We start from the raw sequence: 144179 nt of genomic DNA, 5'->3' as shown, positions 1-144179 counted from the left end.
GACGTTACTGCGTTAAAAAAAAATAATAACGAAGAAACAATGGGGGAACAAAGAACTAAAGAAAAACTCGATAAAACGGAAAGAATATTACCGTTAGGCGTTATTATTGTTTTTCGTAATAAACGCAATCACTTTAGACACAGGTACGATGAATTTTTTTTTTCTTTTTATCTTTCTTTCTAATAATAAATTCAAAGTATAAGAGAAATGTATATATTGCACAATCACGGTAGAAATTCTTCCGCTTTTCTAACAAAAAAGAATACAAAAGAAAAAAAAAAAAAACAAAAAAGAAGGAAACATTTCTATCTACACATGCAGAATGATGAATCTACGGAATTGATTGTAAAAAGAATTAGATCAGAAAAAAAAAAAAACAATAGAAATAATAATACTTGGAATATTTGTAACATCAATGTGTTTCGCAGTTATGTCGCATGGAAATTCAGTTTACACATATGCACGAGTTTTATAGGTAAGAATACGCGAACAACAGAAGTGCATGCGCGCGCGCATATACGTATCTTTACACATTCGTGAAAATGGAGTGTAAACTTCATAAACGTGTGAGTATGCTGTCGCGTGTGACGGTATATCACTGACGTTAAATATAGCCTAAAGACGTCGTAACGAATAATAAAAATTTGCGTCTTCTCCCCTTTTAAAACGCATGGAAGAGATTGGCAGAACAGCAATGGGCGAAATGTATGGAGTTATTAACACTTAGTCTCTAATGACGCTCTTTGAACTTTATCAGAGCACTCTGTGACCAGTTTCTCTTTCACTTCTGAATAACTAGCAGAACCTTCAGTTGACGACGTTTGCTGACCGACCTCTCCTAAAGACAATACCTCCGTGCTAGTGGGTGAATAACTAAGCGTCGTAGCTTCGCTAGTCAGTGAGGTTACACAGCTGTCGTCAACACTTTTACTACGTGGTGCACATCGAGTCTTTATAAATTGTTGTATATTCAATGACAAACTGGCCTGCATCGACGTTCTTTCAACATTCTTCGACGTATTATTATCCGTTGTTTGTACGTCGACCCGTGACGGGCTTCTTGATCTTGCTACGTGCAAGGGACTGTCGGAATTCGCACCTAAATCGTTTGACAATATCTTCGAACTGGCTGCGAGCCTACTAGCACATGGTGAATATTTCGATGGGGTTATGGTGATCTTATCGGGTTCTACAGTCAGTGAAGTTCTAGCGCCAAGGTTTCTTAAGGGATGAAAATTTCCACTCCACAAAAACTTCTTCGTAGTAGTCTCGCGATACTTTGCGCTGCGATTGCGATCTTCCTTTTCATCGGTCTTCTTCCCTTTCGTAATACCCTCCACGATCGAAGTACGTAAGCGTTGTTTACAGCTTTTAGGTGGACAGTGCGAACCAAATGCAGATTCTACGCCGTTGTAATAAAATTGTGACAAGGGATTCTTTTTGTCCGGTTTGACATTACTATGAGTATCCTTTAAATCAGTACTGCCTTTCTTAGCACCTGCAGAAGCATTTGAAAATGAAGGAATTGGCTTTAATTTTCCGTCCACATACTTGTAATATTTCGACAAGCTTGCTAACTTTTTGGTAGATAGGCCAGTATTATTTGTTCTAACATCGTGACAACTATTAGCACTCTCCAATTCTGTTTTACCTTGTTCCTTTTCCACTGTACTGGTAGAATAACTTTTCTGCATTGGATTCTTTAAGTCGGTCTCTATATTCAGTTTCTTAGTACGTCCATCCAAACACGGATCCCCATTTTTAGAGCGGTTTTTCTTTGAGATCTGTTTAAAATAAATTTCTTGGCTATCGGCCAAAGAAGCAAAAGGTAATTTACGGGCGAGGACCACATCGTCCACAGAAGCAAAAGATGACTCTTTATCACAGGGGAGGACAGGAGCCTTCTCCCCTGTGGGAGGTGACTGCTAGACAAGTTTTTCGGTCAGAGAACTCGTTGAAATAGAACTGATAGTATTTGAATCATTTGCGGTACTACGGCTCTGACTACTAACTTGTGTATCTCCACCTCCCGGCCCCCCCTGACTCTGGGAGAGGCTGAGTCGCCGTCAGTTTACCAACTCTATGCTTACAAATTGCTTCAGCCGTTCGTAATATTGATTGTAAAGTTCTACATCATTATGACCAGCTCCCTACGACAAGAAGAAAACATTAGGAATATGTCTATGCGAAAGATAAATTCTTATTCTTATTACATTTATATATATATATATATATTAAAACCATAAAATACATACATCGATCCATAATGGTTCCACAGCTCTTGGACATCTTTCATAAATAGCCTGTCCATGACTGAAATCTATAACGTCGTCTGAAGTACCATGAATAACCAAAACAGGAGATGTTACTTTGGGTACCTTATCTATACTGTAATCACAAAAGGAATGCATCAATTTAGAGTAAAGTAGACAAGTCATTAGAAAGAAAAGTAATTTTGATGACTTCGAACAATGCTATACAACAATTCCAATTACAAAAATGATTGCGCACTTTGTTCTTTTGAAGAAAAAATCTTTTGTGGTTAATACAAGGTTAATCTTTCATTCGATATGCATGCGATATATGTAGAACAAAAGTTAATACCAATTAGCGAGTTGCGATAAGCAATGTGTAGCGATTCATAGGTTTCCGTGACGCGAGAAACAAACTTTTGTTGCTTCCCAAAGCGTATTCGCAAAAAAGATTGAATAATCGGATTTGAAAAGGACGTCATAAAGCAAGATTCATAATAACGGCTTTTTCATATAGCGTTGTTATAATCAGCAGAGAGCACGTGTATGTCAACATAGATCTATGCTCTCTCTCTCTCTCTCTCTCTCTTTCTCTCTCTCTCTTTCTCTCACTCTCTCTCTACGTATTTCTTCCAACTCTATCGCACGCGCGTGTCTCGCTCAAACATGTCATATAGAAATGAAAGTACATTTTTCGTGGTAAACGAATGACTCTTATGAATTAGTTATGAGGATGGACACGTAAGAAAGATGCGTCATCGGTGAGATGCAGAACGCGTGCGAATGAGCGAGATACAGGCAGATAGACAGAGACAGAGAGACAGAGAGACAGAGAGAGAGACAGAGAGAGAGAGAGAGAGAGAGAGAGAGAGAGAGAGAGAGAGAGAGAGAGAGAGAGAGAGAGAGCATAAAAAGAAAAAGAGACAAAAAGATTAAGAGAGAGAGAGAGAAAGAGAGAGAAAGAACATAAAAAGAAAAAGACAAAAAGATTGAGAGAAAGAGAGAGAGAGAGAGAGAAAAGAAAAGAACAGAGAAAGTAAAAACAGCAGAGAGAAAGTAGAGCTTACTTGGCAAAGGCGTCGAAGAACCAAGTTCTCTTAGTGCTTCGAAATGCAACACGCATGCCGGACATGAGCGGCGAATGCAGAACGACCGCGCCAACCTCGTATCTTGTTGCAAGATCGACGGTGGGCACGGTTCCGATACTTTGACCATAGAGGATTATATTTTCCGGGCTGATACCGTATCGCGTCCTTAGAGCGTGCCACGCAGCGTCTATGTCGGCGTAGAGGTTCTTCTCGGAGGGCTTGCCATTCGACAACCCGTATCCCGAATAATCGTAACTGAATATATTACAATTTATCCTGGAGCCAAGTCCGAGATAGACGCTAGACATCTGGCCAAGATCGACGGCGTTCCCGTGAGAGAATAATAAGGTGAAACGTGCCGTTGCCGAACAACGTACGAAAACGCATGCTATACGATTGCCCCTAGACGTCCTCGCGTAAAAACCTTCGACCGATTCCAGTTCTCTCTCGTTATATTGCCACTCGGCACGTTCCGACAGAGAGATCGTAAACTTCGAGGAGCCCTCGTCCTCGATGAACGTGTACGTTGGTTCCGGCGGTAGGAACGCTAGCTTCGCGGCGATTCTCGATGGGCAGGGCGGACAGCAAAACAGGCAACACAATTCACTGAAGTTGAAGTTGTTCATCGTTATAACGCGATAAGAAAGGAGAGAGTGGTTTTTTAAGCACGCGCGAAAGCACCCTCTATCGCGTATACTCGGACGAGCTTCCGCATCGGGAAAAACACGTCGTCGATTCTTTTCTCTCTCTCTCTCTCTCTCTCTCTCTCTCTCTCTCTCCTCTCCTCTCCTCTCTATCTCTCTCTTTCTCTCTATCTCTCTCGCTCTCGCTCGCTCACTCAATCACTCACTCACTCTTTCTTTCTTTCTTTCTTCCTCTCTCGTTTAATCAGAGACACACGCACCCGATTTCTTAGCGCGCACTAACGTTTTCGCGCCTACTCGCTCGAACGCACCGTCATTTCATTATCTCCAGATTTTTACTCCCTCTCTTTCTTCGTTCACGCACTCTCTTTCTTTCTTTCTTTCTCTCTCTCTCTCTCTCTCTCTCTCTCGTGCACTCGTTCCTTCCTCTCCCTCTCTCTCCCTCTTTCTCTCTCTCTCTCTCTCCCACTCGTGTTCTCTGTTCAACGCGCACGCTACCAGTCTCTCTTTCTCTCACGACGACGATGCAGCCATGACACGACTCGCAAAAGGAACGACTTTTGCCCTCCTGCTGGCCTTTCTCTCTCTTTCTTTCTCTCTGTCTCTTTCTCTCTCTCTCTCTCTCTCTCGCGCGCGCGTTCCCTCGTTTGCTCTCCCTCTCTTTCTCTATATACCTTTCTCTCTTAATCTCGCGCGCGCACCTTCTCCTACTCCATCGTAACACCTTTTCCTCCTCTTTCTCTTATGGTGCTGTCCCCCCTCCAACCACACACCCACTCAACGTGCCGCACTTTCATTGTCTCGCTTAGCGAGTAAAGCGCTCGCTCTACGAAGAAACAGAAGCCCAGGTATCGCTCCAGACAATCTCTTTCGTTTACCACCTCCCCCTGCTTTATAAAGGTACAATCGACGAAGGCAAAATAATATAATGCGAAGACCGCCTCTAGAATCGACGTTATATGCGGCGCAAAAAAGATATCGCTTTGATCATTGCCAACTTCGATGACGTAAACATTTTCTTTGATGCGTTCGTTAATTTTACGAGTACGATGTAACCCTTTTATTTGTAAAATAACGAAAGAAAAAGCAACCGATGATCTAACTTAGGCATCGTGTTATCATCCACCAATCATAGAGGAGGCAGCAATATTGTAATTATCACAGAGGGTGCTGCGAGCGATCCGTTTGATTCTCTCTTGACAAATTTCTATTATTACTTATTAAGAATTTGTAATGATCGCGTATGCACGCACGAGTAAAATGAATTGCAAGTGGTATATAGAAATAAAAATAAATTTCATGTGTCTTATGAGGAAACAAGTAGAACCAATTAAATTCTGTCGCGTTTTCTCTTAAGAAGTGAGCACATGCGAAAAGGTTTATGATTGGTTAACGTTCCATGGTCTCTAGATTGCGTGATGTAGAATACATCCAGCTGATAAATTCAGTGGACATAACGTTTTGTAGAAAATCGATTAAATCCAGGTGTCGTGAAAGTTCGTCTACTTTCATGATATCACGTAACCATTGCCACTCGCTATAGAATTTGGCCGATGGCGGCTGTCAACTGGTGGGTCTCTGCTTTTCGCACAGGGGTTCCTAGTCAAATATCAGAATACTCTGCGATCCTTTCCCTTGGAAACTATATTGGATTTGTAATATTTATTGGAGTAACTCTTATTTGCACGTTATCGAGTAAAGAAATAATGGGGTAAGTGAATACGGTGAGAACTCGCGTCACCTCTCAAGGGTGTGTAATGTGTCTACATACGAAAATCAATTTTTACGTCGTACATTCGGATTAATTGTTGTCGATTTATTAATCAGTCGACTTTATCAGTCTATATAAAATAGGTCATTCTGGTTAAAACTCATCCTCCATATTTTGTTGCGCTACTTGATCACTGATACGTATAAAAACGACTTGTACATATGAAAAAGGATTATACGAGAATAACCTTTCTTATTTTTCCTCTTTTTTTTTTTTTCAGTGTGGCCTTTATCTAACTCTAGTGGGCTAGCCAAATTTGATATACATGATCTTCCCGTAAAAAATAGTTTATTTTGTAGAGCGGCCTTATCATAAAAACTGACTTGCTTTGAAAAAGTCATGTAAAAGTTTTGTATGATATAAACAATAACACACTGTGTGATCTCTTTTCTTTTATTATATTTTATTAAAAACTGATGAATTCTCATTTAAATTTCTTATTTGTCGTTTGTTATTGTCTTATCTCTCTATCAAGATAATTTATTGAAATTTTCTTATCGATCTCTAAATTATAATGCATATATATTTGTGGTAATAAATGTGTGATATACCTTTTTTTCTTTTCAGATGAACCGCATAATGCGATTATGTTTCTATTTATTCGCATGAATAGGCATGAACATTCTTACATAGTTAACTAATTTTTAATTTTTTGTGCTAAATATTATAATTTTATTGTAAATTACAATAGAATCATTATTGGCAAAATGTTATTTTGATTCCTCGATGCTTGTTTGCATTTAAATTGTACAAACTGCATGTATTGTTTGTAGTAATCGCAAAATCTATATCAGAAATATAGTTATCTTTTGTAAGAGAATTCTTAACGATATGATTTTATTTTACACTTATTTCCTGAACTTCCTCCGGAATGAAATCGAACCTATTGAAATTTAAACTGGATCTCTACTTTTGTCAATTTCTACAAACAAATTCATTTCCTTATTTCTAACAAAACGATAACTGTTTTATCTTCTTGCACAATGGAACATCTGCACAAACAGCAACAAGAACTGCTTTGAAAGAAAAACTTAGCAATGTGAAAATCCCGAGCGAAGAAATATATTTACAATTACTGTTGATCCAAATTGGGATTACGTATACATGGATCTTCCAATTGTTTTTTATATTCTAACCTTCCATTATTAATTACAGTGAACAACCAATTTTCTCGTGCAAGGCGCACGTATTTCATATCGATCCTAAAACTAAACGTTCATGGGTATCTGCCTCAACAGCTGCAGTTTCTGTGTCTTTTTTTTATGATTCAACTAGAAGTCTCTATAGAATAATATCTGTTGAAGGATCGAAGGTGACTCTTTTGTCAACTTTCCGTGAAAATCTAATACTCTTCATGAAAATTATATGCATTCTTTTACTCTATACTTTTAGGCAGTAATAAACAGCACTATTACACCAAACATGACATTTACAAAAACATCGCAAAAATTTGGTCAGTGGTCAGACGTCAGGGCTAATACTGTATATGGTTTAGGATTTTCCTCTGAAGCAGAGTTAGGCAAGGTTTGTATTATGTATATTTATACAACTTCATTGTTTTAAATATTCCATAAATACGCTTGGTACAACTTTACTTTGACAGTTTATTGAAAAATTTCATGAAGTAAAAGAAGCAACTAAATTAGCTAGTGCTAAGCTACAGTCAAACAGCTCATCGGTTACACCAGCTACTAGTGCAAATGTTAGTCCAATCACGTCAAGATCAGGGATGCCTTCTTCGGAGCAGGATCTCATAGATCCACCAAATTCTTCGATGATCAACTCTAATGTGTCGGCATCGAATAATCCTAATCCAAATGCAAACATGATCTCTGCTCAAAACAGTGTATCTTCGGTAAGCAGCAGTCCCTTACCTGGCAGTTGTCAAAATAAAACGGACGATGAATTGAAAAATGCAGTCCATTCAAGATCACAAAGTGTTTCTCAGCAGAGTACAGAAAGCCCGCAGCACCAAGGGAAACCAGCCCAACTTGGTTCGACGCAAGCTGGACAGTCGGCAGAGATGCAGCTGAAATATGAAAATGACAGGTTGAAGCTTGCTTTAGCTCAAAGTTCTGCTAATGCCAAAAAATGGGAGGTATGTTTGTAGCACAATATGCTCCTACATGCTCAATACTAATTCTGGTTACATCAGAGCATGCATATGCACAGGATAAAAGAATAATAGGAATGTAAATACATTTTAATTTTAACGATTTTCCATAATTTTTACAATATGGCCTGCATTACAGGTTGAATTGGCTACTCTTAAAACAAACAACGCTAGATTAACAAGCGCGCTCCAAGAATCAACAGCTAATGTGGATGAGTGGAAGAGACAATTGCAGTTATATAAAGAAGAAAATGCCAGGGTAAAAGCAAAATATGCAGAACTAGAAGCTGGAAAAATAGCAGAAGGGAATAGTGAAGCATTGAGGCTAAGAGTGGAGGCACTCGAAAGTGAATTAAGAAGTCGAAATGAAGAAATAAAGGCTCTTACTATGGCTACAAAAAATAAAGACTTTGTGGTATGTAATAGGGTGATATTTTACGGCAATTCATTAAATTAAATTATTTCATTTCATTTTTTAGGCCCTTCAAAAGGAAAATACCGAATTGCGTGATATGTTAAACGTTGTCCAAGAACAATTAGAACTTGCTTTATGTGCAAACAAAGTTCAGAAACAAAACTTGGAAACTTTGAATGCCAGATTAGCTGGATTTATACAAGACTTGGTAACTGTGCATCGAGAAATTACGAATACCTTGCAAACCTAAGTTTGTTTGTAGAATACCTAGGAGCATTGTTCTTAGGACTTTTGTATCTACGGTATAAGAGAGATGTGCGAATGAATGACATAAAAATGATACAAAGGGTGAAGTTCCAAAGGGGAGAACATGCGGCGAATAAGATCTTTTTTTTTTACATTAGGACAAGATGAAAGACAGATCGTCTCGAATTATAGCGGTTTAAAAACAAGCGAATGACTCGCTTTTTAGATATTTATTTCGAGCTTAGTTAGCAAAAACATCATCTTTTTGATGTTACTTATCATTGTTGTTACTGCTCTATGACTATTCTAATTGTACATAAAAACGTTTCTTCTAATCATATTTACATGTATACATGCATACTGTGTGTATATTTGAATGTTTTCTCTTTTTATATATATATATATGTACATATATATATATATATATGTATATATACACATACATATGTATGTATGTTTATATATATATATATATATACATATGTATATGTATAAATATTTGTTTGTTTGAATCAAGCGTAAACTCAATGCTTGAATTTGAGAAAGATATTATTATACTCGATGTTTCTCAATATTATTTTGCGTATCTTACAAAAGGGATATATCATTTTGTTATTTATTATTCGATCGTGTCCTTAAATTAAACAAAACGTTTTTCTTATCCCACCCCTTTTCCAAGAAGTGGTGTATGTAATGATCTGTGCTTTAAACTTATTGTTACTAATGACACCATCGCGTTAATCACTCTAATTCTATCATACTATTACATTTCGACCACACATCACACTATTACCAGAATCCAACTGATAAATGAATAATTATTATGAACACTAGTATTGTTACTATTGCTATGATCACTGTCATTACCATTGTTACTATTACCTTCCAAATACTAATATCTCCTATTGCTGTTACTAATACTGCTACAATTACTACTGCTTCTATTATTATTACTATTAATATTGGTAATATTGCATTACTTACTTGGAGATAATATTTACTATATTTAAAAATATAAAACATATCAAGAATGTTATCGACTGACATGTTACATGTTGTGCATTGTCTCTTTTTGGAACTTGTGCCCTTTGAAATAGTAACAAAATACAGTTACCCATGGACACGACTTATGAAACATGCACAATTAACATTAGTACTATTTAGTCATGATCCATTATGTAGCATAGCTATTTAATTCTATTATAAATTGTATCCATATTGTTCTCTTGTATAGAAATTTGCTTTAGAACATTCGCGAGTAAATCTGAAATACTCAGGAATCATTGATACGAGATACGCGATGCCATTATAATCAAACATAAAAGTACTACTGAGTATAATGCATTATAGTATTCACTTTTATTGTGCACTATTTTATTACGTTTTTTTATTAATTTTTTGTTATTTTTATTTTTTATATCGTCACAGAACGCATTTTAAGTGGCATTTTTTACAAGAGGTTTCCTTTTTTTTTTTTTTATTTCTTTTACATCATGATAGAAATAAGTAGCATTGCATTCGTCATTCAAGGAGATATCGTCCTAAAGGAAATACTATAATTACTATGTTGCTCAGTCCAGTTTATTGTTCAAAGCGTAGTATTCGCATAGTACAGATTTATAAGATTAAAAATAATTCGCACAAGAGATATCTGGACAAGAGTTTGAACGTGTCAAGGTGACTTCTCCAAGGTAATTTGAAGTAGCGAATTAAATACAGGAAACTGCAAAAACACTTTGTATTCTATTGGCAGTATGTATGTATGTACGTAAAACTGTTACGAAGATGAATTTTCAGTCCGAGGAATTGGAAACAAAAGCCTCGCTTGCCATATGTAATCTTAATAAAACATTTTCAGACGGCACTCTACCTTTTTTTATTTGTAGTTTCTTCTCTTATCGTCGAACCTTGAAACAGTTCAATCATTTTTTTTTTTTTTTTTTTTAAAAGATTTGTATAATTTTTTATTCGAATTGATGATGGAAATAGCAATGATATTTAATTTCTTTTTTTAAATTAAAATTACACTTTGAAAAGTTATCCTTTTCGATCTCATTTGTAAATCATCGATATTGTCTTACGCGCGTAAAATTTCAAATTGCAATTGGAAGGGAAAGTACGTGCGATAGGTCTGAATCAGTCAGTCGGAAGCAATCTGAAGTTAGGGAATCAGCAGTCACCGTCCTTAACTCAAAATACGCATATATTCAAGTCGTAAAAATTTTTACATCGTGTGTCGTGTTTACAATAGCGTAGTGTAAAAGAGATAAGGCAAGAGCTGTGAGTAAATATTAGTATTTGCAAAGAACTTAATGCCAACGAATTTTGGCAATTAAGGATCTTTGTAAAATATAGATTTGTCGAGCTCAAGTCCTATTTAACGCGTAACTGTATATTTTCGGCACCGTTGACGTTGACTCACTCTTCAAAATCCCGGTATCAGCCTAATTCATCCTTAATATGGACCTACACCGTTGAAAAACACACATCAATTGTCTCTGATAAATTACAATTCAGAGATTCGAACGAATCATTTATTTACGTTACTCTCATAGATGTAGTATAACCTCAAGTGTCTCATAGGTTTGAATCTTACTCTCGTAATATCACGATTTACTTGTGATATCTATTTTTAAAGTGGTTTACAATCTAATTCAAAATGTCTCAATCAAGGAATACGTATATACGAACGTTACAGGTGGAAAAATGGTAGTGCTTAGCAGCTTTCTAGCACCACAGGAAGGCATCCGTCATGAAGAACCAAACACCACTGTATACATTAACGCTAGGGAAGTGGGAAAAGGCACTCTTTATATTACAGAAAGGTATAATAATTTATTTATGTTTAATATACATGTTTCTAATATAAATCGACATTGGCAGTTTACTATCCTGGATAGACAGCGATACACAACAAGGATTTTCTCTTGAGTACCCTCATATTTCCATACATGCTATCTCCCGAGATCAACAGGTTCATCCCAGACAATGTTTATACATTATGGTGGATGACCTTCCAGGTATACCTTATAAATATATATTTTCTGATGGTTTTGAATATTTTAAAAGATATATTAAAAATAGTATAGTAAAAGGATATAGTCAACATACATCATTCAAATTGATTTACTTCCAGATGTACCATTACCGCCGTCCCCTGATAATGGTTCAGAAAACGAAGATGAAGAGGGAGATACTCCTATGACGGAGATGAGTTTTGTACCTGATGACACGAATAATCTGGAGGCGATGTTTGAAGCAATGAATCAATGTCAAGCTCTCCATCCAGATCCACAAGATAGTTTTTCTGACGGTAATTGATATGTATGAAATATTGTATTTTATTGATTTTTTAATACTTATATATTTTAAATGTATGCACTTAAAGCTGAAGAAGATATTTATGAAGACGCAGAAGAAGATGATTTGGAATATTATGAAGTTGGTGCTGGTGATGCTCCATACATATTACCAATTGGTAATCTATTTAATATTTCATGTTGTTATTACGAATCCCCTTAAACAATTTATTACAAATCCGTTTTTCATAGAACAAATAGGAGCTAACCACAGCAATGGCACTGAAGTCGACGAACCAATGGACGTTGAAGCAGGTCAGTTTGAGGATGCAGAAGAGGATCCATAAATTGAGATTATAAAAACATATGCTGATATGCATTTAGTATTACTTTATATGATTATCGATTTCATATATTTCGGTAGATATGTAATATCATTATTGCAAGCTATAAGACAAAACTACGTCGAACGTAAAAGCACCTAACATTTATTTATATTCATTTTGTACATGGTGATAATTTCTTAGGTAAAAAATAAATAGTTATACATTAAATATAACTGATCATTTTGTATATGCACAAATAGTTAATAGTTCAATTTTTTTTTTTTTTTTTATTATTAAATCTTACCTATAATGGGAAAGATGCATTTTGCATTGACAATTTTTATAGAAATATTTATTTGTACATAAGAGAGTTCTTAGTCATGATGCGCATATTATACAAACCATTAGAAAATAAGATTAATTATAAGTATTACATTGAAGCATTTGGAAAAGTATTATTCTCAGTATATTATGATTTGACTTGCTCGATAGTAACAGTTTCTAACATGATTTTTTGCATGCAATCGTGCACCCATTCACAAGTTATTCAACAATACTACTCTTAAAGCTAATAACAAAACGAAGGGAAGACGAATCTATATAAACAATAGATGTTGCATCTTTAATTAAAAGTAGAAGGTATGGTGTATAATTACAATTGCACTGTTTCACATTGGTCAAAATTCCGTAGAGTGAGACTACGCGGTGTTCACAAAGTACAAAATAATATCTTTTCAGAGCAAGTGCTGCATGAATTTACCGAATTTTTTTTGGTCCGAATATAAGATCAGCGTCTGGTGCACCTTTAGGATGATTATACTTTTGTCGTCGTTCTCTATTTAGATTTACTGTTACCGGTCGTGTACCTTGATTTATAGTTTCTTGATAATCTTCCTCTTCTTGTCTTTCTGTTATATTCAAAGTTAATCTTTTTACACGTTCTTTCTCCTCCTTTTGTTCTTGTTCGCGATTTCTAAGATTCATAGCTAATTCTGATGATACTGGCACAGCTAAATTTTTATATTGTTGTTTATTACCCTTCCTCAGCATAAGTATGAAGTCCATAGTAGAATTATCAGATGATTGCACTTGCAATTGCTCGTACGTTTTTTTTGTACTTTTTATATGTAATGGTACAGATATATCAACTTGTTGTGGTTTAACAGCATCACGCATTCTATCCTGTATATTATCGGATACCATTTTATCAAGTGCAGAAAGAAAATCATCATCTTCAGGACACGTCATCTTTTTTGGACCTGCTGGAAGAGCAGCATTTAATTCAGTACCATCCATTATAACTCCTTCAGTACCACCTTCCGATAGACTTTGATCTCCTTGAGTATTTTCCTGAGTTCCCATGGTATCATCTCTTTCCGCTTCTGCTGTCCAATCTTCTTCAGATTGTGCTTCTGAACAATCTTCAGATTCTTCAAAATGTAAATCTCCCATTCCTTTTGCGTCGCCACTTCCATTTCCAGATGTTACAAGCAATTCTTCATCTCCTTCTACAATTACACTCATATCAGATTCTCCCTCTGTATGCTCAATGTCTTCTGTAGTAGTACTTCCTAGGGATGGATACAATATGTTCCTTAATTCTTCTATAGCACATTGCGCTTCTTTATAACTTTGAAAAAGTTGCATTTTTGGTCTAAGCATTGTCAAAGTATCTCGATACATATAATCTATTCCTACGGGAAAGGGATTTTCAGAAGTCCATATAGGATCTGTATATTTAAACCAATAATAATTTTGAAAGAATACCAAAAAATAGTCAAGCTTTTTCTTACTTGAACCTCCACTAAAATATTGTCCACAGGTTTCTAAAAGTGTACATACTAATCTAATTCTAAATAAGTGATCGGGTGGATCAAGAACACTTGGAACAGAATGATCCATGCTGACACCGAATGTAATTAATAGATATAAAGTTCTAAAGATATCACCACTTTCAACCATACGATAATTATACAATTCTCCAAGATATTTAACCATGGCAATGCGACGTTGATTGTATTTAGGCAAATTAATTTCCATACACAGTCTTATGTCTTCTAATACACCATCTACCACATGAGGACCTATTGTTTCATAATGTGCTACTAATCCAGCTAATAAACTTCCAACACATCGAATATTTAAATACTTTACATTATATGCAGCAGTGAGACATTTTATAGCATATGAAGATACACTTTCGTCTTCCCAGTCTAATTTCCTCATCCATTTAAGTACCTTATCCGTATTCGTTTTAGAAAGATCTTGATAGAGAAGTTTCCTGATGAATTCATGAATAGGAGGTCTATCTTTTTTAGATACTCCACCAGTTGATTCGGGAGGATTTACAAAATAATATGCGTTTTCAATAATTGTTACATAACGGGAATCTAAGGCAGTAACAGCCTTTTTACGCATCATCTGTTCCAAATAGACCTTTGTTCTTTGATGAGAGTCAGGAGAACAAAAGAGGTATCTTCCACAAGTTTCTAACAAATTACATGCCATCTCAATATGATGGTGAGTAAAATCATGAAGCAATACTTTCAGACAGTATAATGCTTCTATTTTTGAATAAAGTTTAAATTTTACAAGCTCGCCTATATAACGTACCACTTTTATCTTTGATTCAATATTAATTTGATCCTTTTTTCGGACGTGATATTTGAAATCATGTTTTAGCATTAAACACAAATCATTTGCTACGTCTGGCATTACAGGATACAGAATTGCAGCTAAACGAGAATAGAATGGCAGCAAATCTAAACGTATCCTAGAAACACCAAATAATGCTTTTACTAATTTCTTTTTATTATGTTTTGTATTCAAATTGATGAGAAAATCAACTGCTGCATTGTCAATCATCTCGCGATTGACACAATTTGGCAAATGACTAAGAAATGCATCTAATAATATTTTATTACTTATGTTGGAAACTTGAGGTTCTTCTGTTTCCACTTCTGGTTCATCCACTTTTTCAGTCTCTTCTAATTCATCAAATGTTATTTCTTCGTCCAAAGTTTCTTCCGTAATAGGAGCATCAGGTTTTGGTACTTCTTTTAGATATGATCCTGGTAAAAATACTGTTAAATCAGGCAGCACTTCATAGAATCGTCTTGTTTCTTCATCCCCCCACATATCTTCCAAAATGCTATTTTCTTCTCCTTCGTTAATCATTTTTAATGTTTCCTCAGCTTCTGCCTTCATTTCAATATCTACAGGAAGTTCAGGTATTGGTTCATCTAAGGTATCAGAGTAACTTTGTACTCCATTAAAAAGACGTTCATAAGATACTTGAAGGGATTCTAATTTCTCTTTTCTTTCTGCACTCAATTCACCTCTAGTTTGTAAAATCTTACGATTTTGTTTTTCAAAAGCTTGAAGTTCTTTATGTTCTTTCAGCAAATGTTTACACAATGAATTATAATAATCGCGTAATAAAAATCTTACATTTTGTTGTTTGTCAGGAGAGAGTAATTTGCTCTTAGGTATTGGGATATTCAATTTTTCTGATAATTCCCTTGCTTTTCTAGGAACAAGACCTGCGTAATCTTCTCCACAATGACGACAAAAACTTAATATAATACTTGCATTATTGTGTTCTTCTTTATCCATGTTAATTAAAACTGTTAATACAGAACCAAGAAGTGGTAAACCTTGTTTGTGCGTAAAAATCCCAGCATTTACAAGTTCTGCATAAAAACGTAAATCTACTCTTAGTTTACTTGGATTAGCAATTTTTTCTCCAATTTTTAAAGATAATATTCTTTGCCAATTTTCAAAAAAGTGTGCAGAAAACTCTGCATATGTCTGATGTAAAAAGCTGCAAGCTTTAATTGCTGATGATATATCATTCATTTTCAATTTAGCATCGACTAATGCAGTAGCAACTTCACTAACATATTTTGTCAAATTTAAATTAGCCATATCTTTTAGAACAGCATCTAACTGAGTCATGCTAAAATTTTTAAGCTTTTTGACAAATGTTGTATTTCTTTTAAGACTGGAATCCAATTTACTAAAATATGTATCTGGTGGTCTTGTAGGATTCAAATTGGCAGCTCTAATTTCTTCTTTGTTTGTTAATCTTTGTTCAGTTTCCTTTACATATTCCAATAAATACTGTCTATCTTCTTCTGACACTGCATCAGGTTCACCAGATGCCTCCATTTCTTGCCCAACGTTATCTGTTTCCGACATATTTAAGTATCTACAATAAAAAAACAATAAAAATTTTTTCATTTTAACGTCTGATAAAAATAATAAAAAATAGATTTATTTCTTTTAGAAAGTTTCTAGAGAAGATAAATTACAAATATATATTGTACTGCTTCATTTATATTTAATCTTACTTCTAATATAAAAATATTTGTCTTGGAAAATTTATAGGTTAAATATGTTTATTTGTACATAAAAGATAATAAAGAAAATAAAAGCATAGTATAACGATTACTACACAGTTTTTTGCATAAATACCAAAACATATATATATTTATACTTTTATTACTTTAAATTTTGTTTAACAGGTTAATATTCGTTCACTTACGTTCTAGAAACGCAATAAGATCTTATATTAAAAAGATGGACAGCGTAAGTATGAAGCTTCTCTTTTTGTAAGATAGTAAACGGTGTATGTAATGATGCGGATATACAAGAGCGCACTCTATTGTAGATGTCAAAATTATGTAAACTAGAATCGGTGTTTATCGCTTTACGATTAAATTTAATTACATTTGATAGTTTTTAGATAGACTTATAATCAATAATCGATAAAATCTATTAAAACTTTTTTTGAATTAAATGTATCCTATTACGCACTATGTTATGAGTAGTCGAGTTTTATCACGTCGAAGTTTTGTGTTTTGTTAATCTTATGAACTTAAAATAATGTATATACAATACAAAATGAAAATAGGACTTAATTAAGATATAATAATAATAATAGAAAAAATTATAAAGAATTAATTATAAAGATTTAAAGAATATGAAAGCAGTAATACAACGTGTAACAAGTGCCTCTGTTACAGGTTATATACATATTATATATCATATTAATTATAAAATATGTTACCTTTACATATTTTGTTTTCAGTGGACAATAAAGTTATTAGCAGTATTGGAAATGGACTCTGTGTATTAATTGGTATAACAAGAGGTGACACTTTAGCTGACATAAAATACATGTACTTATTATATTTGTATTGATAGTATTTTCTCATTTAAATAATATATATTAAAGTCTCACTTTACATAATATGCATAATTTGTCACTTTGTATGTTTTTATAGAGTAAGAAAAATTTTAAACACAAAGGTTTTTGAGAATGACAAGAAGAAATGGAGTGCCAGTGTTATGGATAAACAATACGAAATTTTGTGCATTAGTCAATTTACTTTGTATCATGTTTTAAAAGGAAATAAACTTGACTTCCATAGAGCAATGCCAGCACAAGAGTCAGAACCATTTTACAAAATTTTTTTAAATGAGTTGGGTAAAAACTATAAACCAGAGCTAATCAAAGGTACTTATTTTAATTCAATTGTTATAAAACAAAAATACCTGATATATTGCAAATCTATAAGAAGAATAAAGAACTATAAAATTTATGTAATTTAATTGTTTTGTATAGATGGTATATTTGGAGCCATGATGGAAGTTAGCATACAAAATAGTGGACCTGTTACTTTAGAAATAGAATCCCCAATTAAACCTATCGAAGATAGTACAAAGATATCTGAAAAACAATAATGATTCTCCAGAATAAATAATTATTTATTTCCATAGATATCTTGATCAATCTTATTTATTTCACCAATATTCTATTAACAACTTTAATCTATGAAATAATATAAATATAATGAGAAAATATAAAAGTATAGAGATATGTTTTCTGTAATAATGTTTACCTGTTTACTGAAACTCCAAAAGCTATTTAACATGATTGACCTTCTCTAACTCATCTGATGTAAATTGTAACACTGTAGATATAGCATTTAATATATGTCGCTTGCTTGATGAATCGTTTGTAGTTAAATAATTAATAAGTACATTTTTCAAATATTCTAAATTCGCTCCTTCTCTAGATTTACATGCTTCCAACCTGAATTGTAATAACATGTACAAAATATATGTTTGGTATCTGTATATACTTGATAACTGTAAATGATTAAATACCTTGCCACTTGTGTTTGTATAGCTTTTAATTCTTCTTTATGTTTCTCAGTTATATGAAGCAATTGTCTTTCTTTTTCCCTTAATAATGCCTCTAATTCTAATATTCTCTTTCTAGTCGATGATATTTGCACTTCATGTCTTGCTAATTCCTGAGTATAATGCAATATAGGAGGACTATCATTATTTAATAGTCCTGTTACTATATCGCCTGAGGATTCTGATTTATTTTCGGATTTTATTACATTTCTTTCACCTTCCCAAAAAGATGGATCTTTTTTTGGTATTAATGCATGAAATGAGGCTTTCAATGTTAAGATTTCTTTCTCTTTCTCTTGAACAAGTGCGACGGATCGTTCTCTTTGACGAAGTAATTGCTGTTCTAATGTACATATTTTACTACGAAATTCATTTTCCTTTTGTGATAGTACATGTTCTGATTTGGCACGTTCTTCTTGTAATAACTGTAAATTTGTAAATTCTGATATATATCATCATTTTACATTAGAAAAAAATATATATCTATATATATTGATATTATAATATTTTTGACTTTATAACTATATAACTATATATATATACACATTGATAAAATCATATGTTAATATAATATATATGTTAATAAAATTTACCTGTTGGTAATAATCTATTTTTATCTGCAATTCTTTTTCTTTCTGTATTAATTTGCTATTTAATGTACGAATTCTTTCTTCTAAATTGTTATTATGAGTTTTAAGTAAATGCAATTGAGTTTTAATATTTTCTTTATCACGTAAATCCATTAAGTTATAAATTTGTTGGTGTCCTTTACGTAAAAGACTTGTATCAACATCGTATTTAGTTGGTACTTGCTCTTTGTGCATTTTGAATTCTTGTAACAGAGTTTCATACTTTTCTTTATACTCAGAATCATTGTATTTACCATTTAACTCTAAATGTTTTAATAGTGCTGGAAGTTTACAATTTATATAAAAATTTAATTTTTTACGCATCTATTAATTTAATTGGTATTTTACTTACACTCAACATAAGCTGAATCTTCCTTTTTATTATCTAAATATAATAAACGTCCATATAATATTTTTATTTTGGAAATTATTTCTTCTGGTTCGCTTGGCATATTGACACATTCTTTGTGTTCTACATCTTGCATATTAGATAATTGGTCCTTAAGATTCTGAATAGAGCGCTGATCTTGTTGCCTTAATCTATCATATTCTCCTACTGTTTCAGAAAGTTCAGCTAAACGAGATTCTAAACCAGCTACTCTTGTTTCATGAGTCATAGCTAATGTTCTAGCTTGTTGCTCTGCAGTAGCTGCTCTTCTCTGTTCCTTAATGATTTATCAATAAAACTGAATTATATAGTGTAGTTTGAAATATAATAAATGAATGGCATGACATAATATTTACTTCAAGTATAGCATAGCGATGTTGTTTCTTTATAGCAACCATTTCAGCTTGCAAAGAAAGAAGAAGAGGTGGCGTTTCTTTAGCTGCTTCCTCTGCTTGTTTCAACTTATTTTTGGTTATTTCTAATTCTGCTTCAAGAATTTTACATTGTGTTTTATTGGCAAATAAATTTTTCATTTGCTGTTCTAATTGCTCTTTATTACGAAGTTCTTCATTTAATATCTTTTGTAATTCCCTGAAAAACTTATTATGTTACAAAGATATACTGAGCACACTTACATCAGCTCCCTGTTGTACTTGTAATATTACATACTTTATTGTAGATGCATGATTTGCTCTTTCTTTTTCTCTTTCATGGCGTTCCATGATTAATTTACACTTCACATGTTCTATTTCAGATACATTGTGATTTTGCCCCTTTTTTAATTTTTCCTTTAATTCTCTAATTACCTTTTCACACTATATAAAAAAGATTATTGTAAGACACATTAAATATTTGTGAAATTATTAAAAATTTATGTGGATTATGTGATCCTACATTTATGTAGAATGTATATTTTATAAAATTTAAAATCACATGCAAATAATATAGAAATATTAATCAATATTTATGAAAGTATTTTAAAATATCTTACTTCCTCACGTTCCATTCTTAATTGTTTTCTGTCATTTTGAAAATTAGCTTCCATCTTTGATTTTTCTGCGGATAATGTAGCCAGAGAATTCATTAAAGTTTCTAATTGATTCTTTAATTGTTTTACAGTTTCTGTATCTCGTTGTACAGCCAATGATTGCTAGATTACATTATAAGCATCAATGAATTAAAATATATTACAAAATTGTCTATATATAAAAAATAATTTATCACCTGTGCATCAATAGCTTCTACATTCTTACTTTTTCCTGAAGATTTATTGGTTTTTGTTTGTTCTTTATTTATATCTGTTGATTGAATATCAGTAGATTGAGTATCTAAAATATGAGAAAATATATAAAAAAAAGTTTTGTATAGTTTAAAATACTTAAGTTAGTTTAATAAGCATAACAAAAATATGTTACTACTGATTAATAAAGTATAATCCTTAGTATTAATTAAAGAATTACTTCCTGATGCAGATGAAATTTCTTCCTCATTATGATTTTCATTTTTTTCCATTTTTTTTTCTTTTATATCACCCATTATTTTTAACTTGTAACTTCACGTATGTAAAATCTAATAGAAATAATAAATAGGATCCTAATTAATTGTATCACTTTTGTTATTATTGAAATTGTTTGATAACTGAAATTATAATTATGATAGTACTATATATCAAAGAATAAAATATAATAATATTATAATGTTAATAATACATTATTAAAAGCTGTCAATAACATTTAACTCACATATTTTATTTGCGTCAAATAATACATCATAATGTATCAAAGATTATATAATCGAGATATTTAGGTTACTTTTATTACTGTTGAGTATTAATATTATAAATATAATAATATAACAAATTTATATACATACATATATATATTTTCTATCTAATAGTGTAAAATCAGACATTTTTAGTCTGTAAAAGAATAATTTTTGGATTTCTATAACTACGTTACTGAACTTTGAGTTCTATCGATTCGCCATCTAGCGAGAAAATTTTCCGGTCAAGATTATATATTCAAAACTCTGTTTTGCATGTTTCCAAGCTTAAGTTAAATTATATAATTTTATAATATAATATGTTAAATTATGTACAAACGATGAAAATTATGACTTCTATATCTATATATATATATATATATATATATATAAATTTAAATATTGGTCCACTTTTAAGCTATCTTTCGTTATTAAAAAAAGGAAAAAAGACGAATATATATACATATATATTCTTCTTCATATTCTTATGTTCTAGATGTAATCTCTATTAGAACAAAATTATGTTATGTAATCGTTTCTATAATGTATGTACCTCTTGCACCGTAATTTAAAAATATATTTTAACAGATAAAATTATCATATGAAATAAAATCCGAACGAACAAATATGAATCATTGCTATATTAAGAATAGTATAGAATTTTTAATGTATAGAATTTTTAATGTATAGAATTTTTGACCTTTTCAAAACTTGAAAGGTGTATCTGATTATCCGAATAGAATGTACATACATTACACGCATGGCACATATACATAACACAAAGAAAAAAGAAAGAATTAGCAAAGCGACAATATACAACTGTATATGAAAATTCAATGTCGAATATTTGTTCTATTTTTTTTTGATATTGTATATCTTTTTTTTTTCTCTCTCTCTCTCTTTCTCTTTCTCTTTCTCAATTTCAAAACATTGAACAATTGTACAATTTCAAAACATCGAAACAAATGAAAGAAAATCAGAAAAAGAGACAAACGTTACAAATAATGTATTGCATACTATAATAGTTGTTCCAACATCTGAATCTCTGAAAGCTAATGTGAGAAGTATTCAACAAATCGTTTCAATATCTGATATAATAGATATAGAAACTTCAAGAAAATTTGGAAATTCTTCTGAAATATCTTGATTAAAACAAAATAAAAATGATCATGAATGATACAGAATAAAATATTAGAATTGAATTTATCTTATCTATCGTTCTACAGAAAAAATAAAACTAAATTTTAATTTTCAGAATTTAAGTAATATTTCAAATTTCATATTGTGACAGTGAAGAAAAGGATAAAGAAAAAATGCATAACATTATTCGAAAGTTTAAACTGTCAACCTTAATAATAATAGATTATTAAACGTAAGCTTTCTGATTGGTCAGATGATAGTCGTTAAATGACGCGCGTTTTTATACGAGCGAGATTTATCTTTACGATGTTCAAATGTGGAAGATCAGAAGTTGACAGTTTAAGTAAATCGATTTGAAATGTTTACAAATCCAATATATATATATATTTGTGTGTATATTAGTTGTAGTCCTTGTCATAACGGATATTATGAAAGTTTAATTAATATTATTTAAGAAAATGTCTTTCGAAGAAATTAACACTAGAAAAAAACAGGAACTTAATGTGTACATAATGTTCGAATAAATATCACCTATACTTTTAATTCCTCTTCTGTTGTTATTAATGTTTTATTTATTATAGAACGAAGTCTTTTACTTTTATAATAAAATTAAATAATTGTTTTATTAAATGTGAAAAATATGTTTATTCTTGCAGAAATACTCAAGTTGCTCGACTGTTACAAATGTCACCTTTTAATCGATATTCTTCATATTATAAAACGAATCCTTTAAAACGTAGCATAGCAATTATATTTAATTATGAAATTTTTTTTATGGATTACCTGGAGAAACTAAGTTGAGTAAAAGTGAATTATGAAAATCTCAAGACTACGTTCAAATCACCTGGATTCACAGTTAAAGTTTGTGAAAATTATACTATTAAACAATTAAAAAAAGTTTTGCAAATATGTATTATAAGAAAGTATAAAATAAAAATTAAGTAAAATAAAATATAAAAACAAAGTAATCTTTAATCAATAACAATATTTTTTTATAGTTGCCGATCAAAATCATTTTGATTTTGTTTAATTGTTTCCATATTATTTTATGATAATTTTGGAAAACTATTCATATAGTGTTCCTCACAAAACTGATATTATTTGGTCTTATTATACAGCAAATGTTCTACTCTTGTTCGTAAACCTAAACTAACTTAATAATAAACTTGTCAAGGCAGTGAAATTAATAACTTCGTTATTTTGTATTAATTTATTATTTATTTATTTAAAATATGATACATGGATCATTACATTACTTTCACAAAAAAATTAATTTAGTTTAGTAAGCTTAACAAATATATGTTACTACTGATTAATAAAGTATAATCCTTCATATTAACTTAAGAATTACTTCCAGATGCAGTTGAAATTTGTTCCTTCTTACAATTTTCATTTTTTCCCATTTTTTTTCATTTGTATTAACCAGATACGTGTCTCGCACCGGACCTCATTGAAGGCTAGGGTATCGTTGAAGCTCGTCAGTAAAATACTGTTCGCCATATTCTTGTAAATTAATGGGAAAACACGAATTCTTTTGAAAGATTCCGTGGAGTTAGATGCGCGTTAATAACTATTGCGCGAAGATTTAGATTATGCTGGATATCGCCAATTGAGGAATATCCAATGATATTGATAAGACTCTACTGTTTCACTGGTGTGGATGCTTTAATGCGACTGATTATAGATTTCTCTTGAACTATCCACGAAGACAATAATGAATTAGAAAAGGAAAATGGGAAGGAAGGAGTTTAAGAAAAAAGAAAGAAAATGCAATATTCTTATTGGTCGCGTGCATGTCAGAATGTTCCAAATATTCGAAATATTCAAATAATCTCATGTTTAGTCCTTTATCTCGATGATAGTGTAGACCTCTGAGAGTTGAATTGATATTTGAAGGATAAACACCACATAAATCCTTGGCTCGTCGTGCCTAGCAGTCTACTTTCACGATTTATTTATTGCTTGGTTCGACACATTATTGAAGATTAGATACTTCACTAAAAATACCTAAGCTATGTGTTTTTTATCTATGCATTTTCTTAGCGAATATCCAACGAGTTGACAAGAGCAAATATTTGCAATAGTGATATATGACCTTTAGAAGAAAGTAGTCTGAACAACTGAGGGATGCACGTGTGCATCCACAAGAATCCTAATAAATTGTACCACTTTTGTTATTATATAATGGGTTCATTATATAACAACAAAATTAATTATTTGATAAGTGGAATCATAATTATGGTAGTACTATATATCAAAAAATAAAATATAATAATATTTTAAAATATAATAATGTTAATAACACATTATTAAAAGCTATCAATAATATTTAACTCACATATTTTATTTGCGTCAAATAATACATCATAATGTATCAAAGATTATATAATCAAGATATTGTTAGGTTACTTTTATTATTGTTGAACATTAATGTTATAATAATATAATATTAATATAATAATAATATAATAATAATATAATAATAATATAATTAATAATACAATAATATAATAATATAATAAATTTATATACATACATATATATATTTTCTATCTAATAGTGTAAAATCAGACATTTCTAGTCTCTAAAAGAATAATTTTTGGATTTCTATAACTACGTTACTGAGCTTTGAGTTTTATCGATTCGCCATCTAGCGAGAAAATTTTCAAGTCAAGATTATATATTCAAAATTCTGTTTTGTATGTTCCAAATTTAAGTTAAATATTTCAATCATAAAAATAACGCGCGTGTGTGTGTATGTGTACAGCAAATATCATGTATATTCAAATTAATAGTCTAAAATTTAACGTAGATGGCAACCCGATCGCATACATTGAGCTCTTAGGACCGTATACTTGGCAAAGTCCAAAGAAATTTTAATGTTCGTAAAGAGTTTTAGAAAAAATATTCGTATAAATCATATTAAATCTTTTTTATTAGTTGTAATACTTACCATAGTAACAAAAATCATTAATATATATAATTTAGTAACATATCGGATATAGAATATATGTATATATCTATTCTGATAAACAATTATAACAATAAATAATAATAACAATTATTCTCGATAAAGAATTACCACTGCAATCATTAATAAATTATTTGTAACATTTCCTTGTATATACCTAACCTATATATATCCAATTATTTTGATAAACAATTATTACAATAAATAATAATAACAAATATTCTCGATAAAACAAAATTTCCACTACGATCATTGATAAATTATATTTCTTTGTATATAATTAATAAGAAAAAAAATAGAAAATATATAACTACTTTAATAATTGTTTATTATAAACGAAAAAGAGATATATGTTTCTCGAGCCCATTTATTTATCAACTCAGTTAATACGAACTTAGTTAATACGAACTATTTACAAAAGAGATCAACTACATCCGGAATTCGCAAATTGATTAATTATATATATAGAGAGAAATAAATAACGTATCAGCAGTATATTTCTTGTAACTGCATCCATAAATATTTGTGTTATATACCATTATAAAATGTTGGTTAAATTTATTTCTCAGAAAACCGATTGAAAATAATGCTCGTTGGAATTTCACGTAGATCCTCCTCGTAGTTAGAATCGTATATTTACATTAAAAATAGAAGGAAAATATGCGTTAATAAAATATATTTTACAAATCTAAAGTTTACATATTTCTAAAATCGCAGTATTTTAACGAATACTGAACATATTATATAGCTGCGAAATATGAATAAGTAAATAAATAAATAATCGTTATAGCTAAATGCGTGTCCTCCTCTGCGTTGAGAAAATAAGTGCAAACTTCTGTATTTATTATAATAAGATACACAATTAGATTACTCAATAATGACGTATCCCTTCAATATATCATATATATGGATATGTGTGTGTAGAAGCGCATGAACGTGCCGTATAATTTATTTAATATAGACAATTCTGCAAGACCCATTATAAATCTCCGTATATGTATATATTTATTTATTTATTTATTTATATATCGTGTGTGACGATTAAAAACTCAAGAATCACGTGATGGTATAAGACGCTTTTTTATCTTTTCTTTTCTCTTATTTTTTTTTTCTTTATCGATCATTCTAAGCTCAGAACATTGGCGATTGTCAACACAGATTAATTACATCATTTTCATTCGATAACATTTGTCCAATATTTTTTTTTTCTTTTTTATATATTCAGACGTTGGTATATAATATATATAATATATATAATTCTTTAATATACATTCGACGAAGAATATTTCTTGTATATAATATTATTTATTTATTTATTTATCTATTTCCTGAAAATTCGTAATCGGAAATGTTCTAAGATATTTTTCACAGCAATTAACATTATTAATAATATGTAATACTACGTACATAGAGGCCTTTGAATGTGTTTTATTGCGAATCATTCATTCTCACGTACATACGATGGAAACTGTTACTTCTCCCTTTCTGTAATTAATTAATTATTAATAATAATTGTATATATGTTAACTGAGTTTATATTACTAAATACATATATATATACATACATACATACATACATACATACATACATACCACATACACACACGCGCGCGCGCGCGTACACACACACAAAGATATATTTAGCAAACGTTAAATCATGTTTAAATATCGGTTCACTTTTAAGTCATCTTTCGTTATTAAAAAAAAGGAAAGAAAACGAATATATACATACATATATATTCTCCCTCATATTTCTAGTTGTTATAAAATATAGTTCTAAACGTAATATCTATTAGGACAAAATTATGTTATGTATTCGTTTCTATAATGTATGTACCTCTTGCACTGTAATTTAAAAATATAATTTAACAGGTAAAATTATCATGTGAAACAAAATTCGAACGAACGAATATGAATCATTGCTATATTAAGAATAGTATAAAATTTTTAATGTATAGAATTTTTGACTTTCTCAAAACGTGAAAGGTGAATCTGATTATCAGAATAGAGTGTACACACATTACACGCACGATACATATACATAACATAAAAAAAAAAAAAAAGAATTAGCAAAGCGACGATATACAACTGTACATAAAAATTCAATGTCGAATATTTGTTCTATTTTTTTTTTGATATTCGTATATCTTTTCTCTCTCTCTCTCTCTCTCTCTCTCTTTCTTTCTCTCTCTCTCTCTTTCTCTCTCTCTCTAAGAACATTCGTCTTCAACACATTATTTGCGTAACCTTTAGGTGATACATACCAAAATATATTGTCGTACTCAGAATTGATTAGACGATTGAAGCGCATCGAATACTATCATAAATTACCATATTTATTGCTCCTTCTTCTTCTCCTTCGTCATCATCATCATCTTCATTCTCATCTTCATCTTCGTCATCTTCTTTCGTTCTTTTCTTCTTCCTTGAATTGTATATATCGCAGTGCTCTACACAACAATATTAAACATCTTATAGCCAAAATTTTTGTGCATGTCGTTTGATAATTATCCTTACATTCAATAATTATCCTTCGACACAATTGCCTTAAGGTATTCCTTAGAAAAAATTTTACACTTCGAATTGGTCGACAAAAACAAAAACAAAAGATGATCGTATTTTTAATTAAGTTGGTCCGATAATTAATCTTTTTTTCATGTTTGTTTGCACATATATACATCGCAGATACATATGAGGATACTAATGAGAGATTTCTTTGATGTATCCATGTGTACGCGTATATTCGTGTATATGAGCGAATACGTTCGTGAGAGATTTCATTTCACATTCTTACGTAGCAACTTCGTTAAAAGTTTTATTAATAATCGTTAATAACTTTAAACGATTAATATATGTATTTCTAATCAACGTCAAGGATAGATATATCGGATTGATTCATAAATAAGTACCGTTTTATTGTAATAAATTCTTTATTTACAATGGTACTTATCAATGAATCAATTCAATAAAAATGATTAACTTCAAATTAAAAGAATTAAATTAAATAATAATAATAATAATATACTAATAAGAATAGAGTATGTGAATATAAGTAGTAATATATACATAATAATGTGTGTGTATATATATATATATATATATATATATATATATATATATATTGTATATATGTATTGTATATATGTATATATATATATATATTGTATATATGTATTGTATATATATATGTATATATATATATGTGTATATATATATATATATGTATATATATATATATATATACATATGTATATATATATATGTATATATATAATATATATTATATGTAATGTACATATGTATGTGTGTATATATACATATATATTTTAATCGAAGAACAAGAATTTATCATTATTATTTCTTATGGTCTGATATAATTGTAATGCTTCCTTTTGAAATTGAGATAATTTTAATATCATTAAACAGATTTAGATTTGTATAGAATTATCTTTCATGTATATACACTTTTTCTTAAATAATTAAAAGGCAGACAATTTATTTTATTAAATTAATGTAACTGTAATTCTTCAGCCAAATGTTTTAGAAAATGCATAGTAAACATTGAACGAAAATGTGTGTCTGTCTGTCTACTATGTGTGTATGCGTGTACATACGTGCTCGTGTATATGTATTTTCTAAAAAACAAAATTTAGTTTTTAAAAAGTAAAAGTTTTCTTTTCTTAAAATGTACATGATTCATACTTAAGGGTTAACAGTTGTATATATATGTATATACAGAATGCTTCTAGATAATTATTGCATGAAACGGACATCGAATTATGATTGAAATAAAGAAATATATTTTTTAAAGTACAATCTAAGAAAGATAAAAAAAATAATTTTTCATTTTGTTTTTCTTTATGTAAAGATCATTTAAAATTTTTCAAATTAGTTGATACAATAGTGCAAATAATAATTAATTCAATAGTTACTTAAAACATTCGTGAGATTATCTTTATGTAGTATTTTTGGACAACAAGCATTGCAATCTATCAAGAAATGCATACAATGTTTATATATATTATGTTTATTATTATGTAGTTAATTCTATGATTGCTTGGTTAAATTAAAAAGAAAAAATTCAAGACAATGCAAACTTTTCTTCTTTAGTTTAATCGATCTCTTTAAGTGACTTTATTAAACCTGTTACTTTATATCATTGCAATAGTAAAACTAAGATGTAATATTTAATAAAACAAAAATGAAAACAAATTTTAATATATTTCTCTCTGTTCATTATAGTTAAGCTGATATTAAACCATGCAAGATTTATCTTTAGACACATTCTGTATATCTTTTATTTCTTGGTATGCATCATGTTTTTTAAATAAAAAGAAAAGAATTAGATATGTGTATATATATATATATGTATATGTGTGTAATATTCTAATATCCTCTCTATACGTATATATATATATATATATATATATATATATATATATATATTTATTTATTTATTTATTATATATTATATATATACATACCATGTATAGGAGAGATGGATAGATATATAGAGAGAAAGAGAGAATATTCACGTACATATATACATATATATACACATGCATAAATGTACTAATTGAATATAATTATATTTCTTTTTTGTTAGAATTTACCGTATACGTACGTGTGTGTATAGACTCATCATATGATTTTTTCGTGGCATTGTATTTGTATACTGTTACATTTATTACTGTTTTGTATGCTTATATTTTCATAACATCGTTTTTGTCTGATATATAATCACATAACAGTTTTAAAAATATTTCAAAATTAAACAAGATATAACAGAGTAATGATTATAATAATGGACAATAGTAACTAAGAGCATATATAGTAAAATACATTAACGCAATTAATAAAAAAAGTGCAGAGGATGATTTATTTGAGTGCATAATTTTTTTTTTCATACATATAGGAAGAAATTAGAGGAAGGTAATCGAAGGAAAAGATGTGGTGAAGAAATTGCCAATAGAATAGCCGCCATTTTACTTTACTTTTGTTTTTCTAGATCACAGTCTCATTTATGGCTGCTAAATCGTAGAACATATTTCATCACCTCTTTTAACCGAAGAAAGGGGGAAGAAAATACCAAAGCATGCTCAAAAATCTTATCAATACTGGAAAGTAGTTCACTAGTTTACACAAGTACAAAATATAGTATTTTTTTTTCATTTCTTTAAGCGTGGCAAGTATAGAGGATGCTTTATCCCTAATAAAAACCTGTTGTTAATTATATCTTAATATGTGATACATATTTACTAACTAATTATACCAAAATATTAAAATATATCTCACATGTTTAGTATGGCTGGGTATGACAGACAATTTTAAGAAAGACATCATGCATTGCAAAAAAAAAATACTGATTATAATATAATTTGAAAACTATTAAAATTCATTTTATATTTTCTTATATTCTGCCTGTTTATTTTTTCTTTCTTAAAACGCAATATTTACATTACAATAAACAAAAAATTAATCTGACAATGTATTTAAATATCCATACCAATGCAATTAAAAGTATAATAAAAATATTGCAATATGAAGATATTTTAATTGATAAAATAATATATTTATAGTCAATTAAAGATTTTAATGCATACTTTTAATGATTTGATACGTATAAGAGCAAAGAAACATCTTTTACATACACATAGCCACGTTAATTAGATTATTGTGAAATTGAATCATAATAAAGATATCTCAGTTCTAATAAAACAAATATATAAAGAAGCTAAAAATCACAATTGCAAACTGAGATCTTATATAAAAGATCATTATAGGTGTTAAGCATCCTCTTTCATATACTATTTACTTGCCACTAGTGCGTTAATTGGCTCATAGAATTAATAATTCAAAAAGTGATGAGAAAATGAATAAATCAATATATGTGTACGTCCATGCATGCGTATATGTAAGTATACATATATCAGTCATGCAGAGCCATAGATGAATACACATATATTTTTGTATTTATCGGGAAAGAATGAGGAAACCATCACGAATGCAAATCCATGATATACGAAGGCCCGTATTCGTAACTAATCTAGCCTGTTCTTGCTCATATGTTTATAATAACTATTACTTTGCAAATTATAATGCTCTAGCCTATTATTTTATTCATATCCTAAATATTTAATAATATATATATAATATATATATGTACATTAATAATACACATATTTATATTGTCATATATATGTATATTATTAATATAATATACACACATAGATATACTTACATATATGTATATAAATATATACGCATATATATGTGTGTATTATGCGTTTTTTATTTACAAAATACGTAGAATAGATAGTCATCCTATCTTAACTACAATATGCGTACTGTTGCGCAAGACTTTAATTTTTTTATAAAGTGCGCTTTATAAACATATCTCTAATTATATTACAGCCCAATTCAACAATCTTTGTTAAAATTCAACGCACTGAAACAGAGATATATCATACTCGGATAACGTAAAAGAGAAAGTTTAAAAATTATAAAATGATATTAAAATAAATTAACTATTATATGTGGTATTAATGTAAGGTAACAAATTTGCTAAAACTGTTAAGAAACAATGCTTCTGTTAAAACAATTACTAAATTGAAACTAAATTGAAGCATTAAAGATAATAATAAATTTCTATAAGATTCATTAAATTTGAAATTTTGGTTTTCGTATAATATTAAATATATTATACTTCCGTATAACACAGATTTTATACTCATGACTCATTTTATCGCAAATTATTAATAATTTGAATGGATTCAAAGCTATAAATGAAAATAGAAATAAAACATCTGTCATGGCCAAAAAGAAAAAGGTTGAAAAAGTACATAGCCAGAATAAAACCACTTATATCTAAGATGGTGAAAAAAAAAAAAAAAAAAGAAAAAAAAAAATAAAGATCATTTTAAAAGACCGATAAAATATATATATCATATATATATGAGTGCGTTGAATTTCAGCAAAACTCTAAAAACGGTAAATAAGTACTTTCAAGAATATGGGAAACATTACATATTACCTATATCAAGTGTCATCTTATCATTAACTTTTAACAAACAAGGGAATTATACCGTATGCTTTCTCCAGCTTGTCGCCATACGATGGCACGGTTTTTACCTCCTATTTTATGTCCTACAAATCACCAAAGACCTGCTACTATCTCAAAATATTAAGACTCAGCATTATAGATATTTTAAACTCTCTGGATGCCTTCTATCACGAGTCATGCTATAGTATTTACAAGTAAAATAAACACATTTGCTGTCTGCATCAGGTAAATTTTGTGCAACGTTTATCGCAGTTTTTCAATCTATAGCTTTCTCTCTTTTCCAACTTTATCATATATAAAGTATAACTAAAGTATATAAACTCTGATTTCATATTATAATGTTTCGTTATCCTAATACTCTTCAATTACAATTCTCTCTCTGTACTGGATCTCATTATAGCAGCTTTAACAATATTTAACAATGGCTTAGGCCTTTCATGATTTGGTAAAGGCGTGTTAATATACAAACGTTTATTAAATATTCAAAATTGCACAGAGAAATTATATTAAAATGTAATGATTTAATAAAATAACTATTAAATCTTATTATAAACTTATTACTGACTGCTTCATAAAATCAAGTCTGCGCGTTTGGAATGTGGAGTAATATTACTTTCCTTTATTCGCACATTGCCAATCAATTATTATCAAAGTGATTAGCTATTTAGGGAATAATAATTAAACGGTCAAATTGAGAACCAATTTTTACAATATCTTATCTATACATCATTGTTTATAATAGATTTTACAATTGAATACAATTTTACAATTGGATAATATAATAGATATGTGTAATGTTGTTACGCATTGAGAGATTTTGCGTTCTTTACTAATAATATTTACAGATGTTCATTGACCCATATAATTACAATCCTCAAAAATATAGAAATAACAGAATACTAAAGAGTGAGTAGTTTTTCCTAACAAAGCATACGTGCTTATTATTAACGTTCATAAATTCTGCAAGCATTTTCTATTGCAGATTATTAAAATTGTTTAGAATTACTAAAATAATTTCGTTGATTGGCAATGTATTTGGGGAGAATTTCATATCTTTTTTTTTTGTTACAAAAATTAAGTAACAAAGAGGATTAAAAAGTACTTTAAATTACGATTACAAATAAACTGATTATCTTCTTTCACAACAGTAAGAAGTATATTAAATCTTTAATAATAATTAAATCTTTAACACCTAATTTAGTCATAAATATTGTAATCAGTAACCTATTGTAATTCATCTGTTGTACAAATATCTGATTCGGCATTTCGTATTCGATAAAAATGAATATATTTGAAAACATTAATATAATAAGTTAACTGATATGACTTTAAAAAGCGGTCGATAGTAGTTCAATATTATATACAACATAAAAATATTACCGATGCCTGGATATTAACACGCCTTGTCGCCTTTCGTCATGTTTTCATCTACATCTTATTTTCACCAGATTACACAAAGGTTCTAATTGCACTAAAGCCTTGCTGTATTTTACATATTCCGAAGAAATGGCATAATAGCGATTTTATCAAGCCATCGCTTTCATTTTCAAAGTATAATGATATACTCGTGTTGTGGAGTAATGGGATGCACAGTATCACAGTTGGCACGTGGGCGCTAGCTACCACTACTGCTTACAGGCAGTGAATGTGGTGCTCCCATCGACGTAGGAGGAGCAGTCAATGGTCCTAAAACGAAACATTTTAAAATCTTAAAATGATAAAAAATATTCTATGGTTCTATTCAAATCGATATAGTTACCAGTCACATTAGGCGAGGATTCAGAAACAGGCAGCGGGCTAACTAAACTGTTAGCGCTCATCGGAGTTGAATTAGCTTTTAATTTTTGTCTGACCTCTCTAATTTTCAATTGTAAACTCGTCTTGTTAGGAAATATATCAGAATGTTTTGCTTGAAACGTAGAGGTAGCATGTGTTGAAGGGAAATATCCATGTTCCCGAAATAATTGCATCACAAGATGTCTCCGTTGTTCCAACATTCTCCTATGACCACGTTCATTTTCATTTCTACCAATCCCTACTGCATTTCCTACACCTCCTACAGGCGTTTTTGGTGTCCGCGGAGAAGTATCTTCTACTTCTCCTGCTATATCTGTATTAAGTCTATATGCGTCGATATTAAAATCTGGACCAAAGAATGTAGTTCCCGTCAATTTGACACTCGAAGTTGATTTCGGCGTAGCGGACACTGACGCATCAGAATCAATATCATCTTCGTTTACTAAAGAAAAGAAAATGGAGAAGTTTTACTTGTAATCGATGTAAGACACAAAGTTTAACACACATAGAAATATAAAAACACTCACAGTTACTTCTATGAGGTCCTTGAGATTTCTTCCGATAACCTTGCATCGATGCTTGTAAATTTGATGAGTGTAATCCGGAAGTAACAGTGCTATGACCAGAAGAACCTGGAGTATTTATAGTGATTGCACTTGGGCTCTGTATATCTTCCGGTTTAAATTCTGGTAACGATGAAAATTTCTCTTGAAAATTTACTTGTTCAAGAACCCTAAACATAGTTTAATATCAAAGTCAAATTGAAATACATTTGTAAATGTTTTTATAAATAGTTATATATTTTAACATCAATTCGATAGAGAGTGACATAATAAAGTATAATTTATTAAGCTTTGAATACACACCTATCCATACCATCTTCGACATTCTTTTTGAAGAAGGAGCCTTTTTTAGTTGAAGGGGATGGGGATGTACGAGACTCCGATATATTTTGTTGTTGCATCGATTCGGAAGATTGAGAAGTATTTCCCTGTGGTCGACTTTGGTCAGAACGTTGTTGAGACACTGAAAGTCCATGTTCTCCTGTGGTTGTTGTGGAGGGCATTGCTGTATATAAATATCATAAATAATACATAGTACTATTTTTGATTTTTTGTCTAAAATTTATATTTATATTTATATTAATAAATAATTTATATCTCTATCTTACCCATTAATTGTCTTCTTTGCAATGGTGCTCTTCCAAGTTGAGCTGGTGTCGGTGCTAGCATAAAAGGACCTTTATTTGATCCTATATCGCTATTTGGATCTTCATCTACAGAATATGATTTATTTGATGAATGTTCATTATTAATGTGACTGCTATGAGGCGTATGCGGTGTATGTGGTGTAAGTGGTTGTTTAAGTTTATCATTTGAAGATGTTAGAAGAACGTTGCCTGTATCTTTCCTATCTTGCTCACTTTTTATATTGCTCCCTAAAACATAACATAACAGAAATATATCATTATATATTTAAATAAAAGAGTTAATAAACATTCGAACGTTTTGATGGGATTAATAAATTAGAATTATCTGTATTATAATGTTTACCATAAAATTGAGCATGATTCGACGCTGTTTGGGTATCATTTTTATCAGATTCTGCTAAACGTGCGATAGAATGACTGATTCCTCTATAAGGTGATGTTGTAGAATTTGTAGAAACTGGATAATGTTTGCTCACGATAACACTTTGTGCTTCAACCTTGGTACCGGAGATCAAATTTTGCGAAGATATATTGCGGCTTCCAGCATCTAAAATTTAGAAATAAATACATAAATCAAAAAAGAAATATGTATATGTATATGTATATGTATGTATGTGTGTGTATATATGTATGCATTTTTTTTTTATATAATAAAATTTCAAATTTGTTATAAAATGGTTATCAAAGTATACACTTACCGGAGATAGGTATATTGAAGCCGCAATACATCCGGGGATGCGGTGTTGTAGGGCCAAGGTACTGCGGTCCCTGCTGTGGTTTGGAAATAGCCACCAAATTGTTATCAAGCAATGTAAGAGTGAACGGTGGTTGAGAAGGGACAGCAGAAGTAAGGGGATGAGCGGTAGTGGCTAAAGACTGCAACGGCTGCTGTTGTTTTAACAGAGCCATCATAGGTTTCGTTCCAATCTGTTAGTATTGTATATAGTAGCTCATAAAGGAAGTGTGATATAATATGTTGTAATATTAACAATACTTACAATTCTATTGCAGTATATAAATATGTGTGTGTATATATACATATATATACATATATACATATACATATATATATTTACATATTTGATATTAAGACATAATCAAGACATGTTCAGTTGTTGCAAATTTGTGTCAAGGAAGTGCTACACTGTATATGGTATAGGCCTAACCATTATATTATATTTTAATGTATTCTTACTATTGTTATATTCATACAGCTAGATCAATGATATAGATAAAAATTTATTTATACAATAAAATACTTACTGAATGTAGCACAGGAGCAGCTGTAAATTTAGGTATGTTTCTTCCATTGTCAGTATGAATGTTCGCTACTAGACTACTCATGCTATATTGAGTACTATATTGTTGTTCATTTTTCACTGGTTCCGGTTTTATAACTTTCGGTGACACTGGCATGGTTATAAATGCACCACCCGTAGGTTGAAATCCTGATACTCCTGTTGGATTTATCGGACTATGATAAGGATAAGTGCTTGATAAAACTGATACTGTGCCACCTTTATCAATGGAAGTATGATGATACTTGGTTGTGGTTTCTATACTTGTTGATGGTATTCGTGCTATAGGAATAAAAATTCAATATTAGAATTAAAATGTAAATATTATAATATAATAAATCTTTAAAACAATAAAAGATACCTTTTATAGGTTTAGGTCTACAAGTTATTTCCTGTTTGACATTCACTCCATCTCTTTTTTGCCCACTAACAGGTGAAAATTGCGATTGATTAAAAGATTTTTTGTCCATATCTTCCTCTTGTGCATCATTGTCACTATCAGTCAATTTATCTTTACATTTCAAATCTATTTCTGGTTGAGGATCTTCGCAAATAACCATTTGATCATCGTCTGATCCATTAGCGTCTTCGTCTTGTTTCGATTCAGGTTCGGTAGTATCAATTTGTAAAGGTATGTCCAAAATACGATGTGGTGCATGTGTCTGATTAATAATCTACATAAAAAACAAAAAGATTGTATTTGTAAAACATAATAACAAAACTTTTAAATCAGTTACATCATTTCTTTTAATTGTTTGAATTTACATGATAAAAATAAGGAGATTACCTCAATAGTAGGAGTTTCTGTATATACCGTCGTAACCGGAACAGACACCTCGTCTGTTCCTCTTGGCGTTAAAGGTACATCTTCCGTCGGTGGTCCCATATCTGTTTCTTCTCCAGTACTATTTAATTTTCCTCTAGAGTCGCTACCCTTAAAGCTTGTAGTGGACGATTTTCTTCTATCCTTGCTACACCATTTCCAATCTGGGTGTGCTTTGAAATGTGCCTCCTTAACTTCAGACGCAAGATCATGATACTTTTGTTTCTCTTCAGGGCCCAGAGCATACCACCATTCTCCCAAAATCTTAGATACAGTGCGATTATCTTGATTCGGATGTCTTTGATGCACAACTGCGCGATGCCGTTTCGAAAATATCATAAATGCGTTCATTGGTCGACGTATTCTATCCTTTGTCTGTAAAATCACAATTTCTTACATTTTTTACTCTGTACAAAGGGAAGACTATGCAAAGAGTAAGTTTTGATTTATGAATGTATAACATCTTACCTTTAGTGGACTCTGTGGCTCCTTGGAATGCAAAGCACTAAGGGATTGACTACGCCTTTTATTAGTATTAATTTCGATCTCTGCGGGTGTTGTCGGTTCTGGTTCAAAAACATCATCATCTTCTTCTTCAACAGGAGTAATTTGATCTGCACCTGGTGCTGAGCCATCCTCGCCGGATGTATTGATACTTATTGGAATCGGTGGTGCACTTAATGGTGGACTGAGAGCAGATGGTGGAGGACTCACCTCTGATTGATCCAAAACTGTTGTTTGCCAGGAGAAAGCTATAATGAAATAAATAACTTAATAAAAAATGCATATGGTTAATAATAAATTAGGCAATAGCACTTGATGCAAATTACTGCGGTAACTAATTATTGAATACACAGGATTGTTGCTATATTGTAAAGAAAATAACACAAGTTAGTGAATGTGAAATAAAATTTAAATTATGAATTAAATCAATAAATTGACATTCACTTGTCACTACAGTTAATTTATTTTCTTGGGCACAAATAATCGAAATTTAGATTAATTTGTAATTTATGTTTCGTCAGTAAAAGATAAATATAATAATATAGAAATAAAATAATCTAGATAGTTTTAAAGACAATGTGAAAAAGGATTTTTTCATAGAATGTGTTATTTTATAATTTTACATCTTTATTCCTTCATTTTCACTATTAAAATAGATTTATTTTATATGATGTTAAAAAATATCAAAAATAATAATATTCCTGCAATCCTAATAATATTAGCATTATTATTATTATAAAGCATTAGTCCACCAAATAAATCATAGATTAATCTTGCAATAATTATTTAAACACCCTTCCCCAACATTAAAGTGATTTAAAGCACATAGATATTCTTGGCTGGATGAAATATTATGTGAAATGCAGTTAAAGTGAAGCAAAAATTCAATTAATTGGTTATATTTGTTGTAAAATTGAGTATGGTATATTGCATAAAATCTATATGCAAACACTGCTACTTTAATTTTACATAAAATTATTTTAACATACTAATAAATCGATATTAAAATCAAATGTAAATTGTTAACTTTAAAAGGGGTAATAATCTAAAATATATTGTACGTGTATAAAGATGCTTAGAATAAGTAAAGGTAAAAATAAAATAATTAAAGTGAAAAATATATGTACACAAATAATTATTGTATGACTGATTATTTCAATTTAATTCATGCAATAATCGCATTTCAATGCACAAATATAATCAAACCTTGATATTTACATTTGATAAAATTTAATTTGTATGTATGTGTGTGTATATAATAAATAAATAAATAAATAAATAAATAAATAAATAAATAAATATATATATATATATTTATATAAATTATTTTTATAAATATATATATATATATATATATATATATACACGCACATATATTTATATTCATATTCATGCCATATTTTATCATATACCATTAATAAGCTCCAATTTACAACAAATTTACAAGAAGAATCATTATCTTTCATTTGGCAGTGAGAACTCAAACCTTTTTTCCAGTTGCGCACTGCATTATTCAGTAATGATGGGGGATGGGGCTGGTATGCGGAAGGAACATCATGGCTGCCATCTGTGAAACCTTACGGTTTAGTAAACATCACTAATATTGTGATGACATGAATCCAGAATTACGATAATGAGTTGATGAGATTAGATTGGAAAGAAAGTAATGTTGCTTTGTCATAATCTGGTAATTATTTTAATTGGATTACGCATGTGTGTTTGATTGGATGCAAGTATTTAACATTACATTTAGTTTAGAGGTATTGTCTTGCTTACATTGTATAACTTTTGTTATATCAAGTTATTTATTATAATAAAAGATTATTTTACATATATTGGGTACTATATTGTTTTGTAAGTTTAACAAAATTAAATGAATGTAACAGATAAATTTTATTTGTGATATTGTACAGAAGGTATGTCCTCAGCATTTAGAACTATAGTTACTATGTCTTGATTCGTTAATATTTCGTTAACTATTTTTATTTTATATGTGTTTTATCTGTATGATAAAATAAAAGAACTTTTATTATAACACACAGGAAGAACAAAATAAAAGGTATATGAACATAATAAAATAAAAAAGAAATTAAAATATGAATAATTAATATTATAGAGAACATTACTTTCTTTCCAATTCACTAGACAAAAGTTATATTGCATTCACAATTGTACCCAATAAAATATCTTTCTCAATTAAGCTTTTGGATTTCTATATCCATGTATCAGATCAATACCAGATGACACAGAGAACAAGCGCAATGCATGATTTATACAATGTAAACTTACATAGGACTCCATTATTTTTTGAATTTTCTTCTCTAGGAGGTTGAGCTTTCGGGATCTGTATTAGATGTCCAGGCTGAACGATTACATGCTGGAAGACACTGGTAGGAGTTGATGGATTAGTAACTTCTGTTGCGGCTGACATTACAACGTTCGTGGATGGTGCTGAATTCCTTTGTACATCCATATGTGCGGATGTATGTATCCCAATCTTATTAGTCTAACATAATAATGTTTACAATAAATATATAAATTCGAAAATAAATACATCTTTTTTTTTTTTTTTTTTTTTTTTTTTCTAAGTTTTTATAATATACTAAAATTAGAAAAGTAAGAATATTCAAACTGAGTGTTCGTGTTTTTTTACATCTTTTAAAAATGTTAAGTAATGTATGTATTTTTTATATAAACGCGCGCGCAATATCTTTTTTGAATAATATACACTTATCTATTATACAGTGTGGTTATTAATTCAGCAACACACAAAAAGCATTTAAAAAATGACAAACTTACTTGTTGTAAAACAGAGAGTTTATCGATATGGACGGACACAGCAGGAGTCTGAGATGATTGACATTGATTTTGATGTAACGATGCTGGAAGCTGTGCCAAATGATTCATTAAACCTTGTCTATATTTATCATCTTGAATACCTATATGTCCTGCCGTAGAGATATCTATATTATTTTTTATAACAAGGTACTTCTTTTCGTGCTGATGTTGCATCACATAAATTGGCTGATTTTGTGGCTGTGCTGTCTGTGCATAATCAACTGGTTGTTCTTGTGGCTTATGTAGAAGAGTCAAATTTTGCGGTGGCGGAGCAGATAAAGACATATGAGGTGAGTGCGATGGTTTTAGAAGTTGTGTATTCTGTTCAGGAACTTCAGAATGATTAGGAAAATTGTTGCTTGATGTCAATGCATGCTGCAATATAATTCCTTGTTGTTGTTGAGCTATAGACGTTACGACTGATGGATGTCTTGGTGGTGGACTTTGTTCTGACCACGACAAAGTTAAATTTTGTCCAGGCATTCCACGACTCACTGGAGAGATTCTTATTACACTTGTCCCTATACTTGCTGGAACAGGAGCAGTAGGAGCTGGTCGACTTGGTCTAACCATTCGATTTGGTTCAGGTTTAATTACTTGCTGCTGATATTGAACCAAAAAATTTGACTGCGTAGGAGAATGCTTCCATTTTGCGCTAGGCGAGATTAAGGGGGCTGCATGATGTGCAGGACTCGAAATAGGCATAAATACATTATTTTGGTTAAGGCCTAACGGTGGTACTGGAGACTGATTTATACACGGTGATATGGAAGATTGACCTGTTGGCGATGAAAAGGCTGGTGTAGCTGATCTAGAGCTTCCTAAAGATACTAAAATAAAAATAAAAAAAGGTTTATAAAAATGATCGCGTTCCTTTCCTGATAATAAAACTAATGCCCACTTATCTTACCAAGCATGTTAGCAGCTTCAGTCTCATCTTGATCAAAGCGTCCTGCGATTCTTCTATCTCCATAGTTTGGAGAAGTATCAGAACCTCTTGATGTTTCTTCTCCATCAATTTTTCCACTGTAAAATAAAATTACTGTAACTAAAATTCTATATAAGAAGAATTAATAATACTTCATTAAGATATTGTAATCAAAGTGTCACCAAAAATATCATAATAATTACCCAGGAAACGCATTTGTCGGGCCTCTAAGGCAAGATCCTTTCAGATTGAGATGTCGGGAACAGAACCCTCTCCTTTGACTTTCTTTTAAACATCCTTCTTTACCACAAAGTCTACGCCACTGTTTCCCATTGAATTTTTTCATAATTCCGTTGGGCATAGACACTACATCACCCTTTTTATACTTATGTGGCGTAGCCGCCTGAGATCTATTTAATTGACATTAAATATTTAAATGTATCTTTTTAATATTATAAATGTTTTTTTTAATTGTTTCTTAGAATAGATAGATAATTACCTGGGTGTGGCTGCCTGAGAACGCGGTGTTATACTGCGTTGCTCAACTAAACTGCTGGTACTTCCTCTGCTCTGCATACTGCTTCGTTTACTACTTCCTGATAATTTTGCATCTAAAAGTTGAATATATGTGTCTATAATTAATTAAATCTTTTAATTATTAATTATTAATGTATATTTCACAATTATAAAACATTATATGAAATACGTTTATAAATCTGTATTACCTGCATCTGAAGGAAATGTAATATTTTCTCTATCCAAGTCATCTTCACTTTCTAGTTCGTCATATGGTCGGCTTCCATTACTTAATGCTGTACTAGCAGAATGTGCAAGAGTCCCTAATGTCATAAGAGGACTAGTACCAGTTGTTCTATAATAACCAGTTGTGTCATTATGCGTAGATATATGAGATGCATGGTGAGGAGTATGATGGATTTGTAAAATTGACACTGCTGTTGAAGCTTCCACAGAATTTCTATATCCATGATCTGAGTTTAAATTGAAAAGAAAAAAGTATACATTATAGTATTTTTATTGTGACTACAGACCAGGATACTAAAGTAAAAAAAACATTACCAACTGCTTCAACTCTGTTAGAGTCAATATCTTCCAGTCCTTCTTCTAATTCATCCCACCAAGGAGGTTGCACCAAACGCAGGTCTGCACGTTTCACTACATAACTATCACTCTGATCGTCTTCTCTTGGTATTTTAACAACAAAACGATTAGGCTTTGTTAATATCTTGCACACTGTCCCTTTCACAAACACTTTAGTTAATGCGTCTATGTGACTATTTGCTGTTGGACATCTAATGCAAACTTTTGCATCTAAAGTCACTTGCCCTAAAGAAGGGCTAGCATCCCCTATCACATCATACCTTCCTGCACCTAAAACATCACTATAACGCACTAACTTCCTTTCTCCATCAAATTCTATGAGAATCTCTCCATGAATCACATTACGAATAACACCTGGATAATAACATGAATCCCTTAAAGCTAACACTCTGTGGTCACGCCACTCACTGAGATCAATAGCAACCGTAGCAGGTCGAGGACGAGCACGCATAGGTTCTTCTCTTAAAGAATAATCTACAGCTGTACTCTGAGGAGGTAAAACTACCACCGATGGTGTTGACACCTAATAAAAAATCACAAATTAAGCACATATCAGTATGATTTAAATTTGATCTAAGTAAAACTAAGATTTTAGACTTACTTGGTAACAGTCTGCTTCTTGTTGTTGCGGAGACTGTCGATTAGCCAAACTTGAATGTTGAACTAAACAAGCAATAGATACGTTTGGTGCACGCGTATTTATCATATTATTAACGTTGCTTGTTACATTACTACATTTATCCATTTCTTCGAGTTCCGATGGATCAAATTTTCGTTTCTTTGGAAGTTTTTTAGCGCTAATTGTTGGATCTGATGGATCCCTTTGTGGAGGAGCAGGAGGCGGGGGTGGTTGTTCTTGAATACATTTCTCTTCAATCGAAGTGCCACCACCCCCGCCTGCTCCATATTGTCCACCTCCTAAGGGACCTCGTTTTTCATGCATCTCAGAATGAGCAGTCAGCATTTTTGCCACCTCACGCTGCTCTAAAAATGTCAAATAATAATTAATAAATAAGAATTTATATATCCAACATTTAGTTTTTAATAAAGATTTAATATTCTATTTAGTAATCTGTAAACATATATATAGCACTTACAGTCTGTACAGTCGAGAGGAGGCTGCAAGCTGTACTGTGATGAATTGACGCTGGCGGGGGGGTGACATCGGCTGGGAGCATACCTCAGCACCCGACTATCTGGAACAGGATGTGTCGAATCTGGACTTTCTCTTCTCTGACAGTTTTGTAACAGGGGTGTTGTTCCCTCTCCCAACTCCAATACTTCTTCCCAACCCCAACTGCCAAGCATCCTCCTCCAAAAGATCTTTTCTTAGATAAACACTTGTATCTTCTTGAACTGTTTCGAACCTCTAATAAAATGTCCTAGATATAAGAAAGTATACAACAATTAGAATTATCAAAGAGTTAATATGAAGATCTTAAGATATTTCATTTCAACATCGGATCACTAAAGTTTATCTACTTCATTTCTAAGAAATAAAATATTTTTATTTGCATAATTGAAAATTTGTTCAAAATTAAAAAACGAATTGCTTATTCAAGATTCTAAACTTTCTTATAAGCTTCTGTAAACAATAGAATAAAAAAAATAACTCATGTTTATAGCAGTATTTAATAATACTTGGTAATAAGTTCTATAGAAACGGACTTAATAACCAATACACACTAGACAATAAGGATTTGATAATATCTTATGATGTGTCAGACAACTCGGGGACAAAGAAGCAGCAAGCTGACAGTAGTACGAATCACGCTTGCATGTGCATCATTCGGGTATGATCGGTAGTGTCGAAAACAACCGAAGTCTTGCGCGAGACTGGGACCGCCAGCACTCATTTACATTGTGAGCAGGACAGAGAGATCCAAATAGTAAAATATTTTCGGCGATTGGGCCCACTTTATTCAAAGCAGTATATACACAAAGATTTAAGATTTTACTTCTCAGAAGTTATTTCTCAAAATAATAAAGTAATAGTAAGTTTTAACAACTGTATGTAATCTTCATGTTGTTATCGGAAATGGAAAAATACACTTCTTCCTCTGTAAAATTTTTATACGTATCTATTTAAAGTGTCGACGATTATGTACGATTTAGAGTGGAAAACATTCATATTATATACATTTAAAAGAGGAATGACTTATAATTTAACGAAACATTCGACCAAACAAAATATTTATCGTAAACAAAAATTTTTCGATTAACATCAAATTTTAGATTCAACTAGATTAACCCATTAAAATCATTAAAGTATTTTTCTTTTTAAATTCATATTGTAATTTGCATCATCAATAGCACGGATATTAAACAATCGGTCACTTTCATCTTCCTCTCTTAACGTAATCTCATCAGAGATTTAGTTTTTACATGGGAAAGTTTACAATTAACTGTGAGATTCCATAAAATAAAGGAGTTTACAAAGTTTACGTTCGTTTTTCATTTGGTTTCGTCTATTGGCAACGAAACGGAACGTGGGTGCTTATCGCACACTGTTGGGATTTGAGAAATACACTTTCGAAGAAAAGAGAGCAGGTCGTTTCACACGACCGACGGCAGTGAGTATAACACCCACGCACGATTCACGCTCGTAGTAGAGAACGTTAGGAGTATACTATTTTATTGGCGCATCGTGAACATAACCTATTCATGATCAAATCACATATATTATCAGTATATTGTAAAATCTAAATACTTTTCTCTAAGTCTTATTTACACCACGTGAACGTAATTTTGGAAATATGAGCTTTGTTATATGAAAAAAAACGAATAACGATATTAAAGAGGGAGAAAGGGGGAAGAGATAAAAAGAGAAAAACAGAGAGAAAAAGAAATGAATATCGTGATTCGATACGGATTTAGAGGTACGTATCGATACATACATGATATACATATGTATGTATATATGTATATATATATATATATATGTGTGTGTATGTCGCAAGAAAGGACGACGTGCGTGGAGACGACCGTAGGAATCATCCGAAACACGAATGCATGTAAGTAAGTAGAGATGGTATCGCTTTCATCTCGCAGCTCGATCTCTGCCGTTTACAAGAGAATGTAGACTCTTGATTCCAGAGGTGAAAGAGATCGAAGAGCGAATCAACAACGGAGAAGATACACGCAGCAATGAAGATGGAAAACGAAGTGATTACGGACACTAGAAATTCCTACCTACCAGCATCCCAATGTCATAACGAACGACGACGACGACGACGACGACGACGACGACGACGACGACGACAACAACAACAACGAATTGAATTCGAACGAGACATGGCTTCGAGATAGATGAATGTGTTCTATGTGCATGCGTGCGTGTGTTGTGTGGTTGTGTGTGTGAGTGAGAGAGAGAGAGAGAGAGAGAGAGAGAGAGAGGAAATGTTTTTGACGCTAAGAAAAAGTAGAAGAGACGACTCGTAGTTGACCGATGTGCCGAAAGGATTAAGAGGGGAATGCACTAACCTGGCTAACTTCCTACTTTGGCTCTGACTCACGGTGTTTGCCTTGCCTTTACCCTCCCTTGTCCCGTGCCCTGCCGCGTCACGAATCGCTTGGCTCGGCTCGCCTTACCCATCGTCCTACCCTCCCAGAGATTCTTCACCATTGTACCGCGTCCTTCTTCGCTTTCGCGCCCCTCTCTTTTACTCTCTCCCACCCTTTCCACGCTGATTCTCCTCCCCCGTCTCTCTTTCTCTCCGTCCTTCCCTCTCTTTCTCTATCTTCTTCCGTCGAACGAAGTAGGAAACTTCTTACAGGTATGTACGCGTAACACACGCAATATATAACACAGAAGAACCATTCGTCGGCTCGTTACGCGTGTAACAGAAGTAAAATTATTCAGAGAAGAAGTTGGCTACGTTTGCCGAGCTACGTTCGTCGTTCGTTTGTTTCCTTTCTTCGCCATCATTCGTCGTGATCTTTCGCTTTTGAATTTCCTACGTGGTCGCATTTTCGCGCGACGAATCGTACCTTCGTATTCTCTCTCTCTCTCTCTCTCTCTCTCTCTCTCTCTCTCTCTCTCTCTCTCTCTCTCTCTCTCTCTCTCTCTCTCTCTCTCTCTCTCTCTCTCTCTCTCTCTCTCAAGAACACTGTCGCTTCTTTCTTTCTTTCTCTTTTTTTCCTTACCCACTTACACGCTTGGCAACACGAAGCACGTGCGACTCTCGCACTTCGTTCACAACTTAACGCAGAGATCTCTGAAGTGAGAGGAAAACGAGATACGGAAATGCCTTTTCTTGTTTCTATTTCTGTTTCTTTTTGTTTTTATGAATGGACACGTTGAATCTATTGCCTACCTATCTCCTTAACGCTGTAAGAATTTGAATAATCAACTCGAAGCAAAATTCAATTGCACATTCCATCGTTATAATACAAACGACATTTTTTTGCCTCGATATATCGTCACTACGTATCACATTGCACGTCGAGGTCATTTGATATTTTCAAAATATTGGTCTTCTACGTTAATTAAATGTCCTACGAGAATCGAGCGAAATGAAATTGTTTATCGAATTAAAGAATGCAGCGGAAAAAGGAGACAACAGCACCATTTCGATGAAAACGGAGACAAATGAATATATAAATCGAGAACGTTCGTTATAATATTCTGACAAAATATATTAAAGTACTATTTTACTTTGGCGAAAACGCGAAATTTAATTGACGACAATAAAGAGCTTCTCTGAAATCGATGTTTTTATTCGGAATTATTATTAATCTCTTCTTGGACAGGCAAATGTCATTCCATAAATAAGACAACGATCGACACGAGGTCGATTTTTTGACACGAATTGCGCTATTAATAATCATCATCGATCGTAGCCCGGTATATTGACCTCTTGCACGTTCGATCCGATTATCAATAAAAACCGGTTAGTTTTTTAGGAATTGAATGCATAAGAAAAAGAGAGAAAGAGATAGAGATAAAAGACAAGTGGAATGTTTCAGGTACATTTGAGAAGAAACGTTCAAAATTAGCATCTTAGACAGGTGTCGCTAGTTCTAGGAATTCTACTACCCTCCGCAAACCGACTCCGGTGTAATATACCTTTTTAGCGAGTTTAGGTAAGAAGCCAGTCGTTCAGGTAAGAAATTCGGTAAGTTCGTAAATAGTATGAGAGAATGACGGATAGATTCTAAGGGGGAAAACTGCATACCGTATCCTTTTTCACAAAATGCAAAGAAGGAAAAATAAGGAGGGTGAAAGAGAGAGGATCATTCTTTGGTCGCCTACATCAGCGAATACATTGTTCTTCCGATAGGTCTCTGTAACAGATCCCTCAACATGGCTTCGATTACTTTTAAACTGATACCTGTTCTCTAGCTTGTTCGTCCACTATTCTATGAGAATCGTTATTTTAACTTCAACCGTTTGAACATAGTCCTTTTCTTTGGACGAATAAGAAAACGCTCGATAACAATAGAAAAGCACTTTTCCAGCAGAGTATATTTTTGTTCTTGAATAGAAACATAAATCTAAGTTTTTCAAGTACTATGCATTAGAGAGAGAGAGAGAGAGAGAGAGAGAGAGAGAGAGAGAGAGAGGGGGAGAGAGAGAGAGAGAGAGAATATGCGTGTATAGATATCAGCAGGTAGAAGGGCGTGGGTCATACTTTAAAACGATTGTGAACATCTTCGTTCATTCATCCGTTTATAAAAGGCGTAGCACCCCATGTTTGAGATACCTTCACCGCTTGACGCCGCTCCGCATGGTTTCGCCGTTTCTCGCCAACCCTCACCGCGATTGATTTCATCTGCGATCGTCGTCGCTTCAAAGGCACCTTTTCCCTCTCCTCCTTCTCATTCTCTTCCGTCGCTGGTACTGATCCACGTTTTGTTTCTCTCTCTCTCTCTCTCTCTCTCTCTCTCTCTCTCTCTCTCTCTCTCTCTCTCTCTCTCTTTTGTTTTCCATCTAACAAATTCTATCTTTAGACGGATATCGCATCGGGCACATCGATTTCTTAACTCGATATCGTCTGGCTAGCATATTTACACGCGTCGTAGCATAAGTAAAAAGACGAATAAAATGAAAAAGAAAGAAAAATTAAAAAAGAATAATAATAATACTAATAAAAAAAAAAAAAGAAAGAATTTCTAGGTTGGATATTTAAGGCCGAGTTTAAAGAAATTATCGATTGAATTTCCAGGCTGATGCGTGGAATTGTGACGATATGACACTGCCCTTTAAAGTTATATTAATATACGTGTCGTACCCATCTATTGCAGGTTGGGGAATGCATGCTCGACCGGCACGTGCCCACGTGTATTTATATGCGGAATGACAACCTACCGGAGTAGAGAATTAACAAGTGGATTCTACTATGATAAGAGAAGAACGTAACTTCGTTATCTGTTACTTTTTTTTTCGAGAAAAAAAAAAAAAAAAAAAAAAAAAAAAAAAAAAAAAGGAGAAAAAGAAAACAACAATAAAAAATAAAAGAAGATAAAATAAACGTTCGAGGCATTTGAATCTCTTTCTTTTATCTTTTTCTTTTTATAACTCTAGGCTACAAAAAATTACGAAGATAATCTCAATTTTTCGTTCGATATATCCTTTTCTAAAATCTCGACCGATTAGTTTTTCCGAGAAAACTCGAGAAAGAAAAGGGCCGATATATCGTTCTTTTCGCAACAGATCAACGGACTGACGCGTTTGAGAGGCACGCGTTATATATGCCCCATTGTGCTGTGTGACGTCATATACTCGTACGAGGCAAATGCGCATGAAACTGCGCGCGTAGGGAGGACATTGAGTTGCATCGTATGCGCACACGCACCAGCTTCGATGCCTTCTCGCTTTCTCTCTCTCTCTCTCTCTCTCTCTCTCTCTCTCTCTCTCTCTCTCTCTCTCTCTCTCTCTCTCTCTCTCTCTCTCTCTCACTCACTCACTCACTCACTCACTCACTCACTCACTCACTCACTCACTCACTCACTCACTCACTCACTCACTCACTCACTCACTCACTCACTCACTCACTCACTCACTCACTCACTCACTCACTCACTCACTCACTCACTCACTCACTCACTCACTCACTCACTCACTCACTCACGGTCTCTTCTCTCTCTTCCTCGTCCTCTCGTGTAACATTCAAGAGAGGCCAGCGGTGTATAATTGGTAGGTGAATCTTCGGGAAGAGGAGGATAGGGGTCGCTTAGAAACAAGCACATCCGATTAATATTTAGGGCATGTTCATCGTCGAAGACTAGACTAGGAATCATCATCATTCGAGATCGAATGATCCAAGAGAAATGGACTATAATCGAGAAGAGAAATTTTGAAAAAAAGAAAAGAAGAAGTAACAATGAAAACTAACATCATTCACACTTATTTTAATTTTCTATAATGTAATCATAATTTTGAAATAATATCATCCGAGTATTTACCCAATTTCATTTCTTTGTGACTATGTATCAATTATGTTTTGCAATAAAATTTGTCTCTGTGCAAACGTGTGTTGCACATGTAATGTGTGTGTATGTGTATATATATATATATATATATGCGTGTGTACGTAGACATTACCATTTTTAGTATTTATCAATCGTTCTTATCAATGAGATTTAATTTATTTTTACAAGGGTAAGATCAGAAAGCAGAAACGCTTTAACGGTCTAACGACATTTGTATCAAAATGTAGTCCTTCGTGACTTATCGTAAAATCGTTTACTTATCGTAAAATTTTAAAACTTTTCAAACCATGATACACACAAATATAATGTACAATATATTACTCTTAAACCGTTGACCTTCAAAGGTAAAGAAAAAAAAAATTGGAAAGTATCTACGTCGAATCTTTCGTATCTTTAAAAAGGTCACCAAGGACTATGTATTAATACAAAAGACGAATATATATGTATATAATAATGTTTTTATTTCCGATCTTCTTCATTTTGTTGGATAAGAAGACAAAGGATGATTCCAATCGTATAAAGAATTATATAAAATATGCTTATTATTAATAATAGTAAAGATATATTTATATGGAAATTGTAACGCGACTTGTTAGAACAATGAATGAAAGTTGGATATAGTGAAAGGAATTCGTTGAAAATTCTCCGATATAACTTCATCGTTCGCGATTCACATCGCGAAGTAAGCGAAGAAGTTACGTCCATTCTTTACACGCGATGCGTACTATAAGACGACACGATGATGAATATAGTATAATACATGTAAGTACTATATAGATACACATATATAATAGATAGTATGTATATATATATGCATGTATGTATGTATGTATGTATGTATGTATGTATGTATGTATGTATGTATGTATGTATGTATGTATGTATGTATGTATGTATGTATGTATGTATGTATGTATGTATGTATGTATGTATGTATGTATGTATGTATGTATGCATATATAATGTGCAAGTGAGGGAGTACGTCCATCGGGTTAGCGCACGTGCGCGAGCGCACAAGTATTAGTCCGTTCGTATTAAAACTCGAAAGATGCTTTACATACACGGACACAGATATATATGTATGCGTATACGTCAATTGTGTGGGAGTATAGAGCGCGCTTGTGTACATGAATTCAATATTTATTACGGTGTCGCAGAGGTCGTCGAGTTAGACTGCAAAGGCAACAGGGTCAAAATTGAAGCACGAAGAATGAAAAGAGAGACAAGTTGTCTGTCTTTTTCATTTTTTCTCTTATCCCACAAGAAATTCGAACTAAACTATATTCGGGTATGATAGTCTATAAAAAAAAAAAAGAGAGAGAGAGAGAGAGAGAGAGAGAGAGAGAGAGAGAGAGAGAGAGAGAGAGAAACAAAACAAAAAACCACAAGAAAATCACAGCGACGGTTAAAATTTATCCGAGATATGAGATAAATGCGAATCTTTGTTGTTATGCACGAACACTATATTTTATTTTGAGTAAAGTTCATAGATCGTGTGCAACAGTTTGTTAAAGAAAAAACCGTTTTTCACATTCGATTCTCAAGTTTAAACTCGTCGTATAAAGTGTGTATAAAGGCATAAGCACGTTTATAATCGCGACACCGATTACGACACAGTTCAGTCAGCTTAGTTTGTATGTAAAGAAACAGAGAGAGATAGAGAAAGAGAGAGAGTGTGTGTGTGAGAGAGAGAGATGCGATAAAAAGAGGAAAAGAAAGAAATAGTGTCTGCTAGACAGGCACGTAAGAATATGCACATATGAATGCATCGCTTACAATGCTTATATATTACAAATATTAGTTGAATCATTCATTTGGTATAGAGATTGAAATAACAAACTGACTCAAATTCCTTCATCGAGGGGGATGTAAATAATTACACATGTAAATAAAATACCACAAATCTTTTCAATGAAAAACGAACGAACACATATATCGCACATTATCGGAGCCTGGATTTCTAATGCTCATGTCTCTTATCGTTAGGTAAGCAAACTGAATGCGAGTTTCGATCTAACTGATTGTTAAACGCGTCGATTACGCAAGTACGATCATAATTCTGCCGGCTTAATGAACAAATTAATTATGAATATCTTTAAATATACCATTTCGGAAGAAGTAACTGATTCGAAGAACGCGCTTATGGAAGATTGATAAAGAAAGACTTAATCAAAAAGGAAAAGAGAGAAAGATGATGGATCATAACGTTGGTTTTTGAAAAAATTCTTCCGACTTTTTTCGTATTTATCTTACGTTCAGGTAAAAAAAGTTCTTTAATTATATTTTCACGAATGAAGAATGTTTCTTAACCGGCATTAAGTTGAAACAAGAAAAGAGATAGTAACGTTTGATTTAAATTAACTATTAATTTAAATTAATTTAAAAGTTAATGCATAAAAAATGCAAAGTAACAATAAAAAATTACTATGTAGAATAGTTTAAAAAGGTAAGAGAGCAACAATGCAAAGAGAGAGAGAGAGAGAGAGAGAGAGAAAGAGAGAGAGAGAAAGAGAGAGAGAGAGAAAGAGAGAGAGAGAGAGAGAGAGAGAGAGAGAGAGAGAGAGAGAGAACAAAAATCGAATACGAGAAACATAACCAAAAAAGACCAAGTGGATGCCATATTTAAAAATGCACTGTAATTAAAATCCTTCGTCGATACAAAAGCTACTGCACCATATAGTATTACCCGACGTAACATGCACGCATTAGATTAAACACAAAAGTTACACAACATGATTGCGCTGCTATGTACAAAAATCATCGAGGGAGATAGTGTATTCTTTTCTCTCCCTCGTAAACCTGCCACCACCGCGTTGACTTTATCGGATGCGTTATTATCACCCAATACGGTTGCGGATGCGCAAAGAACGCTGGTTTGCCACGGTCGTTTATGAGGAGGATCGTAAGATGGACGGAACTAGAGCGGGGGAGAAGGAAGGCGAAGGGATGAGAGAGGGGAAGCAGACAGAGACGGACGGTGAGACAATAAGAAAAAAGAAAGAGAGATTTAAAACTTCGCTGCTACCTCGCCAGATCGTATGTATGAATGTAAATATGTATATGTGTATATATACATAGGATTAATCTCGTATAACGCGCGATCGTCTTTTGATGTATTTAAAAAAATGTTTTCAAATTCTACGAGTTGAAGAAAGAATGTCTCATTCTTTCTCAGAATGTGTACTACAGCCACCTTGTGGACCTCGCTATAAGTTATGAGAGATGGTAAAAGAGTTTCAAAAATCTACCGACCGCGGACATTTTTAAACAGCCAATTTCCAATTTCCGTTAGTCATCCGTCAAACAAATTCACCCTGCGTGTAATTTCTTCTCTTTCTTCTTTTTCTTTCTTTCGTAGACACAAAGTATACAAAACCAAAGGGAATGAGGATATTTCTACGTTCGTCCGATAGGTTGAGAGGAAGGAAAGGAAGTTCATAAATTGATACAAGTTTATCATCCGTCTATCACTATTTATCGACTGTATCACAGACTATCGCGGGTCAGTCAATTCTGTACAATTCTCACTATCGTGAAACATTAAAAACATTACATATATATATATGTGGTGTATATATATGTGGTGCATATATATTTGTATATGCTCTCTCTATTTGTGGTAATTCTTTCGAAATAAGGGAAGCGATCGACGTTTATAAAATTTCGTTAATTAACGGACGACGATGGCGATGACGACAAAGACAACAAAAACGACGATAAGAATGACGACAATAACGACAATATGACAACGATACAATGACGACAATAACAACGATAACGACGACGACGATGACGATATGATGACGCATCGAAGAAGACATTAAAGAATAGACTTTTCCACTTGGCCAATTACATCGGGAGAAAGAGAAAGATTTTAGTTATTCCATTAAATATCCTAATTAAAATATGACGAAATCTAAATTTGGTCCAGGAGCATCGATTTATTCGAAGGACAGTGGAGAATCACGAAGATAAGAGAAAGACAGACAGAGATATCGTTCGTACATACATACGTTACACGAGCATTGGAAAATTACTAAAAATTATTAAAATTTATACAACAAAATGATTTATCGTAGAACGATACAATAGGAACGTAGTCTAATCTTGGTTTGAAAATAGGTAATGATATTGTTTCGCTGAAAACATTGACATGACTTTTATTTGTGCTTGCAAAACGAGTTCGAAATGAAGAAAGAAAATAGAAAGAAAAAGAGAGGAAGATACTGCTAAACGTTGATTACGTATTGCTAATGTCTGTCAACTAAAAACAAGAAATTACGAAGACATTAACGTAACCAACCAAGCGACAGCGAGAGCATCAAATTTCGCACGGTCAAGGGTCTCTAGAACTCTACTCTCGAAGGAAGCACGAGGTGTATGATGAACATGACAAAAAGAAGGGAGATACGATAAAATGGAAAGAAATCAGACGGCTAAGAAAAAAGAGAGGGAGAAGAAAGAACGAGAAAAAGAGATAGATAGATAGACAGAGAGAGAAAGAGAAAGAGTGAGAGAAAAGAAGAGAGAAAAGAGCGAAAAAAGGGAGATAGTTACGATGTGTGGTGCGCGCGCGCCCGCGTGTATGCTCTATGTAGGCGCGTGAAACGAAAGGGAGAAAGAGGGAGAGAGAGATAGGAAACTATGCAACGTGCGATACAAGAGAGCGCAGCTTCGATTTTATTCGTCGTCCCAGAGAATGATAGTCGGAAATACGAAGACAAGAATTTGCTCCGATCAAATCCCAATGAACCAACACAACAAAAACTCGACATGTTGATGTCCATTTATACACTAAACGCGTCTATCTAGTAGTAAAATCACAGGCGCGCTCGCGCGCGCCTCTTGCTCATCATCTTTCTCTCCTTGGCATCCCTTTTTTCGTCATGACCGTCATCGTCGTTATAATCTTACTTGTCTCTCGCTGGCTTGCGAATTGTAGTAGTACTGGCAGTAGCAGTAATAATGTAGTAGTAGTAATAGTAGTAGTCTAGTGTAGTGTAATAGTAGAAGTAGCAGTAGTGATAGTAGTAGTAGTGTAGTAGAGTAGTGGTATAGTATAGTAATAGTAGTGTAGTAGTCGTCGTCGTGTCGTCGTTGGCGGCAGCAACGACTGACGCGGCGCACAGCGTTACTATTATTATTCACTAACACAATAAACCCATTGTGTTCCCGGTGGCACATTCCGCGCATACGCTAGTATGCACGAGAGTACAAGGGTGGACGCGTGACACGATTCACCGTTCACCGGCCATCTCTTTTCTGTTGCGAGTCAAGCCGAACGGAGAATCGGATCCGTTCGGTCGGTGGGTTGCCGCTGCCGCCGGCCGGACACGCTCGTGGTGAATATCGTTACGAGTTTTGTGTGTATGTATGTGGTGTGTGTCGCGTCGGAGAAAGAGAGCACGCGCGCGCGCGCGCGCGCGCGTGTGGTCATGAGAGAGAGAGAGAGAAAGAAAAAGAGAAAGAGAGAGAGAGAGAGAGAGAAAGAAAAAGAGAGAGAGAGAGAGAGAGAGAGAAAGAAAAAGAGAGAGAGAGAGAAAGAAAAAGAGAGAGAGAGAGAGAGAGTAAGAGACAAGAGCGACACTGCTGTTCGCGACGAAGTGGGGATACCAACGCGAAAGGGGAAACTGGTGGGACGACGAGAGTCAATGTAAGAGGAGAAGGTGGGAGCGAAAGGTTGAGTGCGATCAGGGGAGGGATGAGGGAAGCAAGAAGGTGGAGGGAAAGAGAGAGGTGAGCGACGAGGAAAGTGCGAGACGCGTATGGTCGTCGTATAAATAGAAGCTATAGGCGGCGTATACTGACTCCTAGAGTAGAGGTAGTGGATACTCGTAGCAAGGACGAATTACTTTGCTTGCTTTTACCACGGGCACGGGAGTCACTGACACATTATAAAAGCTCGTGCGCACGTGCACTTTTACACGCGCGCACACGCGTAACGTACCGTACGTCTCTTACTCTCTATGCGCGCGAGCCAGTCACGAAAGAATAGTACACACACGCGCATGCACACACACACACACACACACACACACACACACACACACACCTATGTGCGGAGCACTAAGAGAGCGAGTTCACGCAGAATGCGAGGCTCTCTTGGATACAGGGTCCTGCCTGTGGTCACCACCACCCGCTGCCACCGTCCTCGTCCTCGTCGCCGTCTCCGTCACCGTCGCCGTAATCTGTCACTACGGCGACCGTTCTCCTTCCTAGGCGCCAGTTTCGGCCATTCTGTTTCATTCGGTCACTAACCATCGATGTCTCGAACAAAAGACCAGAAGAGGAGAGTAGAGGAATACGGTGAACAAGAGCACACAAACGGCAGGGTTAAACACATACACGTACTACATATATATACACACACACATATACCGAGAATGCGATGCCCAGAACTGGTAAATTCCGAGGCAATTATCGGCTTCGCAGAGAAGCTCTGGGCACTCTCCGTACTTCTTCTTTATCCCCGAGAGACCGGACAAGACTTTCCTTTTTTTGTTTGATCACACACACACTACGAAAGAAGAATAGAATAGTCTTCCGATAGTAGCACATATATTAAACATACAACCGGTATAGGACACAATCGGAAACAAGAATAGGGGGAGACGTTCGCTCGTACGATTCTACACTTCGCGAATTCAATTTAACCAATACGCTGCGTACGCGAACGAGAATCACTAATGTTCCACCTACGAGTTATTGACATCTTTCTTTTTTTATACATAGCTATTATATGTGCTCGCACCCGTCACCGTTACCGTCCTCGTCGTCGTCGTCGTCGTCGCTGCGCGACGCCTCGTTCACACTCTCCCCCTCCCATTCATTCCTTCCTCCTTTCTTGCCACCCCGCACGACGACGATCACGTACAGTCTCGGACTTCTCGGTTGCTCAACTGAACCGCTTTACACTCCGGCAGCTCTTACAACCGAGCGATCACGCGCGCGCATCTACGTTCTCCTCCTCGTCGCTACGCTCCTCCCTCCCCGAAGCCCTATCCCCAGTTCACTCCGCCAGCGATCCAGTCGGGCGCGCGTATACGCGACGAGCATCGCGTAGAGAGCAGACACGCGGCCGCTAGCGAGCGGGTATGCCGTCATACAAAATATCACTGACGATGATGCGTCACACAGTGTACCTTTTAATTTCTCCACTCTCTGTTTTATTCTTTTAACTCTAATAGCTAAATTACGAGAAAAAAATAGAGAGAAAGAGAACATATTTCATTTCTTAAGAATGCAACGAACATACAATTTGAAGTGTACGACTAAAGACACAGGGTCAACTTTATTCGTCGCCGAGCCTGTGCTTGGTAGTTCGGTCTCCTATCATCAGGGCCGTCTTACGGATTATCCCGATACACACGGGATGGATCAAACGTGCGAAACTACGCGTGATTATTTTACTTTTTACTTTCGTTGCGAAAAATAATAACGATAATTTTATTGATATTCTATTATTTTTCTATATATGGATATAAAATAACCGAATAAGTCGTTGCTTCGGTCAGCTCTTGATTTTTAAATTTTATGGTTTAAGAAAAAAAAGGAATTATAAAGAGATACAAAGTGTAAGATATATGTGCATTTGAAGGTAATATTATGTTGTATTGGAAAATTATTAAAAATTATTTCTTATTACAGTAAACGAACAAATAAATTTACTCGTGTTTCATAATGTCTATAAAAAGCAATTACCATACAACAAAATATATTATAGTTGACAGTAAACATTTTTTCGCTTTTTTCAGCACTATTTTTTCTTTACAATAAAATAAATAGTATTCCCTTATAAACCCCCGAATATTCTTATAAGAAGAACTTGTGCATACTTATGCACCGTGGAATTATCCAAAAAGTATCTGTGGTATAAATTCAAATTACGCGCGCAATTAAGCTCTTCTGTGATTCTCTTTCATTATGAGCGTAATTCGTAGAGAGATAGGTAACGAAATATCGGAGCGAGGATACATAAGCGCGCCAGATTTAAACAGAACTGTGTCGATCAATGCTGATACGGAGTTGTTACCAGGAGTCGAGAATTATTGAAAAGATACATTGTACTTGGCAACTCGTTCGATTCCCTACCTTTCTTTCGACGTTGGTACCTATTTCCGGGACAGGACAGGATAGTGATAAAATGGATTTCTAATTCTCGCGCGCGTATACATAATAACCAATCTGGTTTTATCTCGGTTGAATCTCGATCTATCTGTCAATTGGCATTTAATTGTATTCGTTCTTATATCTTTGCTCGATAGTTAGATAAGTTTCTAACCTCACTCATTCTTTTCCTTTATTGCTTTTATACGAAAGAAAAAATAAGATATGAGAAAGATTAGGAACGAAAAAATAAGGGAAGTCTATGTCCGAATAGAGCCGTGGACAGTGCATTAGCGAGTTCACGTTCTCTTTCTCTTTTTCAAAAAATTTATCGATCCTAAGATCTTGTTGGCCTCTCTCTCTGTTAGAGCTAATCACAGATCTTTGTATTACAGATCGAGCGTGGTAACAACATTCGATTAATCGTTCTTTACCTGTGGTTTGTTCCTGTACGTGGCGACGGTGGTGGTTGTGACGGGGGTGGCAACGGTGGCGGTGGCGGTAGCGGTTGTGGCGGATATGCTTCGCATCGAACAAAGGCGAGAACGAAAAAGCAAGTGCGTGCGGGTGTAGAGAAGAAAGCGGGACATAAGAGGATAGGAGCTAGAGAGAGAGAGAGAGAGAGAGAGAGAGAGAGAGAGAGAGAGAGAGAGAGAGAGAGAGAGAGAGAGAGAGAGAGAGAGAGAAAGGAAGAAAAGAAAGAAATAGAGAGAGAGAGAGAGAGAGAGAGAGAGAAAGAGGGACAAACAGAAAGAGACTAATACGACGATCCTTCTCCTCCTGTGGCGCTGCTGTCGTACCGCTCACTCCTCTAGCCTATCGCTGAGAGCACTATCGGAGAACCACCGCACCTTCCTCCATGTTGCTCGATACTCGAAATCCTCTGCAGAGAGAAAGATCGACGATTGGCACTAAACACTACGAAGAATAAACGAAAAGAGAGAGATGATAGGGCACGTGCGTGCGTAGATTTTCTCTTTCTCTCTCTCTCTCTCTCACTCTCTCTCTCCCTCCTTTTCTTTCTTTCTTCTCCCACACACGTACACGCATACACAGAACACATATACACAATAAAGAGAGCACTTGACCGAAAAATGTACCGGCGACGGCTCTCGTAGCCTCTCTGTCACCGCGCGCGCGTACTATCTCCACGTTCCTCAGCACTACTGGAGACCTTGCTCGCTCGTCTGCGACTAACGCGCGCGCGGTTGACCGAGAGAAAGACACCAAGAAGAGAGACAGAAACAGCTGTGACGCGCGACGCCCGGCCAGCCGCCATTTACAGAAACGCACACAGCCTTTCTTTTTCTCTTGCTTTTTCTCTCCCTCCCTTTTCCTCTTCTCTTTCTTTCCCTCTCTCTCCCTCTCTCTCTCTCTTTTCCTTCCTCTCTCTTTTTCTCTCTCTCTCTTTTTCTCTCTCTCGACCAGTGCAACCTCTTACCTCTCCACCAGTGCAACCCTCTCTCCTCCCCAACCGACGCGTCTATCCGACCTATCCCAATTACAGCAACGTCCTTGAAGTGACTAACACCTCGTCGTTCACCGGCTATGTGAGAAATACAGAGTGGGATACGTGTACGTCAGTCGAAAGAAGGAGAAATATAGGGGTAATAGAGAAAGAAAGAAAGAGAGAGAGAGAGAGGAGAGGAAAAGTCTCGTTGCTGGGGAGAAGAGCGTTCTGACAACGACACGACGACGGCAACGACGATCACGACGACGGCGGCGATGACGACGACGTCACATCGACGATGATGAGGAGTGAGAGAAGCTGCGAGGCGAAGAAGGAAAGAAGAGGAAGAGTGCTTTAAACCTTCGTCAGGCGCTTCATAGGAACAAGAACGAAAGAGAAAAGCGATGTAGAGTCCATGGTTCCTGGAATGCTTGTCGCCGGGCAAGATAGGAGGGGACACCAAGCAACGAGGAAAGGGTGGAAGGACAAACTAGTGGGGATAACGAACACGCCTCCGTACACTGGAAAAGAGAGAGAATAGGAAAGGTTGCTCGATGTGGAACGTCAGAGAGTTACGGAGTAGCGCATTGAAATCGCGATCTTAATGCGTCTCTCTCTTTCTCTCTCTTTCTCTTTCTTTCTTCTCATCGTTCGCATTCGTTACCGCGAGATCGATGGCGCGCTAATCGCTGAGAATATCGTCGCGCGGTGAAAGAAGCGGCACTGATCACGCACAGCCTCCAGCGCACTTGAATGACACTTGTAGCCCCCTTCTACGAGTTCTTCCATTACTCTCTTAATGAAATGAATCTTGTATAAGCGAGCACGAGCACTTGTTCGCTGGCCAACAATTTTTCTTAATACCCCTCATTTCCTTGGGAATTCCTTAAGATTAAGATTTTTCAGATATAGATGTATCGATATTTCTAAAAATCAATTTCTAAAAACACCCATTTTGGCATATTGATACTTTCGAAATTGGATAATATTTATTATGACATTTCGAAAGATTATTCATCGATTAGAAAATTCCTAGAGGTCACCGCACCGTACATTGTTTTAAGTCGATTCTCTTAAAGGGTAATGGCTTTTTCTTTGCTTCTCGAATGGCATCTCGATTATTGATTCAGCAGGTGTCGATCTTGAACAGTTAAAGAAATGCTTCAGAAAGTGGATTTTCCGAGTAACAACCGGAGAACTTTAATACGATCGATTACGTTTACATTGCGTTGATTTCTTACGTTATATTCGTATTAATCGTTTTCTAAACATTTTATCGTTGGCAATGCTATTGTCGAATTTCTCATAAAAACATTGCGTCCTTTCTAACGGGCAGCTGCAACCTGACATCGAACGAGAGAGAGAGAAAGAGAGAGAGAGAGAGAGAAAGAGAGAGAGAGAGAGAGAGAGAGAGAGAGAATGGGTGCGCGCGAAATTGGTCGGTTCGTTTGAAAGTTGAAGAAGCGCGCTTTTCGCTACTTGTATACATACTGGAGCATCAGCAGCATGCGCACACACATATACGTATGTACGCACGCACGCCCATGAACACAACACGTACACATACGTATAACTATTGAATACTCTTGCTCGTCGTAATAGACGCGTTTCCTGTTAAGCAAGCGTAGAAACTCGACTTTCGAAGAAACGAGGTTTTTCGTTCTAATCACGAAGGTGGTAAAGAGAAGGAGGAAGAGGAGGAAAAAGAGAAGGAGGAGGACGACGATGAGAGGTGAATCATCGACACTCGGTACACACATTCGTATCTATATATATATAGTATATATAAACACATATGGAAACCGAATACGTATTCAAATTGCATAAAAATTCTCACGCGTATATAGAAAAAAAGAAGAAAATGAAAAAGATGAGAAGCGGCATATAGGCGAGGTACACGTGCGTCGTTCGGCTCATCGTTCGCGTACGAGCCACTCACACTCGTGGGAACGAGCAAAAGAGATAAGATCGACGCTTTGCGCGTTAAACTAATTGCGCACGGCGACGCTGGCGATATTTAAAAGTGATACATATACATATGTATATATATGTACACATATACATACTTTGCAACCGCCCTTCTTTACCTTTCTTTACCCTTCTCGCTTCTCGGATAGACTCCTCACCGGCGCTTCTCTTTCGCGCATCGTCCATTCTCCTTCGCCTCTCTCTCTCTCTCTCTCTCTCTCTCTTTCTCTCTGTTCCTTTGTAAAAGAAGTGGAAAAAAAGGAGCACGGCGCGGGCGCACTGATTTCTCGTAAGATAAAAAAGAAACGCATCGGAGGTTACGTTAGACGCGTCGTTCTCTGGAACAAAAATAAAAGAACAAAAAAAAGAAGAGAAAAAGAAAAAGATAGATAGTGAGAGAGAGAGAGAGAGGATGATGCTTCTTTTTACTCTCTCTCTCTCTCTCTCTCTTTCTCTCTCTCCTTTCAACACGCGCGCGTATTCTAACTTATTTGTGTTTACGTCACCGGGTGGTTTTTTTCTTTCTGTTTTCTTTTTCTTCTTTATAACTATTATTATTACTATTATTATCGTTGTTTGATACACGCGGATAGAAAACGGTAGGAGATTTCAAGTTTTGCGCTTTTATTTCCTTAATTTCTTATGATATAATACTAACAAAACATTTAGTTTTTACAAAACGTGTCTGTATGTTCTTCTTCTTCTTCTTCTTTTTTTGACGTGTGCGTGCGCGCGCTAGCGCGAGCGCGGTGTGTATGTGTGTCGTGACAAAAGCGGCTATGAGCGTATGCGCGCATTTTGCGCGGCATAGCGTTCCTGGTTAAAATGTAGAGATTATTTACGATTATTTCATAGGTTTTAGTTTTATTTTTATTTCATTTTTTTTTTCTTTCTTTCTTTTCTGCGGCGAGTAGATGGATTTATAATAATAATAGTCATAATAATAATCATAATTATAATAATAATAATAATAATAATAATAATAATAATAATAATAATAATAATAATAATAATAATAATAATAATAATAATAATAATAATAATCATAATCATAATCATAATAATAATAATAATAATAATAATAATAATAATAATAATAATAAAAAAGAGATTTATAATACGCAGATGAAGGATGTGTCACGTGCGCCTCGCTTTCCCATAGGCTCTCTTCGTTCGAATTTGTATCTCGTTTTTTTTTCTTTTCCTCTTTTTTTTTTTTACTTTAATTTTTTTCTTTTTCTTTTTTGCAAATATCGATATTTCGCGAGTCTACATATGACGTGATCGATTTTGTTCTTTCTTTCCTTTTTTTTTTGTTCTGCGATTCCTTAATATATTTCTCCGTGAATAATAAATGTATGATAAACGCACGAAGGGATAAAAATGCTACTACACAACATGCGATATAATAATAGTATCATTATACCTCGATAATTAGTAGCTATAAATAGTTTTCAATAATTATTTGTCCAAACACTGAATATTTTACAACAGCCATCGATATCTCAACTAGTCCATAACTCTATTAAACAGTTAGCAACTTTTACAGTTCAATTTTCACTTTAATAGTTATGCGTAGCATGTCCGATCGAATATCGTATCAATAATAGGGGTATATCATAAATTTTGTAATTTTCTAAAAAATATCCTCTAAAAAATATGTTGACCTAAAGATTATTATGACTGATAATCACAGACAATTTTTTTTTCAATTTTCCTTTCGTTCCACCTTCAGTTCGTCCTTAATATTATTCTGTTCTCTCTTTCTCTCTCTCTCTCTCTCTATCTACTCACTCTCTCGTTCTCTCTATTTACTCACTCTCACTCTCACTCTCTCTCTCTCTCTCTCTCTCTCTCTCTCTCTCTCTCTCTCTCTCTCTCTCTCTCTCTCTCTCTCTCTCTCTCTCTCTTAAACAAGTACGACGTTCAAATTTCTACATTTCGTTTAAACGTTAGAATAATTATATAGTTTTTTTTTCTTTTTTACAAGAAGCGTTTTATATTTCGATTTGAATTCCTTAGTCTCTTAAATATTCCTTAGAGGTACATTTAACAGAAAAGATGCGAAGAGAGAAAGCTCCTATTTGTAAAAGAGAGCTCGATGTGACGTTTCCCGAATTTGTTTGAAGAAGGAAAGCAGAAAAAAATGAAATAAAATATAAATAAATAAAAGTACAAAAATGGGCAAAAGTCGGCAACGTCGAGTAATAATAAAACGCAATAAATTTACAATCACAATTTTGCATATCTTTCTTCGATACAATTTGAACAGTATATATTTCAAATTTGCCGCCCGCCCGGATAGGTATAGGGAAAAAGAACAAAATATTAAAACAATAAAAAAATAGAACGACATTTTGTGTGCCTAAGGATCGGTGACTCGGTGATGTATTATGCTTTTTATCCATAGAATTATAAGTAATGGTAATTAATTAATAGTAATGATAATAACGAGAGCATAAATGTAATACTAAAGAAGCACGTCTATACTCTGCTAACAGATTAGAAAATACATAGGAGCAGTTTAAAAAATTACAGAGTATGTGTATTATGAAAAAAAGATATGTATGTAAATAAATCAAATTCACCGGGGGGTAAAGGAAAATGATGTTTTTTTCTTCTTGTTGTTGTTGTTTCTTTTTCATATTCAAAGACGCACAACCGTTAAAACTACTTTGTTTTCATTTCCTTTTCGGAGCATATATATCTTACGAAATATTGTAAATAAAAAAATAATTGGAAAATACAGCATGTTTCGTACATGACTATATATCTATGCGTAGCCATATAACCAGACAGTACATAGTCCATTTTATAACGATCACCGTGGGTAGAGCGACGCACAAAAGGAGGAATTTTGAAGTACGCTTTATTTATTTATAAACTCTCTGCGCTCTCGTACTTCAAAATACCGCATATATTAATTTTGTTTACGATTTTTAAGAAACGATTAATGAGGCTTTACTCGAACGAGAAACGCATCTTCCTTGTCCTGTAAAATGATTGATCCGTTGAATGATAGTTCCTATTCCATCATGTGCACCGTTTCAAAAATCTCACGACATTAATTTATTTTCCATATTTTCGTTATTGTTACTTTTCGCCCCTTTCTTTCTTTCTTTCTTTCTTCCCTCCCTTCCCTTCCCCTCCCACCCTCTCCCGTTAATCTCCCCGCCCCACCCCCCTTAGAACCACTCCAGCGCGTAATCAATAAATATCAATAAAATATCTAACATTGCTATTATATTTTCAAGTAATGTACCTTCCTTATGGCGTATTACCTTTTCTTTACAGATTAAAATTAATTATCATTATATTAACAATATTCGTCATCTCCCAATAATAATTATTTAATTATCGGTAATTACAATATTAAAAAAATTCAGAATATCTAAAACAAAATAAAATAAAAAGAAAAAAAAAAAAAAAAAGAAAAAAAAATAATAAAAAAGAAATGGCAATTTCTCGTGACCAGAACAAGTTCTCATTTTTACCTTGTTTTTATCAACTTTTTACAACTCAGCATACACATTTTGTACCAAACCAGGCCGATTAGAATGTTAACGCGGCTGGCATTATTCGTTCGATTGTAATAATGCTCCTGCCGTTTCATTTATCCTTTATATTACTTCATTAAATAATTCGCGATCGGTATTCATCATATAACGCATTTCTTATTATTTATTATCAAACACTTCCACTGCATCCTACTATATCTCTTACTCTAGGCCATTTTTTTCATGAAAAAGTGCACTTAACGGTGTCCATGAGAGCACCAAATATAAGGGAATACCACACCTCGGCAGAAATTGATTGATCGCACACTAAAATACTTTCTTTTACGCACAATGGATGCATTATAATAATGCATTTGCGATTCTCAAAGCTTGAATCCGAGTAATTGGGACGTATCTAAATGTATCACCGGGTTAAAGCGTAGGTACGTTAAAGGTAAGGCAAAATTGCGTTTCGCGATATAAGAAGTGACTCTACGGAGTGTCCGTAAAATATGAAATACGTTCCCATGAAGGACGTTACACATTTATCATTTTTTCTCTTTTTCTTCTTCTTTCTTTCTTTTCTCCTTCTTTTTTTTCCCATTATGGGAAAACATTGCAGAAACATTTGCTAGACGTACTCTAGAAATACTTATTAAAGAACCACCGTGATCGTGTACATACATTGCGAACATAATTATTATATGTATATATATTTATATATATATATATGTGTGTGTGTGTGTATGTGTGTGTATGTATGTTTTGTGTATTCGGATAAGCTTTGATTGAGTGAGTAAAATCACTTTCCTATTAGAAGTTACTATAAAATATTCTAGAAATATCATAATACTTCTATTAAGCTTCTGTAAAATAAAGTTGCTTCTACCTGCTTATTTATCTTAGCTTTGCGTTCATCGATATATCACAAAATAAACCAATAGGATTTATAATATATATGTATATCGTTGAAAAGGTGGAAGCACAACACATGTAGATGCGTTATTTCAAACTCTGCAGAAAAGACATCGAAATGATATTGCGCATATAATAATAGTTTTTTTTTTTCTTATGATAAAGAAGCAATTTAAACTGTAATATAGCTCGTAAAACGAGATTCCATCATCGTGTCTTTCTTCGACTATTAGAAAGACTTAAAAGTATCAATTATCAATGTCTGCCAAAGTAGGTACATCTCCAAACAGTATCCCACGATAGGGACTGTCTTATCTTGCCATTCTGTATCTCTCTCTCCTTAATAATTACGATCCTAATTTCATTTAAAACGGCTTGTGATTCTTTTTTTTTACTTACATCAAGATGATATCTACTCTACAATTACATAATTTACAAGAGAATATTTGAAATCCGGCCCTACAACAGACACGGGAGGTCATAAAGTTAATCATACACTGTACACTAAATTGAAATTTACAAAAGAAAAAAAAGTTTAACAAAATTAAAAACAAAGCAAAAAAAAAAAAAAAGAAAAAGATAACGTCGCTCACGCTATTTTAATATGCATTTAAATTTCAATTTGTAGCGATTATTTGCCAGCTGCTAAAAACAGTCGTTTTAAAATTCTTTGTTAAATTACCCTCAATCCTCTTCTCGTAGTTACTGTATAATACACGAATATATTAATCGCATCTCTTTCTTGATTCGGGAAACAAGTTCGAATTGTCATGTACGTCGTGCTGTTAAAAAATGTATGGTGCATCTCCTACAAACAGTACATCGATGATATACTATCTTTTTAGCTTGGTCCGATTCATTCTAGAGGAAAATCGAAAAATGTTACATACTTGAATAATCGGTATAATCACATTCAAAAATCTGTGTAATAAAAACACACGTAAAACGATAAAATGATGATAAAGAAGACTTACATTTAGTGTAAAGTGTACGACAACTTGTACACTTAAGCCTCAATAATAGACAATGTAAAGCCTAAATCGTGCAGAAAAGCACAGGCGTGAATAATATAACACTTTCAAGAGTCTCAAGCGTTTTCCAACACGCAAGACCCTTTAGGTATGAAAGCGGGACACGTTGAATCATTTATTGCTATAAGTATAGTCCTTAAATCAACTACCAAACGTAGCTGTCTAAAGTAACATTGTCATAAACGCCATTTTTTCACGCTCTGTAGCTGGCCTTCTAATCAATTTCTTAGCGCGTATCTACTTTCTTTTTGTAGTAATAAAAAGCTGCTATCTCTGAAAATAGTTTGATGTTCAAATGAATAATCTTCAATAAAATGAATCCTATATTCAAAGCGCGCGTAATTATAGCACATATTTCTCTTTCTTTCTCTTTTTATCTTTATCTTTCTCTCTTTCTATCTGTTTCATGGATGTTTGTTTGCGAAATTTTTATACGCAGTCTCAGTTGAGATATTTGCGACACCTGCGAGAACCACAGGTACATGGTATCTTGATATCCTCAAATGGAAATTTGTAGTCGTACGTTAACTCTTCTCCTTGAACGATGCGTCGGAGTGCAAAGATTAAAATATGTTTTTTACCTAGGATGTCTACCACTCTTGAATAACAATTTGGCTGTAACATAAATTTGAAAATGTATCTCTCTCTCTCTTTCTCTCTCACTCTCTTTCTCCCTCTTCCCCCTCCCTCTATTTTATATACTTTAAAGCATGCAAGTTAAATTCAATTTTTAATTAAATAAAACTATGCATTCTTGTTTATATAGATTATCTTGATTCATAGAAATGAAATAAAAATATATACCTCGCACGAGTGATTGATGAATCTCGCTGCATTTCCTTTCATTGTGGCATCAACAACTAGATGATCGTCGATTTTGAACATGTAACATCCGATATTTTTACTGTCATAGTATTTTTCTCGTTTGTCCGTCAAGGATGCACGAATTACCTAAATGAATTATTTTGATATCATGTATTTAATATGTACGATTTATATGACAAAATTCGTGTGTGCGTATATATATATATATATATATATATATATATATATATAAAACATGTTATATACAAAATGATTCTTTATATTCATTTACCTCTCCTGCATACTCAATGACCATCTCTCCAGCTTCTATGTCTCTTAAACAAAAAAGACCTCTTCCGTGTATGTGTGAATGGTACACTCCAACAGATTCTTTTGATGTTTCTTTAAGTATCCTAAAGCGCATTGCCATCGGTAAATTCGTGCTCGTTACCCGTCTATAAAATATAAAATATATATTTATATGTGTATATCTTTAAAAAATTATACATACATATGGAGTTATGGCGAATTTGATATATAAATAATAATATGATATATAAATAAAATTGAGCAAAATTGTAAATATTACCTTGATTCTGCTTCTGAGATAGCAATCATTTTTGGTTGCTGTCTATGCCTTGATGCCAACCAACTGAACATATCGTGCACTTTTCTAGCCTTAAATGGCTCCGCACGAGCTGCACCATTATCACATGCTGCTAGAAGATCATTATCCGTTTCACTGGATATTGTTGGTGTCAAGTTATGAAATTTGGGTTTATATTTAGTGCATCTATTGACACCTGGTAACTGCTCGACTAGATATACTGTCGCATTATTTTCTAACCCAAGATTTTCAGAAAGAGGATTATGCGGTAAAGGAGGCAAATTATGAGCCTTTCGAGCATTTTGCACAGCTTGGAAAACCATATCCCACACTTCGGACATTGAAGATGCAGTATGCGTAAAACCATCCTGAGATTTGATTTCATACATTAGACTTGGCCCTTTCGAACAACTTTTTTGCACTTGTGGATTTGAAGTTTCTTTCTGAGGAAGTTTCATCGACTTTGTAATTATTCTAGGTTTTTTCACAGCAACTGGAGGACTTTTCTTCAATACATTCACTTTGTTATCTATATTCTTCACTTTTTCTTCTATCTTATTTGTTTTTAACGTAAACGTTTTAATTGGTAAAAGTTGTAAGGACGTTATTTGCGGTACCTGCTTTGTTGGTAATATCTCCACTGATGTTACTTGCGGGGATTTTTTATTTTGCGTTATTGCTTTCATATTGTGCCTAATCTTATAGGAACCATCTTGTAATTGTTTTTGCAATACGATCTTCAAGGATGTGCTATGCAATTTTTCTTTATCGAGTTCCAGTTTAAGATTGTCCTTAACTTTTTCCACAGTTTCTGTATTCAATTTTCGTGTTTCCGTTATATTGTTAACTTCGTTTTCAGATTTTTTCATCGGAACAATGCTTTCAATGATCTGTCTCTTAGATTCTGCATTTGTTAGCTCAATGGGTGACTTTATAATAGGTTTAGTTGGTTCTTCCATAACAATTTCTTCTTTTTCTACAGGTTTAATAAGATCTTGTTTCGGTGTAACAGCCTGCATTGGCAAAACCCTATTCATGGGTCTGCTTGTTGGTACATTGCTCATAGACATTGTTATTTTATTTTGGACATTACAACTAGTTACAACTGGATTACTACTCGTGCTTACGTTGATACCGTTAGAATTTGATACATTACTGCTATAACTATTATGCACATTATTTACATCATGATTCAACTTATTTACAATTATATTCCTTTGTGTTATGCAATGATTAGGTAAGGGCAGTATTTTAGATGATATGCTAGCCTTTATCATGCTGGTATTTTCTGATACATGTTTCGAATCAAAATATGGTCTAACACTGTTACTAATAATTTGTTCTGTGTCGAAAGAAGTTGTTTCTTTTTGTTCAGTAATCTTCCATGATCCACAATTTAATTGTATGCCTGGATGTGAAGCTGGACTTGGACGTACTGCAACTCTTGGAATAGTTGGCATTGTCTGTTGTAAGGGTTTAGGAGGTGATGTTATTCTTGGTGTAATCGTAATAGAAGTTTCGGATGAACATACATCTGGTATCTGCACTTGATCTGCAAGTGCTTCTACTACTGTCCTACAGGGTGACGGTGATATAGAATTACATGCGATCGAAGCAAAATTTTGTTCGATGGTAGTGGGAATATTGATCTGTGGCGTTACGACCGTGTCTACTACTGGTGTATGTTGACTGACCACGACATAACCACCAGGTACACCAGTTACCGCAGATACGCTTGGTACATTCCCCATGGCTTGTACATTTGGTACATTTGGTACACTAGGTATATTAGGTACAGTAGCTACGCTAGGTGCAGTAGGTGCATTCAGTACACTGGGTACAGTGGGTATACTAGGTACACTAGGTACACTAGATACACTAGGTATGCTGGGTACAGCAGGTACTGTAGGTACACTCGGCACAGTAGGTAAGCCTGTTACATTAGGTACACCTGGTATGCTCTGTACTGCTTCAACTGCTGTTACAGTTGGTACTCCAGAAACAGATTGAACGTCTACAATAGGTTCCATAAGCTTAGAAGCCTGAAAAACTTGCGTTGTTGTTTGATAACTGCTCGCTAAGACTTGCGGTACTGCTCCAGTCATGAATTGACTCGAAGACATTACAGTATTGCTCACTATTGTTTCTAAACCATAATACATGGGCTGATTAGAAACAAACATACTTCCTGTTGAATCTGTAAACATTTCTAATGTCGGAGTAGAACTCAATAACAACTGTTCCGATGATATTACACCACATTGTATTGCACTTGGTTGCTGTTGTATAATAGTTCCCAAAACTGTTGGTTGGGTCTGTGCAATTTGTACACTTGGTAATATTGATATTCCTCCATTCTGTAATGCTAGTAAATTATCAGATGGCGTTTGTATGTATGTACCTGGAACTAACTGATTAGTTGTTATAAATTGTGGTTTGAATCCTGTTTCATGTTGACCACTGATAGCAGTTATGTATTGCAAATTTTGTCCAGATTGCTGTTGTAAAGTTTCAACATATGCAGACATAATGCTTGGCGAAGGAACTTGTTGCAAGATTACTGTTGGGCCATTAGGCCTTTGAGCCTGTTGTAATTGAATTACAGGAGTACTAGTTTGCATTGGCTGAAGTCTAGTAGGCCCGCTATGCGACTGCATGGAATTCTTCATAACATGCGATTTGATGTTTTTTGCACGAGGTCTAGCAGCACGAGGTGATTTTGATTTTGTTACTCTTGATATTTGAATATTTGTTAATGATGCGTCATTTGTTGCCGTTTGTACACCAGTAGATGAAAATGTTGGCGATACTTGTGGACTTGGAACACTTTGAGAACTTGTACTATCTGGAGAACTTATTGGCATATTTACCAAAGTTTGTGTAATACAAGAATCATTAGAGATCGATGGAGGATCTGTTATTTCTGTTATCTGAACAGTACTTTCTTGAGGTAATACTGTGGCATTTGGTAATGTCGCTGTCGTTCTAGTGTATTGAGTCTGCACAATCATATCATTAGACGTTAATACTGTTTGATGAACAGTTTCCACGGTAGCACGAGTATGTAATTGTGGTGTAATAATTGCTTGAGCAATTGGTTCTATTTGGATTCCTGGATGGGGTGATGGTACAGAGGCTTCTATAGGCGATGTAGCTTGTATTTCAGTATATTCCGATGAAAGTGTATGTCCTTCTGATGGAGAAAGAGTTATAAATTGTGGAGATACTGATCCAATATTTGGAGAAAATCTAGAATCTGGAGATGCTAACTTATTATCCATAATTTCAGAATCACTATCGCTTGTAATCATAATATCACAGTTAATTAGATGTCTATTATAACTATCTTGTGTTCTATATGTGCAACGACATCTTTCACAAGTTACAGGTTTTTCAGTGTGATCGATCGGAGGATCATAATGTGGAATGACATTGGTTATTTCATTCTCGGCATGTTTAGGAGATGTACATTCGTCGTCGCTAGAAACATCATCTGCTCCATCTAATTGTGGAATTTGTAAATTTAATTTGAGATCTTTCCCTTTGAAAAAATTCGATTTATGCTGCATCGATTTTGAAATATGAGAGAAATTATCTTTGTCATTTTCTTTTCGCGTATCATTGTGGGATAAATGTGACCTGAGAAGACCGAAAATTCTTCGTGAATGCTGTACATTTGAAGGATGTATAAATAAATTTAAATCTTTTTCCTTAGATAAGATCCATTCGTTATCATCACATGAAGATTCATCGTTAATACCATCTAATTGAGGAATGGATAAGTGTTCAGATCTTTCCAAAGATGTTTTTTCCTCTATATTATATTCAGGAGAACTACATTCGCTAGCGCTACTTGGATCAGCAGAACCATCCACTTGTAATATACGAGGCTGTTGTCTTGTGTGCCAAAAGAGTCTTTTATGTTCTTTACCATCGTCTCTTGAAGGCAATACGTGACGATTAATGCCATTTGAATCCTCAATACAATATTTTATTTCACGTACTGAATCAGATATAATATTAGGAGTATTAGCTCTACCAACAGTAACCATTATACTCTCAGGAATTCGTAATTCATGAATCATAGACGTATGTTCATTTTGAGCATCAAGTACCATTACACTTGTTTCAGTAGATTTTCCTGCTGTGTTTCTAGGTAATTTTCTTCTTTTTATACTAGGACCATAAGTATTATCCAACTTGCAACTCCAAGTAAGACTGCAAGATCTCTGATGATGTCTTGGGCCTCCTACTATTAGTGAATTATTTGATATTACTTCTGATTTGGAACGTTTTAATTCTCTACCACCACGCTTTTGACTTTTAGAATTGAATAAATCATCCATAAAATCTTGAACAGAAGTCTTTGTTTCTAAATGTACCCACAGATCGTTATGTGTTCCTAATTCTAATAAGGAGGGATCCATTTTAGAGATTTTACTTTCTACTGGCTTAGATGATTCCGCTACTTCGGAAGATAACATATCATCTTTAAATAAATCGTTCGTGAAAGTACCGTCATTTTTCAGATCCATAGTTAAAAAGTCCTCAATTGTCATTTTCGGAAAAATATCTTGCATGGAAATTCCATCCAATAAATCATGGGGTAAATCCTCAAAAATAGCTTCTTCCAATTCAGGAGGTAACAAATCTGTATTATTTTGCTCAGCTAAATTTTCATCAACTTCTTTACTACATACAGTATCCAATAATGCATCCAAAGTTTGTTTTACAACTAAATATTCAACTTTATGTTTATCTGTTGACAGATCTTCTTTCCTTTGCTCTTTGGAATGATCAATGGTAATATTATTTTCTAAATCAGCCGATACTTCTGGCACAAATACTTGCACGTACGTTCTAATATAATATCTTACAATTTTAAATGGATTTACAGTGGACCAGTATAGCCGTGAACACTTATAATCGCAAGGTATTATTTTTTCAACTGTATCAGAAAATTCTGGTACTATCGTACCTAAGCAATCAATTATTAATGAGCCGATCATCACTTTGACTTTATTTGGTTCTACATATTTTTTCTTCTTACGATCAAGTTCCACATATACTGGCCTCTTCAAACTAAAATCAGCTTCATTATGTAGCGGTTTATGCGTCGAGTTGTTTAAATGCAAAAAGCAAAATACTGTTTTGTCATCATTAAAAGCAAGACCAATATTTCTTGCACAGGGATAATGGAAAGTGTTGTTACAATTTTTTGCACAGCATCCTATGCTCGCTCCTTTTTTACCACATTCACTGCAACGGATCAAACGTCCTCTTGAAATAGCACTGTGAACGTTTTGCAGGGAACCATCAATTTCTTCAAATACTTCGTTCGACCATAATGCACAATTTGCATGGACCCATTCATTTTGGCCACAATATAGAAGTCTACCTTCCTTCGTTTCTTGACCATCACCTAATCCTTTACACAAACAGCATGACCTGCTATCTTCTTGATTAGCGTTATATAAATTCAATGGTTTTGCTGCAACACCTTTGGAACCTTTTATTATTTCTTCTTTGTTCATGTCTACAATAGAATCGTCAGACTTTGGTATCGACGAATCATTATTTTCATCAGCATTTATAGTTGAAGTGGGTGCACCACCAGTCTTATGGTCAGTTTTAGAATATTTCGGTACAAACCATGGAAATACTTCTTGTAAAGTTTCGTGATATGCATCCATCAAATCTTTAATATCAGTACGATTAATTACGTGCTCCATATCTGCATGAAATTGGATCAATGATTTATATTCGTTATTATTAACTTTTTGTTTAACAGTCATTAGCGTGGGCGATGGTCTCATAATAATTTGTTGTTCCGCACAATGACAATCTGAAACTTCACCTAATTTCTCGTTAGTAGATTCCTGATTACGAATCGCATCTTTTTTATCAACCTCCAGTGTATCTTTAGGGATACAATTTTTTACCCTCACAGTACATTCTTTCAAGTGAAACTTTTGTCGAAGACGACGTAAGCCTTTTCTCGTTGATCCTTCCGTTGATTGTTCCTCCAATTCAGATTTGTTTGATAAATCAGATTTCAAACTGGAGACCGAATTATGTTCTCCGTTTCCAGTTAAATCATCAGATTCATCCGACGTGGTAATCTCTTTATTGTTTATACCATTTACTTCAGTTTTCTCTTCGGGAAGATCTATTTTCTTTGCAGTTGAAATTGACTTACAGAAACATTCTTTTTTAGGACTCCACTTCAACGCGGCACAAGCTTTTCGATTCTTACTCAACGATTTAATTACACCGATGAGTCCAGCTTTAAGTTCTGCTTCAACAGCATTTCTCCAAACAGAATTTGGATTGTCAGAACATTGTTGACAGGTAAATTCGATGGAATCTGGAAGATAACTAAGAATCTGATATTTTTCATCCGAGAGACCTTCGCAACGAGCGTGAACCCAGCAAGAACATTCACTACACTCCATCATCTGGAAATATATTTGTAATCATGTATAATTTAATGAACTAGCGAACAACGCACGATAAATTATTTTTTCTAATACTTACTTTAGTATCAAAATCATTTTCATTGTAACATTTTTGACATAATGGACAATAGTTTCCTTGTTGTCTCAATTTAAAGCACATAGAACATAAAGGTAAATTGCCTACGTGAACGTTTACACCCTCGCTACCACAACTTTTACACTTGATGCAACTTTGACACACATAAGGTCTATCTGGACTATAAAGTCTAGAACTGATACCAGATTTTAAAAGACATGTGTGATGAAATGACTGACGACAACGAATACAAGATAATTTTGGACCAAATCTTAAATGGCAGGATTGACATATCGTACACCTTGGACAGCACCAATTTGGTTGTGAACAAATATTCCATTCACTGGGTTCCAAACAAAAAGCGTGGTATGGTTCGCAACAACATTGACAGTAAATCAGCTGGAAAAAATTAATACATAAAAAACATCGCAATATATTACACATTAAATAGCACATATCACTTGAATTTTTCATACATACCGCTTCTTTCCCGGCACTCCCGCAAAGGAAACAAATAGCAGGAACGTGAAATAATTCTGAACCAATGAGAGCAAAGCCTTTTGCCCCAACTTCTGTAGGATCATATTGCTCCCAGAAGTCTATAGATACTGTGTGTGATGTGTCAAGATTAGTTTTTGAAATCTGTAAATTAAAATATTTTATTTTAATACATGCATTTTAATATATGCAAAGCTTTTTAAACAGTAGACTTAAGAATCTATTTACCATTGAAAGATTAGACATGGGCATATTTTGCTGTGATTTTCCCTTTTTCGAATAGGATTGTTGTACAGTATTAACATTTGTATTATGATTATTTTCATCGCTATCCTTGCAGATTTCTTTTTCTTTTGAATTTTCATTTTTCTTATCAACCACATTAGTTTGTTTCGTAACTGCCTTTGGATTATGGCTATTATTTTCAGATTCCTCTTTACTATCCAAAGAAGGAAAAGTTGCTATTGGTTGTCCAAGAGCCACGCTTGCACTTCGACAAACATGCTTTACTCTTGGTCCTTTCAATTCGAGTTTCTGCCTAAGAGGTTGTGGACGGTGATTTATTTGTGGCGAAGGAAGTATAGGGTTTTTGATTTTCTTCCGTACTTTAATTCGATTGTGCTTTCTTCTTTTTTTATTTGGCGATGTACTCATTACAGCATCAACTGCAATTAATAAGTTTATAAGTGGATTTGAAATTTCATAATATAGATTTAAAGAATGTAATTAATTATTTGAAACATTGAAAAATTCATATCCTTACATTTCTCAAGTTTTGTATAAAGAAAACCACCTGTACCCTGATAAGCAGTTTTTTGGCCTAATTCGATATTCTTCCAGCTCATCGCAGACTTGAATAAGTTCTTTTCCAGACTATCTTCCGCTGGCCAGCTTATTTTGGATGGTGGCGATTTTTGACCTTGACAATCACTTTCATCTTGACCTAATAATGGTGATGTACTTAAGGGATCTCGCATCATAGGTGGTAACATGGAATTCAAACCAGATCTCAACGTAGCAGGTATATTATAACACTTGAGACACATTTTTAACCAACAAGCTGGACATCTAGCCTTATAAACACAACGCATGAGATTCCATTGATGACTTCTAACAACAGGTGGTACAAGACATAATCCATCGCCTTTGTGACACTGGAGGAAAGGAAGAGGACTATTTGTCGATTTAGCACAAGCTTGTCGTTTAATCATTTTACTAATAAATTTACGACAAGATTCACAACTGTGTATTCCAAATTTCCGTGCTTGTTTGACAAATCTATAAAAGCGTACTGCACCACAAACACCACATTTTATAGTTCCTGTCAATCCTGTAGATAAAAAAACAGACAATACATAAAAGTGTATATATACCTTATTAATAATGTGATAATAATCTTTAAATACCTAGGTTTGTGCTTCCATTGGAATTAGTATTAGTACTTGTTACAGAAAATGGTCCTTCTGTTCCACCCACACATTTATTATCCAATTTTAATCTTGCTTTTCTTAAAATAACTTTTCCTCCATTCAATTTTATTCCCGACCATTCAGATTGTTCATCTTCTGTGTGATTACTGTGATCACTTCCACTTTCAGATAAAGTACTTTCTGTATCAAAGTTATCTGAATTACTCTCAACTGTTTTGTCATCTTTGTTTAGGCAACATTGTTCTTCTGTACTATTATTTTCTGTTAATTTTGTATTATCTTGTGCATTATTTGGACTATTTGTATCGTGGAATACTTCACACTGAGTTCCTGATCTTGTTTGAACTCTGGAAGACTCATAATTTGGAACATTGATATCAGGAAGAACTTTTGTAGGAACAGATGTCTGTTTATTGTTTCTGGAAATGGTTGACTTAGTGCTCTGTACAGTTCCACTTGTATTCTCTGAGCTATCTTGCTTAACATCCGATTCATTAGATAGGTTATTTGTTAGTTTTATCTTAGAGGATGTGTTATTGTTTTTCTTCGCTTCTTTTACTATCGGTTTAGATACTTGTATATCTTGCCTTGAATCTGAGAACTTTGTAGAATTTTTTGCTGGTTGACTTGTAATTTGGTTATTTGAAGTTGTACGCTGAACTATTCTTTTACTCTTATTTTTTATCTCATCAACTTTTAATTTTGTATGTAATAAATTAACAGTTTCCTCTTTTGACTTTGATTCTTGATTGTTCAATTTGTTTACAGCAAATCTAGCTTTTTTAACATGTACATTAATATCATTTTCATTATGCTCTGTACCAGAAATATCTTCTAATTCTTCTATGAATCGTTTATTAGGTTTTATAACTCTTGACGAATGTGCACTGCGTATAGGTAATATAAATTTTCTTACAGTATTGGATTTATCACCAGACTGTACTATAGCATTACGTACATTGCTGCTATTAGATTTTGCTCTTTGTAACAATCTCTTAGCAGTACTATTGCGTAGTTGTCTAGTACGTTGGTGTTGATCTAGAATAGCATTCACTGACTTCAATACTGGAGTTTTCATAAAATTTGAAAATTTGATATTATTACAATTTCTTCTGGTTTTGGGTCTATTAATTTTTGAACTCCTTTTACAATCCGACGTAGTTAGATCTTTTTTAACATTTTCATTTGATTCAGAATTAGTATCGTACAATTTTTCTATATTATTTTCCATATCCATGGAAGAATTTTTGACATTCGTAATATCTTTATTAGAGCTAGATTGTAAAACATGATTTTTAACCTTAACGGAAGGAGCTTTATTATTTGTAGTTTCGGTACCATGTTGCTGTGTTTTTATGTAAGACACAGAAAGATTAGCCTCTTTAGTGCTAAAACCATGGAATGGCGGATGTTCCTGCAAAAACAATTATACTTTCAACGAAAAAGTAAAATATAATATTCAGTCGTACAAGAAATTGATAAAGTCATCGACTGTACATACAACAAAATACTACATTAAGATAAATTATGTATTTTGACATTGAGTAAATATATTATATAAAAAGAAAGATTATTTTGAAATTATAACATAACATAGATAAAATTTTGGGAGTTACTTTAAAGGTGCAACACAATTTGTGATCTGTATGGATGAAGAATCTTTTACAGAGTCATTGACACTTTCTACCATAGCAATATATCAGTGAACGCGACAAACACTCTACCATTTCGAGGCCGTAACTCCTTTCTAAAACATTAACCTTCATTACACAGTCGAATCTTGGCATTTTTCCGACGATCAAATAAACGCCGTATGCGTTTCATAGGACGCTCACGATGCGAACGCGATGGTAAGTGTCAAATACGATAAATTCTATGATCGGTAACGATAATACGAGGTTCACAATATATCGTGAACAAGTTCAAACTGTAAATTTACCTTCTCGTTGTCACCAAATGTTTCGTTGAACAGGGAAAGTCCGTAGTAGATGTTCTCGGCGACGGTTACCGAATCGTTTTGGACAGTCTCGGGCTGACCGAGAACTTTTATCCGTTTCCTGGTCACCGTTTTCGGCGGCTTCCCTGGAAACTTGGACCTTCCCATGTTCACACTTTTCAACGATCAACCTCAACCTCACAACGAAATTCTGTTTCCATTTTACGTGATTTTGCCCAGCCGAGGTGCCTCAACCGAACACCAACGAATATTTAACACACACGAAACTTGCAACCTTCGTCGATCATCGGTTACATTCGGACGAATTCGTCAATGACCGCGAAATACGCGCGTACTGTCAAACCAAAACTTACTAATACTAAGGTGAAATATGCCCTGTTTAACGTCCTCTGTGAACTGTCAAATCATGAACGGAGAAACAACCTGAAAGAACGAAAATTTTCTAGAATTTACAATTCATTTGATATCGATCAACGTTTATCGTTGAATTTATTCGTTGTTCAACGTTTACGTGATTGTTGTTAGTAATCAACTTTAAGAATCTCGTATCAACGTATACTACAAAGAACCCTAGATGATATTGGAAAGAGACAGAGTACGACGCCTCATTGTAGGGCGAACTCTCATATAATCCATTGTCAGCGCCGCCTACCGTAAACGCGAAGTATCAACGACGTTCAAGCACTCTACGTAATTAATTCAAAAAGCAAAAAGTGTTGAACGTATTCATATGAAATAATCATGAAAGAAGTTGACGAATGTTTAATATTCAACAAAATAATATTTTTCTTCGGCATAACCATAGATTAAATACTGTTTAAAACATCGTGTATGTATATATATATTCATCATACATACATACACACATACATACAGACAGAACATACATACACACATACATACAGACAGAACATACATACACACACACATCACACATACATACACACATACATACATACATACATACATACATATATATCCTATCCATTAATAAATTGAACAAAAACAAAAATGTATTTACACTTCCTAAGGTTATTCATATTTTTTCATGATGGTTATTTAATCATCAATATATCGAATATTAAGTAAAATAATATCGAATTGATAATTTTCGAATGATCGAATGATCGAATTTCAAGAATTTTGCGAAAATATTTATTATGAAAAGAAAAATAAAAAGGAAAAAAAATTGGCCCTAGGAAGGATAATCATTCGGTTAGTTGAACGATGACAAAAACGTTTATCTGTCTCGATCATTTCACTTGAAACGGTTGGCCGGGTTTGGTATCGATCGTATTCGTTGAAATTGGTCAGCTAGTCGGCTAGAAGGATGTAATAGAGTTAGAAGATCTATCCTTACGTTTTCGTTCTTTTGCATTGCATGCTCTCCTTGTACCGGTGCATTGACTCACGTTTTTAAATAGTATAGATCAGAGCGTGCGATCCTAGAAGAATAATAAGACGCATGGGACTCGAACGGCTGCACTGTACGACGTACATAAGAAAGAGAGAGAGGGAGAGAGAGAGAGAGAGAGAGAAAGAGAGAGAGAGAGAGGGAGAGATGCAGAGAGGGGGTAGGGAAAAAGAGAGTAAGAGAGGAGATGCGCCAAGATCACGAACACTTTTACGGATTAATAACTTCTCTTACATATCATGTCCATGCGTACGCTGGATAAACGTGTATTAGAAAAAGCGTGAGAGAAAATAGAGAGAGAGAAATAGAGAGAGAGGGGGGAGGGGAGGAGAGGGAAATAAATAGATAGAAGTTTAACGAGAAAAAAATAGCCACTTATTCTTTACATTTGCTGAGTATCTCTATTATCCATATCTTGTCTGAATATAAGAAAAAAGAATCATTCTTTTATAACGTCTCTTCGTACCTTCTACTCTCGTTAGTTTACGAAAGAATTTAATATACCTCGGTCTAACCGAGAATAAGAAAGAGAAATGGAGAGAGGCGGGAAGAGAGGGAAGGAGAGAGAAAGAAAGGTGGAGAGAGAGAGGGGAAAAGAGAGAGAGAGAAAGAGACAGACAAACAGAGAGACAGAGAGAGAGAGAAAGGGACAGACAGAGAGACTAATAGAGGAAGGACGAAGGGAAGAAAATGGAGACGTTTTTGAGGCGTGTGCTGGACCAATAAACGCACTTATCTGCGACCATTCGAGCTAATTTTTTGCCACGCGATAAATATTATACACGATACACACATATATATACACACACACACACACACAACAGCTATCTTTAATGGACGGTCTTGTTGATGATTCCTCTTGTTATTAAAGTATAAGAGCTCGTATGTGAAGTACATATATCTACTATAATCCTGTAGAAACGTCCTCCGTTAAGAATACATATATATATATATATATATATATATATATATATATTTATATATATATATACGTACGTACGTATATACGTATGTATATGCAATATATGCGTACTAGTTTAAAAGTCGTGTTTCAAAGAAATCGCTTGTTGCATATTCTCTTTTATCTCGATATCAGCTTTGTACCTCCAACAAGAGAAAGTGGATACCGGGTAACAATGCTCGGGAAAAGTGGGAGTGAAAACGTTGGAAGATTAAAGCACCTTTTTTCTTTTTCTCTTTTTTTTTTTTCATCTTCTCCTTCTAATTACTTTATTACGATTTGTACCTTAGCTCGTAATAATAAACGGCGGACTTTTTTTGCTTCATAATTCAAGGGCAAATAATCTCGAGCGAAGTAATTATCGGGCCTTTTTATAGCTTCAACATGGGCACACATACGCGCGCGTGCACACATACACGCATACACCTATGTATACGAAACATGTATATGAATACACCATGTTTAGAAGCGTTGTATAAGACACATAGATTATGCTTATAACGTTTCAGCATCCTTGACATCGTCATTCTTTTTGATTCATTCTGTTTAGGGTGAGTATTCTTATCGATTTCTTCGGTCCTCCCCTCTTTCCCTTTCAACGATTGTTCCAGCCCTTGTTCAACGTGTCGCACATCGATGCGTGCAACTCAGAAAGGCAGTCTCTCCTCCGTTGGTATGCCAGGCACGATAATTAGGAGGAAGCTAAAAGAAGACGCATTCGACGAAGTAACGAACCCAACCCTCCCTATGCCCATCGAGCTTCGAATACCCGAACTCGTACGTTTAGATGAAATCCTCTTCTTCTTTTCTTTCTTTTTCTTCCTTCTTCTTTCTTCCGCTTTGCTCTCTCTCTCTCTCTTTTTCTCTCTGCCCCTCTCAAGCATTCAAGAGAAAGAATACAATAGCGATTCTTCTCACGTCACAGCGGACGGAAGGACAATATTTCTCATCATCGCGTTTACATCTAAGCCCCGTATCAGAGGCTGCTGATCTCTCTTCGCGACGAAAAAAACAGAAAGTCGTGAGATCGGCGGAAATGTTTCTCTCTCTCTCTCTCTCTTTCTCTCTCTCTCTCTGTTTTTTTCTTTTTTTGCGAGAAGATCAAAGAGGAAAAAGAAAACAATAGAGACAGAAAGAAAGAAACGATGGAAAAAGAATAAAAAAGAAAAAAGGAAAATGACTCCTATCGGATCGTCCACGTTCCGTTCATTCATCTAACAATAAGCTTTCCAAAATCAAGAGTAGGAAATCTCAGGAATCGCTCTCAGCTCTCCTAACCTTTATCGCATTTTCTTCTTCTTCCTCGTTCTCCTTTTCCTCTTTCCCCTTCTCCTCCTCCTCTTCCTCGCTACGTTCACGCCTGTTTGAACAGTGTTCCCGTATTCTTGGCATTTCTCTCTCAGGAGAGAACCCGTTATCGGTGGGACGAGGAGTGTGTAAATATCGCATAATACGGAAAGATCTGTGAGAGAGCAGTGATAAGAGCTCAACTTCGTGAGCGAGAGAGAGAGAGAGAGAGAGAGAGAGAGAGAGTAAGGGAGTGAGAGGGAGAGGGAAAGGGAAGGTATGAGTTTTGATTCCAAAGAAATTTCTCATTTTTTTTTCGTCTTTCTCAAACGATCAATTCTAACGAAATTGTAATGAAATGATGATCGTTTAAGAATCTCGCAAATCAGCCATTTTTTAGGGGTATGTAATATGCTGCACAACGCGGTGACTGTATGTTACCGTTAAGCATAGCGCCACTCAAAAATCGCGGGGTGAGTCATTTCTTTAAGCTGGTTATGGGCGGCACTCTTTCTCTCTTTTTCTCTCGTCGAGTCCTCATCAAAAGGCAGGCAGGCAGGCAAGCAAACCAACCAACCAACCACCCACCCACTCACCCATTCCTGTCTCCGCCCAATGAGGCCGGTCGATCGTACGTACGTACCGTACCGTACTACTACGCTCGTTGGCTCTCGTGTACGCAATGAGAAAGTAAAAGAAAACGACAGAGAAAAGAGAGAGAGAGAGAGAGAGAGAGAGAGAAAAGAGAGCTACCTAGCTGTACTAGAAAAGAGATTCGAATATAACGTTAACAGGCTCGAACTCGTCGTTCACATATCGCCATATACCTATTATATACTACATAGAGACTCTGATGAAACTCGGGCCACGGAAAATGTTTCGAGTTTCCTTCTCGAAGCGCGAGTACTTCGAGACTCGTTTCTCTTGCTCTGCTTCGCGAGCGAGGACAGTACGCGATGGAAGGTCGGATCCCGCTACCACCGTGCGCGTGCACCGAACGAATAAGAGAGAGAAGGAGGAGGGTAAGAGGGGGAACAGAGAGCGGATCGGACGGCGGCGAACGGAGGGAGAGACACGCCCTGCTGCAGGTCGATAACGGAACGAACGCATCCTCTCTCATGGTAGTTTCTCTCTCTCTCTCTTTCTCTCTCTTTTTCTCTCTCCCTCGCTTCGCTAGCAGTTCTCTTCTTGCTCTCCTACCTCCTTTTCTTCCTTCCTCACTCTAGCTTCTACCCTTCTTTACCTCCTTCTTCACCTCTTTCTCTCACCGCAGTCTCTCTTTCGACCTTCTCATTTTATCCCGCATAGTCACGTACCACACCCGCTATTCTATCGGTGCCGACTGTGAGCGGATTTTCCATACCTACTTTATTGTCGAATGTATGTACATATGTATGTATGTATTATACGAAAGAGAAAGAAAAAGAGAGAGAGAGAGAGAGAGAGAGAGAGAAAGAGGTATAGAGAGAGAGAGAAAGAGAGAGGGAAGAAAAGAAAGAAGCCACCGAGCTTCGTCAGTCTTTCTTTCTCTCTCACACTCAAGCTTTCTTTTTCCCATCCCTCTCCCGTCTAGAGAGAATACAACGTGCTGCCGTGGATCGCATTATCACGCGCATCTAACCTCCGAGAAGGCTACGCCTGTCGGTATAGCGTGCCAACGAACCGAACGCGAGCGTTTCCGAGCGAAACCGAAGCGTAGATACGACGGTAGCGCGTGCAAACGGGCTCTGCGTCCGTATACCCCCACTCTGCCACCCCAAACAGGGGGCCTCACTCATCCTCTCTCTCTCTTTCTCTCTCTCTCTCTCTCTCTCTCTCTCTTTCTCCTTGCACGTGCATGCTGCGTATATGCGGCCCTCTGCGCGCGTGACACGCACTTCGCTACAGAGATACGGATCGAAGGACGGTAGTCGAGGAAGCGGAACGACCGACTGTCCCTTTCTCTCTCTTTCTCTCTTTTTGTACTCTCTTTCTTTCTTCTCTCTTTTCATGTTGCAACGTTCGAACCAACGAAGCAAAGGACTCGTCATAGGGTACGTCGCTCCGGGGTGCAATCCTCGTTTTCGATGTGTCCTCAAACCTCCCTGTTGAGGCCAAGGGATCTCTCACTCGTTCATTTTCTCGTTCATTTTCTGGTTCCTCTTTGCTTTACTCCTAGTAGTCACGTCACTCTCATATCGGTAACGGATATCGGTAACTGAACATTCTTATTGTGAAAATTGTTATCGATATGCTTTTGGTATTGTTCTATGATGGCTGTCATTCTTTTTACAGAATATTTTAGAATAGTTACGATATACTGATAGCATCGATAATGATTTTTCCAAAGTAGAAAGTTCGCATCGAATTTTTGTTCTCTCCGAATATTGAACACTTATATACATGTATTATGGATATCTGCAAATAATAATAATTATAATTACAGTTCCTGTAATATTTGATTAATGCTATTATAATATTATATATACAATGTTCGAGCATTAAATTCTCGAACAATTTTAATCACAGACCGTGCAACTTTTACTGACATGTAAACGAAAATGGAATATGGTCGAATATGCACGAAAGTCAATGATCGTTTTTGTGTGTTCTCTTCTTCCCCTTCTCTACTTCCATTATTTCTTTCTTTCATAGACATACGTACACTATGGTTTATTTCCTTTCGTGTCTTCTCATTCGCGCAACGAATCTTCGATAATACTTCGGTAAAAGGAGAAACAAAAAATAAGAGGTATATACATATATATATAAGTATGTAAATATATGTATATATATCTCTTTCTCTCTCTCTATATATATATATAAATATATATATATATAGAGAGAGAGAGAGAGAGAGAGAGAGAGAAAGGGAGGAAGAGAGCAACAGAAAGATAAAAGGGAGAAAGAAAAAGGAAGAGCGGAAAAAGGAATGAAGGTAGCACATGCTTTCTGCTTTTTCTGAATGCTGCGAGGCAGCCGGAATATTCCGATTGGAAACGCTCGCGAGAGACGTTATTGTTCGGACCATCCAGTCACGATTCATGCCAATCGTTGCGCTTGGAATCGCTGTGACGTTCAGCGGGAATATGAGACGAAAAAGCAGCCAGTGCGACGGTTAATATCATTGTTTTCTTTCCCTTTTTTCTCTAGGAATCATATTTTCCATTTTGAATTTTTTTCTAGAAACGTTCTTTCATTGGATCAATCAATGAGCAAAAGATCAGACGTAATAATGTTTTTCAGGCACATCATTTACTTTTAGAAGTTTAAATCTATGGTCTGTTCTTTTTTTTTTATAAATTACTTTTGAAAAATCAAGATTTCGAGAAATAGTTTAAATGTAATTTATTAAATGTAATGTATTACTGTAATTATTATATAATTTTGTAAGTATTGCCGCAATATTTGCAATCGGTAGAATTCAAGAATATTCCATTTTTAAAAGAATTTTGAAGAAATTATTAATTAAAAAGCTTTCAATTTCTCCGAAGAGTCAGTTAAAAGCATGTAAATTTTGAAGTAAATATAAAGCGGAACGATGTTTTAATTTGTAAATTTTCGATTTCGGATGATCGCGTTCGAATCACTACACATTATGAGGAGAATTATGGGATTGGAGTGGTCGATAAACGACGTCGGCCTAACTTCGGTCGAACGCGTTGCAAGGGAGCAGACCTATGTACTATGTATGTACATAGTACGTGTAGTATGATAGTATATAAGGAAGAAAGAGAAGGAGGAGGAGGAGGAAGAGGAGGAGGAAGAAGAAGAGAAGGAGGAAGAGGAGTAGAAAGAAGAGGAGGAGGAGGAAAAATAAGAAGAAGAAAACGAAGAAGAATCGAAAAAAGTGGTGGTCGTCGTCGAGACGTAGCAGCGCTTGGCTTCTAGTCGAAGTAGAAGCCGATGGCGTCAGTCGGTCTGGCTCGACACATTCGCGAGGGTTTGTCATAGGGTAAGGGAAAGAGGAGGCAAGGTGGAAGGAAGCGTGTGTGGGGTTCGTGGCGAGCTTGGAAAAGAGTCGAGTACAAAGGGAGGAGGTTAGGTAAAGTCCGTCGACGACGACGACGACGACGACGACGACGACGACGACGACGACGTAAATATGCGACAAGTTAGCGTCCGCGTATATAAATCTAGCCAGTGCTCACGGTGACAGGTCACGCAGTGGAGCTTTCTGCTTTAGCTCGCGGTGTTCCGTCCCACTTACCCACCTCGTCTACCCGCCTCGTCTACCGACCCACCTCATCTACCTGCATGAATGTATACATAGATACAATGAGAGAACTATGCGTCCACCGGCAACCCTATGCGCAACCACCTTCGTCAGGGTAATGCGACGACGTTCTGACTCTGTATGTCGGATTGCGTCGATAGTTAACCGGAGAGCAGATTCTACAAGGGATCCTGGAGAGGAAATGCGAAGCAATGTATTCCAGTGTTCTAGGCTTTGCGCGCTCGTTCGTTGCTAATATAGGTATACAAGTACATAGGGTGTACTTCGGCATATGGAATCTCCTGCAGCTCTGTTATGGACATACGAAAACAATGAAAAGGCTTCTATATAAATATATACCTTATTTGACCTTGTTTCAAAGTTACATTCGTATATTTGTGTTCCAGTAGTTCTTATCATAAACTCATTGCGGGCTAATAGAATTGGTTGAAATATGGAACGAGGTTGCCAAAGATGGTTTGGAATGTTGGAAAAGATAAGAAACTTTATTCAACGATGATTAAGAGTTTGCAACCAAATGATAAATAATTGAGTTTCAAGAGTTTTCCGTAAAGATAAAAAACTACGTATAAAAAGAAAGTCCTAAAAATGAATATATTTAGAAAGAAGTAAATGAATTTTGTTCCCGTTTTTGTTTCTTCGGTTCAATCTTGGAAATTCGTCCCACGTGTTAAGGTACACCCTTTATAAATTAGCATCATCGATATTAGGATATCTCCTTTCTTCGCGGTGTGTCGCCGACGTTTCGACATAAAGCTATCCTCGCGTGACCAATGCGTCCAGCAACACCCTCCGAAAGGGCTCTCGAGTGTTCGCATATGTAAACAGGAAAGTTAAAACCGTGGCGAAGCTTCTCTTTCCAATGACTACCGACAAAGTAGGGTCACCGGAAAGGATATAGCGACTGGCGTGTAATCAATATCGCGGGGTACCTTGTCCTTTAAACGCGATTAGGGAGAATATACCGCTGAAGGAGACTTGGCTAAAGGAAAAACGCAATGTCCGTTTGGTGGCTCGTTCTCGAGGGACGTTCGACAATGGCAAAGGGACGTTAAAGATGAACGGGTAATATGATCGCGTGTCGACGAGATAAAGGAAGAGAGGGAAAGGATTTTTATTGTCCTGGCTTCTATGTTGGTGATCGTTTCCTGTGATATCGAAGTATAGTGAGATATAGCGTTCTGAAAACCCTTGTTTCACCGATATAAATTAACAAATTTATCTAGAACATTCAACTACAGTGTCCAAAATGAAACATTTAATATCCAATGTAGTGGTTATCTTGAAGAAAATTTTATTAAATTTTTCATGAAATTAGGAATTATTATGAGAAATTTTTTATAAGTTATTTAGTTTAAATACAATGCTGAAATTAAAAATTTTAAACGTTCAATTTTATATCATTCAATAACGTAATCTCGATTAATTTTTAACAAAAATGCATCAAGATACAAAATAAATATGAATTGATATTATTTAAATATTTTAGTATAACAAAAATATAATGTATTATATTTCCTCGTAAATGTTTTTTAACTGGGTTTTATCCGAAAAAAAATAAGACATCTTTCAGAGCATTTTGGTAGGGTGCGTAAAATCGACCGGAAAAGAAGAAGGAACGCAATAAGTAGGAGGCGTGAGAGAGGAGAGGGTCGTTGAGAGGTCACGCAGTGCTACCGACAGTGATGGCAGCGGTGGCAGCTTTCGCGAAATTACTCAACTCCCTGGTATACGTTTAACTCGGCGGCTGTTACGAGAGCAAAAGCAGAATGCAAAAAGGAAACTCTGGAAGGTATACTATGCGCGCGTGCGTGGGCGTATATGCGTGTGTGTGGTGGTAGGATGGTGGTGAGAGGAAAAACGACGTGATATGCATGCGTATATATATATAGGAGAAATGGCAGATGGCGCGAGCAGACTAGTTGCGTTAACCCCTACACTTTTCTTCCACCTCACTGTTCCTCTTCTCTCTGCCCCCTCTCTCTTTCTCTCTTTCATTCTCCCTCATAAATATGGCAATCGTCACGCGACTCGCAAAAACTGGCAAATGATATCGTCGTTTCTGAACCAACGGACCTGGTCTATTGATAAAGGGAATAATTCGAGAACTCTTCTAGGTAACGCGCGAAAACTTATTGTCCTCGTTTGAACGATAAAACGGTTCGCGTGATCTACCATGCTAGATTATATGTACACAGTATGAGATATCTTTCATTTGCTTTTTACCTCGTACAATACATACGTATGTACGTACGTACTCATATTTGAAATGAGCGCTTTTTGGCTTCATTCGTGTGTTCACGTGAAAAAATCGTAAAGCATAGGAAATGATTTACAAGGTAGAAAAAGAACTGATCAACAGTCGTCGTGTGAACGTGGCACGTGCTGAATTTTAAGTATACCAAAGGTGTTGTCATTCCTATGTGAACTCAGTATTTTCTACTATACCTTTGTATTACATTCGCATTTCAAAGTTAGTCGATGTTAACGAGCCAATGTCCGAATCTCCTTCTTCTGTCCAGGTGTGTACCGCCTGCTGCTACATAGAATCGATGATAGGTGGAGCGTGGAATGGGGCTCTGCAGCTTGGTAAAACAATAGGTATGTACTACCTGCTCTCTACCTCTACCCCACGTTTAATTTCTCTACTCTTTTCTTTCATTCTTGTAAATCTAAAGCTATTATATCCGCATTAAAAGCTCCTCGTACTACATGGCTTTATATATGTACATATACTCATGGGGACAATGATACGTATAACAATAAGTATTGGGACAAGTATTGGGGACGTCGACTTTAGAAAATTTTAAATGCTCATTAATTGAAATTATATAATATATATATATATATATATATATATATATATATATATACATATGTATACGTTGAAAAATGTTTGGTAATATGATCGATCATATAATTTTGTATAAATGATTATAATGAATATACTTGGAATAATAAAAATATGTTATCATCGCGAAGTATTTGAGTTCGATTAATGTAATAATTTAAATAATAATTTAAATAATTATCTTTAAGATTTATACGATATCTTTAGCGAGCCTCAATGTTCTATGAACTTCAACTGAGGAAATTGTACTCCAAGTAAGAAAATCGTATCACTGTAGGTATCATTTTTAAACGCAGATAAAAACGAAATGTTCTCTTTTTCTTTTTGTTAGGAAAATGGTAAGTATACGCAGTTAAAAGAAAAAATAAGCTTTTATAACTCAAAGTTACTATTTTTCTATCAAATTTTTAATCACTATTATACTAGTGATCGATTGAGAGATAACGAATAATTAGTTTACGACAGAATTTGTTTTATCGATAATTATATACACGAGATATATTAACAGATTAGATTAATGAAAAATACGTAAATAAATCAAATAATGTGAATAAATACATATAAATTACAAAGTAAATATAAACGATTAGGTTGTCCGAAAAATTGATTTTCAATGAAAATTCGGATTATATATCAATATTATATCATATTGTAAACATACGTTTTACGTATTTTACATGTGTTTATACACGTTGATCCTGTACTCTCAATGTTTATTTGTTATTTATAGCTATTCGATAAGAAAATTATTCAATAAATGATGATTATTTTATGAACCTCAGTATAAATAATCAAATTCGAGATTATTTAGAGAACTTGATTAATCCAATGACTATTGATATTTTCATTTGACAACAAGAGTCTCCAGTTTATGAGAAGGTAAGAAAAATGAAATCACATTTTTTATTCGAACAAATCGAATAAAAATTAAATAAAATCAAATTCATGAAATTTGATTTATTTGATACGTTTTATTCGATTTGTTGGTTTATTTACGTACCGGCATAATGGTCGATTCCATTCGTTCGACTTTAATTTTCTTCTGTCAAGAGAAGATTTCATAAGAACGACCCAAATAACGAACTTGACTCCAACACGACGACGTGGGAAGGAGAGATGAGGGAACAGAGAAGAACGTGCGGCCGGCGATCCCACCCTCCCTTGATCTTCGGTGAAAGGTGCTTCTCGCGAATATCTCGAGGACGCTCGACCGTTTTATCACGAGTTCCCTTTCTATTGAATCGCGCCGTCGTGCGGTGAGAGGAAAGCTCATTCAATCGATCCGCCTTGCGCGCTTTTACCACCATTCGACGGAAATTGGTACGACACCTAGATGAAGGATCCAGAGGAACTCTCTTTCTCTCTCTATCTATCTATCTTATCCGGTAACGTCTCGCTTGGAATTTGATTAAATTCCGATTGATGTCACTTTCTAAATACGCCCCTTGAATTAGAATTACGTAACTACGTTTATTCTCTCGTTCATTAAAAAGCGATCATTCGGGAATATTCTAAGTTGAGTATTGTTCTTTCATAATCGTAGATAATTTGTGACTTATTCGTCTCCACGAATAGTAATTGCTTATTGTATGAAGAAAAAAAGTTGTATAATAAAGAAAAATATTGAATACATAATTACTAAAAACATTTAACGATTACGTCAAATTGATAATATTAAACATTTTAATCTAATATAAAAATAAATTATTACAAGTGAGGTAAAGAAACAACGATATCGATATAAAAAAATAATGATTAGTTTGTATAGATTAATTTAAATGGGACGTTGAAAACAACAAAATTATTATGGAATATTCGCAAAAAGTTAATCGGTAAATGAGAAAGAACTCGCGGTCCTGTGAGATATGCGATGTGATCGGAAAAGGCAATAAACGCTGATATTGTGCATCGCGAGTGGTACGAATGCCCGATTGTCCGTTGTTTACGAGTCACGAAAGAGAAAGAGAGAGAGAGAAAGAGAAAGAGAGAGAGAAAAAGAGAGAGAGAGAGAGATTATACAAATAGAAATAGATATAGCCTGGTACCCTGAGCGTGTTCAGCGCAACGGCTGCTGTAGTATAGGTGCATTAATAATGTAGACGTGCATATGGTGTGCAGTGAGCGTTTGGTGGCGCGCTGACTAGGATCAATGCTCCGCTCGCAATCTATACAGTAAAGTGCAATATAGGTAACGACAAACCGAACTGGCTCTCTCTCTCTCTCTCTCTCTCTCTCTCTCTCTCTCTTTCTGTGTAGGAAACAACACCGTTACGCGGCACGCGGCTCGTTTCGATGGAAGTTATTCGAAAATATTCGGTCTAGGCGTGGCTCTGAACTCACTCGTGAGAATAAGCACAAGGACGCGAAAGCGTCGATTACTATTTAACGCGGTTCTTGTTACTTCACGTACCTTCGATGAGAATATGTTCGTATGAGAAAGAAAGAAAGAGAGAGAGAGAGAGAGAGAGAGAGAGAGAGAGAGAGAGAGAATACCTTTCTCGCGAATAGACTAAATTCTTTGCAAGATTTTTCATAAAATCATGTATTTCGTCGACGGCTAAATAGGACTTTTTATTTTAAAATTTTTTGCATTATAAACATTTTTCTATTTTAGATCCTGGTTTCTTTGATTTTCTTTTTCTCCATTTTAATGTTTTAAGAAGGAAAACTTAGGTATTAGTTAAAATTATATGAATTACCATTTGAGATCACGAGCGTGAAGGTGTTTGAGTTTTACAATTGTCATATTTGTTTGGATCGATTAAAATAGAAAAATCCGTTGATATAAGTGGTTGACAGATTTTTTAAAAAAAGTTTGACCTCGATTGAAGTTTTTGGTATGTCAAGTGTTTCTATGATATCACGTTAAGAATAATATATTTTTTATAGAAGTGAAAATTGATAGAATACTTGAGACTTCAGTATAGTTCAACAGAGGAGTTAATTTAACGATTAATCATTCTATAACCCAATTTTTTTCGCGTCTAAAAGAAATTATATTATGCGAATATTACTCTATTATTTGTATTAATATAATTATATTAAACTTGGTAGAATTTATATTTAAAAAATATGAAAAATTTTAGATATTTGAAACAATTCAATTTATGATAAAAAATTAATCTTAAATAATATATGTATGTATGTGTATATGCATGCATATATATATATATGTATATGTCAGTGTACGATTGTAATGTTACATGGCGTTATAGAATATTAAACTCGATAGTGTATATGTGTACTTTTTTGTAGAATAATATAAATTCACATTCGCTAACGGAAACATCACGGATTATTAATGTCCGAAAGAAATCTATCGCTAAAATTGTTATAATGTGTGATATGAATCTGATCTAAATGCACAATGAGGTATATTAATTTCCGAGGTATTCTATAAAGCGTTGAAGAGATATCTGTAATTATCGATTTATAGATAAAAAATAATTAGTTATACATTTTATTTACATTATTTTTTTAAACCGATGTTAATGAATAATAATTATTCGTCTTTTCTTTTTACAGAATTCTATAAACCGAGTAAATTCGTAACAATATGTAATTTAGAATTCAATTTTGTGTAATTCTTAAGCTCTCATTAATCAATTATTTCCTATCGATGAATTTCTTTTCTATGAACAAATGGATACGATGGACGTGGATTGCAATGAAAAAAGAGAAATAGGAAAGCCAGTGGATATGAATACGGCATGATTCAGGCAGATACACAAACACATTGTCTTGTGATTCAGCGATAACGTACTTTATAAATTTATTCACAGGATTTAAATTAATCAAGTAGTATACAGTTAAGGTTCTTGTTTTTTTTACTCGATTTTTCTTTTCGTTTTTCTTGTCGTCGCGATTGTTGTTGTTGTTGCTGTTGTTATCATCCACGAAGCAAACGCGAGACTCCGCCGTCTCTCTTTATTTGTTTATTTATTTATTTTTCGAAACGATCGCAAGCACAATACATATGTCTGAGTCTCGATTACGTGTTTTCGTACCTTCAGCGAAAGATCTCTCCCCCCCATTTTTTGACTTTCGCACCTCCTCGTAATCATTCCTTTTTTTTCATCTTTTCCCCTTTTACGCGATGAATAATATCTTACACGAGGCGAATTTCCATATACATATTTACATATCGTACAAATTAGTCGTTCCTTCGTTTCCATCGTGAATCGGACATATAAAATTACAAAAAATCCTCTATCTATTCGAGAATTCAAAATTGTTATAAGCGAAGAACTCTATACGAGAATTACGTATAGTAAATATATATATATATAGATGCCATTATGTTTGTATGTATGTTTGTCATTATGCGCATGTATTCGATGTGATACAGGCGCGCGCATATATATTTTGCACGTATGTATGTATGTACATAAACGTACACGCGTTACGACTACACGCGTACGTGCGGCCATCCATATACACATATATACAAGGTACAACCACCCGCTGATACACGACAGCGCAAAGCTATTTACACGTTTATACTCGTAAAATAAATATTTACACGTACGTGGGGGCTAGAATAAAAAAAAACTCGCCAGCGAGAGACGATTTTAAGATAAAGATTTACGCATCAGACGACGAAAAACGGAGTAATGCTTACGTCTTTTATTGCCCCTTGTGATCGCAGCGGATGAGGTCTAGAAAGAGAGAGAAAAAGATAGAGGGAAGAAGGAAAACAAGTTCACCGATAAACCAGCGGTTTTTATAACGATGAAAGATAAAAAAATAAAATGCAAAAAATATGCCACGTTCGGGATAAAATAGAAAGTAAGGAGAAAAAGGAAGGAGAGGAGAGGAGAAAGAGAAGTAGGAGGAACAGGAGGAGGGGGTGAGGGGGAAAAGGAGGAAGAGAAGAAAAAAGAGGGAACGCTGTTACTGGAGATCCTCATTTCGCGAAGAAAACCTTAAATCGAATAGAGATATTCGTGAAGGAAAGTACTATTATTTTTTTAAACATCAATATTCATAGCTATGTTTAAAATTGTTAAAAGTTTTGATATGATTATTTTTTGAGTTTCGTTCGGAAAATAAGGGCTTACGAAATACTACAAATGGCATGTTAGAGGCGCGTTTTACCATGAAATTACACTTCGAACGTATTTGTATATCTCCTTCTTTCTCTTTTTCTTTCTCGATTGTCCGCTACTTTCGATACTGACGATCAAATAGACGTGTTCACTAACGATCCCTTTTCTGGGTGTAGTAGGTAGTTAGTAGATGGTAGGCGTATTTTGTCGTTTCTCGCTCTGTATCTGTTGAAGAGAAAGGAGGGGAAGATAGAGTAGGGGATGAATAAGTGAGAGATAGAGAAAGGATAAATAATAGTGTATAGCGTTTAGGAGGATAACAGAAGGTTTGAGGTAATCATAAAGCTGGAGCAAAACTAGCGAGAAGACTAAACGAGATAGGCCTGACCGGATGAAGGTGGTGGGGGTGACGAGGAGGGTGGTTGCTGTTGCCTCCAAGTGGATCTCTCAAGCGTCGAATAATCGGAATCAATGGACGAATATATATGCTCGGACAAGGGTCTCGTGTGATCCTCGGCAGCGAGCATAGGATTCGTAGGAGCGAGGCTGCCAGCTGGCACAGTGACCGCATCGCGATAGACATGATTGACGGTCAGCCGAGCTTGTGGCGAGGATGGTGGAGGTTGTTGATGGTGAGAGGAAATGGTACCGCAGGAATAAGCGGGTGGAGCGTGTTGCAATATCAACGCAGAGGAACCACTGCTAGTGGTAGTGTCCTTAAAAAATGTACGCTGCCGATCTTGAGATCGAAATGTCGAAGGATTGTTTAATTTCCTACCAACACTGTCCATCGCGTAGGTGTTGATATTGCGTTTATAGACGAGAGGAGAGGATTTGTTATCGAGGGAGACATCACCAGACGCTGTGCTCGCGGTGTTTCGCGTACTCGTAGGAGGTGCTGTTGATGGTGGTGCCGGTGGTATCGCGTATTTCAGACGCTCCCAGAATCTTTTTTCACCCCATGTCAATATGAGCGCGGCGTTACGTAGATACGGTCGCAATTCAGTATCTCTCTCGAGATCGGGGCCTAGATTGGCAGCCTGAACAACGATCAGCTGATTCGCTCTGCCACGTAATGCCTCGTGAAAGGCAGCCCGTAACTCGAAACGTGACCACTCTGTTTGAAGGAAGTTTCGTGTAAGGACGATCAAGGTACGTCGTGAAGCATCGACTGCCTCGAGAATGGCCGGCGTTGGTGCCGAGGTACGCAGCATGCAGGGTAAATCACGATGATGAAGGCATAATCTTAGAGCCGTCGGTTCGTGCTCTAGCTCGGCTGCCAATGAATGAAGTACAAAATCTTCGTCATTCGGGCTGTACGAAACGTAACAGTCGTACAAACGTTCACGGTCCATGTCGTAGCACGATGTAATGCCCGCTGTCGATACCATAGTCGCACCACCAGTAGCACTAGCTTTAGCAGGTTTCGTACGTAAAAAGCGTAGTCCGTACTTGGAGTAAGCCCATGCTTTAACAGATTCGCGAAATACGAAGGCGAGCACCACGATGAGAAGAAGCACCAAAAAGGCCGACAATATCGCGGTTACCAGAGGTAGATAGTCCGATACCATTATGCTCTCGATCATTCCACCGCTTTGAGAGAAATAGTCCGAACATGCGGTCTCGTTGACATTTAGCCGACGTCGATAAGTTGGTCTGGTGTCACCACCACCGTAATAGCACCAGACATCGTTTGTGTCGACGACTTTGTGCGCGTTATCAGATACCCAGGAGGACAATTCTTGAAGAAACTTGCAACGACAAGACCAAGGATTGTTACCCAAGGAGAGTTCGACGAGACGAGCGTTGAGCGTGACTTGCCAAACAGGAAATGTAACGAGTCGATTGCCGCTAAGACGTAGTATCTCAAGCGAACGCAATGGTAAAAAGGTCAGGTTTCCGATAAAACCAATTTGATTGTTTTGCAAATAGAGCTCGCGTAGATGAGATAATCGCTCGAATTCGAAACCTTTAAGTTCCCGTATACGATTGTCCTCGAGATGAAGTATTTGGAGATTGTTCAAACCATTGAAGGTACGGTTTTGAATTGATTCGATTCCGCTACCGTTCACATAGAGCACGCGCATGTTCTTACGTCCGATGAAAACGTGATTCAGTAATTCACGGAGCACGTTACCATCGAGATAGACCTCGGTCGCGTCCATTGGTATACGTCGTGGTATCTCTTCGACGCCAAGACCGGAACAGTCGACGGCATTCGTACTCCAAGTACGATCGTTATAACACTTGCAGCCATTCGGACAAGTCATTTCGCAGTCACAGGCGTCGTAATCGCAGCAATGACAGAGAGCAAAACAGTGTGCCTCATAACGACAGAGAAATTGATTGGAACGTGCCGTCGAAGCCGGTATGATAGCGACGCCACGTGGTCCGGAAGTTCGACACATTACGTTATCTAAATCCATTACACGCGGATACTCCCTCGTAGACGTTTGATTGTTGATTGCAGGCAACCAGTCCATCGAACAATTACAGTAGAATGGATTACCTCCAATGTAGAACTCCGGTAAAGCCTTGTTTTCTGGTACTCTTGTTAATAGCAAAGCCGTCAGTTCCATCGTTTCAATCATATTGGCGTACATATCGACGCGAGTCAAATTGACTTTTTCTATGAAGGTATTAGGATGTACGATGCTTATATAGTTGTTGTTTATAAAGAGCAACTCGACACTGTCCGGCACGGACAAGGACGTTAGCTCGGTTATGCGGTTGTGACTGGCGTCGAGGGTCTTCACCTTCGAGTTTCGAAGTTGGTAATAGTTGTCAAGTTTCTCGATAAAGTTACCGTGTATATCGAGCCACTTTAGGTTACCCGGTATGAAGGCGTAATCAAACCACTCGATATGGTTTTCCGATAAATTCAAAAGTAGCAGACTCGCAATGCTGGTGAATATGCCGTTTATGTCCGATAGAAAGTTGCCATCGAGTCGAATAGCCTCCAGTTTGATGTTCCGTTCGAAAGCATGCATGTCGACGTGTTGCACTTTGTTTCTGGCTAGATTTAAGATTTGAAGATTCGGTAGATCCCAAAGCATTCCACGAGATAAATTACCGATGTCGTTGCCGATCAAGCGTAATCCAGTAAGCTGATGAAGATTACGGAAGGAGCCATTGTGAAAGCTCCCGATACGATTTTCCCCGAGATCGAGGGTCTTTAAGAAAGCAAGGTCGCGTAGCGCTTCTGGTACGGAAGTAAGCTCGTTGCCGCTCAAATCCAATTCTTTTAAATCCGAACAATTTCGAAATGCCATAGGATCCACGCTGGCGATCGTATTTCCGGATAAAGTAAGACGATTTAGAACGAACAATCCATTAAGAAGTTGTGCTCCAACGGTACGAAGCTTATTGTCGGATAGTTCGAGGGTATGTAGATTATAAAGCGGTAAAAAGGCGTTACTCTCGATGTAATCGATCGAATTATTACGTAGATCGAGTATTTGAAGAAAAAAGAGATCTTTGAACATGCGAGCGTCGATACGGGTTAACAGATTGTACGAAAGATCAAGAACAATCAATCGTATAAGGCCAAGAAACGATGTTTCATCGACTTGATCGCTATCGAGCCGATTGCCAGCGAGATTCAAAACCAACAGCTGCTCCAACCGAGTAAAAATACCCTTGGGTAAGTCGCCTAGTCCATTGTGCGCCAGGTGTATCTCCCGCAGTTCCCTCGTGCTTCCGAATAGACCCTCCGGAAGAGAAGCGAGGGAATTGTAACTAGCGTTAAAGGTACGTAGAACGGTAAGACCGGCCAGTGCACGGCTACCAATTTCGGCGATTGAATTACGTTGCAGGTGTAACTCTTGTAATTGTCGCAAACCAACCAATGGTCCATTATTCGGTAATCGTGTGAGTTCGTTACGCGACAGATCCAAAATTCGAACGTCTGCTCGGCAAGACTCCTCGTTAATATTATTGTTACTATTACTGCTATTGTTGCTCTCTTCGGAATCATCCTGTTGATGCGTCAGACCGATATCAAGTATATCACGAATACGATTTCCCGTAAGATTTAAACTCTGCAAGTTGTCCAGATCGCAGAGCAAATACGCTGGTAAAGATAACACATTGCTCTCGACTATTTCAAGGGTATGTAATTCTCGTAAACCCAATAACGAACCGGGTGCAAGTTCCAAGACGCGTTGAGCGCCCCACTCGGCATTGAACGTTTGTATAGTCAACTTCTTCAACTCGATGAGAGATTGAAAAGCACCTCCTGATATCCTGAGTACTTTACATGCATGAACATGGAGCTCGTGAAGAGCAGGCAATCTTTGCCAACTATGAGCATTCAAGGTACTCTCGAAATGATGAACTTCGCTGCATCGTATCCTCAATTTCGTAGCACCGTCGAGGGACGATGCGAGGCTAGTTAAAGCGTTTGGATCAAGAACACGTAGAGTACAATCGGCTGTGGTACGAGTGTCGTTCCCACTATCGGAGGACCATTTGCATGAAGCACCACCGGTCAATGTTGCTGTTGTCGTTGCGAGGCACAAAAAGAGCAACACATTAAGAGCGTAACGCCTTAACGCGTTCGCGACGTCGTTCGCGACGTCGTTCATCGTCATCTCGCGACGATGCACGCGGATTTCTTGCGCGAGCGGAAAGCCGATAGAACGAACGATGACGGCAGACGACGACGACAGATCTTTTTAGGAAATTTACCGAGAGAATGCTCTTGCTGTCTCTCCCTTTTCAGCCTTCCCTGTCGCGCACCGCGACAACCACCGTCAGTAATACACGTTCGCACAAGGGGTTGACACGCGCGCGCACGCACACACGCGCGCACGCACATACACACACGCACGGAGGAAAAGCACACACAGAAAGCAGGTAGAGAAAGAGAGCGAGGCGGGGAGAAAGTGGATGAGGATGAGGGGAAGAAAGGGAGAAAAGGGGGAGAGGGAGAGAGAGATCCAGAAAGGACACTCACACGGAAGGGCGCGCGCGCGCGCGCGCGAACGGACAGGCGGGTAGGCAGGCGCGAGGGAGCGCGCGCGCGCTCGCACACCTCCTATCACGTAAGTACAACGGACCGGCCCATTTCTTCCTTTGTTTTTTTCTTTTTTTTCTTTCCCGGTGGGCCGATCCTGCGCCCTCGGCACCACCTTGCCCTCACACTTTCTATCGATGCTACTCTACGCACTATCCCCTATTTATATTTCCTTCTTTTCTTCCTTTCTTTCTTCTCTTTTCTTTTTTTGTTTCCTTCTTTTTTTTCTCACCTTCCTTTTGTTTTCTTTCGTTTTCCTTCGTTTTTCTTTTATTTTATTATGTTTTGTTTATATAAGTCAAAATGACACTACCACCTACTTTTCACCCATCACTATTACTACCCCTTTTCGTTCTCGTCTCGTCTCATTAGACCAATACTGAGATAAGAAGACATGCGAGACAGTTGATTCGGCTTAGCTCGTGAACGATTTAATTTATTTCGTATATTTTTCTATCGTCCTGTCACGAGCGATTCGCGAGCGAGTTTCGCGTATATCAGACGGAGCGCGGCCGCACGTCCGAACGTACGCTCAACTCGCATCAACCACTGCCACTGACTCGTCGCTCTCGCCACTAATATCACAGTCGCCACCATCGTCACCCTCGCTGCGGTTGCCTCCACAAGCTACCACCACCGATCACGCTGACGCCAACGATGAGCGCGCATCTTTTAAACGCTCCCTGTACTAGAATTTAGAAAGTTTCCTTCGTCTTTCTCTCTAGAGGTCGTTACATCATTGAAACCACATGAAAGAGAACCCTAATGTAAGACGCAATAAAAAAAAATGTTACAATTTCAATTTTCTTATATATATTTCGTTGTCGTTTCGATAAATATTGTTTTCTCATCTTTTAATTTTACATTACATTTTCGTTGTTAAGAAATATTTATTGTTTTCAGATCCAACATATCTATTCTCGCAATAACGGTATTTCCTGGAGGTTGGTAACGTTACGTATCAACCATTGAATTTTTGTTTTTATAGAAAAAGAATAAAAAATTATTCAACCCGAAGGAATATGGTATTTCATGTAAAATGATATTTGAATAGCTTACGTGTCAGAAAGGAATAATTATATCGATGATATTTTTAATTGTATCGTTCTGTTCGATTTTTAAATTGAGGGAGCCACCATCTTGTCGCCACTATCGAATATTTCCGACTGGTACGAAAAGTATACGAGCTATACTACTGAATAGTTGAAGACAAGCGTCCCCTTTGTGCCTTTGAATTTCGATTATTGACACGTGTACGCTGGGTCTCTTTTTGTCAAACATTATACTTATTTCTATAAGATTGACGAAATAAATACGAAAATGAGGATACTTTGTGTACTGTGCACTTTGCTCGTCATCACTGTCACATCGTTAGCACGCCCGCAGGGTGAGTATGCTTTTATGTATGCTATATGTATACGTGCGTATATAAATCGTCCGCTATCGTTTGTTTTCTTTTTCGTTGCGTCGGGTAACGCAATACACCAAATGATATTCGTTAGATTTTAATGCTCGTTCAATGTGATAGTGCTGATTTACATTTACATTTATTGATCTAATCGTTCAATTTGTTTTAGCATATTTATATATCATGTTAAAATAGAATAAAATTCATTTATGTCTTGACATTATAGATGGAGAAAGTACCACCAAGACTACTACTGCTCTACCTTTGACAACTGCAATTAAAAAAAATGATTCTCTGAGCGGTACACCAGCATCAATAGGAAAATCTAATGAGAAACCTAACAATGCTGTTACTTATACTACTCCAAGTGTTACTACTGTTGAAAAAGAAAAGGAACATGAAGAACTTATGACTACTCCCACAAAAACTACAACTCTTGTAACATCAGATTCAAAGATTGATTCGATTTCTGCAATTACATTAAGCGATAAAATCTCTACTACTACTGTTGCTGCATCCACCGACATCACAACTACTACTACCACTATTACTACTACTGCAACTGGTATTACCACTACTTCCAATGTAGTTCCAACCGAAACGAGATTCTATTCTAATATAACTACAGCTGTACCAGTTACAACTGCATGCCCTCCAATATCAGGCCGCCATTTTGATGGTCTTAGTTTTCTAGGTATATCAATGTTTAATATATAATCTAATAGATTATCTATTATGTATTTTCTCTTAATAATTCACTATTTACTTTTTTCAGGTGGCATAATTTTAACTGTCTGCTTAATTGGAATTGGCATTTTTCTTTGCAAATACTGTAAACACGTCTGTGAAGATAAATATCGTACTCTATGACTTATTACATAGTTCTATTGTAAAATATTTCATTTTTTGCTGTACCACCTATACATAGATCTCAGAATTATGTTATATTTTTATTTTCGTTATGTCGCTTATATTTCTTTTTATAACGTAAAATGATACACGATTTAGGCACTTTTAGAAATTGGAAATTATATATATATATATATATATATATATATATATATGTATATATATGTGTGTATGTATGTATCGCGCTTATATTTCTTCGCAATAAATGTGATACGATCGATGTGATCGGTAAAGTTATATTGCTAATCACACAAACATGAACAAAACGTATTTCGACGAAAGGATGTATTCTGCTATGGACTAGCGTAAGAGTATACCTTGCATGAACGAGTACAATTAATTAAGATAGCTTTATTTTACTTTTATATTACCTGTATTAAAGAATAGTTATAGGATCTCGACCGAACAACGAGACTCTTCTTGTTTGTATAATATATATTTCTTTTATGTATGTATCTTTATTGAAAGAAACAAATGTATATAATAAATAAATCTCGATATTGTTCCTTTAGGAACAATCCAGTCACATAATTAACACATCTAGCAGTATGTTTTGTTTCACCCGTTTAGTCGGAACATATATTTATGAATATATGCCTTCATATGAATATTTTCGTGCAAGGAGATAATTATATATACTTGTATGAAATTAAATTTTGCACGAGCCGAATTTAATATTCAATAACAAAAAAAAAAAAAATAGAAATAAATAAATTGATTAAAAAATAAATTTAATTATAAAAAAATATTTTTTATATTTTATTACGATTCGAATGCTCAATCATCCACGTAATTATATTCCTATATAGAAAGGTAAACTATTGTTTTTGAAATTCATTCGTTTTGTATTATATATGTATATAGCGCAGATGTGGTCCAGATCTTTTTGTATGGGTGGAGCCGAAGTGTCGAGAGACGAGAAAGAGCATGCTCGGTTTATCCCCCTATTTCGCTTTCCTCCGCAGCTTCCCTTTCCTTCCGAGCTCCCGAGTTTACCTCTACCCTCTCTTATTTTTGCACCCTTCGCACGCACACATCCCTACACGTGCGTACATGCGTACGTTCGCTCTTTTTCTCTCTCTCTCTCTCTCTCTCACTCTCTCACTTCCTCTTTCTCTCTCTCTCTCTCTCTCTCTCTCTCTCTTTCTCTCTCTCTCTCTGTCTTTCTCTCTTTCTCTCTCTTTCTCTAGTGCTCCCTAGATATAAAGCTTTTTTGGAAGCTTTCGACACACACACACACATACACACATTCGAATGGCGACGCGTTTACGCGAGAGTCTGGACCGAACGCAGCGCGGCAAGACGCGTTGCAACGACGAGGCGGCAAAGGCGAGGCTTTAGTCGGGCTCAAACGTGCGCTCGTCACGGGGTGAATCCCTACGAACGTGTTCATCGATCAACACTATCGCAATATTTCTAGATACGTAATTCGGTCCACGAGTAACGATCACGACGGATGTTGTGATTTATATAAAGATAACGAACTTTATTGACGAACGAGAAATAACAAAAATCTACTTGCGTGAACAATTTTCTAGTGTTCCTAATCGTTAATTAATGATTTTGACTTCTCAATAACCGTCCATTAAGAATTCTCTTTAGCTTCTCTTTAGAATGTTTTTATTAAAAAAAGTTATATATATATATATGTATGTATGATAAATTTGGTGTTAAGTGCATATCTTTATTCCGTAATTATAGAATATTCAAAGATCCGAAATATTGGAACAGAGAGATCTTTCAAAGTTACTCGTTGCCGTTAAATTCGTTCAATGTTTGAATTATTGAACGTTGTCGAAAAATAGAATATTGAGATTGAAATGATGATCGGACGATAAAATATTGTATAACTATACGCGGTATATATTGATATAAGAAAATATGGCGGAGACGCAAGGTGTTTATTGATCGGGATGAAAGTTTCATGGTGAAATAATAGCCGGGATCGTCGTCCCGGATGGTATCATTCGAACTAGAGATCGAATCAGTTAGCATCAAGGGAGGACATTCTCTCCCAGGCTGTCACGTGACCTTTGCAAGAAATATTGACGAACTCGATTCGTTTTCAATGACTTTTTATGGACCTTTCATCAAGCTCCTCCGAAATTCTACGTTTTATACATATTTCACAATAATCGATGTCGTCAAGGGATGAGATAAGAAGAGAGCATGTGTGCTTTGGTGCCGTGATTTGCTTTCGTCTTGGCTAATTTCTGTACCATCTTTGACCTCCTCCTTTATTTATCATTTTTATAATCTATTATTAAATCGAGCGGGAATATATCATCGATACTAGCTACATTAACGAGCCAATATTACGATCGATGAAAGAAGACGAGATGAATTTTTATCCTGACAAAGGTAAGTAACTAGTATTTGAAGCAGCATGATCGGTAATAATTAGTCATCTCAAAAGATTAATTTTATTGTTATCCTGCATTCTACGAGGTAAAGAAATACAAAAGAGCCAAAAGAAAAGAAAAAGAAACAATGAAAATACAAGTGCACAATACAAACGTTTAATCTTTCAATCAACAACTTCGAACAAAAGTCTAGTTATACGATCGATGAAAATGCATTGAAAATATTCATATCTAATATCATTCGTTCGATTGCTGTCGGTGCTCGTCAAGATTTTCCTTCTTGATTTTTGATTTTCGATAACTATCGATTATTATCATCATTATTGTCATCATCAGGGAAAGTGTAATAATCGGTGGTTTCCACTTTTTTTGTCACTAAGCTGATGCAATATCATTTCAAATGCTTTAAGTTAACGGTATGCTGCTGGAGTGCTGTTACCGGAGATGAATCCATGATTGGCGGAAATGGCATAACTGATTGGCCGATATTTCATAATTTCCGGTACGGCAATCGCTGCGGAGTGGTATCCTCTCTATTACCGAGGCAGGCACCGATAGTAAGATCAGTCCGGATGTATGTACTTAAATCCCGAGGAAAGTGCGAACATGTTAAACGCTTCGAGAATTATGAATAAAACGTTGCTAAAAAGCTGCTTACAAAAATAGATGAAATCCGAAATATTCGAGAAGGAATTATTGATTTTGAGAAAAACGTATTATTTTTCTCTATTTACTTTTTTCATTTTTCGTCAACTTTTGACAATTGCAGGCAAGAAGAAGACGTATCGAAACTTAATAATAAGAAACAAACGTAGTAGCAATCTAAGCAGTACACGTGATGTGTAAAAGCATTGAATACGTCCGAATGACTGTGACACGTTCAAATAGCAAGTCGTTGGAAATATCAAGACAATATCTTTATCGAGTTGTCTCCCAAGAACGATTTAAGCGTCGCTTGTGGCATCATGGCCACGTGCGTTTCAATAAAAGTTTTACAAAACAGCGAGTGATCCTCGAAGGTAAATGATTTTTTTCTTCTTTATCTCCTTTTTCTGAAATGAATTTAAATATTATTCGTTGACAATGATCAATGATCATAGGATACGGTAAAGGACTCGAGGATAGTTCACTGGAAGAAGTCACGGAGTAATGATCAGAGTCAGGCGGTTCGAGCTGGGAACCGCGACTGTTAATTCGGTGAGTCCAGCCACCTGGAGTCGACAACATCGTCAAAGACGCGTCGGCTGTAACAGATATTCTTTGCTGAGAGTCTTTATAGCACTGTGTTGCATAACTGGTGCTTATTGTGATCGGTACGAGTGGAAAAAGAGATTACCACGTGGTTTAAAGGAATTACAAGCGGCCATGAATGGCAAGGCACAACCATTGGCTCTTCTGGGCCGTTGCGATTTCGACAATTTCTGCGATTGGAGTTTCAACGATACTCAGGGATTAAATAAGACAACGGCAAGAAAGTTTACAATTACAGCGGAGATTAGTAAGTCGGAGAAAGGTAAATAAACCAGGTTATTCAAAATTAGTTAAAATTTTTCTGAAATTCCCGGTGAAATTCATAGATCCATGTATTTACTATATATCAAAGGTAAGCTCTAAAAGCAACTGATTATTTTATTCAAGGAAACTTTCTATGGTTGCGGGGTTTTGGCAGGGGCCAATTAATGTCAGAAGTTATACCACGCACTGGATCACATTGTCATCTGTTATTAGCATTGCATCAAGTCAATATGAAAGATGGGGAATTCAATTTTGTTATACAAACGAATGGTCAAAGCTATATCGCAACTAAACGTATGGGAAATAATAATGCTAAGTAAGAATATTAACTTTATTGATATATCAATAAGATTGAGAGTTAAATACACTGATTATCTATGTTATTGAAATAAATGTCACTTTAGGTGGGAGATAACCAGTTTCAACATTGGTGCCATTGCACAACATTTTCGTTTATATTTAGAGATCTTTCTGCCCTATAAGAACTCAAGCGTAGCTGTCGATAATATTCAATTGGTCGATTGTTTTCCAGGTAATAAAATAATGCCGATTTTGCATCCATCGCAATCGTAATCCAATAATGAGTAGTTATGTTTATTTCTTTAATAGAATCTCCACCGGATGTTACGGTTTGCACGGACGACATGTTTCGTTGTAACAATGGTTCCTGCTTGAATAGAACACGTATATGTGATTTGACGAAGGATTGTGCCGATGCAGAAGACGAAGGGCTCGATTGCGGTGAGTTAAAAAAATTTCTTTTTCATCGTTTTTTCTTTTTTCTTTCGATTCAAAAGTAATTCCATAATCTAATGATAAATTTTAGACAAAATGCCACCCAATTCAAGATGTAATTTTGAAGATGGTTGGTGCGGTTGGACAAATCTTCCCGGGAGTTCATTAAATTGGACTCTTCATTGTGGTCCAACACCAACTGAAAGAACCGGACCAAGTTACGATCATACGTATCGAAATATAACGGGTACAATATTCTTCATTGATTTATCGAAATAGTAAGATTAATTTGAATTTTTATAAAAATGCTTAATCATTCGATCGCTCTGTTTTAGGTACATATGCTTATGTGAATACAGCGAAAGGAATAAAATATGGTAGCCGAGGCACACTGGAGAGTCCATTGTTTAATCCAACACCACCTTACAGTAGTGATCCTAATAGTTCTTATCATCAGAGCTGTCAAGTAGGTATATAATGCTTGTATTTTCCTTCATTCTTCATTCTATTTTTTATTTATTTTTTATTATAGATCCGATTCTTTTACCATCGTTACGGTGTACAGAGTGGTTCTCTCGGATTATACTTGGTTCAAGTGAAACCACATCAAAATAATTCTAAATTATTATGGTGGTCTTACGGTGACAAAAGCGATGATTGGTATAGCCAGACTGTTCCCCTTCCAGAGATCAGATATAGGTATATAATAGACGAATAGAAAGACTTTAAATTAGCATGATATAAGTTAATATTTACATTCTAGATATTTTTTGCAATTTGAGGCAAGCAGAGGATATGCTTCGAAAGGTGATATTGCTATTGACGATATTTCTCTCAGTCCAGAATGCTTTGGTATAGGTAAGTTATAAATAATGATGGGCCAAAAGTTTCTAACTAGTTTGTAGCTGTACAATTTGAATAAAATTAAGCTTAAAAAGTTTTGAAAAAGAGTAATTGATTTTTGAAGTCTTTTAGAAATTTTTGGCCCATTCTGTATCTATGTCTTCTTTATTTTCTTTATTTTCTTATTATTTACATTAAACGTATATGTTATGTTTAGGAGTACCACCAGAAGTTGTTGGAACTTTTGATTATTATAATCCTATAATAGAGTCTGAAAGAATACCAGAAGCACATATTGATTTCGTTAATGAAACGGGTACGATTGAAAAGATGATGTTGAATTAAACATAGTTTCACATTTCGTTTTTGTATAATATTTTTTTCATGTTTGTTTAGTAATCCATATCACTACTTGTGGTGCTACCGGCCGAATAGGTCCAACTCTAAAACAGTGTATGGAGGAAAATAATAGAACCGACATCGAGTTGATTGAAAAATCATCGGCACCTTCTCAGGAAGATTTACCTGTTTTTAATCTAGATGGAATTCAGAGGTGGACTGCACCACGTGGTGGATATTATACGTAAGAAGTTCTGCTGAATATTGTTAAATAGGTAATACCTATATTTCTTTATCCACGTAATCATATTTTCTTTTCTAATAGTTTAATTGGAATGGGTGCACGTGGTGGGCGAGGTGCTTCCGGTACAGGAAGTACATTGGGTTCACTTGTACGTGGTGTCGTTGAACTAGTAAAGGGTGATCAACTTTATTTCATGGTTGGACAGCCTGGAATTGACGCGTGTCCTAAGGTAAACATTTATTAAGGATTCATCTTATTCTTCTTATTTCATCTTTCATTCCTTCATAATATTTAATCGATAAAGGAATTTTAACTCAAATAATAAGTTATTCATTGTTTATTAAGATCAAGCGATGTAATTGAAATATAAGATAATTAGAAAAATACATATAAAGTGTTTTCATATAAACAAAATTGCAAAAAACTATTAAACAATTTTTAGAATTTGGGAATGCAGACAAAGCAATGTCAAGCTCCATTTGATGGACCATCAGAAACAGGCGGTATGCCATCGATATTTCACGAAGTGAAAAAAATGGAGGTGAAAGATGGTGGAGGTGGCGGTGGTGGTGCTACCTATATCTTCACTGTAAGTAAATGACCAAACGCGATAAAATCTTACATATTAAAATTGACATTATTTTATAGCTTAAGAATAATGGTGATCAGCAACCATTGCTTATCGCTGCCGGTGGCGGTGGATTAGGATTACGTGTAGGACAATCAGTGGATGATAGTATACAACATGGAAAAGGTGCTGCTCCACCTGAAAGATCACCTAGTTCTGGCTTAGCGATTACTGAAAACGCAGGTATCGCAATTGACAAATGATATTAAGTTAAATATGCTAAAAATATTCATTTTCTATAACGATACAAATTTGATTCGAACAGGTCCTGGTGGTGGTTGGAATAGTTCGAATAGTATGTTCCGAGTAGCTGCTGGAATTCCTTTGGCTCGTGGAGGAAAAGGTGGAGCTGGCTGTGGTTCTGGTAAAGAAGGTTACGGTAATGGTGGATTTGGTGGAGGTGGTGGTGGTTGTTTAACAGGAGGTGGTGGTGGAGGTTATATAGGTAAAGCACGACATTTCTCCTTACTAGCAAATTCCTTTTAAGATCCTCAAGCTATAAATATAGATTTTAGATTTTAATGGAAACGATTTTCGTTTTTGACAAAATTTGAAATTTTTTTCATTCAGTATTTTCATCTATGTATTTAACAAATCTTAATTCTCATTTGAATTAACGGGTTGGGAGCAATTTCTTGGAAATATAAATCGTTTCTAATTAGATATCGCTATTTTATTTTTAATACCATGCAGGAGGTAGTACTGGTCTTAAGGAATCCGGTAATGGCGAAGGCGGATATTCTTATGCTGCTACCGCTTTATTACACGTTTATTTTCAACCTGCTGCGAATCCTGGACCTGGTGAAGTTTATATAATACCTGCTATAAGTGGTTGCAAATGCGATTTTCGTTGCATTGCTCTCGATCAATATTTAAGTGAAACAAGGTGTCTGTGTCCACCAGGTTGGGTTCTCAGCAATGATTCCAGATCCTGCATCAGTAAGTTACGCGTTGCTAATAAATAATTATTATTAATATGTAATCGTTATTATTAGAAATAAATATTTTCTAACTGAAACTCGTGTCTATTGTAGTGGCCACTGACCCAAAGGTGTCTCATCAACTGTTTATAATTTTGTTGATATTCGCTAGCATAATTTTATTAGTGGCTCTCATCGGACTTGGCACGCTACTTTGTAAGCGATTAGACTTTTCTTTCAAAGATAGAAATTAATATGTTATAATATCTAATTTCTACAAATTTGATTCTGTAGATATTCGCTATCAGAATCGAAAAACTCTTTTACAACGTCGACAGGTGATGTTTGGAAATGGTACGGAACTAACAGCATTGAGAGCTGTCTCGGATACGATGATGACCGAATTTAATCCAAATTACGAATTTGCTGGGAATTTATACAGTTTTAAGGATTTACCTCAGATTCCACGTGAATACATCTCTTTGGTGAAGTTAGTATTTCATTTTATCCAATAAAAGAGGCAAAAAGATGATGTAGTAATTAAGTATATTTGTTATATACTGTATCCAAGTAGACCACTTGGACAAGGTGCTTTTGGCGAAGTCTTTCAAGGAGTATACAAATACAGATGTAACGAGGAGCATCCGGTAGCTGTTAAAACTCTACCCTCATTGACGACATCTCAAGCGGAAGCTGATTTCATGATGGAAGCTCTTATTATGAGTAAATTCAGCCATCCCAATATAGTACATTTTATTGGAGTCTCTTTCGACAGCCACCCAAGATATATTGTATTAGAATTATTAGCTGGTGGTGATTTGAAAAATTTCCTTCGAGAAGAAAGACCAAGATCGGTGAGTTAATCTATAATTTATGTGTACATTTAATAAAAAAAAAGGGGGGGAAAATCAATTTATTTATTAACTACATGAATTATTATCATCAGGATCGTTCTACTACGTTAACTATGTATGATTTGATAATGTGTGGCTACAATGTTGCCAATGGTTGTAAATACATGGAAGAGGCACGTTTCATACATCGCGATATAGCTGCAAGAAATTGTTTACTCACTTGCAAAGGATCTGGTCGTATAGTAAAAATCGCAGACTTTGGTATGGCTAGAGATATATATAGAAGTGACTATTATAGGAAAGGCGGTAAAGCTATGTTACCTATAAAATGGATGCCACCAGAAAGTTTTTTGGATGGTATATTTACTACGAAAACCGACGTTTGGTAAGTTTTGATAATATTTTTCAAGATAATTATTCCAAACATTCATTATGCATTATTGTTATTATTAATATTTTCAATAATTACTTTTGTTTAGTTAGACTAAAAGCTAAGTATCTTATAAATACAATTTTATATAAAATTTTAGATTTTCGTGATTAATTTTACGAAATGACTGTTACGAAATTTTACGAAACGAAGTGAATCAATTTGATAGATGATCCTTCTAATCCTTTTATTAGTTTAAATGATGTAATTGTTTGTACTATCTGCAGTTTAAAGATATAAAAAGTAAATAATGTGATGGTTTTCATTTAAAGGGCTTTCGGCGTTCTTCTTTGGGAAATTATGTCTTTTGGGTATATGCCATACACTGGCTGTGCCAATCGTGAGGTAATGTCAATGGTAACGTCTGGTGGTCGTTTGGAAAAACCAGCAGGTTGTCCCGATCCAATTTACGGAATAATGACGCGTTGTTGGCATCCACGCCCGGAGGATCGGCCTAGTTTTGCGACCATCACCGAAAGAATCGATTATTGCTTGCAGGTAGAGTATATTTCTAAGAGAAATGGAATTAAACAAATAAATTATTAAAAATGAATTATAACAAAATAAATTTTTTTTTAATAATTAAAGATTCTTCTATTCATTAGGATCCCGACGTAATAAACCATCCAACACCAAATTACGATATTTTACCAGCTTGCGATCGTGAAATAACAATTATGAGACCGGATCCTGAAACAGAATGCATCAATGTCCATTCGGATGTGAGTTAACTAATATAGAATTAATATACTAATTCTATATTAATATAGAATTAATATACTAATTCTATATTAATATAGAATTAATATAGAATTTGTTTAAACAAAAAATGTATACTCATCGGTAGACATCGATAAATAAATTAAAAAAATACAAAATTCTATCGATTTCTTTATAGACTGCGTTGATTGATGGTTATATGCAGCCAAGAGACATAGAATTTCGTCCAGTGACTTATCGCATTGAACAAGTCACCAATAATATGTCTTATATGCATCAAAAGAAATACGAAAGTGGATCTACGAATGATAATATATCTCGAATGAGAGATATTCAACGAATTGAATCAGAACAGAATAATTCCTATAAGGATAATCCAAAGAATCTGAACAATGAAGATAATCTCGAAAACGCTCGTACGGTTCTTGACAACGATGGCAACGACAGAACCGAGGTAAATATGAGCGAAATTAGATAACGTAAGCACTTTTCTGCTAAATTTCTCTTAATTCGTTCTTTAACTTTTTCTTATCTTTCTTTATATTTATTTATCTTTTATCTTGAAATTGATTAAAATAGAAGGTTTCATTCGAAGTTGTTACGATTTTTTCTCAATAGCATAAATTATTTTTTATTTTATCATATTTCATTTCATTTCAGCACGAACGTAAAACGACGAACGTCGAGGAAAAGGAGATTTCAGAATGTTCCGATAACGGAAATGATCCTCCCGAGGATCAAGATGATCGTTTCAGCGAGAACAGTGACGGCACAGACTTAGCGGCTGATAGAAAAAACGGGAATGAAAGTACTACAACGACTGACACTAATTCTGATTCAATGGCTGTCGTACCAGCTGATACTTCGACCGATACGACGAGCAATTCGACACCGAACACACGTACCTGTTCACCTAGTCGGATCGTTCTCAATGCTAATGCTAACAACGTCAATGGAATATTAAAAAAAAGTGCTTTGAAGGCTGCTCTAAGTTTGGATCCAAGCGCTTTATACCGCGGCACGATTCATTATGAGAAAATACCATTCTCTGCACCACCACAACGTTCTAGCACACCTGGAAGTATAGAGCTGTCTAAGGTAAACTTAGATGTATAAATTTTCTATCTAGGACATCTTGCTCGTTTTATCTGACCATAAATTAACTTATATTTTGTTACTGTTGTATCTACCTAAATTGTACAACTGAAAGAAAATGATTTAGAGTCTAACATTGAGGATAATATTTGACTCCAATCAGATGAAACTTCATACACGATACTCGAACTACTCTTACATTGTTAACATCGTCGATTTTTTCATTTATTTTTTACGCGTATAGGATTCTCTTGGACACGAGTTACCTAGGCAGGAAGAATGTTCTTGCTGAGAATTGTACGATGGGGGCTGACCGGACTCTCCCCCAGACACTGCTGTAGCGGTAATCGCTGCGAGGACTTGCAGGCAGCTGCAAAGATCAGCGACGATTTCTGCGATCACGTTTAAATTGACGGAATCATCGACCATTCTTTGGACATCCGCCGATGAGATGTCTTCGAGATTTTATTCCCAGGAGACGCTTTTATAAATAACGTTGCGAATGATCCAACATTTTTATTTGTTCGCAGGTTATTACATATACATACATATATATGTATATGTATTATATGTACAACAATTAAATTGTATAGAAACAAATTATTACAATGACAAAAACATAATGTCCATAAGTAATTACAATTATAAAAGTACAAGAGGAAAAGAAAAATACTCAGATATATGTATATATGTGCAATTATATGTACAGGTTGAATCGCATTATTTATTAACGGTTACCGTTTCCAGTTAAATAATAATCAATGAAGATATAAAATAAGACCTAACGTATTATAGACTGCTTCTAATATTGAGAGAATTTTTCTAAAAAACAATCTCTTGCTTTTGCACATTGCAACAGTGATTTCTTTTCCGTCTTTCTTTTTTTAAAAGTCAGATACCGACTTGCAACGGATCACTGTACAATAATTATAACGCTGGCGGCGAAATCACAACGACTACGACAATGGGAATGATTGTAATAACGACAACGGCGGTAGTTGGTAATGATAAGAGTAGAAATAGTGTAGTAATTGTGCAATGTTTAATAGGATTAATTGTAGTAGCAGTAGCAGTAGTAATAGTAGTAGTAGTATTAGTAGTAGTAGTAGTAATAGTGATAGAAGTAATAGTAGTAATAGTGATAGAAGTAGTAATAGCAGTAAAAGATGAAATAGCAACAACAGCATCGGAAAACAATTGTAGTTACATGAGGAAAAAATGTATTTTAAACTTTTCAATCTGTCATTGAAATATATACAATGGTATTTTGATAATTCTACCATTATAGAGAATACAAATAATGTGCCAGGGTATAAAAACCTCACTTTACCTAACAATTACAAAGACAAATATTCGATATTTTACATATATTTGTCATCTCAATAATATGCATATATCCATCATAGATATAGGGATAATGATAGTTATAATCATATGGATGTAATGATAATGTTGATGAAAAAAGTATCGAGGAATGTTCTATAGAAGAAAAACAGGAAAACGAAATAATAATAATAAGTGGTTAAAGAGGACGAAATAATACTAATGATAATAGTAATACTACTAGTAATAATAATAATAATAATAATAATAATAATAATAATAATAATAATAATAATAATAATAATAATAATAATAATAATAATAATAATTATAATAATAATAATAATAATAATAATAATAATAATAATAATAATAATAATAATAATAATAATAATAATAATATTAACAATAATAATAATAATAACAATAATAACAATAAGAATACGAATAATAATAATAGTAATAATAATAATATAACAACAAGAAAAGAAGAAAAATTAACTAATAGGGAATTGAAATAACAACAAAGATGATTCGTCCGTATTCGTACGAACTCACTCGATACAGAGTTGGGAATTATTCGAGATTGAATTTTTATTTAATTAATTATTTGAATAAAAATTTATTCGTTATTCGTATTATTTGTATACGCCTTGTTCTTTATTACCTATTATCCATCAGTCGTATTATTTGTTATTAAGTAACAATTCATTAAAAAAAAAAAAAGAAAAATAAATATCTCGTATATCGATATGAGAATTAAATTATTATTTAAATAAAAATTTATTCACAATAAAACCTTTAAACAGTGATTATTAAAGAACAAGGCTGCAATCGAACGCAAAAATATTAACGTTAAACGCGAATAATATTTTTTTATTCGTCGTCTTTTTTGCGTCATTTGTAGCAACTCTAATTCTAGCAAAATTATTACGAAGTTATTTTTTAAATGTCGAACCGAAATAATTCAAAGCGTTTCTATTGATGCACTCGATTTAGATTTTGTTCAAATTGATAACTATTCCTTTTCATAGAAGCGACATAAGAATGTATCGAATGTAAAGAAATTCATGCGGAAAAGAGAGAGAGAGAGAGAGAGAGAGAGAGAGAGAGAGAGAGAGAGAGAGAGAGAGAGAGAGAAACAAGTAGAGACAATATCACGAACGTGAATTTTGCCGGTCTAATAACAAGATTGTATCCTAATTGAGATCACCGTTTTGTCCGCCATATTCAAAGCGCAGATCGCGCCATTTTCGTATTCCTTGAATTCTACCTTGAGGTGGAAATTTAAATATTGGCTGTAGTAAATGAACGAAGTCTCGTATATTTAACGGAGAAAAGGAAGCACACGGCCCTTTTTTACTTTTCTTACAAGAAGAAGAAAAATGATACAACGATGTATCTTGTGTACGTGTGTTTAGCATATATGTACACCCTTTAAAAATATCGCATCACCGACCTCACCAAAAATCACCATGTTTTCTTATGTATGATAATAAAGAAACATGTTTATGGAAAATCTTGAACAATCGATTGAACAACTTGAAATTTCTCGTCTCATTGACTCATTATTACGTTATCGAGGAAACTTTTTATTTTTTTCTCTTTTTCTTTTTCATTATCTTTTACTTTTCCTGGTAGTTCTGACGCTTAGGGATTGCAATGATTATATATATGAATCTATGAATTATACGTATACACATTCGAGCATTATTAGGTAATGTAGAAGAAGTTCAGGAAGAAAGAAGAGGAATGACGATGACGATGAAATCCAATTTGTGGTACAGTTTTGCTTCCACTTTGACACGTAGAGTATTTTTATATCTCGCGAACTTGTTCAATTAAATTTCTCCTTTCAAAGCCATAATGAATTATTTTTATTACTACGTCAAGACCGTCGATGAGGATAGCGAGAATGCAAAATTGAGAAAGACATAAATTCTTAAAAGGATAAGCTCCAAGGACAGAGATTGATGAAGAGAAATCATTAAACTGATAATATCAAGGAATTCACTTTGGCGTATGTATCGACGACATCTGGTTTCTTTGTAGAAATATTAAATTGCAGAAGACACCTAAAAAGTTCTGGTTGACTCTCCGAAGATATGAGCTTCGTTCGAGATTACTTTAACATCTCCAATTTTGGAGATGTTAATTATCCTGCCAATGTTACTTTCAATGGTCTTTTATTTGCAGTTACTTCCAAGGTCTTCCATCAGCGATTTTTTATAGTATTGAATCCGCTAAGGATAGGTTGAAGAGAATTAAGATGTTTTGATTAAAGATTTTCTTTATTCTTTGCAAATAATACGATTTACTATCTCTATTTACTATCTTACTGTACTATCTTTATGTATACAAAGTATTTCGTTTATCTTGAAAAGTTGGAATATCTTGTGAGAAATAGAACGTACCAACAAAATTTTTTACAGATTTGTTTAGTATGAAGAGATTATATGATGCTAATTCTTGTTTTGCAGGTTTAATAGTTGGGAAAATATCAAAGTTAAATTCATTTATTTAAATGGAACTATATATGTTTCTTTTTATAGTTAGATGGCTTTTGTTAAGACGAATTTAACGACATGCCATATGAGGTCATTTATTATTATAAAATGTTATATATCATATTATATTGCGAATTTCTGTAACCTTGTATTGCTGGTTGCCTACTATTAGGCTTCATCTTGTAAACAAAGGTCCAATTATTATTAAATACAAATTAACGACTAAGTAAATGAAATTTATTTTGTAAGAAGTTCGATATTCGTTTACAATATGTAGCCTAGGAACCAGCAATCAGAGATATAGGATTATATTCTTTAGGAATTAAGGATTTTGTAATATAATTTATAACATTTTACAATACTAACTAACCCTATATGGCACATCGTTGAATTCGTCTCCACAAATTTCATCGAATTATAAAAAGAAAAATATATAGTTCCATTTAAAAACAATGAATTTGATTTTAAAATTTCTCCCATCATTTGACCTGTAAAAAAAATTAACATTATATAATGTGCCCCTTTATACCAAACAAATCCGTAAAAATATTTTATTGATAGATTTAGTCTCTCATGAGATATTCCAATTTTTCGAGATAAATGGGATACTCTGTATATATATATATATATATATATATATATATATATATGGTGTAAAAATATAGACGCATTCGGATATTGGAGCGTGATGGAGGAGATCGTTATAAATATATTGGAGATAGGAATACTTTTCTATCTCGCAGTTTTCATAATAATCAAGTTGAACACAAATAATTCAAATAATGTTACAAGTTAATGTCACATGTTACTGATGTTACATTTTCAGTGCTTCTCTACTATTAATATGGTTTTATGCTGTTGATATTTCCAATCAAGATGTTCACTATTTCCCCTCTAACATTGGTTAAGTAGCATTATGGTTCCTATTTTAAATTTGGTCCTTTTGATATACTTTTTCCTCGCGCCCGTTTTTTCACACCCTGCATATAAATATGTATATTTGTATGTAAATGTATATATAAATGTATACATGCATTACTATATACATTATATAATAGAGATAAACAATGTATGACAAAAAATATAACTATATAATACTTATATACATATATATATATAATATACAATATATGTATTGGAAGTTTTTTTATCTCTCATAGAAATTAGTCTTGCTTTTTTTCTTTTTATCCAATTCTATATTTTCTATCTAATTTTTTTTCTCTTGCTTTCTTTTTTCCTTTTTTTTTTTTGACAATTCTCTCTTTACAGATTATATACGATGAGCAATTTCGACGATCTTTCGTCAACTTTTATCGAAGCGTTTCTATTGTACTTGGCCATACAAATACGAAGAAACAACCCATTCAATTTTCATTACAAGCTATTGTTAATGGCCACTTGGTGAAGGAAACGAAATAAGAGAAAATCATCGTTATAAAATATTACGTAGGCGAAACAATATTAATATTTTTTTCTTCTACCGAAACGAACGATAGACAAGATATTATTTCGTTACTATTGAAAACTACAACAAATACGTACAACATCACTAGGAGAATCCTTCATTGGTATATCGAATTCCACTTAAATATTCAATCATGAAAGTTATTCTAGGCTTGAACGGATTAAAGCATTAATTTGACGTCTTAAGAATATTTTTCATAGAGCCCAATAAAAATGTATATTTGATTACAACTACAAATGGGCGTTACATTACAGGTTTCGTATGGCCAGCGATGAAGGTTGAGTTTTACAAAGTATGCCAGGATCTTTTTCTGGACAGCAAAATATTAAACTCACTTGGATCGCGATGAGAAGAATAGTAATACAAGTTCAGATATATATATATATATATATATATATATATATATATATATATATATTGTTTTTCATAAAATACTTCTCGACGTAAGTGCACAAATTTGTGGTACAACATCATGGATCCTAAAGAGTTCGTGATATGTGTAACTTGGAACTAAAAAATGCTTAAGATTTGCATAATGATAGCAAAGCGTTTTTTATCTATTTATCTACTGTATTTTCCCAGCGAATGTCTAACGAATTCCTAAGAGCAAATATTCTCTATAATTATATATGATCTTTGAAAGAAAGTCATGCGAATTACTTAATAATACGCACGTGTACGTCAATAGGAAATACTCGTATATTTTGCGAATTTGTTTAAAATAAAGTGCCAAAGATTCTTCTCTAATCATTTAAACTTATTTTATATAAATATAAATCACCTGTTACAGAAGCTATAAAAAGTGTATGTAGATAAGGAAGCATCAAAGTTGTTAATATAGTTCAATATGTGTTCTGGTCATTGACTTAGTCATTGATCCGAATTCTTTTCAACGAAAGCTTTAATTTGAAGTCTTTTTTTTTTTAATACTTCATTATATACATTGAACATAATATCTCGACACCTTAAATAGATACATATATTTAAGCTTTCTTTCATTCTCCTAAGATAGGGTTCTTGTGCAGTAAAATCTAGTAGGAGCACTTCTTTACCGTTTCGACTTGATGAAGTCGAGAAGCAGCGTGAATATCGGTGTTTTTCAACAACATCTAATATATATAATATATATTTGTAGGTATATACGTTAAGTAAGACGATTGAATTGCCAGTTTCAAATGAGAACGAACCTATATCTTGACCAAAATTGGAGATATATATATAGGGTACTATATTCATATATATAAAAGAAATGCAAGATTTCTTCGAAAGAAGAGTCGACGATGTTATAAATAATTAAACTATAGTCTTAGATGTCAAAGAAACAACAATGATATATGTAATTATCGATCTGCCGAATTTGTTAATTTTTCAATTTCTGTTATAGGAATATTTATATGTGACTCATGCGGTAATGTTAATAAACAAGTGTATTGGCTTTACTCCAGAATAATATGAGATAAAAGCCGTGAGGTGACGCATCGGTAGAGAAAGAGAAAGAGAGAGAGAGAGAGAGAGAGAGAGAGAGAGAGAGAGAGAGAGAGAGAAAGAAAGAGAGAGAGAGAGAGAGATATCGTCGATAATATAAAATTTGATATTATGCAACGAAAAACCTAAACGAAGAGTTAAGAATTAGCGTTCAATCGGTTCGAAGAATTTTATTTCGTGTCTGGGAAAAAGATCAAACAGACGTTAGTGGCATACGTTTCAATATCAGAAAGCCTGGGTGTGAAAGATCCTTTAGTAATTTACTATAATTCAAAAGTGTGACAAGATAAGAATCTTATAAGTCGTGTATAATAATTATGGAAAAAGTTTTCTTTGAATTAAGAATTGAAACAGGAGAAGTGAGTAACAAACGCACGTGATTCAATTTTATCGCGTGAATCATTCTTTGTTTGTCGATATGTACGATAGTACACGTAGTATACAAAACGATCAAGCTGAATGGTGGTTTGATTACAAGGTCGTTCGGTGGATTTTAAACGTTCCGCGCGAAAATGTTTTGTGAATATACGGTTGACGCAGCTATATCTCTTTTCCTCTCTCTCTCTCTCTCTCCTCTCTCTTCTCATTCTCTTGCCAACAAAGTTTATCGAACTTGACCGAATTGAAGCGCCAGGTATTGATCGACTCATTTTCGGACCCTGGATTCTTCTCGTTCCTTTCTAGTATCAACGAATGCATAGAATCGAAAAATTATTATCTAAATTATTATACAATATTATTTTCATTGCAATTCGCAATAAGTTCTTTAACTATATTCCTGAGGACAGTAATATATTTTTGGAAAAAAAATTTAAAAAATTTCAAATTACATGCCTGAAATATCGTCAATTTAATTTCAGACATTAAGACGTAAATATATATATTTTTTTGTTACACATCAGAAACAGATCGGATTATAAAAAAAAACTTGATTGAATTAATCAATTAATTGGATTATAGAACCATGGAAATAGACAAATAAATAAAACAAGAGAAATACAAAGAACGAGATATGGCACTTATTACTCTTGTTACGGTCCTGGTTAAGTCGATGGCCTACACGCGTCTGAATGGAAAAGATAGGCATACCGAAATATATAAAGATATTCGAGGCACGAGCTGGCTCTTGGTGTTTTTCGGCGTTTTAATCTTGAGTCGCGTGTAATTGGAACGTTATAACGTCGACACAAGAATCGTTTAACAGATGCATAGAATACATGAGAAAAGACTGAAGATCAATAGCATTATGCGGTGCATCGAAGTTGCATCTTTCAGATACAGTATTTCACTTATATAGGCGATTGAAATAACAATTATAATTTCGTATTTATATAGTTTTTCATTTTTCTTTTTTATATTTTATTAAATATTACGTAGCTCGAAAAAATTTATTTCGAACATTCGAAGTTTTTTCGACAAACGAAAATTAATTCGAAGTTTAAAATTTTTGACATAGGTTTCAAAGTTTTGATAAATCTCGAATCTTTTATCACTTTCGTTAGATTGTCAACAATAGACTTTTTTTTGTGCGCGTTATATCGAATCTTACACCGTCACTATTTCTTTAATAACAAGATTTTATTCAAATAGGTTTTAATCTATTCCTTTTGATACTCTGATTATATATTTGCTGCTTCGAATAAAAATATAATTATTACTCTATATTGTATATATTATCTTTTTTAATACACGTGTGCACACTCAAGCTAGTTCACAGAACTTTCTTTCAAGGTTTATATTTATTAATATTATTGTATAGAAAATTTGTCCATGAGAATTCGTTAGACAGTCGTTAAGAAAATACTGTAAGATAAAAAGCTCATTGCTACTATTATCCGAATCATAAACATTCTTAGGTAAGTGTATAGACTTCGGAAATTTGCTAAGTCGAACAATAAATAAGTGATAGATTCATAAACCGATTGAGTCATGGATTTGTCTGGAGTCTATTTGTTCCTCGCTAAACAGTTTGTTCATTTCGTCCAAGGAATCATTTGTTTAAATATTTCAAGAAATTATTCAGACACGTCCACGACCAATGAGATACTCCCTTTTCGAGGTTTCTCACTTTTTACTGAAACTCTTCCTTTTCTCTTTTCCTTTCTAATTGCATAATTTTGTTTATCTAGGTAATTTATTAGAAGTCATCATATATTTAATTCAGAACATTCCCTGAGAAACATTCCGGCAAAAGGATTCAAGCCAAAATGCATTCGATCAAAAACATTCATTTACCGAATAGATAACGTGAAATACTTTTAAATCGTTTAATATTATAATACAATCAATAGAATAGTTTATAACAAGTTAGAATACCTTTAACTGTAAAGTGTAGCTTTCAACAACTAACACGAATACATTTGTAATTCTAAACGCAAATGATAAATGTGTTACTGTCGAACAACATAGTTTAATTGCGATCAATTAAATGCGCAACGTGAAATAACAGGAGATGTCTGCAAGAAATAACATGCTCACGTCAACAAAATTGTATTATATATACATTAAATACAGTTTTGTTATTGAATAAGCAATACGTATGCATAAGCAATAAACATATTTTTCTATTTTATTTCATTCTATTTCTTTTATTCCCTAGATATTAACGTTCGTATACTGCAAGTTATAAAAACGTATAACGTAAATTAATGTATTTATGATAATTTGAACTTTATAAACTTTTTTTAATACATATTTTATGTCAATGAAACTGCTTGAACAAAAATAATCAAAAAGCTTATTAAATATTGAATACTCATCAAGTATGTGTCTAAAATTTATCGAAACTTTTAAGACGATTCTATAACGATCAAGATTTTTAAAAATATTAAGTTTCGAATCATGTTCAAAGTTGTAATACAGATTTAAAGCTATTTAAACGTCTTAGCATAAATCCATTGTTGATAGACAACGGCAATGTCAAAAAACTCGGGACTTATAAAAATTTTCCAGATTTTTTATATTTCGAATCAGGTTCGAAGTGATTTGAATTTGTCCGAAAACTAAAAGAAACAAAACAGATTCGTGTTTTTATTTTAGATTCTATTATTAGTACGTTGTATTTATCAACATAAGGAATACCGGATGATTCAAAAGAATCTCTTGTATTCTAAAATGGATGAATGTTTTTTAAATGTTGTAGAGTAATATAATTGTAGAATAGTACATTTCCAAACTGCTCAGAAGATAAATTACATTGTATAAGTCTGTTATTGCTTTTGCGGGAGTATGCCCAAATCATTAAAAAATGATGACTAATAACATGCAATGTGAAATAATAAAATGACTTTCACTGTTAGCACGATTGTATGTACAACTAAAATTTCACATGAAATTTGTGACGATAAGATTGCGATATAAATTAATAATTGTGTACGCTTTTCTTTTTCTTAGGTAGGGGAAGTAACAAGTCTCGCCTAACAATACGCTCTTCATAAGAACCGTTCTTATAGACGAAATCTATTTACCGATAGATTTGAAATATAATGGTATTACTGTCTTGATGTATAATTTATAGGGTTGATTACAGACGGAAAAGAATTTCAAAAAAACCGCAGCTGTAAGAAAAAAGATCCAATTAGCACGTAAACAGATATAGCGTCTGCATATCAAAATATTGTTACAGATCATGATGGAAATTACCGAACTTTATTTATATGGAGTTCGGCAATTAAACTAAAAAATAAAAAACAATATACGACTGAAAACTTGACAATACTAAAGAAAAATATCATCGGCAAACAATAAGCTGAGCAGATAGAAATAATACGAGGTATATCTATAGGTATAAATATTATACGTGTTTGTAAATTCAATAAACGGATATATAATAAACGGTCATATTGAGTGATTCGATAATTTTTAATTAGAGGAATAGCTGCTCGTAAATCGATGAAGGAACGTCTGCCCAATTCGAAGATCGTAAGATTGCGATTTTGCATTCTTTGCAATTTAATCTTTAAATATTCCGGTATAATATCTCATGATATTTAAATAACATAAGTCAATACCGGCCTAATGCACATTTTATAGATATTAAGTCTAAGAGATAACTTCGGTGAAATCTAAGGATACAAGGTCCCAGTTACTTTGATGGACTTTTCCATACATTCTTCTCCCGTGAAGATGCAATAGCGATGTTTATTTAGGATAACAGCAAAATATTTAACATTGTCCGATTAAGGAATATGAAAGTCCTTATCCATTAGACGATAAGAATTTTTATTAATAGAATGTGTGTTTTCTAGCAATAAATATGACTTTTTTTATTAGAATTGATTTTAAGCTTCCAATTTTCGAAAAATTTTAGGAAGATGTTTAAATAACTTTGAAGCCTTACCACTAAAGTTTTAGGTTGCCAAGAAGCAGATAAAATAGTTGTATCATCGCTAAATAGTGCAAGATAAGATTGGAAGGTACTCGTGTAATATTAAACAAATATTTTGTATGCAATATGAAAAGTATCAAACGATGAATATGCTGCAAAAAATATTTTTCTGTAAAAGTCATTGTTTTGAGTTTTCAATCTTGAAGAAAAAATAGTGAAAGAAAAAGTGAAGAGGAATAAAGGGGAGAGAAAGAGTATACAAAATATAAGCCGAAGGTTACGGTTTCGTCTGGATTCCATTTGGATTGCGTCTGGATTACATCTTTACCAAATATATATACATAAGAGTATTAAAAACAACGGAGATATTTAAAATAACATCTAAACACGAGTTATTTTTTTTTCCTGCTGTTGTGTAAGTCAACTAAAGATAAAAATAGTTTGTGAAAATATTCAATATTTTCTATAATTTCTATCCTATGGCTTACATTCTACCATATATGATCGATGCGTTCGATGGCTAATGCGGAACTACATGAATAACTAAAAGAAACAATGGACAATCCTATCGCTCGTACAATTGTACATATCGTACGTATGCCATTCAACGCAGGTTCTGTTCTTATGTCAACTTATATCACTTCTTCCTCTTAATAAAAGTATTCTAATGTTCATAGAATTCATCGTAACGTTATAGCGGTCTTTGGTTTTTCATGTATCTTTCTAAAACTTGCGGTATTACGAGTTCTTGAGGAACTACTGAAAGATTTTTTTATTTGTTCCGTTTGTATTGATGTATTTTCTGACGGTTCGTAACGTATATCTAAATCTCTATTTTCAATTTGCGTACTTTCATTTTTGTGTATTTGATTTATTTTGTGGCGTTTCCATCATCGAGTGCAAAAGTATAATCTCGTCTTTTTTAATCACGGCGAAACATCGTTTATTTAAACCAAAATAATTTTCGTATTGCTCTCTCTCTCTCTCTCTCTCTCCCTCTCTCTCCCTCTTTCTTTTTTCCCTTGAAATAACGTATTTCGTCATTTTCGTTTATATCTGTACGTAGTTGTTGCTTGCAAGGATAAATCAGATCTAATTGAGTTTTTATCTTCGAATATATCCTCTCGAATATATCCTCTTTTGTTAGTGATTCGTTTATAGAAGCATGTATTATGATTTTGTAATGTAATAAAAATATTTTTCCTCTAAACTTTTTTGTATTATTCTTTTAAGTATTTGTACAAGCCGCTCCGTTTGTTCATTTGTCGCAGGGTTGTAAGATGGTGTAAATTTTGGAGTAATTTCGTTTGTCTTTAGAAATGTTACAAATTCTTGTAAATGGAAATTTATATCGTTATTTATTATTATTATACGGGAAATGACTGAATGTAAGTAATAAAATTTTTTTGTACTTTTCGATCGTTGTTTTCTATGCAGTATTTTCTACTATTCGGACTTCTGGCCATTTTGAAAATGAATCTATTAGTACAAAAAATAATGACTTAAGAATGGATCTGCATAATCAATGTGTACACAGTCAAAAGTTACAGTCGTTAGTTTTCAACACGTGTATTTACTTTTGCTGTATTATTTTTATTACTATTATAATATATGCAATTTTTCATAATATTTTCTATGTCTTTATTAATACCTAGGCGCTAATATATATATATATATATATATATATATATATATATATATATATATCTCGAGCTAAATTCTTCATTTTTATAACATCGAAATATCCTGAATGTTATTCATTTAATTAATTTATATTAACTTGTACAAACTTCTATTATACGAACTGTTAATTAATGGGAAAAGAATCCTTGATTTGTTTTTTTTTGTATTCGTTGATAATTTCTTCGGCCAATTGAAATATAAAATTTTTTCTGGATGTTATAAAATATTTTTTGTATAAAATCCAGGCATTTATTACTGCCAAATTCAAAATATTGTAAAAAAAACCTGAAAAGGCCACCGGAAAGATCTTGCTTTTACACTGTATTTGCATGCAATTTAATCGATTACATCTACTCTAAATTCGATCTTATTGTAAAATCTAATTGTTTCCGAGATATGTTTGTAATTGTTTTCAACTTTCACAAATATGTTTTGTGCTTAGTAATAATATTTTTATTTTTAGTTTATTCTAATAAGCGATGAGAATGCAGTTGTCCGATTTGTAATACAGTGAGTATGACAGAGTCATTTTATCTTTGCATTTTTTTGCTGGTTTCGATAGCTCTCTTTAATGCCCAGATTGTTCCAAAGTTTTCTTTTTTTCTAAGTAATTTTTTTGTAAGTGATATACTAGTGAAAAAGTTTTCTGTAGTTATATTTCTTTCTCAGTTTAAATATGGTTCAGCTAATTTGAAGACTATAAATTTTTTCAAAGGTGTCGAAAATCATGTTTTATCTTTACATAAATATGGAAAACCATTTATAATACATTTAGTTTTAATATCGGCTATTAACCAACATTTTATGTCAAATTTATAAAGCTTATTAAGCATATTTTGTATAAAATGGCATCAAGCTTTCATAGGAAACAATTGTTTATCAATTGAAATATTTTCATATAGGTTATAACACGCTTGACTATTATCTATAAATTTACTCTGTATCTCCGAAATTAGGGCAAACTTATCTGTATGTAAACGTTAAGATTGTTATGTTTTCTTATCATAACGTATGAATCTGAAAGTTTGAAAATAAAGGCGGGTCCCATTTCTTGGACCATAAATAAGACGCTTTCAATAATCTTACTTGATATTCTCTCCGAGCATACAAAATTGCTATAAAAACATATAATTATCTGATTGAAATTATTCAATCTCTTTTCAAGATTCAACGAACTTTCTTTGTTTCGATGAATCCGAGTATTGTTCTTATTGGATTCGAAGTCATTGAAAAATATTTCCATTGAATTATTATTTTTATTTAGTATCTTTTTGATTACTTTTATATTTTTTATCGGAGAAATAATTTCATGAATAAAGCCGGTTTATTACGATTAATGTTATTTTGTAATCGTTCTGGAATGACTACTTTATTATTGATTATACCTTGTAAATTATAGACTGTTTCCTGAATGTTACAAAAGCCGCTAATTGCTTTTCACTTTTTAATGATACTTTGATTCCTTTTAAATTTTATCTGTTTCAGTTGTTTTGGCTATTTCCTCTGCTGTAATTGACAATGTATTTATGTTGTCTAACTCATGAATGTCTACTACATCATATTGATATTTTGTTTTCTTTTATATTAGTACACGCAATAATATATTTGCATATATTTGCATAAATACAAAATTACCATGTAATTTTGAATTTTTATATTTAATATTGAACATGAAAACTTATAAAAATAAAAGATAGTGCTATATCCTCATAGCACTGTATACTTGTAATGTCTTTGAAAAAATTTATACTAATGGTTGGTGTTCAGTATACAATGTAAAATAATTTCCATAAAGGTACTGATGAAATTTTTTGATTACAAAAATTATTGCATACGCTTTTCTGTCGATCTGCAAATACTCTTATCGGTTTTCGTCAGTGTTTGTGACGTGTATATTATAGAATTCGTTTTCATCAGCCTGAATATTTATGTGAAATTACTGTTCCTATAATAAACTTGCATTCATTACCACAATTAATGGAAGTACGAATCAAAACAAACTAAAATTTTATCGTTTTTGAATTGTTTCTTTGCTTCGAATAACTCTCTTTCGCATTCTTTAGTCCATTTAAATGAAACACGATTTATGTCTCAATAATTGATAGATTGGACATAACAATGAATTAAGTTTAAGTACTACTGTAGTAATTCACAAAAATAATAAACTCTCGAAATTCTGTACTATTTCGTGATCGTGACATTTTATCAATGACATCTACTTTGCTTTTATTTTATGAATGTCATTTTTATCGATCGTATATCCGCAGTATTTTAAAATAGAATTTTTAAAAAATTACGATTTTTCCTTATTCTTGTATGTTCGTTTTATTTAACTTAATTAATATTTAATCTAGACGCTGTAAATGTTACTTATCGTTAGACATTATTATGTCATCGAGGAATATCATAACTTTTAGAATGTTTTTTAACAAATTTTCTATTTTGCGTTACTTAATTGCAGATGTGCTCGAAATTCCGTACATAATAGTTTTATACATTGATATACGTATGTATCTAATGTAATTGTGTGTATTTAATGTAAGTGTAGTTCGCGATCACTCAGATGAATTTCGACTTGTAAGTTTGTTGTAAAGCAATTTTTTAATATTTTTCTCTCTCTGCTATTGATGAGAATAGTTTGCCAATCATCGAAAGTAAATGTTCATTGATTAATCGCTTATTTATCGTAACGCTAAAATCACAGCATATCTTAACTTTATTATTTATTGGAAGATAGACATAGCAATAAAAATATAGATTATTTTTTTCTAAGAATCATGCTTGGATTTGGTTTTTAAATAATCTCCATACAATTGAAATAGATACTTAACTTATGTAGTGCCATTACGAAATTTTGTATGAATTTGTTTTCCTCTTGTTTTCGCAGATGAAAACAGTAATTTTCTGCGGTTTCTGACGATATAGGTCCGGAAAAATCCTTTAATTTAGAAGTAAAATCTGCATACGTTTGCTTATATTGTTCAGCTAAAGCCAATTTGTTGCACATCATATTGAAAACCGTAGAAAATCGATAAAATGTAATAAATAAACCATCTCTTTGTCCTCTGATATCTTGAAAACTATTGTCGTGTTTTCGAAATGTTTTAGCCATCTCTATCCATTTATTAGACCGAATATTTCGATACTAAATCTTGTAACACTATCTTTGCCATTATTTCTAATGCACTTACAATTAGTATTTATAAATGCATTGTACGAAATTTCTTGTCCGTTTCTTTGTTTCACGACAAAATTCACGAATGTACACTGTATGTCTATGTAACCTATTTTTTAACTTGTAATGCACTTTACTTTAGTTTCATTTCACGCTCGTCACCAATTTGTTGTGTAAAGGTAAAAGATTAGGTATAGGTAAAAATAGTTATTTTTTATATTTTCTTTCCGATATCTTACATTTTACTATACAGAACCGATGCATTCGGTGTCTAATGCGAAACTACATGAATGATTAAAAGGAACAACGGGCGTCCTATCGGTCGTATTGTTTATCTATCGTACAGACGTACGCGCTTCAGTGCGAGCCCTGCTCTTAAGTCAACCTCTACAGCACTTTCATGTTATTGAAAATACAATAACATTTTAAATTAACATGCATTAAAATGCATTTAGATATATATAATGACGTGTTAGCAAAGTTATCTTTGACTCCAAAAATTTAAATTATTGAAGAACATTAAATTTATTTAGTTATTATATTTATTTAGTTATTATAGATCATAGACTTTAGCAACGGCAGTTGAGAGAAATAATATAGTAGTAACATAACAGTTCTTCGGTACATTCTTCGAATCTTACAAAATAAATTTTCGTGAGAAAATTTCCAAATCGGTAAAATTGGACGTCCACTTTTTCTTGTGGCAAGAATTAAACCAAGAAGTTTATAAAGAAAAGCTTACTCCAGAGAACACGAAGCAGAGCATAATTAGTGCTTGTGTTACTATAAATTCGGAAACCATCAAAAGATTACTATAATTTGTCATTGCTCATTTTAGACGATGCTATGAAGAGATATTACTTTGAACACTAATAACATGATAATTAAAAAAGTATGTGATAGATATTTTACAAATTAAATAGCAGGTATTTCAGAGTACGTTCGTTTACATTCACAAATTCTCGTATATTAATTAAAATCGGTTCAAGATAAGTATTTGAAGAATATCTACAAAAACTTGATGAAATTTAGACTTTTTACCATTGTAATAAATATAAAGAATTCTATTTGTTTATTATTAATCTGACGAATCACCAATTTAGTCTGATTTGACGCATTTTGAATAAAAGAGCGTATCATACGGTCTCGAAAGTTTTCGATAAGTTTAAATATCAGTTAAATATCATAGCTACGGGACGATATTTAAGTTATAAGCTATGCATTGTGATGTGTTTATGATTTACTGCTTTTCTACATTCAAATTGCTTATCTTATTTTCATCTAAATAATTGAGTATAGATAAACTGAAGGTCCTGTACTAATGATAACTTATTTTTAATACTCGAGATAAACATAAGAATGCATCTCTTATCTCATGTAGCCGACTGTTTGGCGCCTGTCATCCTGAACACCAAATAACTCTAAATCTAGAACGAAAGACTTAAAAGATATTTTTTTCCTAGAACATACCTGGATCATCATGTCCTGACAGCTTCTCATATAACCGATGTTCTGGTGCTTCACTATTCTCGTCAATCCAATGAACTATCAGATTCTCCTAAAATCTTTTCCACTCATCAACAATATTATCTTTCTTTTAGTTTTTAAGGACACTTTAGTACTTACACATATTTTTGTACTTGTTTTCTAACTTCTATCAAGTATTTTTAATAAAACTGTCATCTTTATTAAAAATCCTCTTTACTATATTAGCTATTTCTACATTAAATGCGAAACAAGGATTAAATACATCGAATCCTTAGTTATATGAGAATTTCACGGAAATATAAATGTATGCACGTTTTTCGCATAACATTTCGAAGATTTTATTTAACACGAAATATAAGCTTATCTAAAAGAACTAATAAATCTGAGACTATTAAATTGTTCCTTAAGTAAATCAAATCAGATGAATGAAAGGCTGTTGAATATATTGTAAATAGTTTGAATTAACATGATCAATTATATTGCACTTGATGTCTGCTGATATGTTGTTAATAAAAAAGTCTATTATGAATGGATGGATGATCCGATAGCTATAGCAAAGTATGTGATTATAAAATGTTATGCCAGCCCTATTTTTGTTATAGTTGTTCCAAACCTTATGTTTCACAATAAGATATTCTTTACATTTTAATAGTCATCGATAACGTATAAATAGCCGATTCTGATCAAATTGTCGACGTCAAAGTCTAACAGAAATCAGGGGAACATATACTTTACTTATTACAAATCTAAGAATCTCTATGGGAAATCAAATTTGATTATACGGAATAAACTAATGAACTATATAGATACTGAATAAAAAATGTCAGTCAATGTTTATTTATCTTATTAAATGTCGCTCATTTCAATATTCGAAATCTCATTAACAAAAATCAGTACATTTAACTATATTACTAATATATCGCTAGCTTTGAACAAAATTACAATATAATTGTACATCAATAGAAAGCGGCGATATCCTTTTTATTCTGCGTTTAAATATAGCGCCTTCAGTCTTTACGATTACTACTCTTATAATATATCATTACCGGGATATATTTCTAAAATTCTATTTAAAGCTCAATGAAAGGATAGTAAATTCTCTTCCTTTAACATAACTAGAAGTTCTACCTTGACTAAATTTGAATATTCGGTTGTCGGTGGAGGCCTTTTTAAAGCTGCAGAAAGAATGAAACGCGAGATGCAAAGAAGAGACGCGAGATGTAAAATCGACTGTTTGGGAGCACAGAACATAAATACAGCTGATCGCTTCTGTTTTTATTGTAATAACAAATGACGTCAAACTCCGGGTATCCTAACGACGCGAATGACACGAAAAACATAAATAAAGTTGTTGGTATATAAGCGACTAATGCGCGCATAGAATTTATCAGAACACATAATATACAATAGATACAAAAAATAATATACAAAAATTCTCATTTACTGATACTAAATAAATGCAAGCGTCATAAACCTTTTCATTTGCGCCAGATAATCCATGGAATTAAGGTTCCCTAGAGTTATTAACTTTAATTTACTTAGGAAGATTTCAGCTGTTTATCAGTTTTACTTGATCTCGAAATTCTTGCTATGATGTAGATAGCTCCTATGGAATAGGATCATCCTATCCTAAATTCAATTTCCATACATCATACAATATGATCTTTGCAAATACGATGACCTATGCTAGATGTCCTAATGGGCTATACAACTGTTATTTGTGACAGAATGGAACAGGATTATCCTTTGATTTGATGCTGACATCGTAAGTAAGCATTTATCTATATCTATGGAATCCCAGCTGATAGATTCTGCTTTATGGTTCGACCTTGAAACCGCAAGGCCGAAATAAAATGTTTTTCTTGTTTCATCCTAACATAATTTCTATTGTGTAACATTCGATCAGTTGGATAGATTTTCAATCTGTTTTCATTGATTTTTATTTTTATATAAGACGTAGTCCTACTTTCTTGATAAGTTGTATGAGGTTATTTCTCAACTGTTTAGCTTTTTCTATAAATACTGGCTCTCGTCAGTAGATCATCCAATAAAAAATTATTCTTGAGCATTGCGGCTACTTTCATCAGCTAGTTGCTTCAAATAGCGCGTTGCTAGAAATAGCATTGCTAATGTTCTATAAGTTATAGTATTAAATTGATAAACTTTTAGTACCTTCTTTCTGATAAATCTCCATAAAATTTTCTAATAGCTTCTATTATCTGGATGAACTCCTGTATTGAATTTTGCAGAGGTATCAAATAACACTTTGAATTTTGTTGTTACACTAGACTCCTTAATTACTACATAATGTGGTATGTAATATACCTCCTTATTCGCAGCCGAAACTTGCTCCATTTGCTTCAGATCTTCATATTCCTCCATGAGACGAAGATATTGTTCCTTTAGTTTGGAATTCTGTTCTAATTACTTCTCTAACGCAAAAAACCTTTTATGTGTAATATTGGTAAAGCGAGAGGGATTTTACCATTGTATAAAAAATCGAAAAATATCTCAACTTCTGTAAGTTTTTCAATCTTTATAAGTTAATTAAATATAGGATCTAATAATCTAGTGTAACTAAGAATTTTAAGGTATTCTTTATATATAAGAACTGAAAGGAGATTATCCATGATTTCAGAAAGTACTAAGAATGTGAGTTTTGTAGAATAATTAAAATTTTGAAATTTAAATTTCATTCCTCTCCATTCGGTGCTATTTATCTTGATTATTTAAAACTCTTAACCTTTTTTTTTCTTTAAGTTCAATCTTTTTATTAACTTTTTAGTTATGATATTAGGTTGGACCCTATTATCGAGAAAAACTCTACATACACGTTGACCTCCATTACTATTAATCAAGTCAACAATTAATAAATTAAAAATATAATAGCGTATTATATTTAGCGTGATTTATATTTTTTTTTTTACTTTGTTTTGATCTAAACTCTGTTTTAAAATCTGTATGTAACAATGTATGATGACATTTATTACAAATTAAACGTGCCTTACATTCATTTACCAAATGATTACGCTGTATTTTTCTTTTCTGCATTTTTCTTTTATTTGTATTTTCTAACTCAGAAAGATTTTTATAAATCTTGAAGAAAATTTGAATGTAATGATTTCTCTTACAAAATTTCTCTTACATATGACATATTTAATTGTTTGTTTACATAACATTTACCCGATTATTTTTTATCAGTTTTTTGATGCAACTTATTCCCCGATCTTACATTTATTTTGATCTCTAAATTCAGAGTTGAACGTTACTAAAATTTGGCATCTTTCTTGTAAAAAGTCAACAAATTCTTTATATTTAAGCATTGCAGTATCTTTACTGATTGTTCCTACTAACTTTCCTCTAACTTATACTCTATTAGACAAATAAGTGGCATGTCTTATGAATCTGATCGAATAGCGAGGTAATCTCGCACTGATGATTTTTGTAATCAACGCAAAGTAAATATAATAATTATTTTCAAAATCAGATTCTTCTGCTTTGTGGTTCGATCTTAGAACCGCAAGGGCGAAATACAATAATTCCAAGCCTGATTGTACTTTGTCATATTAAACCCGAACTTTTTTAAACGTTGAAGTTAAAATTTTTCGATAGATATTATTTCGTGATTATTTTGATATTTATCCAGAAAATTGTTAAATTTCATCAATCGAATTTTAAAATTTGTATCCGTGTGAATTAATAGATTCGCTAATACTGAACATAATAATACACAACTTTACTTTCAAGGTCAAGAGATAAGATTTATATATAAAGCTTACTTTAATTCTAATGATGACTCATCGGTTGTTGAAAGGACACTGCTTCTCGAAAATTCACCTATTGATGTTTCTAGAATTTTCTTATAGCTTTCAATTTTGGCCAAGTTCAAATGCCACCTTATAATATATTTATTCTTAACAATAATTCTCAGAAATATAGTAGATTCAGAAATTTTCGTTGCAATTGCAACGATCCTATAATTTTGAAGAAACATTCAACTCTTCGAATTTGCTTCATCTTAAGTTATCGAAGGTTCCACATAGCATTTTTTTCTTAGCAAATCAGTTTAATATTTATAGTTTTTACTCTTGGTCTCATATTATCTTGATTTATTATCAAATTTTTCTTATATACTGATTGTTTTTTTGAATCTCAAAATCACTTAAAAATTTGAATCGATGGAATCACAAATGATGAATTGATCTCGACAACACGAAATAAATTAGTGGATTGTATACTAAATAAAAAAAAAAAATTCTTTATTAAAATATTAAGATATTATAATAGTAAGATATTGTCAATTCGTTTCGTATTTTGTAGCGTAAGACTATACGTTTCATTATGAACTAAATTCTTGTATTGCGCTTTTATTTCAAATTTATTTATCTCGTCAGGTGTTGCTCATACCAATATTCGAAATATCATTAACAGAAATCAGTACATTGTGCTACGATTCTTCAATTCAATAAAGCATACTTCATTTGTGAACTTAAAATTGCTGCGAAAAACAGAGAAATTAATATTATTATTAATTAGTATTGCTATATCATCTTTCTTCCACGTGATATAGTTATTATACTATACCACGATACTATAGCTGAGTATAAAGAAACTTAGTCCCTGTTCAAGTTAAGTTTCCATGATTAAGGGTATTTCAATCTGGAATTCGAATAAAACAAGTAACAGCTTGCAACTTTTTGGAATAATCGAACAAGCATTCCAAAGAAATTTCATAGAAATTTTTCGAATGAATATCGATAATATAAGAGTCTTGAATTATTTCCAGATTACTTGAAATTTGTCGAGTTTCGTATAGTAAAAACCAAGTTTTTGTACTAAGATCAATATTTTATTCGTGTCAACCAATAAGTTGAATTTCTTCATCGCATTAGCAAGCCGAATATGTATTAATTTTTATTCCCATTTCGCTGATATTTGGAAGACCGAAGGATAGAGAGGGAGTGGGAAGAAAGCCAGAATTTCACCGAGCGTCGGTGATCGATTTTCTAAGGGTGGGGATAAGTAAAAGAATAGAAGAAGGAGAGCGATCGTAAATCTCATATCACCGCGCCGGCATTTTTCAATCTTCTCATTAGTACAAATTTATTGGCAAAAATTAATTATGCGATTATTGTTATATTTGATACATTTTGTTTTAAAAGATTACAAATTGTTTAAAGATTACAATTCCTGGCAGAGTGATCAAACGTTTGATTCATTGAATATGCTTTTTATTAAAGAAAAATTATGACGCAACAAATGAAACGGATTTTATTAACATCATTGATAATCGTACTCAACAAGAAATTCACTCGATACATGACAAAACTATTCGTCCGCAGAAAGACACATACATCACTATACAAGAATTTGGATTTAATCCTAAACTTCTAACTCGGTTAATAGCTTATTGATGAATATCTTGAAGGAAGATTCTTGAGCACTATACTCAATATACGTTATGTCTGAATTCATAGAAAAGATACAAAATGGAATGTTTTCTTCTTTTAGTTGTTTTTTGAAAGAGCTCTAATTATCGATACCATCAAGCTAAAGTCTGATTCTTTTTCCAGGATATTTAATTTTAAACGTTTTCTCGATCTCGCATGTGAAGCTCAAACCCGCATTCAAATCGAGAAATGCTATAAATCGCATTGGAGAAATTTGATATATTGTACAATCAAAAATGTTTCACAGGAACGTACTGATTTGTCACTGGATTGGAAGTATCAATATTAGATCGAGTACCGGTGTTTTCATCTTAGATTTATCACTATATTTAGATATTCGTAAAGATTTATTAATCGATATAATCTTGGTTGATTTAATATAAGAATCATTGTCTTCGTTGAATGCTGTGACTACGAAACAACAATTATAAATGGAAATGTTTGATACATTCTTAGTATCCATATTAGATAAACACGTAAGATAATTTTAAATATTTTTGAATACTATCTAAATGTTCATTTAAATGATATATATATATATATATCATTTAATTATATCATTTACATGATATGTATATATATATATATATATATATATATATATATATATATATATATATACGTAGAGATTTGTTATTAAATAATATTATAAGCATTATAATGAATTGTTTTAACTAGATGCAAAAAAAGTAATATATATATATAACGTTGAATCGAATATGAGAAGAACATTAACGTTTATTTAGAAATTGCATATTTCGTTTTTTTCAAATCGAATAGAAATATGATGCGTAGCATTCTTATATTATTTATTAAAATTTTTTATTAAAACATTTATTAAAATATGAAGCAAAATTATTAATTCTTCTAATATAATTCTCTTTTTTTTTTACTAATGTAAAATATTCTTGTATTAACATACATATATACATGCACGTTGTACCCATGTACACACACACACACACACATAGTATTAACAAAAAAATTATCTAGATTTTCTAATAAAAATATTTTTTCTTTATTTTTATTAATTTTATCAATAAAATTGTAATTAAATATTATATATTATGAAAAGTATGAATTGATCTATTTTTATACGCTCTTCACTATCGGACACGTTGATATTAGTCGGACGATTTTGTCATCATAAGACATCTAGCTAATTGTAAAATGAGGCTTAAGATGCATTAACAAGCACATAATTCAGTAGATAGGAGAAGAAATAAGAAAAATTCTAGAGACAAAGTATGAGTCAGAGAAACATTAGGAAGGAATGTATGTGTGTGTGTGTGTGTGAGAAAAAAGAGAAAGAGAGAGAGAGAGAGAGAGAAAATGAGTACATATACACAATATTACATATACAATTTGTCGCAATATTATGTTCTATCTTTTTCTCTCTCTTTCTATCTTCCTTTTATACTTAAGAAAAGCATTAACGCCCAGCTTATGCTTTATCTCACTTCCTATTATCTTATCTCTGTTTGTCTCTTTCTTCCATATAGTTTTATTTTTCGGTTCATTTCCGTCTCACCTTTTTCCGTTTCTTTTTTTCTTAATTTATTCTCGCTATAGAAGTTTCAAAAAAACGTTTTACTAAATAGGCAATAAAAATGTAATGATGCAAGATTCGTTACATCGTGCACAGAAAGTCTATTGTTACTTGAAAATTAGAAAAAACTCGAGACTTATTAAGACTCTTGTCAAATTATCTTTCGCAGATCTCTAGTTTCGCGAAAAGCCTATATGTTTCGTGAAAAATTATGAATATTTTTATATGTTTTGTTTTACATAATTAAAATTTTAGAATAAATATTTGTTTTGTTTTTTTTTTAAATTCTTATTTTTACTTGTTTAATTTATTTATTATTAATATCCATCTATTCTATAAAATAAAATAAGATGTTCCATTAAAATTTTAGAATTTAAACAGTGGGACCAATTTCTAGAGTGTCGATCGAAAATAGATCAAATACTCGTACTACTAAAAAGATAACTTCATTATCTTTCACTCAAAACGTACACATAATAACATACACACAAACACACGATAACTTCAACAACATGTACGGACAAAATATGAAAATAAGTGGAAGCATGGAAAACTGTCATCACCATGCATCTATCGTATCGAACCATAAGCTTATGTATTTATTACATAATCGCGATAAATAATTTATTACATTTGTTAATATAAACAAATTGATTTATTACATTTATTTCGCGATAAATACATGGAAAATAATAAATATAATTGGCACATATATAATAATAATTAGTATATAAATTTGCGAAACAAAAAACAAGATTTTATCACATGTTTTATTAAAAATATTGAGTTTTCCGGAAAGTTCGTGCCGATTTTTGATAAATGGCGTAATAACAAAATTGGCATGAACTTTTCGGACAATCTAATAATTAACGATTATTTACGTATTATATTATTTTAATATAAATTAAAAATCATTATATGGAATTTTTCTGCTTTCGTTATTATAAATTATCGTCATCTTATATGTACATAATGTATATAATATAAATATATTCTTTTACTTCTTTGTATCATTGTTCTTATTATTATATTACTGTATTATATATTATTATTATAGTAATAGTAGTAGTAAAAGTAAAATACTCCTATGAAGGAAACCATAAAAAAGATTTTATGGTTTTTAGTAAAAAAACCTCATAGATAGAGTCGAAATGAACTCGTATTTTGATTTTTATAATAATAATATATAATATATAAATATATATTCACTATTTATTATATTTAATGTATTTACTTTATATTTAAAATTATACTTCTTTAAATTGTATAACTGCTGTGTTCTATCTAGCACAGATTACCGCAAAACACATGTCAATCATCAGTGAAGGAAATAAATATAAGAGATTGAATAATAATACATAATAGTCTTAATAAACTATTAAGGAAAGAAAGATAAATTAGTTGATTATATTTGTTTACATCGTTACAATAAAAAACAATTAATAGAATTATTTAACCTCGGGAATTTAAAAAAAAAAAGCTTTATTTTTATGTACGAATTCTTCTCAATTTTTTAAGACAATTTTTTTCAAAGGAAGTAAAACTTTCTCAAAAATTTGAAAAAATGAGATCCTAGTTTAAACTTATGTCTTTAAAAAGAGACCTAATTCATTAAAATAATTAAGAATTACGGTTGTTTTCATTGTTAACGTGTTATTATTATATAATCAGGGATAAAGAATAGCCTTATAAAAGACGATAATTTATATTTGCGACAGATGACGTAATTTGAACATTCTTCACGTTTGTTCACACTTCGGAGGATTTTAAGAAGCGGAAGTTAAAAGTATATATATTAAAAGAAAATTGAATTTCTTCATACCTACTGTAAAAGATTCACGATACTACTTTGCCAGATTATATTATCTCTGAATTCGCGATTTATTGCTCTCATATAACCTTGAAAATTTCGATATCTCAATACTTTTTATTGATACTTCCTAGAAAATTGTATTAGTGCCGTCATTCTTGCAAATAGAAGATAATCGATTAAGTAAATGGCAGTTTATTAGAAAATTAATAGAGTAATTTTGGTGTGTTTGATCCTTTAAGTTTTAACTTGAGCTAGCGAGTTATTTTTTGTTAAAAATGCTATTCTTCCACCTTCTTAGTGGAAGTATTCCAGGTTCACTCCGGAACTAACCAATTAATTCGACTCATCGAAATCAGGCCGGCTAGTACGGTACTCCCTTCCTCAATCATGTGATTGCGTCATCTGCTGATTCACGAGGCACACGTGCCTGTAGCTTCAACGAAGCATTAATACTATAGTTAAATTTCTATTCCTGACATTTTTTTTTTATTTTTTCGAAGGCTCAATTAATAATATTGCGTAATATGTACGCGCAATGCGGATGGTTAATTTAGAACATTTTAAAATCAACTGAATACATTCTGTTTGTTAGTTCATTAGGAACCATCAACGAGACCGAAGACTTAAATGAGACTATAATAAGCTTATACAACGATACTTTCTGATCATACGTATCACGATAAAATGGGTTATTCTTTGTTGATTTATCGAAATATAGTAAGATTAATTTAAATCTTTTCAGAAATACTGTTACGTAAAACCACGCGTTTGAACCTATATAAACTTTAATAACCAAAAAAGACCAACTTATATACAATTTTAAATTTATAAATTTATAAACAGCTTTACAAACTCTTTTAAGAAAATATATAAATATTCTATTTATTTCTCTTGAGTATTAGCACGTAATTTTGAATAAATTTTAATCCTTTTAAATAAAATTACAAAAAAAAAGAAATTCAGCGTATTAATGCGATTAAAAGAGTAAATTAGTGAACTTTTAGATGGAATTCAATCCCTATTCTTACTCATTATCCACTCTTTTTTCACATTTTGAATGGAGAACTCATGACTCAATCATTATTCGAAAAGAAAGAAGAAAGGAACATTTTTTTAGTTTTTTAGTATTAAATCTTGAGTGATTCTCGGAGGTAAATGATTTCTTTTTCTTTATAATAAATTTAAATATAATTTGTTAATCATGACAGTTATTATAGGATAAAAGGATTTAAGGATAGTTCACTGGATAAAATCACGGAATAATAATCAAAGCCAGGCGGTTTGAATTAGGCATTTTAACTGTTAATCTGACGAGTTCGACCAGCTGGAGACGATAATTACGTCAGAGAGGCGTCAAATGTAACGGATACTTTTTTATCAAATATAACGGTCTTCTTGTTTTTCTAATATTGTATTCCATAACTGCCTACTATAATAATTTCAAGTTGAAAGACATTTCTATGTAATTTACAATATCAAAGATCGATCATAATTGTTAAGAATGTTTCATTATACATGCTGCTTTGTAACAATGATTCTTTCTTAACTAGATACATATATATGATCTGACGAAGAATTATACTGATGCAGAAGATAAATGGCTCGATTAGTTAGCTTCAGCAAAGAAATTCTCTTTGCTTCTTCTCTTTTTCTTTCGTCTCAAAGATAGTTTGATAATCGAATGATAAATTTCAGACAAAATGCTGCTTTATTCAAGATATAACTTCAAAGATGACTTGTGTAATTGGATAAGTCTTCAAGGAAGTCCACTGAATTAGATTTTTCATCCTGATTTAACATAAAAGGAAAAAACAACGATACTTTCCGATCATATCTATCCCGATAAAACGGGTTATTCTTTGTTGATTTATCGAAACACAATAAGTTAATTTAAATAGTAGTTAATTTAAAAACATAATAGCTAATAATAATTAATATTAATCATAGTAGTTAATTTAAATCTTTTCAAAAATACTGTTACGTAAAATCACGCGTTTGAACCTAAATAAACTTTAATAATAAAAAAAAGAACTACTTATGTACAATTAACAGCTTTATGAACTCTCTTAAAAAAATATATAAATATTTCGGAATGTTTATGAGTCACATTCTCTCAGATTTTCAAAATTGAAAATCGACGACAACCCGTTATTATAACTCAAATTCTCTCGATGCCTAGAAACGGCCTACTAGTTCCGAGCTTAATCCGACTTCCTCTAGGTCGGCTGGTAACAATACTTAATCATTTGATAGTTCTATTCTAAGATTCTTCTATTATATAAATATAGTAACAGGAATAGAATATGGTAGTTAAAGTATACTACAGGCTACTGTAGTATACTTTATCTAACACAACTTAATCTAACACTACCTTATAATAATAACGTTGATAGACTTTATTATCAAATCTGTCAAATAAGTATATAATTCAAAGATTATTCAAAAGTAAATCTCTAATTTCCAATCTATTTTTTATTTATTATTTATTATAGTTCCGATTTTTTTGATCATTATTACGATGTACAGAGAAGTTCTTTCGGATTATACTTGGTTCAAGTAAAACCGTATCAAAATAATTTAAAACTATTATGATGATAAAAACGACGATTAGGATAGCCAGTCAGTTTATCTTCCCGAAATCAAATATAGATACGCAATAGAGGCATAGTAAAGATAAGATTAACATGATACGAGTTAATATTTATATTCCAGGTATTTTTTGCAATTTGCGGCAAATAAAGAACATATTTTAAAAAGTCATACAATTATTGATGATATTCCTCTTAGTCTAGGATGGTTCGGTATACTTAAGCTATAAATACTACGGGATGGGCCAAAAATTCCTAAGCTTGCAATGTCACAATCTAAAAAAAATTAATTTAAAAAATCTTGAGAAAAAGTAATCGATTTTTAAATTGGTTAGAAATTTTCGATGCAATCTTTATCTATTTATTTTCTTTATTTTCATACTATTCATATTGAAATATTTACGAGTACTACGAGAAGTTGCTGAAACTTTTGATTATTATAATTCTATAATAAAGTCTGAAAGAATACCAAAGCAGTACGCTGATTTCGTTAATGAAACGGATGAAATCGAAGTAGATGGTTTTAAATCAACCATTTTTTGACATTTCATTTTAAATAGATATTTTTTTCATATTTTCTTAATCATCACTTCTTGTGGTGCTACTGACACCAACATACTGACATATCTGACTTTAAAATAATATATGGAGGAAAATAATAGGGCTAACGTCGAGTTGGTTAAAATATCATCAGGAAGACTGTTTTTAATCTAACTAAAATTCAGATGTGAATTGCATGTGGATATTATAGTCAGAAGCTCTGCTGTATATCGTTAAGTAAGTAAAATACATTTCTTTATCCATGTAATCTTATTTCCTTTTTTTAATAATGTAATTGGAATGGGTGCATGTGGTATGGGGGGTTGCTGCCAGTATGGGAAATATATTGGGTGCACTTATTTGAAGTATCATTAAACTAAAAAAGTTTATTTTATATTTGGATAGTCTGAAATTGACGCGTATCCTAAGCTAAACATTTACTAAAATTTCATTAAATTCTTCTTATATCATTTCTCCGTAACATTCAGTTGATAAAGTCTAACAATAAGTTATTCATTGTTTATTGGGATTAAATGATATGATCGAAATATAAGAATAATAATGTGATACAGTATAATAATAAATCGTAATCATTTAATACATCCATATACTTTTTTCATATGAAATAAATAAATATAAAGCGTTTTCAAATAGTCAAAATGGCAAAAAACTTAACCAATTTGCAGAATTAGAAAATGGAAACGAAGGAGAATCAAGTTCTATTCGATGGACTATCAGAGGCAGGCAGTATGCCATCAAATGATAAAAATAGAGGTAATAAATGGTGGAGATGGCGCTACCTATATCTTCATTATAAGTAAATGATCAAATGCGACGAGATTAAACGCGATACAATTTTAATTAAAATTATTAAAATAGTGTTGGATTAAGACTAGGTGTATGAAAATCCGTGGATAATGATAGAAAATATGCTGCTACACCTGAAAAATCATCTAATTCTGATGATTACTGAAAATACAAGTATTGCGATTGACAAATGATATTAAGTTAAATGTGCTGAAAATATTCATTTTCTTTAACGATATAAATTTGATTCGAACATTGAATTTTGGTGATGATTGGAAAGTTCGAACAGTATATTACAAATAACATCTGAGATTTCTTTGGCTTGTGGAGAAAAAATGCTGTCTGTAGTAAAGAAAGTTACATTAATGACAGATTTGTCGGAGGTGGTGGTAGGGGCAAAGGTTATATAGGTAAAGGTAACTAGCAACTCCTTACTAGCTAATTTCCTTTTATGATTCTTAAGATATAAATACAGACTTGAATAGAATCAATATATATTTAAAAACTCTTAATTTTCATTTAGATTAACAGATTCGGAGAATTTTCTTACAAATATAAATTATTTCGAAGTATTGCTATCTTATTTTTAATATCATGTAGGAGGGCGTACACTTTTGGTAATGTCGAAGATGAGTATTTTTACGTTTCACCTGCTTTATTACACGTTTACTTTCAATCTGGACCTGGACCTGGATCTAGTAAAGTTTGCATAATATCTAGTTATGTTTGTGATTTTCTTTGCGTTGCTCTCGATCAATATCTAAATGAAATAAAAGATCTCTGTCCATTAAATATGTTCTCAAGCGTGATTCCAAATCCTGTATCAATAAGTAACGTATTATTAATATTTAATTATCATTAATGTGGGATGAAAGATTCTAGCATTAGTTGTGTGTGTATATGCGTATGAGATAAATCGATCGGCAGTTGAATAAAAGATGGAAGGTTCTAGCGTTAATTAGATGTGTGTGTGTGTATGTGTATGAGACGGTAGAACGAAAGTATGATCTGCTCTTTATGAGATATTTGTTTATGGAAGAAAAAGAGGGGGCTAAGATATTGGAGGTGAGAATGAGATGAAAGTGTTGCATGAATGAGATAGGCAACAAAGCAATAAG

At 33.5% G+C, this 144179-nt stretch overlaps 12 protein-coding genes and 1 long non-coding RNA gene across 38 annotated transcripts in view; 6 read left to right on the top strand and 7 right to left on the bottom strand.

Annotated features, from left to right (window-relative positions):
- LOC118448551 (uncharacterized) overlaps positions 1–1784 on the bottom strand; it is a 4649-nt gene extending 2865 nt beyond the window's left edge. The window contains exons 1-2 of one of the 2 annotated variants that reach the window (XM_035881920.2): positions 1652–1784; positions 1–1498 (exon numbers count right to left, since the gene is read on the bottom strand). The exon at positions 1–1498 is cut by the window's left edge and continues 2865 nt beyond it. In XM_035881920.2, coding sequence (XP_035737813.2) covers positions 717–1498; positions 1652–1694 — 825 coding nt within the window. In that variant the 5' untranslated portion in view covers positions 1695–1784 and the 3' untranslated portion in view covers positions 1–716. Of the gene's footprint in view, positions 1499–1578 lie in introns of both variants that reach the window. The other variant, XM_085662066.1, reaches the window with a different exon arrangement.
- A 223-nt stretch (positions 1785–2007) lies between these two features.
- LOC118448550 (alpha/beta hydrolase domain-containing protein 17B) lies at positions 2008–4467 on the bottom strand. Its single transcript, XM_035881919.2, has 3 exons — positions 3320–4467; positions 2256–2388; positions 2008–2150 (listed from the first exon to the last, which is right to left on the bottom strand). The coding sequence occupies exons 1-3, from the start codon at positions 3964–3966 to the stop codon at positions 2067–2069; spliced, it is 864 nt and encodes a 287-aa protein (XP_035737812.1). The 5' UTR covers positions 3967–4467; the 3' UTR covers positions 2008–2066.
- A 718-nt stretch (positions 4468–5185) lies between these two features.
- On the top strand, positions 5186–10393 carry homer (protein). 2 transcript variants are annotated; one of them, XM_035881918.2, is made up of 7 exons: positions 5186–5695; positions 6911–7067; positions 7148–7279; positions 7359–7610; positions 7707–7853; positions 8008–8283; positions 8348–10393. In XM_035881918.2, exons 1-7 carry the CDS (start codon positions 5538–5540, stop codon positions 8531–8533), a joined length of 1308 nt encoding a protein of 435 aa, XP_035737811.1. In that variant the 5' UTR covers positions 5186–5537; the 3' UTR covers positions 8534–10393. The 2 variants fall into 2 exon arrangements, with proteins under 2 accessions (XP_035737811.1, XP_035737810.1); XM_035881917.2 differs by having other exon boundaries at positions 5188–5695; positions 7359–7853.
- A 271-nt stretch (positions 10394–10664) lies between these two features.
- Positions 10665–12411, top strand: icln (chloride nucleotide-sensitive channel icln). 3 transcript variants are annotated; one of them, XM_035881923.2, is made up of 6 exons: positions 10665–10809; positions 11228–11354; positions 11413–11549; positions 11666–11842; positions 11918–12007; positions 12081–12411. In XM_035881923.2, exons 2-6 carry the CDS (start codon positions 11236–11238, stop codon positions 12173–12175), a joined length of 618 nt encoding a protein of 205 aa, XP_035737816.1. In that variant the 5' UTR covers positions 10665–10809; positions 11228–11235; the 3' UTR covers positions 12176–12411. The 3 variants fall into 3 exon arrangements, with proteins under 3 accessions (XP_035737816.1, XP_035737817.1, XP_035737814.1); XM_035881924.2 differs by having other exon boundaries at positions 10677–11112; positions 12090–12411; XM_035881921.2 differs by having other exon boundaries at positions 10680–11112.
- Upf2 (UPF2 regulator of nonsense mediated mRNA decay) lies at positions 12406–16829 on the bottom strand. 2 transcript variants are annotated; one of them, XM_035881907.2, is made up of 2 exons: positions 16701–16829; positions 12406–16364 (listed from the first exon to the last, which is right to left on the bottom strand). In XM_035881907.2, the coding sequence occupies exon 2, from the start codon at positions 16352–16354 to the stop codon at positions 12911–12913; it is 3444 nt and encodes a 1147-aa protein (XP_035737800.1). In that variant the 5' UTR covers positions 16355–16364; positions 16701–16829; the 3' UTR covers positions 12406–12910. The 2 variants fall into 2 exon arrangements, with proteins under 2 accessions (XP_035737800.1, XP_085518197.1); XM_085662071.1 differs by lacking the exon at positions 16701–16829 and adding an exon at positions 16507–16651.
- A 19-nt stretch (positions 16830–16848) lies between these two features.
- Positions 16849–17923, top strand: Dtd (D-aminoacyl-tRNA deacylase). The gene is made up of 4 exons (XM_035881925.2): positions 16849–17181; positions 17247–17337; positions 17443–17675; positions 17784–17923. Exons 1-4 carry the CDS (start codon positions 17139–17141, stop codon positions 17900–17902), a joined length of 486 nt encoding a protein of 161 aa, XP_035737818.1. The 5' UTR covers positions 16849–17138; the 3' UTR covers positions 17903–17923.
- Positions 17667–21378, bottom strand: GCC88 (GRIP and coiled-coil domain containing 88 kDa). 5 transcript variants are annotated; one of them, XM_035881913.2, is made up of 11 exons: positions 21254–21378; positions 20842–20950; positions 20606–20709; positions 20373–20531; positions 20051–20196; positions 19738–19972; positions 19346–19658; positions 18958–19274; positions 18329–18789; positions 18061–18254; positions 17667–17888 (listed from the first exon to the last, which is right to left on the bottom strand). In XM_035881913.2, exons 2-10 carry the CDS (start codon positions 20915–20917, stop codon positions 18083–18085), a joined length of 1983 nt encoding a protein of 660 aa, XP_035737806.2. In that variant the 5' UTR covers positions 20918–20950; positions 21254–21378; the 3' UTR covers positions 17667–17888; positions 18061–18082. The 5 variants fall into 5 exon arrangements, with proteins under 5 accessions (XP_035737806.2, XP_035737803.2, XP_035737804.2 ...); XM_035881910.2 differs by having other exon boundaries at positions 20842–21019; positions 21254–21358; XM_035881911.2 differs by having other exon boundaries at positions 17667–17990; positions 20842–21019; positions 21124–21264.
- Positions 21379–29746: 8368 nt separating this feature from the next.
- Positions 29747–59872, bottom strand: cic (Putative transcription factor capicua). Of its 12 annotated transcripts, none has more exons than XM_085662165.1 (23): positions 59815–59872; positions 58808–58895; positions 43931–44215; positions 43435–43817; positions 42792–43356; positions 42440–42703; positions 42214–42325; positions 41918–42124; positions 41697–41812; positions 40748–41616; positions 40238–40454; positions 39435–39524; positions 37913–38196; positions 37409–37819; positions 36983–37295; positions 36587–36903; positions 36022–36250; positions 35667–35870; positions 35285–35551; positions 34980–35181; positions 34641–34846; positions 34076–34555; positions 29747–34002 (listed from the first exon to the last, which is right to left on the bottom strand). In XM_085662165.1, exons 4-23 carry the CDS (start codon positions 43795–43797, stop codon positions 33932–33934), a joined length of 5787 nt encoding a protein of 1928 aa, XP_085518291.1. In that variant the 5' UTR covers positions 43798–43817; positions 43931–44215; positions 58808–58895; positions 59815–59872; the 3' UTR covers positions 29747–33931. The 12 variants fall into 12 exon arrangements, with proteins under 12 accessions (XP_085518291.1, XP_085518289.1, XP_085518298.1 ...); XM_085662163.1 differs by lacking the exon at positions 59815–59872 and adding an exon at positions 59462–59691 and having other exon boundaries at positions 58808–59256; XM_085662172.1 differs by lacking the exon at positions 59815–59872 and having other exon boundaries at positions 39435–39515; positions 43435–43812; positions 58808–59692.
- LOC118448534 (uncharacterized) lies at positions 53497–59033 on the top strand. Its single transcript, XR_014983146.1, has 2 exons — positions 53497–55609; positions 58769–59033. It is a non-coding gene; the product is annotated as an uncharacterized LOC118448534 (long non-coding RNA).
- A 3667-nt stretch (positions 59873–63539) lies between the features above and the next one.
- On the bottom strand, positions 63540–79211 carry trx (histone lysine N-methyltransferase trithorax). 3 transcript variants are annotated; one of them, XM_035881876.2, is made up of 12 exons: positions 79047–79211; positions 77084–78521; positions 76441–77007; positions 75906–76342; positions 75660–75821; positions 75183–75578; positions 68628–75103; positions 68331–68493; positions 68039–68185; positions 67178–67849; positions 66886–67064; positions 63540–66662 (listed from the first exon to the last, which is right to left on the bottom strand). In XM_035881876.2, the coding sequence occupies exons 1-10, from the start codon at positions 79209–79211 to the stop codon at positions 67676–67678; spliced, it is 10125 nt and encodes a 3374-aa protein (XP_035737769.2). In that variant the 3' UTR covers positions 63540–66662; positions 66886–67064; positions 67178–67675. The 3 variants fall into 3 exon arrangements, with proteins under 3 accessions (XP_035737769.2, XP_035737768.2, XP_035737770.2); XM_035881875.2 differs by having other exon boundaries at positions 63540–67064; XM_035881877.2 differs by lacking the exon at positions 75183–75578 and having other exon boundaries at positions 63540–67064.
- Positions 79212–93550: 14339 nt separating this feature from the next.
- Toll-7 (Toll-like receptor 7) lies at positions 93551–100431 on the bottom strand. The gene has a single exon (XM_035881896.2). It carries the CDS (start codon positions 99431–99433, stop codon positions 95210–95212), a length of 4224 nt encoding a protein of 1407 aa, XP_035737789.2. The 5' UTR covers positions 99434–100431; the 3' UTR covers positions 93551–95209.
- Positions 100432–100488: 57 nt separating this feature from the next.
- LOC118448541 (uncharacterized) lies at positions 100489–102713 on the top strand. Its single transcript, XM_035881905.2, has 4 exons — positions 100489–100625; positions 100762–101245; positions 101493–101960; positions 102042–102713. The coding sequence occupies exons 2-4, from the start codon at positions 101179–101181 to the stop codon at positions 102134–102136; spliced, it is 630 nt and encodes a 209-aa protein (XP_035737798.1). The 5' UTR covers positions 100489–100625; positions 100762–101178; the 3' UTR covers positions 102137–102713.
- Positions 102714–103534: 821 nt separating this feature from the next.
- LOC118448537 (leukocyte tyrosine kinase receptor-like) lies at positions 103535–114388 on the top strand. Of its 4 annotated transcripts, XM_035881889.2 has the most exons (27): positions 103535–104536; positions 104949–105112; positions 105308–105557; positions 105639–106051; positions 106177–106369; positions 106458–106585; positions 106663–106794; positions 106880–107035; positions 107124–107254; positions 107321–107487; positions 107552–107646; positions 107849–107947; positions 108028–108214; positions 108296–108443; positions 108657–108803; positions 108863–109025; positions 109108–109287; positions 109536–109781; positions 109877–109978; positions 110057–110252; positions 110334–110616; positions 110709–111001; positions 111319–111544; positions 111652–111768; positions 111945–112220; positions 112427–112864; positions 113106–114388. In XM_035881889.2, the coding sequence occupies exons 4-27, from the start codon at positions 105688–105690 to the stop codon at positions 113151–113153; spliced, it is 4515 nt and encodes a 1504-aa protein (XP_035737782.2). In that variant the 5' UTR covers positions 103535–104536; positions 104949–105112; positions 105308–105557; positions 105639–105687; the 3' UTR covers positions 113154–114388. The 4 variants fall into 4 exon arrangements, with proteins under 4 accessions (XP_035737782.2, XP_085518198.1, XP_035737784.2 ...); XM_085662072.1 differs by lacking the exon at positions 104949–105112 and having other exon boundaries at positions 110337–110616; XM_035881891.2 differs by lacking the exon at positions 104949–105112.
- The last annotated feature ends 29791 nt before the right edge of the window (positions 114389–144179 follow it).

Source organism: Vespa mandarinia, chromosome 17, assembly GCF_050613455.1.
Source record: "Vespa mandarinia isolate Hongniang chromosome 17, ASM5061345v1, whole genome shotgun sequence".
In the NCBI taxonomy this organism is placed as follows: domain Eukaryota; kingdom Metazoa; phylum Arthropoda; class Insecta; order Hymenoptera; family Vespidae; genus Vespa; species Vespa mandarinia.
The sequence above is the reverse complement of the archived record's forward strand: the minus strand, read 5'-3'. Positions and strand labels throughout refer to the sequence as shown.

What these genes read in the sequence shown, in the direction of transcription:
- icln (XM_035881923.2), top strand. Translation starts at nt 11,236, where the DNA reads ATGGTAGTGCTTAGCAGCTTTCTAGCACCACAGGAAGGCATCCGTCAT. An exon ending in ACTCTTTATATTACAGAAAG is followed by an intron (nt 11,355 to 11,412) that starts GTATAATAATTT and finishes CGACATTGGCAG; the next exon opens with TTTACTATCCTGGATAGACA. An exon ending in TATGGTGGATGACCTTCCAG is followed by an intron (nt 11,550 to 11,665) that starts GTATACCTTATA and finishes ATTTACTTCCAG; the next exon opens with ATGTACCATTACCGCCGTCC.
- GCC88 (XM_035881913.2), bottom strand. Translation starts at nt 20,917, where the DNA reads ATGGGTGATATAAAAGAAAAAAAAATGGAAAAAAATGAAAATCATAAT. An exon ending in TAGAAGCTATTGATGCACAG is followed by an intron (nt 20,532 to 20,605) that starts GTGATAAATTAT and finishes AATGTAATCTAG; the next exon opens with CAATCATTGGCTGTACAACG. An exon ending in AAATAGATTATTACCAACAG is followed by an intron (nt 18,790 to 18,957) that starts GTAAATTTTATT and finishes ACAAATTTACAG; the next exon opens with TTATTACAAGAAGAACGTGC.
- Upf2 (XM_035881907.2), bottom strand. Translation starts at nt 16,354, where the DNA reads ATGTCGGAAACAGATAACGTTGGGCAAGAAATGGAGGCATCTGGTGAA.
- LOC118448537 (XM_035881891.2), top strand. Translation starts at nt 105,688, where the DNA reads ATGATCAGAGTCAGGCGGTTCGAGCTGGGAACCGCGACTGTTAATTCG. An exon ending in ATTGGTCGATTGTTTTCCAG is followed by an intron (nt 106,586 to 106,662) that starts GTAATAAAATAA and finishes TTTCTTTAATAG; the next exon opens with AATCTCCACCGGATGTTACG. An exon ending in TGATTCCAGATCCTGCATCA is followed by an intron (nt 109,782 to 109,876) that starts GTAAGTTACGCG and finishes TGTCTATTGTAG; the next exon opens with TGGCCACTGACCCAAAGGTG.
- Toll-7 (XM_035881896.2), bottom strand. Translation starts at nt 99,433, where the DNA reads ATGACGATGAACGACGTCGCGAACGACGTCGCGAACGCGTTAAGGCGT.
- LOC118448541 (XM_035881905.2), top strand. Translation starts at nt 101,179, where the DNA reads ATGAGGATACTTTGTGTACTGTGCACTTTGCTCGTCATCACTGTCACA. An exon ending in ATCGTTAGCACGCCCGCAGG is followed by an intron (nt 101,246 to 101,492) that starts GTGAGTATGCTT and finishes TTGACATTATAG; the next exon opens with ATGGAGAAAGTACCACCAAG. An exon ending in TGATGGTCTTAGTTTTCTAG is followed by an intron (nt 101,961 to 102,041) that starts GTATATCAATGT and finishes TACTTTTTTCAG; the next exon opens with GTGGCATAATTTTAACTGTC.
- trx (XM_035881875.2), bottom strand. Translation starts at nt 79,211, where the DNA reads ATGGGAAGGTCCAAGTTTCCAGGGAAGCCGCCGAAAACGGTGACCAGG. An exon ending in CCATGTCTAATCTTTCAATG is followed by an intron (nt 75,822 to 75,905) that starts GTAAATAGATTC and finishes TTTAATTTACAG; the next exon opens with ATTTCAAAAACTAATCTTGA. An exon ending in TCATCAATCACTCGTGCGAG is followed by an intron (nt 67,850 to 68,038) that starts GTATATATTTTT and finishes TTTATGTTACAG; the next exon opens with CCAAATTGTTATTCAAGAGT.
- LOC118448550 (XM_035881919.2), bottom strand. Translation starts at nt 3,966, where the DNA reads ATGAACAACTTCAACTTCAGTGAATTGTGTTGCCTGTTTTGCTGTCCG. An exon ending in TTCTTCGACGCCTTTGCCAA is followed by an intron (nt 2,389 to 3,319) that starts GTAAGCTCTACT and finishes TTGTGATTACAG; the next exon opens with TATAGATAAGGTACCCAAAG. An exon ending in TGGAACCATTATGGATCGAT is followed by an intron (nt 2,151 to 2,255) that starts GTATGTATTTTA and finishes TTCTTGTCGTAG; the next exon opens with GGAGCTGGTCATAATGATGT.
- homer (XM_035881917.2), top strand. Translation starts at nt 5,538, where the DNA reads ATGGCGGCTGTCAACTGGTGGGTCTCTGCTTTTCGCACAGGGGTTCCT. An exon ending in TCGAGTAAAGAAATAATGGG is followed by an intron (nt 5,696 to 6,910) that starts GTAAGTGAATAC and finishes TATTAATTACAG; the next exon opens with TGAACAACCAATTTTCTCGT. An exon ending in CTGAAGCAGAGTTAGGCAAG is followed by an intron (nt 7,280 to 7,358) that starts GTTTGTATTATG and finishes TTACTTTGACAG; the next exon opens with TTTATTGAAAAATTTCATGA.
- Dtd (XM_035881925.2), top strand. Translation starts at nt 17,139, where the DNA reads ATGAAAGCAGTAATACAACGTGTAACAAGTGCCTCTGTTACAG. An exon ending in AACAAGTGCCTCTGTTACAG is followed by an intron (nt 17,182 to 17,246) that starts GTTATATACATA and finishes TTTTGTTTTCAG; the next exon opens with TGGACAATAAAGTTATTAGC. An exon ending in TTAGCTGACATAAAATACAT is followed by an intron (nt 17,338 to 17,442) that starts GTACTTATTATA and finishes ATGTTTTTATAG; the next exon opens with AGTAAGAAAAATTTTAAACA.
- cic (XM_085662172.1), bottom strand. Translation starts at nt 44,011, where the DNA reads ATGCTCCCAGCCGATGTCACCCCCCCGCCAGCGTCAATTCATCACAGT. An exon ending in CTGCTCCTGTGCTACATTCA is followed by an intron (nt 36,251 to 36,586) that starts GTAAGTATTTTA and finishes CAATACTAACAG; the next exon opens with ATTGGAACGAAACCTATGAT. An exon ending in GCAAAGAAGACAATTAATGG is followed by an intron (nt 35,182 to 35,284) that starts GTAAGATAGAGA and finishes ATTTATATACAG; the next exon opens with CAATGCCCTCCACAACAACC.